The sequence below is a fragment of the Rhinolophus hipposideros genome (assembly GCF_964194185.1).
Source record: "Rhinolophus hipposideros genome assembly, chromosome: 4".
Taxonomy (NCBI): Eukaryota; Metazoa; Chordata; class Mammalia; order Chiroptera; family Rhinolophidae; genus Rhinolophus; species Rhinolophus hipposideros.
Genome location: NC_138050.1, coordinates 29,151,130 through 29,295,308, shown reverse-complemented (window position 1 = coordinate 29,295,308; position 144,179 = coordinate 29,151,130). Strand labels below are relative to the sequence as shown.

The 144,179-nt window shown below is 38.3% G+C and overlaps 3 protein-coding genes and 1 pseudogene across 11 annotated transcripts; 2 read left to right on the top strand and 2 right to left on the bottom strand.

Annotated features, from left to right (window-relative positions):
- Positions 1–4,729: 4,729 nt before the first annotated feature.
- Positions 4,730–5,212, top strand: LOC308496618 (large ribosomal subunit protein eL21-like; annotated as a pseudogene). Its single transcript has one exon. The product of its transcript is annotated as a large ribosomal subunit protein eL21-like (transcript).
- A 17,697-nt stretch (positions 5,213–22,909) lies between these two features.
- LOC308496866 (uncharacterized protein) lies at positions 22,910–24,071 on the bottom strand (the record flags this gene model as incomplete). Its single annotated transcript, XM_081046659.1, has 3 exons — positions 22,910–23,380; positions 23,572–23,832; positions 24,048–24,071. The coding sequence occupies 3 exons, from the start codon at positions 24,069–24,071 to the stop codon at positions 22,910–22,912; spliced, it is 756 nt and encodes a 251-aa protein (XP_080902785.1).
- A 47,438-nt stretch (positions 24,072–71,509) lies between these two features.
- Positions 71,510–114,647, bottom strand: TRAPPC11 (trafficking protein particle complex subunit 11). 2 transcript variants are annotated; one of them, XM_081046775.1, is made up of 30 exons: positions 114,470–114,647; positions 112,479–112,703; positions 110,277–110,446; positions 109,591–109,661; positions 108,263–108,377; positions 104,093–104,192; positions 103,663–103,736; positions 102,035–102,131; positions 100,301–100,434; positions 99,512–99,659; positions 97,274–97,367; positions 96,466–96,545; positions 96,291–96,369; positions 96,154–96,208; positions 95,674–95,819; positions 95,189–95,250; positions 94,952–95,084; positions 94,249–94,379; positions 91,457–91,612; positions 89,830–90,017; positions 89,568–89,716; positions 89,263–89,384; positions 88,456–88,575; positions 85,540–85,605; positions 85,275–85,431; positions 82,615–82,726; positions 79,319–79,410; positions 78,202–78,335; positions 76,291–76,458; positions 71,510–72,493 (listed from the first exon to the last, which is right to left on the bottom strand). In XM_081046775.1, the coding sequence occupies exons 2-30, from the start codon at positions 112,680–112,682 to the stop codon at positions 72,449–72,451; spliced, it is 3,402 nt and encodes a 1,133-aa protein (XP_080902901.1). In that variant the 5' UTR covers positions 112,683–112,703; positions 114,470–114,647; the 3' UTR covers positions 71,510–72,448. The 2 variants fall into 2 exon arrangements, with proteins under 2 accessions (XP_080902901.1, XP_080902900.1); XM_081046774.1 differs by having other exon boundaries at positions 114,502–114,639.
- A 169-nt stretch (positions 114,648–114,816) lies between these two features.
- RWDD4 (RWD domain containing 4) lies at positions 114,817–130,776 on the top strand. 7 transcript variants are annotated; one of them, XM_081046772.1, is made up of 7 exons: positions 114,817–115,114; positions 117,615–117,695; positions 121,710–121,819; positions 121,917–122,064; positions 124,237–124,354; positions 126,520–126,569; positions 128,940–130,776. In XM_081046772.1, the coding sequence occupies exons 1-7, from the start codon at positions 115,091–115,093 to the stop codon at positions 128,970–128,972; spliced, it is 564 nt and encodes a 187-aa protein (XP_080902898.1). In that variant the 5' UTR covers positions 114,817–115,090; the 3' UTR covers positions 128,973–130,776. The 7 variants fall into 7 exon arrangements, 5 of the variants coding, with proteins under 5 accessions (XP_080902898.1, XP_080902896.1, XP_080902899.1 ...); XR_013993233.1 differs by having other exon boundaries at positions 114,879–115,114; positions 126,520–126,709; positions 128,940–129,035; XM_081046770.1 differs by lacking the exon at positions 128,940–130,776 and adding an exon at positions 126,707–126,910 and having other exon boundaries at positions 114,879–115,114.
- The last annotated feature ends 13,403 nt before the right edge of the window (positions 130,777–144,179 follow it).

Genomic DNA, 144,179 nt, shown 5'->3' with positions numbered 1-144,179 from the left:
AGAGCCCTTGAGACGGGCCCAGGAATCTACGTTCCTACTATCTTCCCTGAGTGAGTCTGCTGTTCACTGAGACTGAGACTTTCTAATTAGATAAACAAGGAACAGCAGAGGAGAAATCAAAGATCACCAGTATACCAGTATCACCCAAGTGGTACAGCACTTCTCCTGACCTCCCCCCACCATTTGTCACCCTGTTGCCCGACTAATCTCCCGCGAACGCCACGTTTCTCATTCCCCACCTCAGCTTAGGTGCTCATTGCAGCTTTCTGCTGCTCAGCACATCAAATCTGAACTCCTCTGCCTGCTTTCAGGACTTTAAAGGGAGCCCTGGGGTGAAAGGGGGACAAGGAGGAAGGGGGTGACATTCTCCAACCCATGATAGCAGGCAGAAGCATTCAAATACGAACACTTGCAAAAAGAAGGTAGATGCCTGGCACCAGCTCCCCCCGAAGGTGGAGCCTCCTCTCCACTCTTCCTCAGGTGGCCTGGATGCCCAGGGCAAGCACATTTCCCTGAGACAGGGATGCTAGCAGATGCCGAGAGCTGAACTCTGCCACGCGCACCCAATATGAGCGTAACACAGGCCGAGTATGTGACTGCCGCCTAGTCCCACCTTGCTTCTATTGCTTTGGAGGCGGCTGCAAGCTGCCGCTCCCTCCTTAGAATGCCCCTCTTACTCCCCCACAACCTCTCCACTAGGGTTTCCAGGCGGGAGGGAATTCCCGCCCATTCTCAGGAATTTTTTTCGCTTTCCCGTTACCGAATCCCAAGAAAAATTGGTCGGGAAACCAGGAAAATCGGCTCATTGAACCCAGTAATATCCACAACGGGAAACAAACGTACTACTCACAATGTATCTCTCAGACATTTTTCCTATTTATCGCTATCTAAAGTTACATTGCGTTACAATGTTACACGCCACCAGACATGCATGCTGCCACACCAGAATCAGATATCACATGACCAGCTAATTTTAGCTCTTGTAAATCAAGCACATTTGATAATGGAGAACAGAAAAGAGTTTGTATTTACACAGAGAAATATTTATTTCCAAAACCCAGGATTTGACTACAAAGTTATCTTCAGGTGAATTAACTAAGGAAATCTAAGGTAGTTTACCTTAATATGACATTGTCGTCAAATCCTGGGCTGTGAAAATAAATATTTCTCTGTGTAATACAAACTGTTTTCTGTTCTCCACGATGAATCATTTCCACAAAGTAATGGCTGATACTACCAACCACATTCAATCAGCTGACGATTGTGATGTATGTGAGTGTTCTTGGCTCTCTCGGCTGCTGTGGGTAAGTCAGTCTATTTAAAAACAACTTGCACTGCTAATATTGTATTCCAATATCACAATAATTTCCAATCTCGTATCATAATGTTTTGTGGCACTTTTCAACTATAACTATTCCCTGCACAATATAGGTCTTTCTTAATTTTATCAATTATTATTTTTAATAAATACATAATTTAATATATTTTATAGTTTGCCATCACAACGAGTAAAGAGTATAAAGAATGTTGGGAATATTTTAGAAAAAGATAAAGATAACGAATCAGCTCGTTGCCAGATATGCTCGAAAACTTTGCAATGCAAAGCATCATCAACCAGCAGTCTACATGGGCACCTAGAATACATCCATGGAATGAAAAGGAAGAAAAAGTCTGAAATGAATAATGATGAGCCAATGTCTTCATCTTCTAAGAGACAAACGACAATTTTACATTATGTCAGGGGACTGGATTTAGAAGAAACCATAAGCAAATTAGCAGCCTGGGATGGGAGATCAGTCAACACCATCACCAAAAATGAGTTTATTAGGGAAAGTTTCACAAGCAAAGGAATGCAGTTGCCAAGAAGTCCGTCTTCAGTTATGACACTAATGAACACAGTAATCCAGAAATTGGATGTATTCAAATGTGATAATAAATAACTGAGTATTTCAATAGACGAGTGGATCAGTTGCAAGAATCGCAGGAATGTGAATGTCCACGTATACTGCGATGAGACCTCTATGAACCTTGGTTTAATAATAATACATGGGAACTGTCCTGTGAAAAAAGTGTTATCCTTGCTTCGGGAAAGATTAGAAAACTTTCAGTTAAAACTTGAAAGTGATGCAGTTGTAATTACAAGTGACGGTGCAGCTGTTATGGAAAAATTCAGAAAATTATCACGGACTATTCAACAGTTCTGCTACAGCCATGCGCTACCTCTAGCTGTGACAAAAGTATTTTAAGCTAGAAAGTTGAAAGGTGAAGCATCAGTGACTTGTAGCAGTGATAGTGAATTCAATGCAGATTCTGAATACGAGCAAGATGGTAACAGTGATTCTGAGTTAGTTGGTGTAGCCCGAGCTGATCAGTAGGATTTGCAAAATGATCTATCTTCGGCAATTAGCAGCATACGAAGAATTGCGAAAATATTTAAATATTCTCCAGTAAAAAGTTCTCTTTTGCAGCAAGAAATAACCAGGAGTGAAAAGAGGGAACTAGAAGTCGTTTTGGACTGTAAGACATGCTGGAACACACTGGAGAGAATGATAGATTTTTAAAGATCGTAAATCCGATTAAGACTGTTTTACAAGACTTGAAATTCGATCACTCATGGGAAGAAAAGTATTATGAAATATTGAGAGGTATGTTGAATTGCTTACAACCTGTAAGATTAGCAGTTGAAGACTTAAGCAATAGAGAAGCTAATATTCTCACAAGTAAAGGAATTTTTAAGCTCCTGTTCAGTAATTTAGAAAAACAGAATTCTTCAATGATCCAAATGCTTTTAAAGGAAATAAAATTAGAGTTGGTTAAACGTAGAAATAGAAATCTTATGTCTCTCACAAAGTACTTGAGCAACATTAGTTGTCTGTGAGATGAAAGAGGATGAATTTTTTGCCTTGTCAAGTAAGAATGAAATTACATGATTGGCAAAGTCATTAATAGAAAGACTTTTTAAAGGAACATTTACAACAGAAGAAGTTACAAGAGAATAAAGGACGTCCTGACAAAGAGTTCTGACATTAAATCAGAATCTGATATGAAGTGTGAATTGACTAAAGCAATATCAATTTCGACATCAATGCCTAGCCCTATGCATGCAGACAAAATATTTGCTTCTTTAAGGAAGGAAATGAGCTTATATGAAGCAATGCATTCTCTCACTCCCAACTTGAAGATGTTTTTAGACGCACTCATAACAATTCGACCAACGTCTACAGAAAATGAAAGAAATTTTTCCACATCAAGTATATTTGTTACAAAGCGAAGATCACGATTGTCTGATCGGGCAATTAATGGTCTATGTTTCTTAAAGTTCATTTTAAAAATGACAAATAAAAACTATTTGAAGTATTTTTTAAAATTTCAAACGAATAATATTTGCATTTGTTTTCTATTAATGTTTAATTTAATAAATAACATATTTAAATGAGATTGGGAATGTTAACTACATTGTGTGACATATGTAAAGACTCACTGTATACTATAAAGTTTGGTTAAATAAAGTTTGTATTAATTACATTGTTTACATTTTGAGAAAACCTGAAATATAACAGAAACCGAGCCAAAATGATACCGTAGTGACCCCTGTTTAGCTCCCAGGGCAAGAGATGCACTAATCATGAAATTCCGGTCGACCACCATTTAGGAAATTTTATTTACTCAAGTTTTGCGTCAACCTTTTACATATAAGAGTGTCTCAAACCTCTGAAAGACTGCGCCGGGGCCGAACCCCGTTGCCCGACCTTCTCTACGGTTTTTCTGTTTATTACCATTTACTGTTAAAGCCATTATTACAGATGATCAACGAAAATTAAATAAAAAAAGATTATTTCGGGAATTCTCAAGAATTCTCAGGAAATACGATTCCCTGTTCTCAATTCCCGAAGGTTCCAAAATGTCGGGAATTTGGAAACCCTACTCTCCACCTCCTACATGAATAATTAACTCAAGATCTTCAAAGCACAATAAGGTGGTAAAGAATGTCCCAGCTATGTCGGATTATCCACCCTTGACCTCCTGACACGGTGGAGTGATCCTGGACCCTCAGTTCAACCCCTGCCTCTCTAGCAAGCGCCCATGTGGTGCGGCCTCCTTGGTCTCTAAGAGCCATGGCTTATCCACCACGTTTCTCCCCTGTCCCAAAGCTCTCAGCCATGTGAGGAGAGAGGGGACCTGGAGGGCATTCTGGATGTGCAGGCCAGGGAGAAAGCCAGTTTGGGATCATCCCATACTTAGTAGTCAGGGTTCAGAACCCTGGCTGGGCTGTACTGACCTACCTGTATCCCCTTCTGTGAACCCATGGGGCTTGTCCAGCAACACGATTTGGATCTTCCACCACCAGCCAGCCAGTCCATGGTTCCACATGCTCCCAGTGAAGCCGGGAGCCCCCAGGACCGGGGACCAAACGCGTGACGTCTCTGTTTCTCCTATGGCACCTACGTAGTACCTGTGCATTGCATACTACATACGGAATAAATGCTCAGTTGGCTAACATACTGTTATTTTCATAAAATGTACATTTTTCTCTCTTTGCTTCCCTCTGAAGTTTATCTCACAAGTCAAATAAAGGGAGTGTTTGTTAACCGATTTTTTCAAGAAGAATTTTTTTTTTTTTACAATCACAATATTTTTGTGGTTGTTAGTGTGAGAAGCTGTTGAAGTTCGTCAAGATGGCTGTCCTTCCTTTTCGGCCGGGGCCGCCATCTTCCAGTAACTCGTCAAAATGACCAACACAAAGGGAAAGAGGAGAGGCACCCGCTATATGTTCTCTAGGCCTTTTAGAAAACATGGAGTTGTTCCTTTGGCCACATACATGCGAATCTACCAGAAAGGTGATATTGTAGACATCAAGGGAATGGGCATTGTTCAAAAAGGAATGCCCCACAAATGTCACCATGGCAAAACGGGAAGGGTCTACAGTGTTACTCAGCATGCGGTTGGCATTGTTGTAAACAAACAAGTCACGGGCAAGATTCTTGCCAAGAGAATTAATGTTCGTATTGAGCATATTAAGCACTCTAAGAGCTGAGACAGCTTCCTGAAACAGGTAAAGAAAAATGATCAGAAAAAGAAGGAAGCCAAAGAGAAAGGTACCTGGGTTCAACTGAAACGCCAGCCTGCCCCACCCAGAGAAGCACACTTTGTGAGAACCAATGGAAAGGAGCCTGAGCTGCTGGAACCCATTCCCTATGAATTCATGGCGTAAGTGTAAAAAAATAAAAGACCTCTGTAAAAATAAAAAAATAAAAAATAATAAAAAGATGATTGTCTTGTTTGGTTGACTCTCTCTAGTATGCATTTTCATATCAGATACAACTGAAACTTATCTAAGGAAATTACTCAAGACCCATGGCCAAGGAAAATAAAATAAGCGTAAGTGAAAGTATGATGTAGGTGAGAAATAATTTATATTAAAATAGAGGGAACAGTCAAAGGTAAGATTATTTTATTAGCTTTATGACCCAGAAAAAAAAAAAGTTTAATATGAGAGCATCCCTGCTTAAATTCTCCCATTCAGGCCAGTCTGAATTTATTACATGATTATTTTAATCCAAAATAATTTTCAAGTAGGTGTCAGTTTATGGGATGAGGCTCAACAAAACAGTAACATAAAACTGTTAAATTACTGCTTTAATACTTAACACCTTCTCACACAACAAAATGTATCTTGTTAAAACCCACTTCTCTTGGAAAGCACGGTAGTGGATTTTACAAGATACAAGGCTCTACATGTCTCCATATCTAGGAAAAAGATCAAGACCCAAGGCTGCATTTAAAGGACAAGGTTGTATTGTTGTTGCACCTTTTTTAATGTACAGTGTACACCACCCTTTACAATAGTTAAAATGTACCAAAGAACAAAAGCTTTGCCCTAGAGCATTTACAGTCTAGAGGCCAGATGGAATGAGCCACGGAAAACCCCAGGAACATTGTAGAAGCCACTGGAATTGAAAGGCTTACTCATCAGGCAAGTTTTCATGCTTGCTGAAGCTATACACCAGACAGACGTGGGGACATTAAATTCCTTTAGACACTGCTGTCTCTTTGGTTTGAGAACTATGAGTACATGCTTTGTTTTAACCTCTTGTTACACCAAATCTCTGGCAACAAGATTAGGGAAGCAAAGGCCAGAGCAACATAATTCCACATTTGCTCATTTTCCAGGTCTGGGAGATTAAGGACTATTACATAGGCTGGTGGGAAGAGAAAACCATTTATTGTACGATTTGCCTTTGACAGTCTACATCTAGACAGCCATGGCCTCCAGATAATAGAGTTTTAAAAGGAAAGGAGTATTTTTATTAGAACATTGCAGTTAAATTAATATTGAAGGGGGAAAAATTGATTGAATAAGCTTTCAAGAGCTCTTGAAGGTTCCAGGAGACTCAGAGTGAACTGGTCAGAAGCAGGTAAGTGTGTGAGAAGAAATGGGCCCCTGTCGGAGGCGGTGTAGGGGAAGGTCCATGCTGGAGACAAGCGGATCTGGGTTGAAATCTCAGCACTGTCACTCTTTACCTGTCTGACGTGGGAAAAGACACTTAACCTCTCTGAATTTCAGCGTCTTGTAAAATGGAGTTAAGAACCTCACTGGGTTTCTATGAAGATTAAATACAGTCATGTATATAAATGGGCTGCTTCAGCATTGAACATATAGCAAGTATTCCATTAATAATAGCTTTTCCCAAGCTCATTCTTAAGCAACAAGGAGGCCTGTCATCTCTGGAAGACACAGGGGTCCCTTCCAGGCGCACAGTGTATGGGGTGACCCACCCAGGCCAGTCTTGGAAAAGCATTTCACGGCCAGCACGTGGGTGACAAAGACACCCCCGGCCAGAGCCTGAAAGGCCCACTGGGCCAGGGAGGGAAGGGAGTGGAGGAACATCCCACCCGCTTCGGGCAAAGCCCAGATTCCTGGGCCTTAGCCTTGGTTCTGAGTCACCCTGGCTGGAGACCCTACACCAATCTACACTTCAGTGTCCTGTGGGTGAAAGGCAGGGGTCGGTGGCGGGGTGAGACACTGTCCTGAGGTCCTGTCTGGATCTAAAATCCTAAGCTCCTACTCTGTAATCTAGAACCCCCACCTGCTCACTAATAGACCCTGCGGCAAGAGTGGAGTCAAGCCTGATGGGGACAGGGATGGGTGCTCTGCCAGCTATAGAGGCGGAGGCAGAGGCTGCTTGAGAGAGCAGAGGGCCTCCCCCTTCCCTTTAATCAGGACCTGAAGGGGGGATGGGAGCTGAGAAGGCCCAGGGGATGGGGAGTGGGGGGTTGGGCTGGAGGCTGCTGCCTTGCAACTGCAAGGAGGAGGCACTGCCAAGCCTCACCATGGAGACCTAACTGCCCGCCAGCCTCTGTAAGAGGCCCCAGGCCCAATAATTGTGAAATCAAAGGACACAGAAATGCGTGAAGCTGTGACATCTAACCTTTAACATTAGGGTCCAGATCACCCCCAATTCTCTTCAGAGTCAGGGGTGAAAACATCCAGAAAGTTGTAGGAAGAGAATTCCAATTTTCTGAACACATTAACAGTCTGCTTTGCTCTAGCATGAATAATACCAGTATAATGCTTTCATTTGTACTTTATAAAAAAGCTCTTCTACCTGCTAGCACAGGTTTCCTCCTAGTAAAACAGAGAGGGAAATGAAGCCATTATCTGCATTCCGTGAAGTACCATATGGTTACACATGGGCATCCAGCCAGGGGAGGTCTCTCACCAAGCCTCTGTGCACAACTCAAAAGCTAACTAAAGTCGTTACACTATATTGGATTCACATCAGAAAAGGAGGACCAGAGTGCCGACAGGACGGCAAGCAGAAAACGCTTTGGCTTAACTTTTCTTACCTTCCAGTTTCAGGGTTACCTGGAGCATCTCAAAAACCACAATTGGAATTAGCCAAATTTTACTCTACCAACAGCTTGTTACTTAGTCAGCATACTTTGAAAGCAAGCATGAAAAATTCAGTCCTTTGCAAGACACATCATAACGTAATAATACTGTACGTATAAGTAGTCAGACCAAAAACAAACCAACCAAGAAGGATAAAGAATAAATGGACATATTTGTATTTTTCACGTCATTTAATCCCCCGATGGGACAGGGACTCGTCTGATACCCCACAGCAGTCAAATTCAAAGCGCAGATGAGAAAGAAATCCGCCCAGAGGTCTTGACAGGGCACTCAGGTTTATCATTTGATGGGGGCTCATCACCACCCAGCGCAGTGAGCTCAGTGACCTTGAGATGCACCTCCTTCCCAGATAAGACCCTAATAGTAGGAACACGTGGTAAAACAAACAAACAAACAAACAAAAAACAGAAAATGAGAGACATAAGCATAAGCCTCATGGACATAAGTTATTAGCCACATGGACAGAGAATATTTTAGTAATGAAATTTAAAAAAAAAAACAAAACCTGGGGTTTTCAGATTTTATTGACTGGGCAACTAGAACACACCTCAAAAACAGAATGAGGGAACTGTGCAAAATAATTTTTTAACCACTAATATCGATTGGAGTTTTACTTTAATTCTGATACTTATCATGCCGTAATTCACATTCTCTAAGCACTCCAAATGTCAACTATGCTGCAAAACTATTTTCCAGAACACTTACGAGCATAACGCTATTTAGGAGTAACCCTGCCACCTTCTCTTCTAGGGGCAATTTGAATGAGAATGAAAACACAGTCTTAAAGTTAGCAAGTCAAATGGAGGAAGAACTTTATTTTCCTACTTGTGATTTACTCTGGCAGTATTTTTCAAGCTTTTTCAACTCCTGCTTCCTTCTGGTAAATAAACATAAAAGTCTCATGCTCTCCTTTAATTTTACTTGAAGTTACAAAATTAAATATATTAATGAAAAATAACAGTATGACATTTTAAAAATATATAATTATAGTAACCTTGAAATACACATATTTTTCCTTCACATGGTATTTTTAAAGAATGCTGAGGATGCTTGTTCACCAAAAGTGCAGTGATAGCCACTTCAAAATCGAATGTTCTGCCACTTATTTTCATAGTCAGAAGGGAAGGGAAAAAAACAGACCAGCTAATGTACGTAAATGACAGAAATAGGTTAATACCTGGAAAAGTATGTTGGCTGTTGCAGTGCAAATAAGGAGATCGCCAGTGATCTATAAAGCATGTCTGACATCTGAATCAAACCCCTTTTCCAAACTCCTCTCCCGAGTTCTCTTTTCAAGAACACTGGTGAGAAAGGTTTCTCCTCACAAGCTCACAAATGCACCTTAACACCAGTGTCGAGAGTAGATTGCCTAATTCATCCAGCAGATTGGATGTGATGTAACTTCTTAAAAATAACCTACAGGAAGCCTGGAGAGAGCCATTCAATCAAAAGTAATTAATTAATTAATTAAAAGGTGGTTTTAATTTTTTAAATTAGCTATAAATGTATAGACGGTAATGTTGGTCTTTATCCCTTAGAGCAGGGCTGTCCAAACTGTGGCCAACTTTGGCCCGCAATCCATTGTTAATTGGCCCACAGCAAATTCCAAAGATATAGTTAGTTTACTTAAATAAACCAGGTGAGGCAATACGTACTTCACCTCGAGTGAGTGGCCCGGCTGTTGGTGTATTTTACTGCATATGGCCCTTGGTGAAAAACGTTGAAAAAAGTTTGGACACCCCCGCCTTGAAGTATCAATTTTGGTGTATTCAGAGTTTTAATTTTTTTAAATATGCAATGCTCCAACTGAAAACAGTTGATAAATGCAAAGAAGTTGGTCTTTTCCCTGGGGTTCCCCAAATAGGGCTATTGTGTCTTTCTCCTCACCAATACGGCAAGTATATTTCCCACTGATGACCCATCAAAGGATGGGCCCTGTAATCAGCGTTCAGAGTTTGACAAAGGACCATCCTCTGGTGGTGAGCACACCCTTTTGGATGCAATGAACCCCCTACTTAGTAAGGATTGAGGTCTCCCAGATTACTGAGTAGTTTTGGAAATCAATGTTTTCTAATTCAGCCCCAAAATAGTTTGATGTTTTTTTCCTTTGATTCAGTTCACGAGCTTCCAAGAATGTTGACACCATTTCAGAGCTTTAGCAGTGGTCTCCTACCTTAAGAAAACAGTACAGTCTGTTTTTCTTCTATCATGACTTCAGGTATGGATTGCACCCAGACTAAGTGAATACGCTTCAATTATCACAGCAGACAGCACAAGTGATGTTTGAGCTAGCTTCACTGGAAATTCAATAGCTTTAACTGAGTCATCAATTCAGACAATTCAGCACCTGCCTTAGAGTTGGACAAAGATATCATCTGGAATTTCTCCTCTGCTTACTCTCTAAGCAGTTTTGACAAATGTAAAAATGCTGGTTTTTCATGAGAATGTCATTAATAAGGACGCTTTTCTTTTCAATTAAGAGACTATTTAATACAAAACTTTCACAGCTTCTGTGGATTTCTGGTAATACGTTTCAGTTCCATCTGATCTCGTGTAGAAGAATTTTTTTTTCTCTGAATTTTTCAGAGAAAAAAAAATGCCTCCACCATTTTTAAAATAAGATTTTCTTGAGTAAGGCCAAATGACATCAATACGCAGCTTTTGAAAGGATTTACAACATGCACCTTATTCTTCACAATAGACATTCATGAATCCATGCGTGACACACACCTCATGAAATTATTTATCTTCTGAATTGAGCCAGGAATTCTAAAGACTGTTGGCCAGGCCTGCAAAGTGAAGATCTTGAAGTTGGGCATTGGCGGTTAAGGCTGCTCCAGGCATCCAATCCTGGAAGCAAACTTTTTGATCATTTCATATAACTGAATAGATACAAAAACATAAGCTTTTGTACATTTCCTTTTTAGGCAATGCACACACAGCTTGTCTAATTTTGACACCTTCCTCTTCCCTTCTAAAAAGCAGAAACTTTTTAGCAGTGCTTTTACTTTAAGGTACCATATTATTATTCCTGCCTCAGGGGTGACCCAACATGGCAACCTGCAGTGTTATAGAGACCTGATTAAAAGGTCCTGTGTTTACCTCCCCACATTAGCGTCATGTGGCTGAACACTAACAATAAAGCCCATTATTTCCTGTAATTATGATCTCATTTCACACCCTTTCCTCTCAACTATGAGAAAAAAGAACTCTTTTCCCCTTCCTTGGCCATGGAAATATGCTGTGATCATAGTTTTCTCTCTTGCTTGTCAAAGACCTAAACAGACCAGTTTCTCCAGGGCTTTTCTTAATTATCCAATGTACTTATTTTATTTTCAATTGAAATATAATTAACATACCATCTAACTTATTTTTTTTAATTTAGTTCAAGTCTTATTTTCTAAGGTTGAGCTGTAACTCAAATAAACTTAATATATTACTAACAACTGTAATCATCATTAGACTGGTATATTCTGGAATATGTTGCCAAGATTATGCTTCTTTTGGATATAATTCCATTTTCCCCATTTAGTTCCCTCAGAACGAACTTTTTAAAAGAAGCAGCATATAACATCTCCCCGCCAAAATAAATGGTAATCATTTCAACTTTTGTGACTTGAGAAGGAAGTAGCTTAATTGAAATGCCAGAACAATCTTATTGGCACAAGGACCAAGTCAGCACAATGACCTACCTACCTGGAAAATGAACTATATTAACAATATTACAAAAACTACATTTACTCATTCGAGTCCACATGCTTAAGTCATCGGAACTTTTGAGTACATAGGGTCAGGGCTTAGAGAAAATTACTCAAATCCTCTCTCTTTGCACAAATGTACAAACTCTAATTCCCTCTCCATGAAAGTAAAAGCATTTTTTGAATAGATCAGCCTCCCGACCCTCAGGATGGCAGGCACAGATTTACATTCTAAAGAGGAGACAGTCTTACAAAGAGTCATAGAAATTTATGTGGACTCACCAAGTCACATCAAACACCTCTTTAGAAATAGCTTCAATTTATATTTTGTTTGCATGTGACTGATCCCTCCCTCTTCCACTAATACATTGCCAGAAATTTTAATGGGAGAGGAGGGTTTCGAGTTCAGTGTGGGAAAAGAGCTGTCCAGTTTGGACAACTGACTTTGTCTTTTTTAGCTCTGCTTTTTGGGCAACAAACCAGACACTTCTGGACTTCTCCCAAGGAAGTGAAAAGATGATACAGCTCAATGAATCTGCCATCCTTCTGGAAAGCAATTCCAATTCTTATTTCATTGATTACTGTCACACTGATGTCAAACTCAACATCTGCAAAGTGCAATAAAGTGAAGTGCAATAAAACAAAGTGCGCCTGTACAATCCTTCAGTCTCTGTGAGGGGATTGGTCGTAGGACCTCCATGCAGACCAAACTCTATATAAAATGGTATAGAAAAATGCATAGTCAGGCCATCAAAAAAACACTGTTTCAATCGAGGTTGGTTGAATTTATGAATGCAAAATCCATGTATATGGAGGGCCAACTGTACCTGCACAGTATAAACTGGCAGACAAAAAAAAATGCAAATTCTCATGACGTTGATGTAACCTCCTTAGACTATATGGGTGCCACTGCTGTGTGCCCTCTGTCACCTCTCCCTGTGCTGAGGCCTGGTAAAGCAGGAGCGTCCTCAACAGCCTCTAGTCCAAACCAACACTGTCCATAGGGGGATTCTAGGCATGGAAGTAGTTTGACCCACTCATGTCTACACAGCAAGGGAGCAGCTGTGGTTCTTTCTCCACTTCATGTCCGTAAGTTTGATGGTGGAAAATGCAGGGTTTACTAAGCTATAGAATAATCAGGTTTGCAAAACCAATGGTCTACATACAAGGTCAAAAGGAAAGCACTAAAGAAAGTACTTCATTCTTCATTTGTAAAAATGGCAGAGGCCACTTGAAAATGGCATTGTGCTAGTTCAGTTCAATGTAAATGATTTATAAAAAGCTGATATGCACCTCCTGCATCAGAAGCTCCTGGCTTGGTTGATAAAAACCCAGATACCTGAATTAAAATCTCCAGGGCTGGTGCTGGGGAACCTGTGCTTTTAATAAGCCCCCCAGCTGATTTCTAGGCCTACCAACATCTAAGACCCTCCAGGGGGTAAGGAGAGAGGCTGAAAGGAAACTGATTCGTATCTCAACTGGCAAGAAGCACTGTAACACCTGTGCATGTCTCTCAGGCTCAAAAAAATAGGAGAAAACAAGGGAAGTGCTGAGCATGGGGAAGGGCTTATGTGTCTATTCCTCCTGAGCACAGCTATGGTGAGTGTAAGTGGTATTCTCATCCCGTAGGGTAGTCTAGCATTCTTGTGCGTGCAAGGTTACACAGCCCTCCAATTTCATAGCTTTAAAACTTTATATATTAACAATCACACTTGTACTGTATAAATCATAAACTACCCAATGTATTCACTCACAGAATCTACATCTTATATTGCTGATTTTTTTAAAAAGAAAAACTTCTCTGGCATCATAACCAAAAGTAATTGAAATACACTTTCACACCAAATTAAGTTTTAAGTAAGGAAAATTCAAAAGGAGTAATTCTTTCAGACCTAAGACTCTTAGTGTAACTTTTTATGCAGAAAACAAAAATACCTGGCTGTAAAAACAATGACTTTAAATTAGATTAAGTAAAATAGAATTGATAATGCCCTTACTTGTAGAATCTGAAAACACAAAGGTTAACAGCTCAGGCTCTGGAGTCAGATTGCTGGATTGAAATTTGAGATCTCTTATTCAGACAAGGCTCCACCCTGAACCTCAGCTTACTCTTCTGTAAAATGAAAATACAGTAGATTCTCACTTAATGCCGTCAATAGGTTCTCTGACTTTAAACGAAAGAGCATATAATGAAATCCATTTTACCACAGACTAATTGATATGGAAATATGGCAAATTCTCAACGTTCTCCGTGACTTAAAACAAAACTAATTTTACCATAGGCTAACTGATACAAACACGAGTTTCCTACGTATAATTCCTACGGTATATATACATCAGATGACTGATGATCTGCTGTAATGTTAGCGCTACCTCTGTAAGAATTAAATGAGACAATAAATTAAAATGCTTAGAAAATTCCCGACCCACAGCAAGCATTAATAAAAGTTCATTCTTCTTCCTCCTTTCCCTTCCCCACCCACCCCCTCCCCAAAGCTGAAGTAGAGCCAGTAAACATTTAATAAAATGAAGGAGCACATGGCATAAAAACTGTCTTCTAGAAAGCTCCTTCTTCAATATAAAAGAAAATGTTAAAGATACGGGAAAGAGTAAAAGAAACTAGAATAACCCCCATTATCTGGGAGCAGTCAGAGACATGGTTTATAAAGTACTGCTTTCATTTTTCTACATCAGTGCTTCACAGTCTACTAACTTAAAGCCTTTTTAAAAAAAAACAAATTAATAACCAGACTCTGATGAAAGAAAAGTCATCAACCTAGACAAATCATGCAGCTCACAAAGTCCCCCATAAGAAAAAAAGAATCATTTATGTCTCCTGCGATTCTATATTAACTCCAAAGTCGGCAAGCTTTCCAAGTCTTCCCAACCTTATCAAGACCCAAACATAACAGACCAAGGGGGAAAGAAAGGCTCCGCCACTAGAACCTAGTGGGCAAGAGGATACTTTAGAAGAAGAAGGGTTGAGGATCTAGATGAATACTGGTAATATTTATTTGGTGAGATACAGTTGTATGGTTGTGATAATGAGATCATGGCATCAATGTGACAATAATCAATGAAATAAAGAATTGGAATGTCTTTCCAGAAGGATGGCAGATTCATTGAGCTGTATCATCCTTTCACTTCCTCAGGAAGAGCGCAGAAGTGTTTGGTTTGTTGGCCAAAAGCAGAAATAAAAAAGACAAGGTCAATTGTCCAGACTGGACAGCTCTTCTCCCACATGGGGGTGGGGGGGTGGGAACCCTCTATTTCAGCACCACATATTACAGCCCACAGCCCTCCTCCTAATCTTGGTGAGATTGGCAGAGAGAATGCAGAGAGCTCAGACCCAAACCCCAACCCTGTCAGACAGATAGACAAAATTTCCAAGAGGAGCGTCCAATTCACAGAAAGACGTTTTCCAACCTGCAATCACCCTGCACCTCACATAACTCAGTTTCCAATGCTTCCATGGAATCACTGTGCCCCTTATTTCCCTTCTTCTTCTGTCTTCCCCCTTTGCCACTTTTCAGTCATGTCCTGTCTCACCTCCCGCCTCCTCCCTTCACTCATGGTTTCACACATGGTCCATCCCACTTGGCCCAGGATCAGCCTCTCCCAGCTCAATTTACCCACCAAGGGCTTCGGAACAGGCAGGAAGTATTAAGATATTGAGCTGGAAGGTTGCTGGATCTAGGACTGTGTAGACAAAGCACAGCTGCCACCTTGAGAGGTGTCACTTAAAGTGGAATTCAGAGGGCAGGAAAGGAGCACTGGTGCCGGAGAGGCTGCAAACACTGACCTCACTCTGGGACAAGCATGCCACCAGCTTTGGCGGACAGGTGACTTCCAACTTCAGGACTGACCCAAGAGTAGAATGCAGCCTAAAGGGGCAACAACCAAAGATGAAGGATCTCTGTAAATAAAGTCTTGTTTTGAAAGTCCCCTCTAAAGAATTAAACATGTAGAAAGTTCTCCTCTCTTTTTTATAATGAAGATGTTAGAAAACTATCTTGAATTTGTGAATGTCACTTTCAAGGGTGGTGGGGGTGATGACTGGGGGGAGGTGGCGTGGAATCTCTGAGGACAAGTTTCCCTAGAAGAGAAGGTGCTGAGCTCTACTGTCCTGGAAAATGGACACATAAGACTTTTGGTTTCCAGAAAATTCTGGAGGGGAGGGGGGATGACTTTACTTAGAAGTAGAAAGGCAGAGACCTACGAGTAATCAAAATCTTTTGTTGCAAAGGTTTGAAAGGAAAAATTGCCCAAACCCTGGGGGGCGGGGGGAAGGTGGGGAGGAAGGGGTCTGATACGATACTGGAGGAAGGGTGGCAGCGACAGAAGGAAAATGCGCAGTTCCTCAGTAAGTAACCCCACAGAGGACCACTGCACGCATAGCATCCTCGGAGCCAGCCTCCTCTCGGCTCCCTGTGTTCACTGTGAAGACAGAGGCTGCAGCAATCGGAGCGGTAGGAAGATAGAGCCCATCAGACTGGATCCCACCCCTTACAAGACACCGGCCAGCCTTTAGGGACCTGCAGAGACCCCTAGATTCATGAGAATGCGGCTCTTTTAGACGTACTACAACTCAGCGAGCATCCACACAGACTGAGGGACTTTATACGCTCCCCACATGTTTAACATTTGGGAGGGTAGAGGGGACATCCTGGTTTCAGAGACAAGTCATTTTACACGAAGCGATGAACTCTTGTGGACTCTCATTTTAGAAAATCATAAGGCCTTCATAAGAAATTGAGAAAAAAGAGGAATTTCATTGTGTTTGTTTGAGCAGAGGTATGCTTTCCTATTGTGAACATCACAAGGACATCTTAAGACCTTGCGTCTGTTCTACGTGGGGTCCACACTATCCTGTGGACTTCTCATTTGCTGGATCTGCCCTCCTAGGAGGGTTTACTCTCACCTGCATCCCCAAAGACTCTGATGAATCCCTTTACCTCTTATCTCAGTCATTCATCAAATTCTTCAAAGAGATACTGGCTCTTGGGGCCGGCCAGGTGCCTCAGGCAGTTAGAGCTCCGTGCTCCTAACTCCGAAGGCTGCCGGTTCCATTCCCACATGGGCCAGTGGGCTCTCAACCACAAGGTTGCCAGTTGGATTCCTCCACTCCCGCAAGGGATGGTGGGCTGCAGCCCCTGCAACTAGCAACGGCAACTGGACCTGGAGCTGAGCTGCGCCCTCCACAACTAAGACTGAAAGGACAACGACTTGACTTGGAAAAAAAAAAAAAAGTCCTGGAAGTACACACTGTTCCCCAATAAAGTCCTATTCTCCTTCCCCAATAAAATCTTAAAAAAAAAAAAAAAGAGAGATACTGGCTCTTGACAGTGCCCAAATTCACTGTTTTCTATCAAAAGAGACTGATTTGAGACTGATAGCAAAATATCAACCTTCTTAAAGATATATACATGCGTATTATAAATGTTATACGTATTCACAGCTTGTACCTTATCAGTACATCTATTTAACCTCCTCATTGAGATAAACTATAAACTAGATAATTGGTGCATCCAAATTAAGAAGTGTCTGAAATGATATTATGTCTACAGCTATTTACAGAATGGAAGGGTTCAAAACCTGTTTTACAAATGTAAAACTGAGTAGAATAATGATACAAGCACAATCTCTAAACTTCAAGTGACTATGGTAAAGCCCACCCCACATACAGCACTAAGTGAGATATTTTAAGTGGAATGAAATGTTTTAAATTATTTGTAGCAAGTAGTTTGTTCATAACAAACCTCCGTCAGTTTTTTTACCCCAAAATGCGTGATCGACCTCAGGACTGAAAGCACCCAAGTGCTGTCACTCCAGCACAAGAGACACAGACAGAGATCCTTTAGTTTTACGCCCCTTTGAAAAGAATTTAGTGATAACCAGTAGATTTACTTCTTAATGCGAGAGGGAAACGAACATGTGCTCAAGATCAGAATTAAACAAAGAGGTGAAACTGAAAAATCTTTGCAAAGCCTCTCAGCGTTCACAGCAAGGCCTTGAGTCTCCGAAGTTCATTCTAAATGCTTTACTACAATGAAACTGACACACCTTTACTGGAAATATCTTTGCGCCAGAGTGAGGTAATTCACAAAAATATTTTTATGACTAGCTAGAAATGAATAAAACTTGAAGCGCATCATTGTGTGCTGTTTAGACTTACACTCTGAGATTTTAATATGAGAAGTAAGTTTCCCTAAGAGTGAGGCCCACGTCTGAAACTTTTCTGGATATTGTAAAGACTCCAACCCAGTGCTCTACATTTATTAGATGCTCGATGCCATGTTACTACAGAATAAAATCCCACGAGACCCCACATGACCTGGAGTCGGCCTCAGTTCCTGTCACACCTTCCGTTCTTTTGCTGACTCAACAAGCCCAAGGCACCCTGGCTTTCTTTTCTCTTTCTGCAAGGAGTCAAGCTGATTTCCATCTGCTTCTTGTTCATTGCTGGCCAACTGGCCATCGGTCAAATGCTACATGAAATGAAGTATTGTTGAGCTGTCACTCAAGGCACCGGCTCTACCATCTTGCCCCCTGGGTCCAAATCCTAGCTCTATCATTTACTAACTAGGTGTCCTTGGAGAGGAATGTGTCCTTCTGTTCCTCAATTTCTTCAATTGTAAGATGGGTAAACTAAAGATACCTACATAGTATAGATGTCTTAAAGATGAGTTAATAAAGTACTTAGAACACAGTTATCAATAAATGTTACCTATGATCTCATTTCTTCCCACCACTCCCTATTCTATTACCGGCTTAATTTTTACAGCACTTAAAACTATCTGAAATTCTTATTTCTTTGTTTGATTATTGAAATGTCTGTTGCCCCACTAGAATGGAGCCTCCAAAAGCACAAGGACCATCTGACTTGTTCTCCACTTCAGTTCCCAGAACAAATCCCAGAAACTGGTAGATGTCCCAGTTGTTGAATGAATCAGTAATTCAAAAAGCTTTATAACACTCATGAAGCAATCCCAGACATTAGTCGAGGAAGATCATTTATTTTTAAGTTGACTTAACTAAATCAACTTTTGGGGAATGCATACAAAATATTTTAGAGTATACATTTTTTAATAAACAACTTGGTCTTAAAATTTTACTACTTGGAGAAATTACTTTTAAGAGAACAACTCTTTTTGAGAAAAACCAATAAAGATATTGGAATAGAATAAAATCTTGATGCCCATACGTTCTAAACAATTTCATAATGTAAAATATGTCCGATTTAAAGCCTAAAAAGCATATTTGGTCCTATTTAAATATCAAAGGATAAACTGGGAAAGTATAAAGAGCAACTGGAGGGGACAGAGACGCTAACCCATTCATTCTCCCTGAGATCTGAAATTAGGGGAACCTATGGAGATTGACCCCGGGATTTGTATACAGCTGAAGGTCATAAAGCCCCATGAGCCCAGGAGGGAGGAGCACCCATACTCACACAAAGGCCTTTGGGTTCAACCAAGTTACAACGGTACCTTTGTTAGGATAATAACCCTTGACGATGGGAATATACCCACGGTCATAAGAGAGCAGATGCTCTGATATAGCACTTATGATCTTTCCCCACAATTGTTTCAATAGACTTTCAGCTGGTACCTGTGTCTAATCCCCTCCCCATCCCTTCCATTACCTTCACTGGCCCCAGAAGACTCATGCCAAAGATCAAACCATGTCACCTCTCTCCCTGATTAAAAGCCACCAGTGGCTTCTAAACCTTCATATCTGGCGCTCGCTTCCCTTTCCATTGTCTTATCATATCACTCTCCCACACACACCCAAACCAGCCAGTTTCCAAACATGTCATGAAATCCCAACCCCGTGACTTTGCTCATGCTCTCCAGGGTAGGACAGCTCTCCCATTCTGAATGATCCACTCGCGCCGCACATCTACGCAAGGCTGACGCCTCATCTCTGGGAACCTGGTTACCAGCTCACAAGGCAGAAGGAACTATTTCATGCTCACTGCCCTCAAAGCACACAGCACACTCACAGTTCCGCTGTACATATCCCAAAAAAGACTGCATGCCTCATCAGTCTTTATAATCTCAGGAGTGACACAGGCACCAGTAGCACGCAATGAATATGTATGGGATTTAACTTCATATGATTTACTCAACATACACAGCACAACTTTAAAACATTACTAGTTTCCTGCACACACGTATCCCCTTTGAGGGTCCTGGAAATTAAAAGCCTGAACTTTTCTACATGCCCAGAGAAGGTTATTTCTAAAGTAGTAGATTTGAATATTCCGAACCAAAACTACGTTTCCTTTTTGAGTTGCTTAATTCCCTGCTTCTTGTTGAAACCGATAATCATCTCCTCAATGTCCAACCCCTACCTGAAATTTTATAGTTGGTTAGAACCATATAGGAGTACTTTTGGAGTTACAGGCACCAAAACGCTTGCAACTTCAAAACAAATGTCTCAAACTGTTACCAAACAAAATGTTCTTATCTTAGTCCAGCTGTAGCAGTGTACATAGACTTGCCTCCACTGTTCTGTAGCATGGCCAGAAAAGGGCACCTGCGCAGACCTCTTCTCCACTCCGGGTTGTGCTGGAGCACACATCCAGGAGAATGGAACTTCAAAGCTATTACTCTCCTTCCCTCACTGCCAGGATCTAACGGAGCAATTTTATTACCACTCCCTAAGATGGGCTCTAAGAGAACACTTAGAAAAGAACCAAATTTTGTGAATAATTATTTACCATAATAATAATAACTTAAACTGGCATTTGCCTACCAGTTATTTAAAAGAACATCTGGTGACCGATTAATTTCATCAAAGTTCAACAAATGGGAATCCAATGCCTTCTGTAATGTTTATCTATGTGTCTCGTTTTCTGGCTGTTTCATACTCATAAAGGAATTAGCCCAAATCACAAAATAACATAGAAGTACCTGATGGTAGCATAGGTAGTATTGAGAGATCGGTTGAAAGGGATAATGCAAGAAATGTACGACTAATAACAAACTATCAAGGGATAATAAAGATAGTGATTCCTGCTTTTGAATATAAATTAGACAGATTCAAGGGTATTCCTGATAATATCACTCACTCTTTACCGAGTAGAGTTACAGCGAGGCTCCCTCTTAGTATACCATTGTATGTTTTTTGTTTGTTTATTTGTTTGTTTTGTTTCTTCAACATATGAACTTGACGAGATGCATCGACTATGACTCAGAATAAAAGGTTGTGAGCCAGTCATCAGTGGCTCCCCGACTTTGGAATTCCAAAGCTCAATAAAAGAGCTTGCAACAAAAAAATCAGGAAGCTTTGCAGCAGACAGAAAGGTTCCCTTAGAGAATTTTTATAGTAGATGAACTTTTTCAAACAATTCAGCCTTTTACCATCATTACTGAAGCAAAACTGGAATTCTACATAGTGGAGACTGTGAACCCCCAAGGCAGTTCAAAAGAAAGTCACCTCTTGGATCCCAGCAGGTATCATCCCTGCTTCTTTATCTGATGCCTTCACTTTAGGAGGTAGTCCTTTGCTTCCTATCATGGTACTGAGTTAAGGGCTGAGCTGGGCAAAGCAGCTGCCACACCAACCAACCACCTGCTGGTCACCTTGAGACGCTAAGGCTATCTAATCAGATGAGGGCAATAGTCAGTAACTACAGCAATCTGGAACTTCAAGATTGCCAAATAATTGCCAAAATAATTGCCAAATAATTGCCAAATAATAATTGCCAAATAATTGCCAAAGTAATTCTCTTGGTCAATATGACAGCTCACCAGAGTTTACTAATTCTGCTAAAATGAAAAATATATACTATATATGAACAATAAAAATAGTTACAAATCAAATGATACTGATATCATATCTGGAATTTCAAAATGGTGGAGGCGGATGGGCAATGGGGATATACATTACTTTTGAATATGTTTGAAATTTGCCAAAATAAAAAGTAAAAAATAAGCATGAAGCCAAGTTTAAAAGAAAATCATTAAAATGCAATCTATTCAGTGCATACCAATGACTACCTGTATTCTTCGTGTGTTGCAGTCCTACAGTACAAGAGCAGATTAAGTCTCAGAGGCATTAATCTTAGCCCCTTTGCTAAGGCAGCTTAATTACACGGACGCTATTGAGGTTTTTGCTAAAGTCAAAAGAGAGAGAGAGAGAGAGAGAGAGAGAGAGAGAAAATTAAGACGCCTTTTGAAATTCAGCATAGATTACAAAACACACAAGCTGCAAGCCTTAGTAGTTCTTTTCTCTACTCAACTGTAAAGATTTGTTATGTAAAAACAGACAAAACACAACAAAATAAAAAAATGCTATACATGGGTCACATGCATTGAGAAAGACACATTAGCAGGTAAAAGCCAATCCTTCAGAGGAAGGCAGCAAAGCAACAGCGGGTAACGAAAAAGGCGGCTTTACAGTCTTTTAGCTTCTGAACTTTCGACCTCCTCCCAAAATGTCACGAAAGAATTTCTACACCTCGAGACTAGAAAGAATGCTTTCTTTCTTGCAATCGTTTCATCAAACACTATTTTACTGTACACGCGTTCAGCCACTGGCCCCAAGGTACAAAACTGAAAAGTATGTTCTAGAAGAGACGCACACTGGATTAAGAGATACACTCATAACGTGGTGCAATAACAAACAGCTAGTCGAGCACCGCGGGAAGTGGGCGGCGAGTATCACCTGTCGGGCTCTCTCCCCCGGTGCAGTTCTCTCTTTTGTTGAGGATCAGACTGTCCCCTGTGCTCCCCGTGTCCTTCCCTTCCTCAACACACAACGTGCCCTGAAGAAAGCTGTACCGGAGGAGGCAGCCTATCTAAAACGAACTCTACAGCTCTGCCTTGCACAGAAATGCCGACGCTGACCAGTGAGGCAGCCAGCACACGCGGCGGGACGCGTCCTCCGGAAAGGGCGCCGTCCGGGGAGGGCGGGTGCAGCGCGCACCTGAGCCGCCCGCGGGGGAGCCGGCCCCCACCTGAGGCTACCTGAGTCCTCCCTCTCGACTTCTCTTCGGCTCACACGCACTTCGCAGCCCGAGCAGCGCGGAAAAGGTGAGACTCGCAGATCCGGAGCCGCGCGTCCCACCTGCCCAGCCCCCACCTGGGGCCGCGGGCGCCCCCAGGAATGCACGGCGGGCCGGCCGGGGGCGCGAGGGGAAGGTACAAACGCCCGTTTCAGGTGCCAGGAAGCTCCCCAATCCCGGCTCTCTGAGGACGGCCGGCCCCTCCCCCGGCCCGGGCGCGTGGGTGGAGGGAGGCGCGCGGCGCTGGGAGCCGCCGTCCCCCGCGCGGAGCCCGCCGCGGGCTCAGGGCGGGGCGGGGGCCCCACGGGGCCGGGACTCACCGAGGCAGCGGATGTGGAAGCCCGAGGGCGGCCGCAGAGCCCGGCGCGTCCAGCCCTCGCGCAGGGCCTCCAGGTGCTCCTCTTTGCCCTGGATCAGCAGAACCTGCTCGTCGATCCAGCCCAGGAAGAAGGTCTCGGCCACGGCGGCCGTGACCCGCTTGTTCCAGAAGTGCTGCATGTTCTCGGCTTTGAAGTCGGCGAAGATCTCGTAGCCGATGTGGTGCCGGGCGAGCTGCCGGGGCTTGGCCGGGGGCGCGGCCTGGGCGGCGCGGGACCTCTCCCCCGCGGGACCCTCGGCGGGGCCCAGGACGATGGCCAGAGAGTGAGGCGCGATCTGCAGAAACTTCTCCATCTTCAGAGGCACCGCCGCCCGCCGCGGGACCCCGTTCACCGCCGCCTCCTGCCGCTCCAAGGGACAGCCGCGGGAATGCCGCTGCGCGACAGGCGAGGAGCGTTAGTGACCCCCAAGGCCCGGGCGGACATCGCCCCCCCACGCTGCTCGCCAACCGCCCAGGACGCCCCGCGCAGCCCCTGGGCCAAGCCCACGGACCCGCGCGGGGCTCGCGGCGCCACCAAGCTGAGGGTGTGCGCAGCCTTCTTGGACCAAGGTCGCGCGCGCATTACCTGCGGCTCGGGGCCACCCTGCGGGCACCGCTCATTTTCCTGCGGCGGCACCCTCGCCTCCCTCGGCGCCCGGCGGCCCTGGCAGGGGGCGGAGACGCGGGAGGGGGCGGGCAGTTCGCGCCGAGTCCCGGGAACCCTCTCGGCCAGAATCGGCCGAGTGATCCCCCGCAGTCCGCTGTGGGAGGTGGCCGAGGTGGCGCGGACGGCCGGCATGGGGGGTGGGAGGCGGTGGGCGCTGAGTTGGCGGGGCTCGGGGGAGACCTGGAGGCCCGAGGGCACGCACAGCGACCCTTGAAAGGCACCGATTCCCCAACTGTGAATGTCGCTCCTCCCCACGCTCCATCTCCGCCCCCACCTCCCATCTCCTGCTGGAACAAGTGGATTCGCTGACTGGTTGATGTGCCCTTGGAAGTGGCTGTTTAAAAAACTTAACTAAATCACGAAAAGTTGTCATCAGTTCCTCCTTCCAAACTCACGGAATTCTGCTCTCGCATCTCCATCGCTTGCTGTGCTCCTACTATAGAAGAAACCCAATAATGCCCAGTGTTATTATCTACACAACCCCCAGTTTACTCAAAGGATGCAGAAACTTACCAGGAAAGGTAATGATTATGCTAAAAAAATAAATTAAAAAAGAAAACTTAAAAAAAAACCTCTTCTTATGATTGTTTCTCCACAAGGCTCTGTTTTGGTTATGTTTCATTGAGAAGGACTATACAGGCATACTTTGGAGACATGGTGGGATTCTGTTCCAGAGCACCACAAGAAAGCCAGTATTGCAACAAAGGGAATCACATAAATTGTTTGCTTTCCCCATGCATGTAAGTGTTATTTACATTATAATGTAGTCTGTTAAGTATGCAATAGCATTATGTCTAAAAAAAACAAGGTACATACCTTAATTTAAAAACACTGTCTTGCTAAAAAATACTAACCATCAAGTCGTACTCGTTTTGCTGATGAAAGGGCTTTCATCAGTGATGGCTGCTCACTGATCAGGGCTGTGGTTGCTGAAGGTTGGGGGTGGCTGTAGCAATTTCATAAGACAACAAAAAGTTTGTCACATCCATTGATTCTTCCTTTCATGAATGAGTTCTCTGTAGCATGTGATGCTGTTTGACAGCATTTTACCCAGGTAATACTTTCAAAATTGAAGTCTCAAACCCTGCTGCACCTTTATCAACTAAGTTTATGTAATATTCTTAATCTTTCGTTGTCATCTCATCAGTCTTCACAAGATCTTCACCAGGAGTAGTAGTTTCCACCTCAAGAAACCGTTTTATTTGCTCATCCATAAGAAGCAATTCCTCATGGTTAAAGTTTTATTATGAGATTGCAACCATTTACTCACAACTTGAGGCTCCAGTTCTAATTCTCTTGCTATTTCTACCACATCTGCAATTACTTCCTCCACTGAAGTCTGAACGCTTGAAAATCATAAGGGCTGGAATCACTTCCTTCAAACTCCTGTGTTGAATGTTGAGGTTAATGCTGACATTTTGACCTCTGCTCATGAATCACGAATGTTCTTAATGCCATCTTCAATGATGAGTCCTTTCTAGAAGGTTTTCGATTTACTTTGCCCAGATCCATCAGAAGTAGCACTATCTATGGAAGCGATAGCCTTACAAAATGTATTTCTTAAATAATAAAACTCGAAAGTCAAAATTCCTTTTTGATCATGGGCTACAGAATGGATGCTGTGTTAGCAGGCAAGAAAACAACATTAACATCACAGTACATCTCTTATCAGAGCTCTTTTTGGCCTGTGTTGGCTTTTGACATGCCTTCCGCACTAAACTTAATCATTCCTAGCTTTTGATTTAAAGTGAGAGACGTGACTCTTCCTTTCACTTAAACACTTAGAGGCCATTGCAGGGTTATTAATTGGCCTAATTGCATATTGTGTGTCAGAGAATAGGGAAGTCAAGGGAGAAGGAGAAAGATGGGGGAATGGCAGGTCGGAGCAGTCAGAAAACACAACATTTATCCATTAAGTTCACTGTCTTACATGGGTCAGGAATCTAAGTACAGTCCAACTGGGTGCCTCCGGCTCACGGTCTCTCATGAAGTTGCAGTCGGTCCAGGGCTACAGTCTCATTTGAAGGTCCACCTGGGTGTGGATTTACTGCCAAGCTCATTCATGTGGTTGTTGGCAGGACTCAGTTTCTTGAGGGTTCTTGGACTGAGGACCTTAGTTCCTCACTCTCTGTTCCTAGCAATATGAACCTCTTTATAGGGTGGTTCACAACCTGCCCGATGGCTTTCCCTAGATCACCCGAGTCCGAAATCACTATGCAATCTTGGAAGCGACATCCCAACACCTCTGCTGCATTCTATTTGCTAGAAGTGAGTCACTAAAGCCAAACCCCTCCTCAAAGGGAGAAGAGTATACAAAGTTATGAAAACAAGGAGTTAGGGATCATTTGAGGTCATCTTTGAGGCTATCTACCACAACATTTATAACCAACCATGAAAATGTTCCATTATTAAGCTGTTCGCAATAAAGTATAAAATTCAGAGAACAACTTCTAATAAAAACGTTCCCTCTCACATACAGATAGCAATAATATTTCGATGACATCATGAGTGTGGCATCTATGGAAAGTCAACTTTTATAAACAAAAAAGGAAGTCCTGTTGTTATTTTCACATCACAAGACTTGGTAGTGGATTTAGACACGTAAGTCTGTAATTCAGGGCACCCATCGATTAATGTGTCAGAAAGAGTGGCATCTGAACAAACCACTCAATAAAACCTTACTACAGTGGGAGACCACAATTTCCACAGAGCTTCTAGAACCATGGGGTTACCACTTGTCCCAACTGAAGGCCTCATGATGGATCCTTTCCAGAGTGACCCACCTCCACCCTTAATTGTGTCACACCACTTATACGGTATAGTGATTCTATTTGATGCTTATGACTACATGCTTACCTACTAGCTGAGAAAAATAGCATCGATCATTGATGCCCTGAATTACATGTCTGTTATTGCTTATCCCATATTAATAATAAAAATGGCTAACATTTACATGGTGCTTCTTAGGTGTCACGTAGCATGCAACTACTTTGTGTACATTCATTCATTTAATCCACACGACAACCATATGGGGTAGATACTGTTGTTATCCTGACTTTAAAAATGAGAAATTGATTCCCAGGGAAGTTCAGCAACATGCTCAGGGTTACAGCTGGAAGTCACTAAGCCAGGCTTCAAATCCAGGCAGTCTAGTTCCAGAGTCTGAGCTTTTATCAACTACACTGCCAGACCCCTTCACTCCTCTTCAAAGTGTTTGTGAGCCTCTTGTTATCATAGCCACACATGTGTGAATCACTTACTAAAGACTATTGGCTATGTCTTGTGGTTGAGAATTAATCTGATATTGAAAAGAAAAAGTATATCACATACTGAAAAAGATACACCACATATTTGACTTCTCCCGACAACCTACCAGAGAGAGACATTTACCTTAGTCAAGACCTATATTGATCTTCCTTACAAGGAAGACTTTTTGACTGCCTGAGACACTTCCTCAGGAAGACTCAAAGTGCTCCTAGATGCTACTCTGATTCAGTTGTCCCCGAAGAAGTAATCTTTTCTAGGGCAAAGTTTAATATTGCCACCATATCTGATAGCCTCATATAGCCTTAAAATGAACTCTAAATAGTTCTTGAGATGCTTCTGAATAATGCCTCTGTTGACAATCACCCAGCCATGACCCTTTGTACTCTGGCCTTCATATGGTACAAGCCCTGGCATTTCAATTACAATGGCAGCCCATCCCAGTCCAAAACCAATTTTCAAAGAGCAGTATGCAAATATATATTAATATTTATAGTTATATACAGAGGGTGCCAAAAAATGTATGTACATTTTGAGAAAGGAAAACTGTATTAAAATTGTAATACTCAATATATAACAACAAAAGATGAATACAAGTCACGTTTGACTCCTGCGATTACAAGAGGTGCTCAAAGTGGTTACCATCAGCGTCCAGACACTTCTGATAATGGAGAACTACTGCTTGAGCAACATTGACCAAAGTGTCCACTTGTATATATTTCTTGGCACCCCCGGTATATATGCACACACATATATATACATACATATTTATTGTACATTTTTGTCTTACGCTTCTGTTAGTGGTTCATTTATGTTTAATTCCTGTAGTTATGAATGGAACCAATTAAGAATAGAAACCAGTCTAAAATAATACTTTTCCCCATTAAAGATTTTACTCTTTTCCTGCCTGTTATTGTAAACCTAACTCATCAACACACCACAAATTTCATGCTAAATCTCATTTTTATTGGAACAAAAATTCCATCAGCCCCACCAAATTATTGTCTTTTTCCTGGATGTTTACATCCTTAGCATGCAGACCTCAGGCTTTAACTCTGAGTGATTGAAAGTTAATAAATATTGCTTCCATTCATTAACAGTCATTTATCAAACAACTATTCTATACTAGGCAATGGGGGGTATTAGAAAGAAAGAAATATGACATAGTCCTTACTTAGAGGGAGTTTACAACTTGTAAGAGAAGACAGACAAATAATCCTTCCCAAAATGAAATCATACAATGGTAGAAGCTTGTGCATACATACCACACAGAAGCACAAAAGAGGAAGGGGGATAAAAGGAAGGAGTGGCTCATTACCTGGGTGACATCAAAAATGAGGTAAGATTTCAGAGTGGGGAATACTGAGCCAACAAGGGAAAGATGAGTACTGATTATATGATCTTGTTGTATGAGATACAGCATTTTCTAACCTAAGAGGTATGATCCATTGGTGAGTATCCATCATTGGGAAGGGTGTAGAAGAAAATGGTTATTAACAATAGAGTATCAATTTGGGATTGAGTCCTTTTATTTATTTTTAAACTAAGGTAGATTCAAAATTCCTCCAATAGTTTGTTCTCATTCCTTCGCGTACTGCTAGGCTTTGTTTGATAGGAAAGAAAAGGGGTGGAGTCATAACTACCTGCCAGGATTTGTACCCTCGGGTAAATGGCATCTCCCCATAAGGGCTATGAGGGATAGGGGCTGGGAACATGGCAAACTGCTGCTATAGTACATACTATACTGTCTTTAATTCCATCAGTACATAGATGAATATATGTAACACTTTGTTGGTATTTTCTGAGAGATAATAATAGGCAATATTAATAACAAAGCAACATGATAAAACAGACACAATTTATATCTATTTTCTCCTACTCACTAGAATCAGTTTGTCATCTGTTGATTTTTTTTTAAAGATCTAATTGCCAAGTTCAACCCTTGATTATGTCTCCTCCAAAATAAGGAAGTGGATGCTGAATTTCTAAGATTCCCAGTAGTGGAAATTATAACCTGCCAGGATCCTGACTTCTTGCCCAAAGTATAAATTCTCCAGTAAACAGGCTCTCCCTCCTCTGAGATCACTGCAGATGGCAGATCTCCAAAGGCGAGGGAAAGGCTAGCTAAAAATAACAGTTTTAGGAAAATGCTCTGGTTAATCAGATAACTGCTATCTGAAATATGCAGTTATCAAAACATTCTTAAAGGCAGAAACAATCATTCACAAGAGAAAGCTTAGTGATCTAATTCATGTTGTGTTTATTAAAAGGTAGAACTTCAAAATCATCTACATTGGACACTCAATTATACATGGAATTAAATTATTATGCTGTTTTACACTTAATTGCTTTACAAATGTGACTAACCAAAGAATTTAGAAAAATGTTATACATGCTCTGATAATTAAGTTCGCGAACTTGTTGCAATGATGTTGCTAACATTTTTTGATATCAGAGGGATTATTCATTATGAATTTGTACCAACTGAATAGTTAACCAAGTTTACTATTGGAAATGCTGAAAAGGCTGCATGAAAAAGTTAGACGACCTAAACTTTTCACCAACAATTAATGGCTCTTGCATCACAACAATGCACCAGCTCACACGGCACTGTCTGTGAGGGAGTTTTTAGCCAGTAAACAAATAACTGTATTGGAACACCCTCCCTACTCACCTGATCTGGCCCCCAATGACTTCTTTCTTTACCCGAAGATAAAAGAAATATTTAAAGAAAGACATTTTGATGCTATTCAGGACATCAAGGGTAACACAATAACAGCTTTGATGGCCATTCCAGAAAGAGTTCCGAAATTGCTTTAAAGGGTGGAGTAGGTGCTGGGATTCGTGCATAGCTTCCCAAGGGGAGTACTTCGAAGTTCACAATAGTGATATTCAGCAATGAGGTATGTAGCACTTTTTCTAGGATAAGTTCACGGACTTAACTGTCCTACCTCATATGTAGTTGGTTACTCTTGATACTTCAAGATAAAGTCATTAACTTCTAAACATTTATTCTGTTTGTTTTACATGAAAAATATAGATGTCCTCTTTTTCAAAAAAGAAATTGTGGTAGTTTCATTTCTAATTTGCTAACATTTCCCTTATACTATCAATGAGGAATGTCCTGGTAATTTAGAAGTGGAAAATTAATGGCACATCAACAAGACTTCTCTGCCATCTGTGATAGTTGCTGCAAACTTGGTATCTTTTCAGCTCACCACTTTTAATTTGTCCTATTTGTACTGCTTAAATATTTTAAAAGGTTTAAATATAATTTGAAAAAGTAATTAGATAAGCACCCATGTCTAAATATTGTATTTCATATCATAATTAAATATACACAACAGTAAAGATAACATGTTTTAATAGAAAACATAATATCAAGAAAAAAGTACATTTTGGCCTTCTATTTCTAGCAACAAAGCACACTAGATCTCCTAAAAATTTCTCAGTACAAGCACTTAAAAAAGATGTAAATGAAAAACAACCACTTCTTTAGAGTAATGTAAATTAAAACCACAATGAGATATCACCTGACACCTGTCAGAATGGCTATCATCAATAAATAAAAAAACAACAAATGTTGGCAAGAATGTGGAGAAAAGGGAACCTTTGTACACTGTTGGTGGGATTGCAAATTGGTGTAACCACTATGGAGAACAGTTTAGAGTTTCCTCAAAAAATTAATGTAACAACCTTTTGACCTAACAATTCCACTTCTGGGTATTTTTCTGCAGAAATCCAAAACACTAATTTGAAAAAATACATGCACCCCCATGTTCACTGCAGTGCTATTTACAATAGCCAAGAGGTGGAAGCAACCTAAGTGCCCATCAATAGACGAGTGGATAAAGAAATTTTGGCACATATATACAATGGAATATTACTCAGCCATTAAAAAGAATGAAATCTTACTATTTGCAACAACATGAATGAACCTGGAAGGTATTATGCTAAGTGAAATAAATCAGACAGAAAGACAAATACCATATGATCTCACTTATATGTGGAATCTAAAGAACAAAATACATGAACAAAACAGAAACAGACTCATAGATGCAGGGAACAAGCTGAAGGATGTCAGATGGGAGGGGGATTGGAGGACAGGGTGAAAAAGATGAACGGATTAAGAAGTACAAATTGGTAGTTATGAAATAGTCACGGGGATATAAAGCACAGGGAATATAGTCAATAATATGGTAATAATTATACATGTATAGTGCCAGATACATACAAGACTACTCAGGGATCACTTCTTAAATTCTATAAATGTCTAACCACTCTGCTGTACACCTGAAACTAATATAAAATAATATTGAATGTCAACTGTAATTGTAAATTTTTAAAAAGGGGAAAAAGGTGAAGGGGAATAAGAGGTCTAAATTTCAAGGTATAAAACAAATAATTCATGGGGATGTGATGTACAGGATAGGGAATATAGTCAATAATACTGTGATAACGTGGTACGGGGTCAGACAGTTGCTGCACTTACCATGGTGATCACTTCGTTAGGTCTATAAATGTTGAATAACTGTGGTGTACCCCTGAAACTAACATAATATTGTGTGTGTTAGCTATATTTTGAAAATCTTTTAAGACAAGGTTAATTTAAAAATACCACCTCTAGTACTGACCTTATGCTTCTAGGTAGGATGTAACAGCTTGTATCAGATCAATGATCCTGTCGGAAAATCTACCGTGTTTCCCCGAAAATAAGACCGGGTCTTATATTAATTTTTGCTCCAAAAGACACATTAGGGCTTGTGTTCAGGGGATGTCATCCTGCAAAATCATGCTAGGGCTTCTTTTCTGGTTAGGTCTTATTTTCGGGGAAACACGGTAGATAAAATATAAACATCGTTTGCCTAAAGGCATCACGTAGTTGCTGAGACAACAAGGACAAAGAATAGTAAAATTTCAGAGGGGAGACCCATGAATCAGTGATCTGACTTTCTGCAGCCACCTTTCCCTAAGGAAACTGGGTTAAACCCACTTCCTGGGTATGAACAAGAAGCCAAAACTCTAGGCTTTACCTGAGTGGAGAGCTGCTTCTGGTTGACAGAGAAAGCAGCAGACTTTTTTGCAATTTTGTGCAGCTGGAGTGACATAATTGAAAGGCCTCAAATAAGGACAGTTTTCCCATGGAGACAGCTGCAAAGGATGAGAGGATAAAAAGCTAAACGAGAACAAAGCTTTGGTAGCCTTGCAGTAATGATGAGACAACAGTTGGAGTTCATGGTCAGCCAGGGAGAGGAGCTCGAGTACACACATCAGGTTCCCAGTTGAACTATAATTTGATCAAGGAAATAGAAGAAAAGATGAGGGGAGGGAAACAAAACAATGGAGAATTCTAGTAGCGAATGGAATTGTTTTTTCAAAATTAAATGAAACTCTAAAATGGAAAGTAAAGTCTGAAATTAGAACTTAATACATTTAAGACTAGACATAGCGTTTCTTACCTATGGGGGTGGGTATAATAAAAAAGGCAAACAATAACAAGTGTTGTCAAGGAGGTAGAAAAATTGGAGCCCTCACACAGTGCTGGTGAGAATGCGAAATGGTGTAGCCACTTTGGAAAACAGTTTAGCAGTTTCTCAAAAAATGAAACACAGACTTACATAGGACCCAGCGATTCCACTTTTAGTTATCTACCCGAGAGAAATGAAATGAAAACATATGCCCACACAAAGACCTGTACACAAAGGTTATAGCAGCATTAATCCTCTAAACAGCCAGAAAGTCAAACAACTAAAGTGTCCATGAACTAGTGAATGGAAAACAAAATATTGTATATCCATGCAATGGAATACTATTTGGCAATGAAAAGAAACGAAGTCCTAATACATGCTAAACAATAAAAGAACCTCCAAAACATGATTCTCAAAACCATGAAGCAAGCCAGACACAAAATGTCAGATATTATATTTTTTTTATTTATATGAAATACCCAGAAGAGACAAATCTGTAGAGATAAAAAATAGATTAGTGGTTGCCTAGGGCTGGAGTGAAATTGGGAGTTGACTGCTCATAGGCAAAATGTTCCTTTTTAGGGTACTGAAAATGTTTTATAATTAGTTTGTGAAAATGATTTACAACTCTCTAAATACACTAAAATTCTTTGAATTGTAGACTTAAAAGGTGACTATTACAGTATGTAAACTGTATCTCAAGGATGCAGTTAAAAAGAAAGATTAAAAAAATAAATCGAATTAAACAGTTTGTTAGCTTGGTTTAAAACTGTGGAGTATCTAAACATGTGTGGTGTGTGGGTGTCCTTTGTGTAAGGGACAGGCTGTCTGTCATTGTCACCAGTGAGGCCACACACAGAGTGCTGTGTTCACACTAGGAACCAAGCACTGACTGGCCCCCACTTGACAACACAAGTGGGGGGCACGCGCCAGGTTTAGAGAAGTTCTAGTCACGCTGGTGGTGCCTTGCACCACACAGGACTTGGGGATGTCTTTACTCGAGGGTTCCGGGGGTTGCTGCACAGCTGAGCGTATAGATTCCCAGCTGAGAACATATTGCAATTCATTTACTTCCATGCTTCTCCGAGATGCTCTGGCTACTGTCTCAATTCCTATCCTAACCCTAAGGAACTGTTCTTCTAGCCACAGCTGGAATTAACGCTTTCTATGAAAATGTGATCCGTCTGTAGGTGCACTGCTGTCCTCCTAACTCCTAGAACTCGACCATGGAGATTTGTGGTCCATTTCATAAATTACTAACCCCTTTAAGTCTATTGTCATCAATTCCATGGGTAAAATTAAAGAATAATATATTGAAAAGTAAACTTACTTGGGCATAATTGGGGTATAATTCAGCATCGATACAGAATTGCCTGATATCTAGTTATCACAATAAGGTGAAGCTGGGGGAAGTATCACAGCTAAACAAAAGCAGTGCTGTCGTTCTGAGTATGGTCAGACCAGTTCAAGTATTGCATTCCCAGAAAGGTAAAATGCTTTTCTTTTTTATCATGCATTAATGAAGAGCCAAGTGCTCTTTCATAAATCGTTGTTTGGTGGCCCAAGGATCTAAGTGATTACCACCTGGATTTGATGAGTCAGACTTTAAATATTAAAACATCGCCGCAGGCAAAATCTGTTGCTCAGATCTGCCCTTTTGTGGCTAGAGCCCCTAACTGTTTGGGAGGCTCAGATCCTCAGGCACTTATCCACCCTGCCAGCTCTGCTCTTTAAGGGATCATCCTCCATAGAGCTTGCTTCTGCCCTAAGAGGAAACCCAGGGAATCTGCAAAGGCACAGACTGTGGACTGGGAGTCATGAGGCTGTGGGGAAACTACCTGATGGATTTTCTCCATTTCCCCTTCAGACTCCTTCTCCATTCTCCTCCATCCTGCTGTCCACCCAGGAGCCCAGCTGCACCAAAGTACTCTCTTGCCCTCTTATTTCCAGTTAGATCGGGCCAATGGCAGAAATTGGCAAGACATGGAGGCCACAAGGAAAGAGACAATGGGGTCCTTATTCCCCCAACTCGTCTTGCTCGGGCCCCAGGATGGACAGTAGTATAATCCTCTACCTAAGGCCATGGTTCCTCTCCAGGCCCCTTTTCCACAATGGCCGGTCTTGCTGGGTGGCAACAACTCCCTTACCTGCTCCTGGAGGCCTCGGAGAGTAGTACAGAGTCCCTGCTGCTACAAGACCTAGGAAGCTTCACTCTCCTTTGTGAGTCTCTGAACCCTGCCCACAACCTTGTAAACAGTCCCTTCATAAAACGTAACTCTATCACCATTTTGAGAGTACATCTGTATTCTGCCAAGATCCAAGCAATTAATAGGAGTTACCATTGGTGAGTGGAATTGGGAAGAATTAATAAAGGGTTTAACATTTGATTTTATCCTGCTGTGTATTTTTTTATAGTTAACAATGAGTATGTTTTACTTTGCTAATTAAACACACACATGCTCAAAAAAAACTAAACTAAGCTAAAAGTATGTAAATAATATTACTCATAATCGAACACATGTACAATAAGTACCTATTTCTTGTCACTACGGAAGAAATTCAAAGATGTAGTAGATTTGTTCTATATGATAAAAGATTTGCCTATACGTGTGCGCTTGTGTTAGGTTGATAAAAATCTGTTTTAAGTCCCTAAAAATGGAAATCATCACCAAGTATGGACTCATGAGCAAAAAGGAAACTTTAAAAATAGTTGGTAAGAGCAACAAATTAAGTGATATATTATACTATTTACCCTGAATAGAGTATTCCCAAAAGATGTATTTGCTAGGGGTTTAGTGAAGCACCAACATTCAGGTGCAGCTAAATGAGATATTGTCACAAAAACTATTTCTGTTTAAAATATATGCTGGTTTTGATTCAGTTGCATTTGTACATACCAACAACAAACTATCAGAAGGAGAAATTAAGAAAACAATCCCACCCACAATTGTGCCATAATAAAAAGAACTGGTTCTGGGACAACCTCCTGTGGATTATGTACACATGGAAAGGGACCAGAAGTCCACTCTAGACAGTGGTCACAACAATCAAAACAAAAATTGTCACACACTTTCACATCAGTGTGGTAAAACCCCTGAGCCAATATTTCTCCTACTGGAATGAGCAGAAACAAGTTGCTGCCTGTGTTCAGAGAGTGACCAACACATTCGCCTAATATTAATCTTCCCTGAGAAGGAAAAACTGATTACTTCGACTTTAAAAAATCCTCATTTATTAGACACACTACATTTTTCTGATCACTTTGGTGCTGATATTCCTGACTACAACACAAATGTATATCAACTCACCTTCCCTTAATGTGATCATTATAATGACAAATGACAAAGAGCTTCTATCAATTCATTATGTTTTCTCACCTTGCCATCCAATTATATCATTTATAATACAGAGAAAAACTCTTTGTAACATGCTTTCCATTCGATACATTTGCAGAACTACATTTATCTCTTTTGAGTTAGTCTAAGGAAGCACAAGATTTCCATGATTGAGGTACTTGGTGGCGCGTCACCTCTCCTGGTGGAGGAAACCCTTACCATCGTCTCTTCCCCCGTGAGAGTTTAACAAGCCTGTGAGTGTGCATTCTCCTTACGTTTACATTGCTCAGGCATTTTTTTCTAACACAAGGAAGCTTGTGGTCCAAGAATTTATTTCAAGTCCATGACATGGCAATTTTGCACAGTGCTCTTTCGAAACTCAAAACTCGAGAGAACAAATGGTAATGGTTGGTGTATTGTAAACAGTTTCACCTCAGGTAGACCAAGTTCACCTGCTCAAGGATTCTAAAGACATAAAATTGCTTTATTGTTACTTTTTCTTTGTCTGATGCTTTAATCAAAAACACACAACTAAGTCAACGTTCAGGCCTCAGATTTCAGCTAAAAGCTTAACTTGACGCTATTGTAATTCTGGCCCCACTTACTTGGATTTGAAGGCCCACTTATGAAACTCACTTCAGTCTGAGAACCTTAGACTCCTGTCCTGTTCTTGCTTTGAAGCCCATCTGGCTGTTCTCTGAGCAGCTATCTGATTGCCCCATGAACTTGAGCTGACCTGTTACTTCTCTCTGGCTCCCCAAATGATAGAAATTCTCCTCATGAATTCCTTCATTCTCATTAGTATTTTTCTATCTTCTCCAATTTCTGTTTTTGCCTTCTATTTTCCTTTCTAAGTTCAATTTTTTCTCAGTGAAAGTACTTTCTTCCAAACACTCATAAGGGAGTTTTAAGTGTAACTCCAAAATAAAACCAAAAAAGGCATAAATTGATCAAATCGAATAGTAGAAATATTGGTTGAGTTGTCCAGAATCAAGATGGTTCCTTTTCGTATAACTCAGCCACAGGAACCACACCCCCGACACACACACACTTATTCCACAAACACTAGTGTGGAAAGCACTTAATTTTACATTTAATACATATGCAATCCTCATTCTCGGAGCAAGAATTAGGTCTGAAATGTTATATATATTAGTAGCTCGTCCATATCTCAGTTTAGTTTTTCTTGCACATTCAGATGTAGAAGAAAAGTAGCTTTATTTTTCTGTAACCCATAGTATTTCATCTTTCAAGCCAGCATTGCACCATTATACCAATACTATTACATCAGTGTGGTAGAAACTAAATTTCATTCATCCCTTTGCCCGAAGCTGTATCTAGGTTTTGGTAGGCAGGTAGCAGGGGTCACATGTGATACCAAGGCTTCCAGAAGAGGAGAGTCAAACAGACCCTCACTGTCACACGTCCACAGGCTTCTGCTCAGGCACACGTTGCCTGCCTGGCCCTTGGTCTTTGGTCTACACAGGTCATCACAGAGAAAGTTTCCTTTCAATCCATTTGTTCCTTTCAGTATACGGGTTCTCTCCCTGAATTCTGGGCTCCCTGTGAGTGCTTAAGAATTATTTTGCTGTGTCTGTGACATGCTGAGGTATAGAAACTCTTTGTCACTCTCTAACCCATCCCCTAGACATCTCTTCTCCAGGATCTAGTGACTTCCCTGGGTGGGAGGAGAACAGGAAATACATTCTCACTGTGCTTTGACACTCAAATTTGTCTGTGGTTTTGCTGCTGCCCCAAATCTTAATCAGAGAAACAGATGCAGGGCTCTTCTTTCTGGAACCCACCAACATCTACACTCACTGCTTTCTCTCACTTTCATTCTACTCTCATTAAAGAATAATGTGTTCTTGCATTTTTTTCCTTTTTAATGGCTAAACGTGGAGGTCAAATTGCAGTGCGATTTAGATTCCATTGGACACATTTAAAAGAGAAATACAATCGCTGTAATTTAAACTATCAGTTTTATAATAGTCTAGAAATTAAATCTTATGCAACTATTTAAACTTAGTATTTAAAAAATTGAGAGTATCAACTTGACCATCTGCAAGGGCCTACACAGTTTTCCGAAATCTTTTTAGGAGTTGTTCTATCAAAAAGGTTGAAGAGCAACTACTCTGGAAAATAAAGGAAATGATTAATTTTGAATGGAAGTTAGGAAGACTTACATTTGAGATGGATTTTGAAAAGTGAGTCAAACATCGCAGGGTGGACATGGCTGGGGAAAGGAGGTCAGGTTGAAGGATGCCTTCAGAGCCTTCGAGAAATGAAAATGCAAGATTTAGGAATCTAAGCTGGTGTAACTGGAGTCTGTGAGGAGGGCTTCACTTTGTCCCACTGATGAGCCTAGACTTGTTCTTGGGCAAAAAGGAGAAATGAGTATGTCAGGTCAAGATCAACCCTTGGCCAATACTCGTTAAAACTTCTGGAAATTTAATGTCTATGAAAACTCACACAATTAAACAACAACAACAACAACAAAAAACCAATTAAAAAATGGGTAGACCTGAATAAACATTTCTCCAAAGAAGACATACAAATGGCCAATAAACCCATGAAAAGATGCTCAACATCCTTAATCACTAGGGAAATGCAGATCAAAACCACCATAAGCTACCACTTCACACCCATTGGGATGGCTATTGAAAACAAAAGAGGGGTGGCCAGTTAGCTCAGTTAGTTAGAGAGTGGTGCTCATAACACCAGGGTGGCAGGTTCGATCCCCACCTGGGCCACTGTGAGCTGCGCCCTCCACTACTACCTTGAAACAACTACTTGAGTTGGAGCTGATGGGTGCTGGAAACACACATGTAAAATAAGTAAAAGTTAAAAAACAAACAAATAAACAAACAAAACAGAAAATAGCAAGGATTGGTGAGAATGTGAAAAAATTGGAACACCTGTGCATGGCTAGTAGGAATTTGCAGTCACTATAAAAAACAGCATACTGTAATTCCTCAAAAAATTAAAAATAGAATTACCATCTAATCCAGTAATTTCCCCTCTGTGTATATCCAAAATAACTGAAAGCAGGTTCTCAAAGAGATAGGTGTACACCCATGCTCAGAGAAATATTGTCCATAATAGCCAAAAAGCAACCCAAATATCCATCCCAAATATCCATCAACAGATGAATGAGTAAACAAAATGTCATATATACATACAATAGAGTGTTTTTCAGCCTTAAATAGGAAGGAAATTCTGATACATGCTACAACATAGATGAACCTTGATTAAGAAGACATTATTGGTTAAGTGAAATAAGGCAATCACAAAAAGACAAATACTGCATGGTTCAACTTATATGAGCCACCCAGGGTAGTCAAATTCATAGAGACAGGAAGTGGAGTGGTGGTGGCCAGTGGCTGGGGTGACGTGTGAATGGGGACTTAGTGTTCAACAGGTATGGAGTTTGGGAAGATGAAGAAAGTTCTGGAGATGAAAGGCGATGATGGTTGCACAACAATGTGAATGTACCTGAACTGTGTACTTATAAGATGCTTAAAACAGTAAGTTTTATGTTATGCGTATATTACTACAATTTTTAAAACATTCTAAAAATGGGTAAAGTGATAAGTTGTATGTAATGTATACAGAGGGTGCCAAAAAATGTATACACATTTTAAGATAGAAAAAAAACTGTATTAAAATTGTAATACTCGATATATACCAATAACAAAAGATTAATACAAGTCATGTGTATACATTTTTTTGGCACCGTTGGTATATATTTAATTAATTAAAACATACATTTAAAACATTTCTAGAAACCTCTTCCTTTGGAGACTAGAAAAGACCTGTTCAGGCTCCACGTGGAGTTTTAGCTTATTTTGAACTAATCACCTTTGCCCTTTGTTAAAACCCAGCAATGCAGTGGCTGCCAGTATTCCTCTCTTGCCAGTGTTTTCCTTCCTGCTTTCCTGTGTCCTCCATCCCTGCTGACTACAGAACAGAGTTCAATAAACTCTTTGTTTGAAAATAAAAAATCCTGATTTTTTTGTCTCCAAGACTGGGTCATTAGCGCCACACATACTCCCTCGGGCTACCTTCCAACCTGCTTCAGCCTCTGCCTTAACAACATTGAAATCTGTTTCCTCTCTTCCCCTGATACTTGCCAAACTCTCTCACTTGCCTCTCACTCTTGAAAAATAAAACACAAAATAAAATAAAAACAAATCCCACTACATTTTGTTCCACGTGCATTTAAACCTTACTACACCAAATCTTTGGAAGTTTATGGTTTCTGGGGTTTCATTTAACAAATACGATTGTATGCCCACTAGTGGCAGGGATGGAGCTTAGTAGTATTAAGACTCTGAAGGCAAACAAGACACAATTTCAGCCACTGCAAAGAACATGGTTCAGTGGGGGAAATAAACAGGATATTACAACCCAGTGTGAAAATGCAACCGCAGCAGTAAGCCCTGGTGGGTGGGGGCGCAGAGGCTGGGGGTGAGAGGCATGCCCAGTTGAAAAGATGGGGAAAAGGGTATTCTGGAAAGGGGAAAGTGAGTGCAGAAGCCTAGAGCAGAGAGAAGAGGCTGAAACACAGAGTGTAAGCAGGTAAGCCTCCCTCAAGTTTCTAGCACCAGCGTGGGTGCTGGATAGCACTGCCTCATTTCTTCCCCTGTGAAGTGTGCTGTGGTTCTTTCGTATGAGTGGACAGCGCCAAATTAATTTTTCCAGATTTTCCTGTTCAAAACTTCAAAAGAGCCTTAAAGTTCAGCATGAGCAAAACAAGGCCTCAATCTTTTGAGCTTGGAAATACTCTGCTTTCAGGACATTCCATACCCTTTGTCATCTTCCTTTCCCTGTTATTTTCCTCTTTCCCTAACGCTAGGGTAGAATGACGCTGAAAATAATATGCATTAGGTGAAAGCAACTTGAATGGCCAAAAGTGTGATCAAAGTGTCAGGTGTGAATCACTGTAGTTAATAACAGGATATGTTGTACAGTGGAAAGAGCAGAGCCTGAGATCCCAGAGATCTGGGGTCTTGTCCTGCTTCTCTGACTCTGTGTCCTGGAGTCAATCCTAATCCTCTCCGCAATGCATCTTGTCATTTCCCCTGTCTGGCACTCTATTTTCTTAGAGAAACCTCTTTCCTGACCCCCCCCACCCCCCCCCCCCCCCCCGCACACACACAAAACACAGAGATAGATAATGCAAATGTGGGGATATGTTAAAATTTTTAAAATATAAATAGTAGGTATCTGGGTGACTGACACAGTATTCTTTTAATTTTTCTGAATGTTTGAAAACGTTTATAATAAAAAATTTGAAAACAAAATTCCTATCCTCCAGTTAGTCTCCAGTGTGTGATCTGTGATTTTCTCTCCATCCGGGGCCCCCTTTCAGGTCCTGTGCAATTTCCCACCACCTCTCCCTCTAATATCAAAATTTGCTCAGGAATTATTACATCTCCTTAGCTTGTGGTATATTTATGCTAACTTCTTGTCTCCAACAGCTACACAAAGGCTTGGTGCCGTCTTTCATGGATTTGAGGATTAAATCCTGAAGTAAGAGAGGGATGGCGAGATAAGGGGGATGTCTTCCCAGAGCCCCATACAGCATGTCACAGAGGCTACGTGTACCTGTCTACACCCACGTTTGCACAACAGTGTCACTCTATAAGCGCATGTCTCCGATGGGTTCTGCTTTACACTGGCTGCTGGTCTGGGTCCATTACCTCTTAGACCACCAATGGCTCGTTTGTGAAATAGGACTTTGTACCAGCTGGGCATTGGCCTAACTCAGCTGGGCTGCACATTAAGCATGTGAATTCCTGGGCCCCATGTCCTGGCACGGGTGGTCAACAAAACAAGCAACACAGGGCTGGATGAACTCTAGGGCTCCCTGGAACTGTCATGCACCATAAGTTTATGACAGAATAGGGTGGGTTGTGTCCTCAAAGGAGAGCGTCTCTCCCATGCCTTCTCTGCCTTCTTCCCCACTCATCCTCTCTGCTCCCTAGTCCGTTATTCAGTGTGAACTGGATCCTGTCATTCCAAAGGGAATGGTTCTCCTGAACTCTGCTGGCATGTGAGCCTCAAGCAAGAGAGTTCAGAAGAAAGTGGAGTCAAGGCAGATATTCTAAAATCCAGAAAGATTTTTTCTGGTCATCCTTTAAAACAAAATTGCTTGTCTCTTTCTCATTACATTAAAATATGTTTTATAAGCTAAGCTGACTTAACTATGATTTAAGAAGTATTTTCTGTTGTTTAAAACTCTCTTTTTTATGTATTTTTTTAAGGAAAGCTTTGTAAAAGCAGAGTTCAGTCTAAAAATATAAATACTTTCCTTTAGGAAGTCACCGCTCCCTTCCCCTCACATATTTGAGGAAATACTGCAGACCTAAATGTAATGATGGTTTTGTGGGTTGTTGTTTTTTTTTTAATAAAAAGGAAATCCAACCACAAAACAAATTCCCTTCCAATGCTTTCATGGAAGCCAATAACAGCTAATGCCAAAATGATGGGTGGTGGGTGGGGGCCTCTTTCCCCTCAATGTCATACACTGCCTTCCGTTTTCTGTGGGCTGAATGTTAAATAAATCTAAACGAAAGTCAACAAAGGTCCTTTTCATTCTGGGGGCATACAAAAACGCAGGATCTAGGGCTGATGTTTCAAGTCTCTTAGACCTTCCATCGGCTGAATGAACTACAGGAACTCATTTACTAATCCTCTGGAAAGGTCTTTCTTCATAGTAGACCTAAGCACCACCTGACCAGCTTCAATCTGACCCCTCTTTCTTCCTGACTGTTTTCTTGCCCTGACTCCTCTGGATTCTGGGGTTATCACCAGACCAGCACACAGGGAACACACTTTCTCTTTTCTTCAGCACATTTTTAAAAAATGACAAAAGCCATTTAGAAAAGATGTCTTTCAGATTTCATGGGGCTCAATCCACAGGTACATACTCTTGCTCTGCCTGACCAAGGTACGAAGTGCACAAAACAAGAAGTCACAAGGTGTCAGCTGAATGTACACCATTAGCAGCTGAAACGAGTATGCAAAACACTTTCACGTTATCTATCAGAGTTTTATATCCAACTGAGGAGATAACTATCAATAAACACAACATGGTTCAAGGACAAAACAATGTGAATGCGATAAATCACTTTAATGATTTTAACTAGCACGCCTGGAACCGGAAACAAAAGACCACATGAGCCAACGTTCGACAAGCGGGAGGACGGAGGGTACCTGAATTCAGTGCCAGTTCGGGGAGTCTCAGCACCTCCTGCCCCAGAAACACTCGTCCTCGAAAATTGCAGCAGAAAAAGAAGCCCTCATGAATCTAAGGAATAAAGTGAGCTGCCTGAATCGTTCTTTTTTTAAGCAGATTCAGTCCCCAACTGCTCTTTGTACTCTTAAATTCTGCTTCTTATTTTGAAAAAAAAAAACAAAACAAAACAAAACATACTTTATCTTTTTTGACAACTATTATGTAAAAATCTTGGTCCTTAAAAGGAAATTTTCAAAAGATCAATTATGCAATGGCCTCTTAAGAATCTAAGTCTCATTGTGAGACCTAAATGAATAATTCTTTTTGTAAGTCTAGATATAACTAGGAAGAGGAAAGTGTTCTGAAAAATCATTGCCTAATGGTTACACCATGTATAACATCCACCACTTCCTTGACATCACTTGCCAATTTAATTTTAATTTCTTTTAATTTATAATTTTTATTTATAAAAACTTATCCTTTATCACACCAATATCATAGTAGGAAAGTTGGGCTATCATACTGAGGGTGAGGGTGTTAATTCAACAACTAGTATTTATTTGAATATATATAATTTAAAAATCTAAGTTTTGTTAAATGCTACACCATGTCACCCCAACATGTTCTAATCCCAATTTATCAAATTATGAAATTCAGAACAAATTCGTGCAGTTTTATATTTTCCCAATTGTAAAATTAAAAAAATATATATTGACTGCTGTCACCACTGTACTAAGAGCATGAACAGAGTTTTGCAAGCACAACCTGCTAGTTAATTGCTTAATAATCCTGCCCTGATTTATGCTACTGTAGCAATTTTATGCTGGATTTTCCAGTATCTAAGCAGGGATATGGTCATTCTGTAAAGATAACAATTATGCAAGTGCAAATTTAAAGAATTCTGCTTACCAGAATTGGCAAACTGAGACGTCCCTTTAAAACAAACACAGAATATTCAGATAAATGTGTATATACACACACACAAACACACACATACGTGCATGTGTAAGTGCGTGCATGTTGTGCATATATATATATATATATATCATATTATATATTATATATACCACCTTTACTCAAAGGTGCCTTCATTTTCTTTTATAAAGTATTGATAATCTTACTTTACGGTAAATCTCATTGTGTAACAATCATTATGTAGTAAATATTTTATAATAATTTCTCATATACTTGAACAAGTCAAAAATGTTTAAGATTCACACTTGTGAACTTCCCTCAAAATGTTTCTAATTCAATGGTAAGATTCGTGAAATGTAAAGATTAGAAGGTTCTCATAAAATATCCAGTTCTTCTCACATTTGTTCTTCTCTAAACATTTTCTACAATTTTGGAAATTTTTAATAATAGAATTTAAACATTATTTCTTTTCTTCCTGAATCTCTCTGCCTTGGCAGCTATAATTAGATTTTTAAAAATTGATTATCATTACATCAAGAAGTTCTTTGTCTTGGTTAATTTTTAAGCATTTGGATGCCCAAATTATGTAAAAGTCCCCTTAAATCTCATTTAAATGACAACTCATGGACTGTGTCTTACTTTTGGCTGTGGATTAGTGCTTTCTGAGACTTTTAGTTGAATTATATAAGTAGAGTTGCCATATAAAATATAGACATCCAGTGAAATTGGAATTTACTTTCTGTCTTTATAGACTATTTTATTTTCTGTCTTTATAGATTTGCCTATTCTGGACATTTCACATACATGGACTCATACAATATATGGTGTTTTGTGACTGGCGTCTTTTGCTTACGATGATATCAAGGTTCATCCATTTTGTAGCATGTATCAGTACATCCTGTATCTTTATTTGCTAAATCTGGCAACCCGAATCATAAGGCAATAGAGAGCAGAATCATTCTGCCTAGTACAAGGCCAAGAACTGTTCTTTATTCCCAGACTCAGATCCAAACCGATCCCTGAAGCCACTCTTTCAAATTCTTACATCTCCTTTGTACTCTCAGCACTTGCCATTCTGGATCTGGAAACCTGGGGTCAGAACCATCCTCGAGGTAATAAGACTGGGACAAGTAGAGGAGAAGCTGACAAATGTCAGAGGTAAAGAAAGGGTGAATAAAGAGCTAGAGGCCTAGTTGGTGGGAAAACAAAAAAATAACAAAAACAAAAGAAACCCCTGAAATAGCCAAATACACAGTTACCAGGGGAATCGGAGCTGGATATCTGCCTTCAACACCTCCGGGACTTTCAGGATGTCTTCTGCCCTTCTCTTTCCTTTTAGATCTCCTCTTGATGTTGGTTGTCACCATCTTTTCCCTCTATGAAGAGTTAGGGAGAAAGGATAAGTAACACAGTGGGATTAACCCACAACCTGAAGTTCAGGTCACGCTGGCCTTGGTAGTGATAGTGGTCTCGGGGTAGGAGGATGTGATTTGAGGAAACAAAACAGTTTCAATGTACAAGTCCAAAGAGCTTGAATTCACATCTGCCAACATTGCCCTTCCCCCACCTGGGACCCCAGTCCCAAGCTTCCCCACACCCCAGCTCTGACTCCCACCACTGCTCCTTCCCTACGCATGTTAGCTATTTTCGAGGACATGGAGAATTAAGACCCAAGGCTCTGCCTGTGCCCTGATAGTCCATTCTGCTCATGGCCTCAAAAAAACATTGGTCTATGCACGATAAACTGCTGCTGTAACTCCTCTAAGATTTTCCTATTAGAGTACAAAGGAGAAAGCTTTAAAACCTCAGCAAACAATTTAGCCAAATGATTTCTTTCCTTTGTTCTTTCTTTCTTTGTGTAACTTTACTCTTTGCCTTCCTGGATCTGTTTTAGGAGAAGTTATGTGAGGGTGAGTGAGAGAGGATTTTTGTCTCTCAAAGGATTTGAGCAATGAGTTCAACCCCCTGTCTACCTTGAGTGACAGGAGGCTCTGGGCATGCCTGACGGAATTCAGGACACCATCTCACGCCCTCCACTTGTAAAATACGTATTTCAAACTTGATGTATCTTTCAGCTTAAGCCTTTGTCAAAGCTGTAGCCGTCACCAAGAGCTCCCCCTGAGGGCCTCACTCTAACTTTTCCACAAAGAAAATAACCTGCCCTCACCCCACATGCTCAACTGGCAGAGTGAATTTTTAACACATTAAAAGAAAGAAAAAGAAAACACTAACCATCATGGTCTCCAGAAATTCTTGCAAAGAGGTCGACTTTAATGCAATGCCTATTAAATGCATTGCAAGGAATTCAGGGCCTGGTCAGCTTATTCCCAAACTTCAGTTCCTTAAGGTGTTTTGTGTTGTTTAATTCCCAATCCACTTCAAATTTCAAATATTTATGGTTCCCAGAAAGCGGGCTGTCATCCTTTGTAGCATGGGAGCCCTGAGGCAGCATTCTTGCCTATCAGGATTCTAGAAGGAGATGAAAGAGTGATAAATAGAATTCATCATGTGTAGGTTTGGTCTAAAGAAGTGTTATTCCTTTTGTGCTGTGGGAACAATATCCGTGATCCAGGCTGCCCCTCTGACATGCACAGGACCAGACAAGCCTTGTAGCCTTCAGGAAGGTGCTGCTATCCAGGTCTCATCTCTACCTGGCCACTGCACTTCTCCACTGACTCCTCATTCCTGACCAACACAACCAAGAAAATACTAGCATTTTTCATATTAGATTTAATCACATCCACAAACAACAGTAAAATATAATGAGACTAAGTGTACGTGTAAAACTAAACAATACCTTAAAAATGAGAAATGCATAAGAACAAAACCCAAAGCCACTGAATGATCCAGGAGATTTCCTTTCTATCCTTGGGCCCGATAATTTCTGAACATATTTTCCTCAAGAGATCTCTTATAAGACATCAATTATAGTTATTTAATCAATCTATCCATCAATCATTATATATTGAACATACCTATATAATACGTACAGTGCGGGGGCTGAAATGGATGAAGGGGATTAAAAGGTACAAATTTCCAGTTATAAATACAAAAGTCCTAGGGATGTAATGTAAAGTACAGTGACTATAGTTATTAGGCTGGTGCAAAAGTAATAGCGGTTTAAAAGGTAAAAAATAATTGCAAAAACCGCAATTACTTTTGCACCAGCCTAATAATAATACTGTATTGTATATTTGAAAGCTGCTGAGATCTTAAAAGTTCTCATTATAAGAAAAAAAAAATTTGTAACTATGTATGATGACACATGGTAACTAGACTTATTGTGGTCATCATTTCACAATATATGCAAATATCAAATTATTGTGCTGTATACCTGAAACTAGTATAATGTAATATGTCAATAATACCTCTGTTAAAAAAAAAGTACTGACAGCATTTCTTGCAACTATTTGTAATTGTCTTATTACCTCAAAACAAAATTCCTAATTTGAAAAATTCTAATTTAAAAATATTACTGAATTCCAAGATTTTACAGAGATGTGTTACCTCATAAATAAAGAATGAATTTCCACAGCAAAAATTCCTGAGGAAGATAATAGCTCACTAATTCTCCTTATTTGGTATACTGCTACCAGTATGTCTTGGGTTTGGCTCATTGAGCCAAAGAGATAATTTCAGCTGTGTATCATTTTCCAGGCAGGTTTTTTGAAGCAGTAAACCTTTGATATGGAGTGATTGGGGGGACTCCCCAAAAAGCACCCTGTTCTATGTTATACCCATATTGTATCTGTGGGTGTATGTATGTGTGTACATATGTGCATGTGTATACACATATATATACACATACACATGTATGAGTATACATACATCACTTATCCTGCTCTTAACTAAAATTAATCCATCTAAAATTAATTTATCTCCAGCATTCTTTTGGCTTGAAAAATTCCAGGATTCTGTGTTGTGTTAGTCAGTGTATAGCTCAGCCGTGAAGAAACAGAACATAGGACAGGACTGTGCTTTTAAAAATGGGAAGTTCTGCAGCCTGAGGTGCTGCCTAAGGGAGCGAGCTTCAGCGGGGGCCTGGGGCAGAGAAGGGCCTGTCCAAAAGGAGGAGAAACAAAATGGGAGCTGTGAAGGCAGCAAAGTCAAACTTGGCCATGACTACAGATTTACCTGGAGCTAGGCTTAGACCTGCAAAACTGGGTGTAGTGGCAAAGTATGTAAACATGTGTTCAATGAAAATAGTCTAGGGAAGGATCTAAGACGGCGGAGTAGATAAATACTGTGTGTGCGTCCTTCCAGGAACACATTAAAATTTCAACTAAATTATAGAACAACCAACCTGGAGAATCATTTAAAGTCTCCCTTAACAAGAGATTTTTAACTAAGAATACAAACAAGAAGTCATGTCAAGATTGGTAGGAGGGACAGAAAAGCAAAATGGGCTGGCCCCAAACCTCCACGTGACAGTTGAGATCAAAAGGGATATCTTGACGGTGGAGGTTCCCCCCAGAGGAGAGAGGGACCCCAGCCTCACACCATGCTCCCCAGCCCAAAGTACTGGTGCTGGGAAGAGGAGCCCACACAACATCTGGCTGTGAAAAACAGTAGGGATTCCTACCATCTGGGTGGGACACAAGCCTGCAGGAAACCCAGACATCCTCTTAAATGGCCCTCACACAGACCTCTCACTCCCAGGCACTCACTGTGGTCTCCGGCAGAGGGACAGTGACTCAGGGAGCATCAGAGACATACAGGGGCAGACTGAGTTGTGAGGCTTCCCAATGAGGATTAGAGAAGAGTCACCACATTTTCTGCATGGGGTCCTTCTCCTGTGCAGCTGGCAGGCAAGGGTCATCTTTCCTGTGTTGAGCCTTCCCCCACCATTGCCTAATCTGAAACTGATTGGCCTGATGAGCTCCGATGAAACCCACCCAACCCGACGCCCCCAACGCTGGAGGCACTTTCTCCCGAGCAGCTAGCCCCACCCACATTGCACTCTTTGAAAACTACTGGCATCCGCGTGCTCCAGATGGGTGGCGACAGGCCTTGGTGTGCTCTGAGACTTTTGCTGAGTGCTCCAGGCTGAGTACTGGCAACAAGCCAGAGTCTACTTTAACCTGGTGACCACAACTCTTCCCACTTTAGTGACTCCCTGAGACTCTTCCTCACCCAACTCACATACCACATGAGGCTTTATTGGTGGTTGAACCTTACGGGAGTTGGCAAGTGGCACTAGGCCTGAAGGTGTCCTACCTTTTTGCAGAGACACCCCAGCCCTAGTTTGGTGTCAGCTGCTCTCAGTTTGTAGCATGGCCTCTCCTACGTACCTCCAACTTTAGCACAACTGCAGTTGCTTTGTAGTTCCTACTAGGTAGTCCCTGACCAGTCACAGGCAGTGGGTGACCTGGTCCTGCACTGGAGCCCCAAAAGGCCCCAAAACAAACATACTTAGAGGTTGGCTTCATACACAATGGAATACTATTCGGTGGTAAGAAAAGATGAAAATAAGTTGGCTTCAGACCACACCAGAGCACGAACCTAATTAGCCCCACAAGTGGCACACACAAAGGGTGGTCTCAACAGGCACTCAACAGAATTCAGCCTGCTGGGGTGAATCCCACTCCATGGGGTAAGCCCCCTGCACAGCAGCCCATAAGCGATGGGTGTGGCCAAACTTCACAGTCAATCAGCCTGAGGGCCAGTGCCACCCATTGGCATGCCAATAGGAGAGCACACACACCCACATAAGAGCAACTCCTGGAGCACTTGGAGCAGGTGACCAGGGAGACTGTGCCAGGGTCCCACAGGGCTCCTACTACATAAGGCCACCCAGCCAAGACTGAGAGACACAGCAGATCTATCTAATACACAGAAACAAACACAGAGAGGCAACCAAAGTGAGGAAACAAAGAAATACATCCCAAATGAAAGAACAGGAGAAAACTCCAGAAAAAGAACTAAACAAAATGGAGGCAAGCAACCTACCAGAGACAGAGTTGAAAACAATGGTTATAAGGATGCTCAAGAAACTTAGTGAGAACTTCAAAAGAGAGATAGCAAACATAAAAAAAGACATTGAGACCATAAAAAAGAACCAGTCAGAAATGAAGAATACAATAAATGAAATGAAGAATGCACTAGAAGGAATTATCAGCAGGCTAGATGAAGCAGAGGATCAAATCAATTTGGAAGACAAGGTAGCAGAAAACACCCACTTGGAACAGCAAAAAGAAAAAAGAATCAAAAAATTAAAAATGAGGATAGTTTAAAAAAATGAAAAAATGATAGTTTAAAAAAAAAATGAGGATGTTGTCCTCTGGGACAACATCAAGGGTAATAACATCCACATCATAGGGGTACAAGAAGTAGAAGAGAGAAAGCAAGAGACTGAGAACTGATTTGAAGAAAATGACTGAAAACTTTCCTAACCTGGAGAAGAAAATAGACATATACTTGTCCGGGAAGTGCAGAGTCCCAGACAAGATGAATCAGGCCCACACCAAGATACTTTATAATTAAAATGGCAAAGGTTAAAGACAAAGAGAGAATTCTAAAATCAGCAACAGAAAGACAGCTAGTAACTTATAAAGGAGCCCCCATAAAATTGTCAGTTGATTTCTCAACAGAAACTTTATAGGCCAGAAGGGATTGGCACAAAATATTCAATGTGAAGGAAAGCAAGGACCTACAACCAAGGGTACTCTATTCAGCAAGGCTATTATTTAAAATCAAAAGACAGATAAAGAGCTTCCCAGAAAAGAAAAAGCTGAAGGAGTTCATCACCACAAAACCAGAATTACAAAGAACAAAAAAAACTTAGAGGGACTTCATTAAGATGAAAAAGAATCAAAATTATTAATAATAAAATAGCAAACTACTTATCAACAATTACTTTCAATGTAAATGGATTAAATGCTCTAATCAAAAGACAAAGGAGGACTGGATAGATAAGAAAATAAAACCCTTACATCTGCTGCCTACAGGAGACTCACTTCAGATTGAGACAAACAAATGAAAAGTAAAGGGAAATGAAAAGAAAAGGTTATTTCATGAAAATGGAAACAAAAAAAAGCTGGGGTAACAATACTTATACCAGAAAAAATAGACTTTAAAACAAAGGCTACAATAAGAGACAAAGAAGAATCCAGCAATCCCACTTCTGGGTGTTTATTCAAAGAAACTCAAAACACTTTGAGGGGACCTGTGTATCCATCTGTCAATGGAAGAATGGATAAAGAAGAGGTGGTACATATACACAATAATATACACAATATATACAATAATGGAATGTTGCTCGGCCAGGGAAGGGAATGGGTTCTTGCCATCTGCAGCGGCATGGATGGACCTGGGGGGTACTGTGCTCGGTGCAGTATGTCAGACAGAAAAAGACAGATGAAATGTGATTCACTTATATATGGAATCTAAAAAAACAAAATAAAAATAAACAAAACAGAAACAAATTCATAGATATAGAAAACATTTTGTTGGTTGCCAGATAAGAGGGAGGTTAGGAATGTGAGTGAAAAATAGGGAAAGGATTAAGAAGTATAAATTGGTTTTTAAAAAATTATGGGGGGCTGGCCCAGTGGCTCAGGCGGTTAGAGCTCCATGCTCCTAACTCCGAAGGCTGCCGGTTCGATTCCTACGTGGGCCAGTGGGCTCTCAACCACAAGGTTGCCAGTTCAATTCCTCGAGTCCCGCAAGGGATGGTGGGCTCTGCCCTCTGCGACTAAGATTGAACACGGCACCTTGAGATGAGCTGCCTCCTGGATGGCTCAGTTGGTTGGAGCGCGTCCTCTCAACCACAAGGTTGCTGGTTCGACTCCCGCAAGGGATGATGGGCTGCGCCCTCTGCAACTAGCAACGACAACGGGACCTGGAGCTGAGCTGCACCCTCCACAACTAAGACTGAAAAGACAACAACTTGAAGCTGAATGGCACCCCCCACAACTAAGATTGAAAGGACAACAACTTGACTTGGAAAAAAATTACACACTGTTCCTCAATAAAGTCCTGTTCCCCTTCCCCAATAAAAAAAGAAAAAAAATTATGGGGATGTAGGGTATAACATAAGGAATACAGCCAATAATATTGTAATAACTATGTATGATGTCAGATGGGTACTAGATTGGTTGGGGTGATAGATAGGAAGGGGTTAAAGGGAGGGTGAAAAGGGTGAAGGAATTAAGAAGTATAAATTGATTGTTACAATTTATTGGTGGTTACAATTGGTAGTCATGAGGATGTAAAGTAAAGCACAGATAATATAGTCAATAATATGGTGATAACTATGTATAGTGCTAGGTGGTACTAGACTAGTCAGGGGGATCACTTCTTAAATTATGTAAATGTCCAACCACTATGCTGTACACCTGACAATAATTTCAACTGTAATTGAAAAATTTTAAAAGGTGGAGGGAATGTGAACGGGGAATAAGAGGCCCAAATTTCCAGGTATAAAACAAATAAATTATGGGGATGTAATGTACAGCATGGGGAATGTAGTCAATAATATTGTGATAGCATGGTACAGTGTAAGATGGTTGCTGGACTTATCATGGTGATCACTTCTTTAGGTATATAAATGTTCAATAACTATGGTGTACCCCTGACACTAACATAATACTGTATGTTAGCTATCTTTTTAATAAAAATCTTTTTAAAAAAATGTCTCCTGACCTTATTCTCAGAAGAAATTATTGCAGGACACGATGGGTTCAGTATTGGGACCTTCATTTTAATACCTAAAAGAATCTGCATTTACACAGTCGATTTCCTCGTACTCCAGAGTTCAACTTTTGACTTTTTCATTGAATCCTGGCAGAAAACGGATCAGGGTTTAATGGACTTGTGAATCCAAGGCTCAGGAACAGCAGAAGTGCACATTCCATTCTCACTTGAGCATCTACACATTATCAGACTAAGTAAATACCGTGACACCTCACTCATCTATGACCCAACAAGATAGCAAATGCATCAGTGGGAATCAGGAAAGTAGAAAAGGGCCTTACAATAGGGTGGAGATGGCAGGCATTGGAAAAAACAGTGCTTGGGGGCGGGGGGCGGGGACTGAAAAACAGACAGACAGACAGAGCATTGAGTAGCCATTCCTGTAACCCAAAGCAGGCAGCCCACCTTTCTTAAAGTATATTGGAGGGAAGAAGTCTTCTAAAGAAATCATTTACTCAAGCTTCTGTCCTCCAGGATTTTGCTTTGAAGAAATGCACAGAGCTGTGATTAGTGATATGAGCCTTAAAGGAAAAGGAAGGATTCGATGCAGAAAATGAGAGCCAGCAGCCTGAGGACAGTGGAAAGACGAGAGGTACTGCAGATGTCTGGGACCGCGTCTGTGCCCTTCGCTGCAAGGCTGACATGTGATCAGCTGATCCCGAATCACAAGGCATAGGAAATCAATAACAATACCTAGAATGGTTTATATCCCTGTCTAAATTAGCTATAATATTGTCTCAATGAGTTCTAGCTTTCTCAACAAGTTCCTTTAGCATTCTGGCTTATTTCTGTGTGTCCTACAGGCCACATTTGCATTAAATATAATTTACCCTATTCAAGGGAAGATGCTTGGTCTGTTAAGATTGTTTAAGGCTAAATTTTGCAGTTATAACAAACTTGGAGCCTGGCTTTCTAACTCACAGACATTAGAAGTGAAGGAGAGTCTGTACAACCACAAAAACTAACATCAGCAAGAAGTGACAGATAATAAAAATACAGGGAAAGAAAACACATAAACTCTAACGTGCCAACCCAAGAATCAAAGAGCCAGCCGACTTCAAACATCACAGACTTCTGTGACAGATAAGTGATAGCCTAAGTCTACCAAAAAGAAAGTACAATTGGAGTCAATAGATTTGATTTTTAAAGGTTGAAAAGCAAGCAAGGAAATTTGGCAATATTTTGTTCAAGTGGGGCTAAAGAAAAACAGAAACTTGGCTATCTACAGCAAGTCGTCAAGAGATGTAGACCATTGAGGTCTATACTGGGTTGAATAGTGTCTCCCCAAAATTCATGTCCACCCAGAAGCTATAAATATGCCATTATTTTGGAATAGAGTATTTGCAGATGTAACCAAGTTCAGATGAGGTCATTCTGGAAAAGGGTGGGCCCCACTACAGTGACTACTACCTTTATAAGAAGGACATTTGGTTATGTGAAGAGAGGGGAGATGGTTATATGAAGACAAAGGCTGAGATTAGACTTATGCTGCCACAGCGAAGGGGTGCCAAGAATTTCAGAAAACACCAGAAACTAGGAAGAGGCAAGGAAGACTCCTCTAGAGTCTTCAGAGGGAGCATGGCTCTGCCAACATCTTGATTTCAGACTTTCTAGCCTCCAGAACGCTGAGACGGTGTAATTTTGTTGCGTAAAGCCACCCAGTTTGTGGCACTTAGTTTGGCAGCCCCCTCCCCAAAATAATACAAGGTTGTGTTCTTCCTGGTTCATTCAATTAGACAGTTGCTTTTGAAATAAATAGATGTTGCCTGTTGAGTGATTACCGTTTTCCAGACACCATTTTAAGCATTTTGTATGAGTCAACTCAATCTTTATAATAACCTTCTGAGATGGATATAATTGTTATGAGAAAATTTTGAAGCTCTGTTGTTACAGATGAGATTATGAGGCAGAAAGAAATTCAGAAACTTGCTCAGGTTCCCTTGGCTAGTGAATGTTGGAATCAGAAATTGGACTCAGGCAGATTAGTTTCAGAATCATGCTCTACTGCCCATATCACACACTTTGGACACTAAACCATCCAAATCAGTTGTTTTCATAGAGTAAATGATCCAAATAATTCACTTACCTTCATTGTGGATAATTCAGATCAAAAGTTGGCAAAATAAAATGTAGTGAACTTTATGGTTCACTGGTGATTCTCTGCCACTTAACCATCTACTCTAGCAATGTGGTGCTTGTCATTCATTCACTGACCATATCATGCCATTCATTGGTGCCTTTGCAACAGTTATTCCTATTTTCTGGAATGTTCTTCCTGGCTTTGGCATATTTTAAATTGCATCTTATCTTTCAAATCACAGCTCACATGCGATGGTTCAGTTAGGTGAATATGCTCCTAACTATAGAGCTTCAAAATACACGAAGCAAAAACAGATAGAACTTAAAAGAGACTTGAACAAATGCATAATTTTAGTTGGAGATTTTAACATTCCTCTCTCAATAATGGAGAGACCTAGTAGTCATAAAATCAGCACGGATTTAGAAGAATTGAACACCACCGTTAATCAGTTGGACCCAATCTGACACTTATAGAACACTCTACCCAACAACAAATGACACATTCTTTTCAACTACACATGAAACATTCACCAAGATAGACTATATCCTGGGTCACTGAACAAACTTTTATAATTTAAAAAATTGAAGTCGCAGAGAATATGTTCTTGGACCATAATGGAATTAAACTAGAAATCAATAATAGGAGGAAATATACCTTAAAAAATCCCCAGAAACTTGGAAATTACACAATTCACATAATTTCTACAATACCCGTGTGAGATGGATACCATTTTTATTCTCATTTACGAATGATAAAATGAGGCAGAGAGAAATTAAGAAGCTTGCCTTCACTCAGCTAGTATTAGAGACAGGAATTGGACTCAGGCAGGCTGGCTTCAGCGTCATTCACTACTGTCTGTACGATACACTTTGGAGCAGCCTAAATCATCCAACCAACATTTATATACATCACGTGATCCAGATCATTCACTTGGCTCCATTTTAAATAATTCAGGATACGTTTAATGGATATGAAATACGAAGTTGACAGGTCCCTCCTCCCCCATAAGCATTTTAAAGATGTTTTTCCATTGTCTTCTGCTTCCACTGTTTCTGATTATTGTTTTTCCATATGTAATGTGCCTTTTTTCTTTGGCTATTTATCTCTGGTTGTAGGCAGTTTGCCGATGATTGGCCTGCTTGGGATTTGCTGAGCTTCTTGGGTCTGTAGATTAAAATACTTTTTATCAAACTTGGAAATTTGGAGACCATTATTTTCTTAAAATAACTATTCTGCCACATACTCTCTCTCTCCCTCCTCTTCTTCTAGAACTCCATGTTAGATATTGTCCCACAATCACTGAGGCTCTGTTCATTTTTTTAAAACAGTCTTTTTATTCAATTTGCTTCAGCTTGAATGATTTCCATCTATCTGTCTTCAAATTCACTTATCCTTCTGCAGTTAAGTGTATCCAATAAATGTTTTATTTCAGATATGTATTATTTAATTCAAGGAGATATATTTAGTTCTTTTTAAAAATCTCTTGGCAGCCACTAGGATATAACCTCATATGGTTACAAAGGCAGGGCATTTTATCCATTTATTCACTGCTTTATCCCTATGCCCTAGAATTGGCATAAAATTTGTTCATGAACAAAAATGTGACTTCATTTCCCTGGCTGTAGCTAATGAGATAAGGAAAAAACAGCTGACCTAGTAAACAATATTTGGGAACAAATGAGAGCTGCCATGGTTCTTCTTCTGTTCCCTCCAATGTGTGATGATCGCAAGTTCTGCTGACTCTTCTCCTTATAAAAATCTGTATTTGGGACAGTTGCTGACTGCATTAGTTTGTGTTCCAAAGAAGCAGACCCTGGGAGCCCTGAGACAAGTATTCAAGTGCAAATAGTTTATTTTGGAAAGGATTCCAGGAAACAGATATAGGTAAGTTTGGAAGTGAGACAGGAATAGATGGCAGACAAAAAAGATGTGTTATTAAGCATATCACTTTCTGGACAACTGGACCTTAACTCCAGTGGAGAATTATGAGTCAGTGTAGGGTTATCCCACCCAAGGGGCAAGGGAGCTTTGGCTTTTGTACACTATTCCTATCAGTCATTGGTTGAGTGTTGCTGGTGTTGGGGTGAGGGAGTTAATTCTCCTGTACTTCTAGTCTGCCATATTAACATCCTTGGGCAGACGGGCTCTGGAGCCAAAGAAAGACCTCAGGTATCAGAAAGCCTGCAGAGTGTGCTACAATGGTAAGGCATAAAGAGATATGGGTGGGGTACCTTTATCAGGTGTTACATGGATAAACTTACTCTAAGAATATATATCTAATAAGACAAATTTTAATACGAGGGATGATTCAAAAATATGGTGAATGTTTACATTTTAAGAAATTTATTACGATAAAAGACACATTGCCATTAATCCCCCTCAGATGACCCCCCTTCACTTCAAACACACTTATTCCATAGTTCTTGCCACTTTCTGAAGCAGTCTGGAAGCCCTCTTTCATGAGTGTCCTCCATAATGACAATGCTCCATAATGACAATGCTCCGTGTCACACATCACTTCTGGTACAGCAATTTTTGTCAAATAAAAACATTACAGTGTCCTCATCCATTTTATTCACCGGATCTGGCACCATGCAACTTCTGGCTCTACCCCAAAGTCAAAATGGCCATGGAAGGAAAACATTTTGAATAGATTCAGGACATCGAGGCAGCCACGATAGTGCAACTAAAGACACTCATGAAAGAGGACTTCCAGAAGTGCTTCAGAAAGTGGCAAGAATGATGGGATAAGAGTGTTTGACTAGAGGGGAAGTATTTTGAGGGGGATTAACAGCAATGCGTCTTTTACTATAATGCGTTTTTTTTATTTATTTAAACATTCACCGTAGTTTTTTTTTATCACACCTCATACAGTGCTAGACCCATATAAATATTAGTCTAGAGTAGTAGATAAATCACAGATTTGGAGTCAACACAACCTGCGTTATAATCTCTTCTATATACCTGTTTTGTGACCCTGAAAAAAATTTTCTTAAGTTCTTTGATTTTCAGTTCTTTCATTCATAAAAGGGTGTAATGCAAAAGACTGATGAGAAGAGTAAATAAGATTATACCTGGCACATAGTCAGCACTAGAAAAGAGATTTACACCCTTTTCCTTCTCCTAGCTTTAAGCCAAAACAATAAATTATGGAATTTCAGGCATCAGTAAACCAGAAGGAATTTGTATTGAGGGCACAAGGAAAAGGGAAGAGAACTTTCTGGCATTCTTGAATTACAGATGGCGGGAACACCTCTTTGCCTTACTTCCTAGTTTTAAGTTTGAGTGCCCAGGAGAGTGCAGCATAATTTACAGAAATGGAGAAACTAGAGAGAGCTGTTTTGGTGCAAGGATGATTAATGAAGCAATTCAGTCAAATATTTGGATATTTAATCCATGAGAGGTCAATGATTTGAATATTGCCCTAGATTTTAACAACATATTAGCTCACCTTAAGTATTTTTAGCAAATGTATTTACTTGAATAGAGATCACTAGATTAGAGTTGGAAAACCCAAGTTCAAGCTCCAACTCTGCCACTTTTTAACTGTAAATAAACAAATACTTTGACTTGCATAAGCTTCAGTTTCCTTACCCACAAAATAAAATTATGCATGCTCTCTCTAGATCATAAGGGGATAACATGAAAAGTCTATGTGAACGATAAAGTGCTACTAAAAGACATGAATGTTGTTGGGACTGCAATTGGTAGAGCCACTATGGAAAACAGTATGGAGGCTCCTCAAAAAATTAAAAATAGAACTACATTATGACCCAGTAATTCTACTCCTGGGTATTTATCCAAAGAAATCCAAAACACTAATTCGAAAACATATATGCACCTCTATGTTTACTGCAGTGCTATTCACAGTAGCCAAGACATGGAAACAATCTAAATGCCCATCAATAGATGGTTGGATAAAGAAATTGTGGTACATTTATACGATGGAGTGTTACTCTGCCAGAAAATAGAATGAAATCTTACTATTTGCAATAATACGGATAGACCTAGAGAACATTATGCTAAGTGAAATAAGTCAGACTGAGAAAGACAAATACCATATGATCTCTCTTATGTGTGGAATCTAAAGAACAAAATAAATAAACAAACAAAACAGAAATAGACTCATAGATACAGAGAACAAACTGATGGTTGCTAGATGGGAGGGGTGTTGGGGGATAGGTAAGAAAGGTAAGATTAAGAAGTACGAATTGGTAGTCACAAAATAGTCACGGGGCTTTGAAATACAGTATGAAAAATACAGTCAATAATGTTGCAAAACTATGCATGGTATCAAATGGCTACTAGGCTTATTGGGGGATCATTTCATAAATTACATAAATGCCTAACAACTGCACCGTACACCTAAAACTAATATAAAAGAATATTGAATGTCAAATATAATTTTAAAATATATGTGTAAATATATGTTTATATATAGTCTATATATGTATATATAGTCATGGGATGTAAAGCACAGCATAGGGAATAGTCAATGGTATTGTAATACTATGTACAGTATCAGATGGGTAGTAGACTTGTTGGGGTTATCACATTGTGAGGTGTGTAAATGTCTAATCATTGTGTTGTTTTGACATACCTGAAACTAATAAATAAATAAATAAAGACATGAACATTGTTACCATTAACATTAAAAGATATTTCTGGGAGATTTCAGTCAGGGCAAGATCATTATAAATACAGAGAGTGCTGAAAAATGCATGCACAATTTAAGAAAGGAAAAAGCTATTAAAATTGTAATACTCAATATATACCAATAGCAAAAGATAAACACAAGTCACGTTTGACTTCTGCAATCACAAGAGGTGCTCAAAGTGGTTACCATCAGCATCCAGATCCTTCTGATTACGGCGAACTACTGCTTGGGCAACGTTGACCAAAGTGTCCATTTGTAAACATTTTTGGGGGGCTCCCCTGGTATTTCCAAATCCCCACAGCAATAGGATGATAACATTTTTAAAAACCTCAGACAACATTTTCAATAAAATTTGGTGACAAGTTTTACTTAGGCACCACAGCATAGCTGTAGATAGGACCAAACCACCACTGCCAACAAAACCTGCTCACAACACTTAGAGGGTTAGCAACTGTGTGAGGAATGGAAGGGAAGAGGAAGGAGCAAGCTGATGGTGCCGGAGCCAGTGCCGTGCTGCTAAATTAGCTCTTCAAACACACCCAAAACAAAAGCAAATAAACACAAAACTCAGAAACCAACTTGACTCAAATGTTTGCTGATTTTCAGGGTTTAAATACTCCACCATAGTTAATGTCACTGATGGCAGACTTGGGAAGGGCTACCACAATCTAGTCCTGCCAATCAGTGTAACCTGAGAGCTTTAGAATCCGAGCCTTAGAATCCCTGCTGAGAGCCTTAGAACACAGGCTCTCACAGACTCTGCACTCTGAAAGGAAACTGGAGTGACCTAGGTCCTCAAGGAGCTCATAAATACTCCACAGAAATCCTATTCTAGGAGGAAAAACACCTACCCTGAGTAAAAGCTTCTGGCAGTAGAATCTAAATTGATCAGAACAGGGCACTGGGTGTAACCAGAGAGAAGGTGCAAAGAAAGAAGATCTTATGACTGGGGGTGAAATACATGGAATGGAATACTTTGACAACAGAGACACCTGCGAACCAAAAACCTACCTTGGTCTATCCCCTATTCCCTACTTGACAATATTGTTTTTAAATTACAAAGAAACCCATCTTACATACATACAAACACTAGAAAAGAAATGTAATCAAACTCCCACATGAAGATATTTTAAGGAAAAAAAGAAAAATGAACTGTATACTGTATCAACAGATAAGAAGGCACACCAAAAAAAAAATGGCCACAAAACAGATGACAATTGTTTCCTAATATAAAATGAACCCAAATAATTTTTTAAACTGAAAGAAGTTACAGAAACATGGCATAAATATGATATATAAAGTTCAGAAATGAGGCAGCAGCTAAACAACAGGGATGTGTTAAATAAGAGCTGAGAGAGAGAGAGCTCAGACAAAATTTTAGAAAATATTATTTTATGAATTGAGACTAAGCTAGAAGTTACACAGGAGCAAACAGAGATCACAGAAAGCATAGCAAGGGAAATTGAGATTAGGAAGGAGAAAATTAAGAAATCAAACAGAAATAAAAAACAAAAAGGACTTCTAAAAAGATAGCTGTAGAAAATAGGCAAAGAAAATGCAACAGTGTACAACTGGAGCTCCTGAAGCAGTAAACCACATCAATATGTCAGAACAATGCTAACTGAAGAAATCTTTTATGAAATAAAGACTTTGGAGCATAAATATTGAAAGGTCACACTATGTACCTGAGAAACTCAGCCAGAATGGTCCATACTGAGACACATTCAAATTAAACTACTGGAATTGAAGGATAAAGAAAAAGTCATTTGGGTATCCGGACCAAAAAAAAATCAATTATAATGGAGAAAAGATCAGATTTGTGTCAGACTTGCTAACAAAAACACTTCATAACAGATGGCAGCGTAACTATATATTTATAAGACTCAAGGAAAGAAATGTGAGCCAAAGATGATATACCCAGGCAAATTTTATATTCTTCAAGAATAAAGGTCACAAACAGTTATAAACATGCAAGACCTCAGATAGTATAGTTCCCACATGCCCTTCCAAGGAATCTATAAAAGTGAGCTCCAGACAACCCTTCAAAAAAATCACATGAAGCTTCAGTACAAAGTCTTTGATGAGTCTTAAATATATTTGTCCATAGAACTAAGACTAAGAACTAATGGGAATAAAAATGGAAGAAAGTATTTCAATACTCTGTGATCTGACAGTGTAAATATAATACTAATAATAACAATGGAGAATGAACAAAGTACGTGGAAAGTAGAACAAACTCAGCAAGTAAGTCATAGATATTAACTGTGAGTAACAGACTATCACTTTAATTTTGATGCTGGATGAAAGGGAGAGAGAAAAAATTATATTTGTTAATTTCATTATTACCTATAGTTGTGGACAAATAGACTATATATATAAAAAGAGGGGCTTAATGGTGTTATACAAAGATACTATTACAAAGATAAAGATTAGAACAAAAACACAAACTTTCCTAAATATTAAAAGCAGTATAGATACCAAAAGCAAAGTAAAACACATTGTGAAAGCATATACAAAATTTTTGTTATGTATTATAAGGTAATATGATAGACTTGTACGAAATGGAGGATAAATATAGACATTTGATTAAATTTGCAAAAACAAAACCAAGGAAAAAAAAACCCAAAACTAATAAAAAATGGTTACCCGTTGGGTTGGAACGCAGGAGATAATTGGGATGGAAGCAAGACTTAAGTGAAATGTACCATGTTGTATTAACTTTAGAAACATCAAATTGTTTACATAATTAAAAATAAATTAAATAAAAAACAAACAAACCAAAAAATAGAAAGAAAACCTGAAACTATGAACGTAACTACATTTAAAGCAGGTGGCATCTCCATATAGAGAAAGCAATTATTTAAGTGAAACTTTAAAACAGAATTTTACTGCATATTGTTGGAGTAATGTAACCTAAGGACACAAAGAACACCAAAGAAATTTTAAAAATACAGTTAGTGTTTTAGTAATATTGGTATTCTTATCTTTAGACTCTTATAGGTTTAATGTAGGATAAAGTAAAGAAGTAATTGTGTTAATGTTGTTAGGACCTAAGATTTTCAGCATAAAAGAAAAGCAAAATAAGCTAAAAGAATTTTTTAAGTAAAAACCATGTAATCTTAAGTCTGAATTGGAAATATCAGTATGAACTCATATTTTTTTTGAAAATGTAAAAAGTATTCCTGCAAATTATTTTGGGATGCCACCTCAAAATGGATCATAGACTTAAAAGTAAAAAAATAAAATAAAATAAAATAAAATCTACAGTAGTCCCCCCCTTATCTGCAGGGAATATGTTCCAATACCCCCAGTGGATGGTTGAAACAAAGGATAGTACCGAAACCTATGTATACTATATTTTTTCTATACATACCGTACACATTTACTATAAAGTTTAATTTATAAATTAGGCACAGTAAGAGATTAACATCAACTAGTAATAAAATAAAGCAATTATAACAATATACTGTCATAAAATTACGTGACTGTGGTCTCTCTCAAAATATCTTATTGTACTGTACTCACCCTTCTTCCTGTGATGATGTGAGATGATAACAGGCCTATGTGATGAAATGAAGGTGAATGGCACAGCCTCGTGACCTAGGATTAGGCCACTATGACTTTCTGATATCTCAGAAGGAGAATCATTGAATCATGACAATGTGTGTCTTCCACCCACAAACGGAATGCCTTTTCCATCTTAACTAAGCACTTATCACTCACTGTGGCCATACCTTTGGCAGGTTGAGGTGTAACAGCAAAACTAGCATGCATTTCATTTTTCTTCTTCACAATTTCACTAATAGAAGACTTATTCTTACTATGGATCTTATTAACCTCAGTATCTGATTGCTTTCTTATTACGTCAAGAACTTTCTTTTACCTTTTCACTTAAAGGAAGTACTTCACAGCTTCTCTTTGGCACATCTGAATGGTCAGCATCACTACTCTTGTGCTTTGGAGCCACTACTAAATAAAGTAACAAATGAACAAGTGACTTGAACACAAGCACTGTGATACCTTGACAGTCAAGCTGGTTACCGAGATGGCTAATCAGTGAGTAATGGGCAGGGAGCATCTACAGTGTGGAGACGCTGGGCAAAGGGATGATCATTACGTCCTAGGTGGGACGGAGCTGGACCCATGAGATTTCAGAACAGTATGCAATTTAAAACTTATGAATTGTTTACTTCTGGAATTTTCCATTTAATATTTTTGGACCACAATCGAAGGATCATTTGTGCCCTAAAGTAAACTACAATCTGTATTTTGCTGATAACATTCTTATAGTGTCACTAGATATTTCCCTGTATTTCCTGTAAATTGGTAGTTAGATATAAAAGCATGATCAAGAATTATGTTCAGGTTTTTGGCAAAATTACTTCATACAATTGTGTGTTTCCATCAGGAAGCATAGAGTGTCAGGCTGTCTCTCTTTTTGTGATGTCACAAGCTACTGATGTTCATTGCCAAGGTTCATTATTAGTTGGAATGCTCCTATAAAGAAAAAAATTATTCTATCAACTATTTAGTTACCCTCAAGTACAATTCATTTAGGAATGGCACGAAAAAATGCTTCATTTCCCCCTTGTTTATCAGTTTTCAATATAATAAGATGGCTCTTTAACATCTTCCAACATGGCCAATGAAATTTGTTTGTGTGTTTCTTTTATTGGAGTGCCATTATGAACTGAGGGATCCATTGGGAGCCTCTTCAACCTGGCTCCTAGGTCACTTTGGCATGACTCCAGCAATATTTGATAACTTCCCTGGTTTCTGGTATGAAAAAATGTGCCAAGCTCATCTTTACATTTCTTATCTTCAGACGTGAAATCAGCAATTTCTACAAGGATTAGCTGCCTTTTAATTCCATTCTTGGCAGGAAGTACACATTTTTAAAAATTTTTTCTGCTTGAGCAGTAAATAAATCCTCATTCAACTCTAACAAGTACTAATGTCATTGACAGAACACCTACATCCATGAGCCATCAATTTCCAGCACAAAAGTTCCTGAAGGCATCCAGCTGGATTTCTGCGTTGTCTGGTTGGAGAGTTTCCTCCCTACTCAATCAATCACTAAGGCAGCGGTTTGGGGATTCTCTCTCTTCTCTATCTCCAGTTCAATCACTGAGTTTGTATTTCACCCATATAACTGTTCTTAGTAATGTGCAAGGACAGCACTGGCCTCACACGTCTGAGCATCTAAGTCACCTCCCGGCCATTTACAGCTGTGTACCTCTGAGCCCTGAGCCAGGCACTGGAGAGGAAAGAAGTGAACAAAGAGCTTCTGTCTGGTTGGGAGACAAGAATGAATCTTTCAAAAAGTCACAAGATGGACAGTCTGGAGGACCACAAAAGGACCCTTAAAGGGTGTGGGGGAAGGTGGAGATGCAACTGAGCCTTGAAGGGACCCTATAGCAGAGACGATGCTCTGTGTCTCTCACAGCTTTTCCCCATCCTGGGCCCTCAGGAAGCTGGCGGAAGCTGGCATTTCCCTCCTCTGGCCACTGGAATGTGGCTGGACATTCTAAGTTTGGCCTTTAGCAAGGGAAAATAATGAGCCCTCAAAAATTTCCTTTGTCTCCTTCCCTCCACGCTCTGCCCCCAGCATCGCCTCACAAGGCCTGTGCCTCTGGGGGGATGCTACTCACGCAGGCCTCTGTAATCACAGCTCATAAGCAGCCATCTGTGCCGCAGAGTTGAGTAGAATGTTCCTTGTCTCACTTAACAATGCTTTTGTCCAAAGGGAGTTTTCAGGGTTACATTTTCAGACATGTTGGGTCTTTTCAAATCATACAGAGGATGCCAAAAAAATGTATATGCATTTTAAGAAAGGAAAAAAGCTATTAAAATTGTAACAATATATACCGATAACAAAAGAGGAATACAAGTCACGTTTTACTTCTGCAAGTACAAGAGGTGCTCAAATTGGTTACCATCAGCGTCCAGACACTTCTGATTACAGCGAACTACTGTTTGAGCAAGGTTGACTAAGGTGTCCACTTGCACACATTTTCTTAGCACCCCCAGTATTGCTAGTGTGACTCCTCTGAGAACTTCCCAAATAGGAAGACAGAATTCAGTGTGGGGATATAAATTGGATAATCACTTCCTCATCCTAGAACATTACACAGCCGTCACACCTGACCTCCTCCTGGGTGACTGTCACAGGTCACTAAGGAACAAGATAATGCACAGGACCCATTCACTGACTCTTCCCACTGGTGCTGTGATACATTCCTTTAAAAAATAGCATGTATCATTTTTTTGTTGTTAGAAAAAAATACATTCGCTATAGAAAACAGTTTACAGCAGGCAATACGAAGAAAATTAAAATCACCTATAATCCAATAATCCAAAAAAATTGAGCTTGTATACATCTGGTCTTTTTCCTTTGGGTATGTGTCTGTGTAGTGTTTTGTTTTGTCTAACAGAACAAAATCATATCACACATACTGTCTTGTAACTTGCTTTTTTACTCAACAATATATAGCGACCATTTTCCCATGTTATTAAATATTTTTCTATATATTTCTATATATATATGTATATCTATAGGCCAGAACTATATATCCAGAATAAAGGTGATTTCACCAAGGAGGAGGGCCCTTCCTACAAAAGCAAGATTTGTCTGTCAAGGCTCAGCCCCGCTGAGCTCTGTAGATTTGCCAAACCAAACAAAAAGAAGAATGAAAGAGGAACTTGGGTCGGGCGGTGCTGGCATCAGCCAGGCAGGCGACTCTCCCTTCTGGGAGCGGAAATGCCAGAGGCTCCGAGTTTGCCACGAGGCCTTGCTTGCCACCCACTTGCTGTTCTTATTCTCTTGCCTGCTTTTCAGATGCCCTGGTCGCTGTCATCTGGAACTCAGCGTTTCTCACTTGTCTCCAATATGCATGGGAGGTGGATGGTGGTGAGGGGAGCTTGCAAGGGGAGAGCGTTAGGACACCTTCAGAAGGTGGGAGACTCCAAGCTATCCATACGCACCCTTTCCCTTTCTGGACCATGTTTTCTCTGGAAAGAGACGGTAAATTTAATGCTGCTTCACCTCCTCGGTGGGCTTTGCCAAATCCTTAGAAGGCGTTTTGCATTATGCCTCGGAAACGCCACGAGGAGGCGCTTGTCTGAGAACTGCAGCTGTGCCAGCTTTCTCGAAGGTGCTGCACCATATATAAGACAGAGGCCGACACCAGCGGCGCAAACGTGCGCCTCAGAGGCGCTTGGGGGATTGTGATCTCGCCACCGCCACCGCCGGCAGGTGACCGGGTCACCGCACCCCCGCGGCTCAGGCGCGAGCGGAGCGGGCAGGGCCCTGCCTGGGACCCGTGGCTAGAGAGCTGCACGGCGGGGCGGGAATGGGACGCACTCAACCAGCACGGGCTTCTAGAGGGTTTTCCAGCTAAGCACATGAAAGCCTGTTCCTTCACAGCTGGGTTCCTATTTTAAAACATAAAGGTGTATTGTCCTGAAGTCACCCAGCCTGTCGGACCACTTTAGAAATTTCTTTCTGCTCCGCAGAACTTGGAGTCCATCAGTCATCCCACCTCGTCCTGGGTGGTGAGACCGTGCTTTTCATGCAGGGGAGCCTCCCCCAGCCAGCCTCGCTAACGGGCGGCCTGGTTTCGTTGTCTGTGAGGGACAGGGAAGCAGTACTGGAAAAGAAGGGTTCTGCTTACCAGCGCGCTCAGACTTGGCTTTCAGAACAGTCAACACCTCCAGTACTTGACACTCACTTGTATACAGGAGGAGGTATTATTAACCTGAAAAATAAAACGTTGTGGTGAATAGTTCTGTATATTGACCAAGACTCTCTCCTTGGACCAAACTGGCATCAGGCTCCTCGGACCCTCCTGCTCCAAGAGGACCCACCTTGAGCTTCCCTCTCTCCGTGGGGAATCCCATTGGAACAAGAATCCTGCTAAATCAGCAGAAAACCCTACCCTTGGTCTCTGATCACCCTGGCCTGCCTTCAGCAAGAATCCCCGTCTCTGATGTTTCCTCTTGACAATTTTCTGTCCACTGACCCCTTCCCTACTCCTTGGCTATAAACTCCCACTTGTGCTCGTTGCAGAGCTGAGTCCCATCCCTCTCCCCTACAAAACCCCACTGCAGTAGCCCCCCTTGAATAGAATCTGCCTAACCCTCCTGAGTAAGTGTCCTGAATAATTTTTAATGTGTGTGTGTGTTGAAAAACCTATCATTGAATGATTATCTGTTTCCAAAGAATTAATAAAAAATACATTTGTTAAAAATAACTTAATCTTTCCCTCATGTCAGGCTCTTCCACCATGTTCCTAAGGTAATCATTCAGAACATCTATAATACAGATTTTTAAATGTGCATGGTTGATAAAGGTTTGTTTGCAAGAGTGAATTTCTGTTTGTAGAAACTGTCTTGTTGACTTTATCTTTACAGCTGTAGATTCCGTGTAAACTTTTTTTCAAACCAGATACTTTCAATAGGTGGGCACTGGCACATGTATCCCTCCGTTCATATGAAGCCAGATGGAGGGCGCCGGTCTCCTTTAAAGAAGTGGGCAGCTGCTACCACAATTGTCGGAAAGCCATCATACCAACCTGACATTCCTGTCCTCCAGCCTTTTGTTTATATGATTATTTCCTAAGAATAGGGAGAAAAGGGTGAAGACAAACAAAACCAAAACTCTCGAATAACATTAGAGATAGCTGAAGGCACCAACTCATTGCTCTGAAACTTACAAAGAGGGAGCATTGTTATTAAAAATTCTCTTTCCTATAGTAACTGTATTTTAGGGTAATTAAATAAACCTTATGGATGAGGGCAAAAAGTTTCTATACGAAATAATTCTAGCCAATATATGCAGAATAGCATTTTTTAAAATTATATTCTGCAACTTCTAATTAGTAACTGACCCAGACAATTACCAGATGGAAGTTTAGCTGAACTTATAATGAAGGGATTAGGCTGTCATCCTTTAAGCCCATTGAGGAAACTTAGCATCACTACAGGTGAGACAACCAGACACTGTGTGCAGCAATAGGATGTGTAGCATGTCATCTATGAAGTGTAGCTACAAAACAAACAAACAAAAATGCAGGAAGACAGGCAGTAACTCAGGGACTCAGGCAAGCTTTTAACTCTAATTCCCCATTTACTGGAAATACAGGGGATGAAGAAACAAGTTCAATGACACCCTGGGAAGCAATCAGCCAACACCAGAATGTGGAACATTTTATAAAACTGACTCCCATATCTTCAACAATTCAATGATAAAGGAGAAAAAGGGGGAAGAGACTGTTCTACATTAAATGAAACTTTAAAAAGACTTAAGAGGCATAAATATAACGATGGACTTGTTTGGATGCTGATTCAAACCAACCAACTATAAAGACTGCTTAGTCAGTCAGGAAAATTGAATATACATTGTGCATTAGAAAATCTTAAGGAAATATTGGTAATTTATTAATAATGCACTGTGGATATATTTTAAACAGTCCTTTTATTAATGGGTGAAATTATATGAGGGGAATTGATGTGGTTATAAGACGACATAGATGGCAAAATAGTAATTGCTACTGAAGCTGAGTACAAGCATAGAAGTATGTTCTAGTCTCTACCTTTGTGTATGTTTGGAAATTTTCACAATAAAAAATAAAATGCAATAAAGGATGGCAATCAGAAGTGGAGAAAACATTGTAGTAAAAACTAGTCTGAGCAACTAACACCTCTGATAAAAATCATGAGCTCCTCCTGTCCTGTGTTTAAATAGTCAAACATTTCATCTTGAATGCAGGACTTATTTTTTCCTGTTACATTTGGCTTTTGGGATTCAGCCTTTTGTTGACAGTGGTTGCTGATTATCACCCAACCTCCAACATTTTTCTAACTAAAGTTCTCCAATCTGATGAGCATTACAAAGCTAAAAAGACAAGCTTCATCCCAAACTCCTCAAATTCCAACAGAAAAAGCCCCACTGTCCAGAAAGTGGTGACAGCTGCAATCTTTCAGTTTTAAGTGAGTTTCACTCCCCCTTAATTCTCTTATCACTGAATACGAATCTCTTGGGTAGGGAAAACAATGCCAACTTTATCAACAATGGACAAGTCTATTCTAAAAGTACTTGGCATGTGACAGCGCTGGCAGGAATGGATGCCAGCCAGCACAGCCTTCATCACCTGGGATGCTCTTCCTTGACTTTTTTACAAACATTTCTATGTCCTCCAAAACTCAGCTCACATAACATTATCTGTTCAAGGATGATGGAAATGCATTCCCATACAACACAAAACACAGAATCATTCTATCATGACTGAAAACAGCTCCAGCGTCACTCCTGCACAAAGCCCTACCTCACTACTGCTTCCTCACACCCTATAATCACCTCCATGGTGGCTCCTTTTTACCGTGTGTCTTTTTTCATTATGAAAATATTCAGACATATCCAAAAGTAGAGTGAAATAAGCCCCCCCCCAGGCACCCTTTAGGCACCCTTAACAGGTATCAACATTTTTCAGATCTTGTTTTACCTTTTCTCCCTAACCTGCTTTGCTGTTTCGTTGTGTGTGTTTCCTGGAGTATTTGAAAGCAAATCCCAGACATCCTAACAGTCCAGCAGTCTCGTACCCGTTTCTATTGCATTTCTCACACTGTAGTGGCTCGTTGACATGGTAGTGTCTCCTACCGACCCCTGGTCTTCAGGAATATGGTTCCTTCACGGCTGTAGAAATCAGTGCTGAAATGGCCCATGGTAGGTGCTCGAGAAACTCCAGCTACTGTTGGAATATCTGAGTGAACCCCAAGCCAGAAGTGTCCAGCTAAGCCCTTGCTGGATTCCTGACCTACTGAAACCATAAAAGAATGATTGTTGTCTTAGGCGGTTAAGTATTGGAATGATTTGCCTTTTAGCTAAATAACCAGAGCATCGGGCAAGTCACTTAACCTCTCAGTACCTCAGTTTCCACATCTTTAAAATGGGGATAGTAACAGTATCTACACTGCACTGGGCTTTTACTAGTATCAAATGAGGTAAGAATATAACCAGCTGGCACACTGTAGCACTCAATAAATGTTGGCAATTATATGGGAAACACACATACCTTAGAAATCCTGGATAACCTAATAACGATAATATTTACAGGTTCTCATTTGCCAGGCATGCTGATACATTTCAGAGAAGGGTGCATTCCATAAATGAAAAATGAACTTCAAGGCTGCTATGAGTTTTGCACTCTTTCAATGACTGGGGAGAAAATAGAATTTAAATAATCTCTCAGCCTATAATTTGCATGGTAGATACACCCTAAAATGCAGAAGTGCTTCCCCCTCTGGTAAAACATGCTTCAGAAAGCAGAAACAGTAAGGCCTTGTAATCACTTTCTTTTGTTCTCAGACATAAGTAAATTTGATCTTTGAAGAAAACCTGAATATAATTAAACTATGAACTTATTTTCTCTTTCATACATACATGAGATTTTATACTCATTTCGTGAATTTTATGCAGTGCTTTAGTAGTGTGTGTATCTGAGAAAGACACTGTTTGCTAAAATAAAAAGGAAGATTGTTACGGAGTTCACACCAAGTGATGGCATGAGTATCACTAGTTAGATACATTTCAAAACAAACCCATAAGCAAGATGAAGAGCACATTTGTATCTGGGGTCCTGCATTTGTCCAACAATCTCTAATCACTCATGTCGCACCTAACTGCTTCTTGAAAATTAGTCATTACTATCAATTCACTTCACCATTAAATAACACAACCCATCTCTAAGTATTGTTTACACTAGGAGCCGGGACGCTTTAGGTGCCTTTTCTGGGATTTTAGGTCAAGAAGCGAAGCTTTAGAAAGGTATTTGCTGGGATCTCATGGACTCTCCCCATTAAAAGGGTGAGCTTAACTTTTTCCATTTGCTGTGTTTTTTCCTTAAAAGTACTCTCTCTCTCCCATTGCAATGCCAATGTGGAAATTATAACTCAGAATTCCTAACAACTATTATTATGGAGAGTATCAACTGGAAGACTTTTAATATTGTGGGTGGAGACATACCATGGGCCGTGAAAGAAACGACTGAATTAAAGCAAAAATAAAAAAAATCTTTCCTTCAAGTAATGTGAAAGACATTTTAAAAAAATTGAATCCTCTGTTCTCCCGTATACCTTTTTCTTAGTAAAAGCTGTTTCATGAAACTGAAATCAAAGTCAAAATAAATAAAAGATATATACAAGCATGTTTGAAAGAGAACGTATTTATTTACCTCACTATTTCCTTTTTTACAACTCCTACACTTTTAAATAAAAATTTTCCAGGAAATCGGGTAATTTTAAATTATTTTAACAAAGAAAACTGTCACAATGTGATTTTTATTTACATGACTTTTCAAGAGTTTTAAATAGTTCTTTACAAACTGCACAACAGAATGAAAAGCTCTTATTTCAATCTTGCATCTTTTTCAAAAACTTTTAGTTTAGGAAATAATGACCGTAACCAGATCCTTGCAGTTTGGACGCTTACAGATAAAGATCTTATTAACACTTACAAATACAAACCTGCCCCACAAATGATCCTCATTTTGGCTGCGAGCTGAACCTATCTGACACGTTTTGATGGTAAGAAAGACATGTTTGAGACAACTTAGATTGCTTTGATGAAAACTCTCTGCAAGTTTTCTGTATCAGTCATGCAACTGCTTGTAAGCCCCTGTGTACGTGTCGTGAGCACACACTGAATTTCTGAGGAAGGATTACCTCCAGCTTAGCCAACCGAACAGGACTCTGGGGAGTCAGAACTTTGTGGGGCAGATAGCAGTGCATTCTCTTCTCCTTGTCGAGTCATACTGGGACGCTTCCTTCTCTTCAGATAGTGCACGTGCAAATCACTTACTTTTACAAGAATTTACTATTCATAAAATGACTTTCAACAGTAGCAATGGTCAGACACCCTTTCGTGTCACACTGACAGATTTCAAATATTTATTTAGTGAAAGTATAAGACAGGATAGATTCTCCTAATATTTTAAGCATGAGTTCCTCTGACTAGTTGGTATAACATCCATTAAAAAATAGAAAAGATTAACTTTTGCCACGACCAAAGTCACCGTTCACAATGAAAAGCATATAGTTCAGTCCAGCTTATCTGTAAGAACAGCCAGGGGCCAGACTTGAACATCACGCAGCTGCAATAGACGTATCATCCATGAGGCGACCCTGTGGCTTTAAAATGGGAAAACAAAAGAGGTTTACAAAATAATAGTGACAACACAAACTCTACTGCTTGAAAAAATTTTGCAATTCTTAGAAGTGTTTCACAAAAATCAACACATGCAAGTTATCAAAATAAAACGTTATTCTCCTTTCACCTCATCCTCTTTCTTCACTGGAACGTGGGGACGGCAGCTGTGTGCGTAGGTGCTGCCTGTTCCCTCTGACCCCGCGCAGACATCAGTCACTACCTCTCTCATAACCCGGTGTTCTAGCAGCTGGGGCCAGCCTATCACCGTCGCTGCTTAAGTGATAGTTGTATTCTCTCCTTCTCTTGCTCAGGGCACTCGTGTCTCAAGCTCTGACAGATAAGTTCCTTGGGGATTCAAGAAGGTCTCTCAATCTTCTGTTTGAGAAAAACTGATTCACAATGAACTGTGGGCTATCTAACAATGAATATTGCAAGGACAGAAGCAGCAGATAAAAACAAAAATTTCCCTTTCTCTGAGGTCACTGACTAAAAAAATTTAAAACATCGTATCAGAAAGTAAAGACTAAGAATAAATAAAAGGCACTATAACTGCTTTTAGGTGTAAAAATTCTGACAGGTTAGCAACACCCGAGAGTAGAGTAGCTAAAAAAATGAAATTCTCGCAAATAATTTTGTTTTATTACACAGATGTACAATAGCAGATCTTTGTGGGGGGAAACGTGAAAGAGGTGGTATTCAGGACTTGAAAAAGAACAGTGTTACAACATCACCACCATTAGCCATTTGCTATGCTTTAACCAGAACGATTCCTGCGGGATTCTCTGAGGCAGTGAAGAGGGCTCCCCTGCTTTCAGTTTGGTTGCTGTGTGGTTGTGTGCAGGTACACATGCATGCATGTATGTATGCGTGCATGCCGATATGCATACACGCATGTGTAAGTTAGCTCTCCACCATTCAAGGCAGGAACGGAATGAAAGAATAGGGGCCTGGTCTTTTATTACTTCATGTAATTTTTTAGTACTGATGGAAGATTTTCAGTTTTAGAAGCAGAATAATGGCTCAACCTTGTTAAATCCTTATCTAGCGCAGCTGTACAAACAGAGGCAGCAGACAAGTACATCACGCAATCAGAAAACTGAAATCTATTTTTCAAAAGCAGAAAAACATTGATCCAACCTTGCTCTAGGGCAGCTCTGTCCAAAACCACCTTTCTGTGATGATGGAAATGCTCTGTATCAGTGCTGTCCATTATATATGGTAGCCACTAGTCACACTAACCTCCTAAGGATCTAAAGTGTGGCTAGAGCCACTGAGTAACTAATTTTTAATTAAATTAAGTTCTGACTAACTTTGATTCAAATCTCAGTAAGTATGTGTGATTAGTGGCTGCCATACTGCAACAGCACATCCCTGAAGTTGAATAAAGGTGTGATGGGATATAACATTTTAGTCAATGATTATTCAGTAAGTGGGAAAAAGGTAATCTTCATGCACCGTCCCTAGTGTGACAGATAAAACAATTTTAATTATAAATCTCCCCAATGGATAAAGGAGCTGGCTCTGAGAAATCCAGCCAACTTCTCTGACAGAAGTCAAGTTACTAGAAGGTGGTACTTGTATTTTGAGAAAAGATCATGGCAATTAGAAAAGGGCATTTTAATTATATTAAAACTTATGAGTGTTTATTTTTCTGAAACCTTTCCTTAGGGGTTTAAACACTACCCAAAGGAGGTTTACTGTGAAAGAAAATCTGAAGACAGAACTAGCATTAGCCGGGACTAAGTTTGGGTGTACTGAGTGCTATGGGGAAATGAATGAAAGAGATTAACTGATAGAACTGAAATCCTGATTTCTCAGTACGATCAACTCTTTCACATCTCAAACAAGCTGTTTGTACAGCTAAAATATGACCACGTCTGTACACTGATACATACTTTCACACTGTGTAAGGCCGTACTTCTGAATTTAGAAATAGCAAGCTTTAGAAGGTCAAATAGCTAAAAAGACTTTAGAGACCAACCATCCGCCCAGTGCTCCCCAACCAACATGAGACTTCCCCTGCCGGTGGTCTCAGATACAACAGTGAGGAACAGCGACAGAAAATGTTTTTAGAATCTGATCAGGTGGAAATGTTTAAAAAGCTACTGTTGCGTGAGGGCAGAGGGTATATGGGAAATCTCTGTACCTTCCTCTCAATTTTTCTGTGAATCGAAAACTGTTAAAAAAAAAAAGAAACGGTCTTAAAAAAAAGTCACTGTTTAAACACTAGAAATCTAAAGTTAAAAGTTTGGGAATTTTTTTTTTTTTTACAATTTAAAAGCATGGCATAGCATAGGAGCTTGGAGGGGTTAATAAAATAATTTTTCTGCATATGCAAAAAAAAAGTTTGTAAATCTGGAAAGATAAAGTCTAGGAAGATTATGAGGGATAGGGTAACACAAACTAATTTATAATTTACCAAATTCCAGATTATATAAACAAGGGACAGTAACTCCAAAACTTGACAGAGACAAAAAAGGAAATAGTAAGCAATATAATTTGTCATTCTAAAACGGGGTATTAACTGAAAATAAAAAGAGGGCACACAGGATTCACATATATTCATGAATATCTACCTGAGTTACTGAGGGAAACTGAAACTAGCTGGAAGAACAGCCTTAATTCAGGCACCAAGAGTGGCTTCATCAGACGCGAGGCACTGAGCTATATGAACCACTTAGGTAGCTCAATTCACACTCTCACACACTATGACCATTTACATATTCTTTTACTGCAGGAACCTGGAAACTGTATCATTGTAAAAAATCAAAACATTAAACCAGAGTATAATTTCCGGTAGATGATTGTTTTCAGAAAAGACCCAAATCCAGGATTATTCAGTTAAACTGAGAGAATTAGTAAAGGCCAGGAATCATACTTAGAAAGTTAGTACATTTTGTTTAAAAATTAATTAAAAACTAACTACAATTTAAAAACATGCTTTAAAAAGAATAAATGAATGAACTAATCAGAAACAGGCTCAGAGACATAGAGGAAAAACTGAGGTTGCTAGAGCAGGGGTGGCGGTGAGGGGGAAGGTGAGGGGATTAGAAAGCACAGTTGGTAACCATAAGATTGCCACGGGGATACGAAAGTCAATTTGGGGAACGTAATCAATAATGTTGTAAAGATTTTGTAGGGTATCTGCTGGACACTTGTCTCATTAGGGAGACCACCTCAGGGATGATGTAGATGCCTGATCACTGCGCTGTACACCTGAAGCTGTAGCTGAACAATAATGAATGTCAACTATAATTTTATATCTATATATAACTATATGTGTGTGTGTGTGTGTATATATACACACACATGCACACACGCACACACACACACATATATATATAGTTACAAGAAGTGGAGTACAGTATTAGGAATAGAGACAATGAAAATGTAATGGCTGTGTGCGATGTCAGAGGCGTAGTAGATGGGGGAGGGGTGTTATCACTGTGTGAGGGATATAAATGATAAATGTCTAACTAAAACAAACAAAAAAACAAAAACAAAAAACATGCTTTAGTAAAACCAAAGAAAAAAAAGTTTAAGGATACTATAATGATAAATCATTATTTGCCCAAGGGAATAAAAATCTTCGTAATTAGATTCTATAAAATAATAGTAACTTTATAGAAATGATATCAATATTGCCAAATTCATATAATAAAAGCCAAAACTATCAATAGTTTCAAAATATTGTTTAGTGAAGGTTACATGAAAAAACATCTTTTTTTGTTTGTTTTCAAGACAGTATATTTAAACGTAGAACATTTCTAAGCCTTACCTTTACAAAAATAGTGGTAGGTATAAAACGCCTGAGCAGTTGATTTGTGAAGTTAGGAAATCTAAGCAAGTTGATGTTGAGAGACGGCAGTTGCTGGTATCCAGCCATCAGGGGATAGAAATTGTATAACATTTCCTGTTCAGTGCCAGGTAGGATACGCAATCGAATCTAAATCATAAACATTTATGAAGAAAGATAATTATACATACTTGCAATACCTCTATGTTGTCACCACCAGATTATCTACAAATGATTGGACACCCAAGTCCATGTTTCCCCGAAAATAAGACCTAGCCATACAATCGGCTCTAATGCGTCTTTTGGAGCAAAAATTATAGTAAAATAAGACCGGGTCTTATATAATATAAAATATAATAAATTATAATAAAATATAATAAAATACATTAATATTTGCTCCAAAAGATGCATTGAAGTTTACTGTCCAGTTGGGTCTTATTTCCAGGGAAACACAGTATTTCTGGTGAAATATTCTCTTTCTTCTATTCCATCTACCAGACAGAATTTACAAATGTAGGGCTGAATTAGTATGAGGCTAGAACCACGCAGATAATACATGTATAAAAAATATGAGCACAATTTCTCAGTTTCTATCAAGATCTAAAAGGAAACGTACCAGCTTAAAAATGAGAACACTAGATGGATCAATATTTTCTGCGTCTCAGACCAGGTAGATGTTACAGTGACAATATGCTACGAGATAATTTGTAGAAAAGTATCTTTGTAAACATTATATCAACATAAGACAAACTAGTTGTTTATTGCGTTTTTTTGTGGGGGGATTTTACCTTTGTGTAAGTAACTTCAGGGGAGAAAAAAATGTTTGGAAATTTTTAATAATACTTTAGAAAAGAACACAAACTGGTAAGATTTTGGCATCTATAGTATCTAATTATAGTATCTAATTATCTTAGATACTATATAGTATCTAAGCATGTGAAACAGATCAGGACAGTCAAGAAAAGCTCACTCATTTGCAAATGAGTACATTATAGGTATATAACGTTCCAAAGATATGCACGTGTGAACCAACAGATTATAGCTAATATTACACATAATATGTAAGTTTAAATTAGTGCATGAACTTACAGTATACTTCATATATAATTCTACTTTGTATTTAAAAACAAACAGCACTCAGAATATGCATAGCACAGATGATTAGTCAGAGTAGGTACTTCTAGTTATCCCTCTAATTCCTCTAATTATGCCCTCATTAATAAAAAGTATCTACTGACTATTGAGGGGTGTCTCTGTTGTCACTTTTCAACAGTGGAGGACAGTATTCTCACTGAAACATGATTTTGCCTGATAGCGTATGTTCCACTCAAAAATCTGATGAACTTTTCCATCTCCTATTTGAATGGATGAAATCAAAATGCCTGAATAATTTATTTTTGTGTGCAGACACGAATGTATCTAAATGTATCAAAGACAAATAAATCTATACAAGATCAAAATCTCTGAAAAATTTTACTGATAGTTCAGAGGAGAATTAGACTTTTAAATAGGTAGTCATGCCTTCAGGCCTCAAAATGAACAAAGTCAGTCTCTCTCCCTCTCTCTCTCTTTAGTAATAAAAGGGAAATCTAAAACTTTCAGGAATTCTCTTATACTCCAAGGATTTGTGAACTCTTGTTTCATAAGGAGTCAGAACCTAGATGTGTGTGCTCGATATGAAAAATGGTTCACATCCATTTTATGAATGCCCATTTAATCCACCTCTATAGCAAGTTGTACTTAATCTTTAAAAGTGACTAAAATCCACTATCAAAATAGTAGGGACCATAGTCAGCCTTATTAGCACATTTGTAAAAACTAAATGTACAGCTCTCCATGTCCTGGCCACACTTTTGTGTCTATATAAGCAACCCAATAAGATAGGAACTGTACCTGTTTAAGACCTGAGAACATGAAGGCATCACTGGGCTCCACGGAAATCTCCACATCTTGAACTAAATTAGTCTTATTCTGTAGGTGATACTTGACAGGTAACGATTCTCTAACACGTCCAAAAGATGGCAGATCTGCAGAGAAAGATGATACAATTCTTTTGGTTAAAAAAATTTATGGGTTCTTTTTGTAAATAAATCTCAATCTATAGACATGGGATTATTTTACACTAATAATATTACTGCACTCTTGCTAAATAAGGAAATTCTTTGACTGAACAATAGCCATGGAACTATTATAAAAACAGGCTAATAAGAACGAGTCTCCTTCTAAAACTGATTAAGTTATAGAAAGGGTCTTGGGTATCAGGAGCTGAATTATATGTTAGGAATAATTTTTAAAATCTATAAAAGATTTCGTTAAGTATTAGCCATGGCTCAAAAGGGAATGATAGGAGCACATACCATTAACTATGAAGTATTCCTGCCAAAAACTTGAACCTGAATCTGATCAAGTTTATAGATCTACCAATTTATAGGGACTAAGAAAACACTTAAAATGATACAATGCAATCAGCAAACTCCAGGCTGTAAGAAGCTCTATAGGACACATGACTCAGCTTCTTCAATAAATCAGCAGCAAGGAAGTAAGCAGGGGGAAGGAGGTGTTGGAAGAGATGGCAGTGGAGAAGAGGGACTCTGCCTACCTATAGATTTCAAACATAAGAGACATCCATCATCTGCAATGTAGAGACAGCCCTTAGGACAAACTAAAGAACATTCAGAGTCAACTAGGGAACTTCCAACACTGGAATTTGACAATATTAAGAAATTATTGCCAATTTTTAAAGTCATAATAATGGCATTTTGATTATATTTAGAAAAATAATCACTAATATTAAAGATGCACACTGAAATATTTACAGATGAAATTATATCTGAGATTTGCTTCAAAATAATGGGGGTAGGAGTGTTAGTGGTACAGATGAAACGAGACTGGTCATAATCTACTTTGGTAAATATTGGGCATTTTTCATAATAAAAAGCTTTTAAAAATCTTAGTAGCCAAAATAAATATTCTTACTGGATTCTTTTTATTATGTAAAATTTGAAAGTACCTGCATTCACATGGAGAGGGATATTTTCTACAATCACATGTGGCAGAGTAATGACAGTGCTGATGACAGGGACGTTCTCCATAGCTGAGGTCCTATGGCAGAAAAGGGCATCGTTTAAATTCACAATTTATGTAAGAAGTTAATAAATCAAAAACAGGGAACACAGATGTTAACCAACTAGTTTTAAAGGAAATATATATTATTTACCTGTTTTCTAAAACTTTATTAACAGAAGTGGTTTCGTGAAGTAAGAACTTTTAGAATCCCATTTTCCTTTTGAGTATTTCCAATTAACAATGTCATAGCCCAAGGCTGATGTGTTGTCCCAGTGGCTGATGAAGCAAGGACTGCGCCAGAATGTCAATCAGCTCCACCCAAGCACACCATGTAGTAGTGTTTGTGGTAAAGCATTCTCAGTGCAGTGATTTACATTATGACATAAACACCTACCATCTGAGGATAGTTCACGGATGAGCATCAGACTATTTCGAGGTGTACCATGAGGTGTAACTACACTACAAGCACACAGCAGGAACCGAAGAACCAAAAATATTTTACTAAAAATAAACATAGTGCCATTCCAACATTACTGAGATAAAGTGAGTAACAATATGAAACTGTCAAGTAGACTCAGAGTGGGAACCAGGGGGCAGCCGGCAGCTATCTGACTGCCAAGTAAAGCCCTTAGGAAGAGTCTGTATCTAGAGGTGGAACAGCCAACAATGTGCAAACTATTACAGAGCAAAAGCAACAGGCAAGAAGATCTCATCCTTCATCATTAAGAAATATGTCTTTATACCATTACAGTAACATGATGGAATAATTAAGCAGTGCCTTCAAAATGCTGATTTAATTCCTATAAAGATATTAAGTTAAACATCAATATGGTAAATTCAGAAGTAGGGAAAAGAAAACAAAGTTAAGTTTTTAAAATAAAATTATACATTTTCATATTTATAATAAACCTTACTGTTTTAAAATTTATGAAATAATTGAGTTACACCGTGAAAATAAAACACGAAATATTACATATGTACCGCCCAGCCTAAGAAAACATAACAATATAGTTGAGCTTTCCCATGTACCCCTTCCGTCTGGCATCTCCCCACCCTCCCGTCCAGAAGTAACTACTATCTAGAATTTGGTATGTATCACTCCTATGTATTTTACACTCTTCCAAATTATATTACGTAGCCCTAAGAAACGTAGCCTGTTTTCCAATGTTATATATGAAAGTTGTTCATATCCTGAACTTCTGCAGTTGCTCTGTTCACTTAGTATCAATAGGATGATAGGTGTAGGTTCAGGCATTTCCAGTGATATGTAGTGTTTCATTGCATGATTGCCACATTTTATCCATATTCCTGTTGACGGACATTTAACTCACTTCTAACTTTTTACAATCAGTGCTGCTATGAACATTCTTATACATATAACTTATATGCATGTTTGAGACCTTTCCTAGGACAGACATCTTCAATTTTACCTGGAATTGCTGAGTAGATTTCCAAAACAATTGTTCTAATTTATACTCCACATCTTTGACAAACTTTGCATCAGTAAACCTTTTTATTTTTCCAAACTAGTGGGAATACGTTTGAATCTCAGATTACTAGTTAAGACTGACTTTCTCTACCTATGTTTACTGGCCATCTGGCTTCTTCGATTTCACTTCTACTGTCTCAAGTATTCTGCTCTCCTTTCAGTTCGGAGACTTGTGTTTTTCTCATGATTTGTAGAAGTTCTTGAAATGAATTTTAAAACTTTGTCAGTTTTGCATGTTGCAAATAACTTTTCCCAGTTTGTATTTTGTCTTTTCAGCTTTCTTTATGTAATTTTTAATGAACTGATAAAGTTAATTTTAAGAAATCAAATTCATCAATTTTATTGGCTTGTACTTTTTCGAGGTGTACCACGAGGTGTAACTACACTACAAGCACACAGCAGGAACCGAAGAACCAAAAATACTTTACTAAAAATAACCATAGTGCCATTCCAACGTTACTGAGATAAAATGATAATCTACTCAGCAATTCCAGGTAAGATTGAAGATGTCTATACTCTGTAGTCCTACGAAAGGTCCCGAACATGCATATAAAAGTTATATGTATAAGAATGTTCATAGCAGCACTGATTGTACTTTTTGTGGCTTAAAGAAATTCTTCCCTACTCCAAAATCATAAAGTAATTCTCTTATTTTTCTACTAAAAGTAATGTTTTGCTTTTTATAATTAGAACTTTAACATACCTAGAATTAATTTTTATACACAGTATATATCAGAGATCCAATGTTTTCCCAAATGGATACCGAACTGTTCATTGCCAATTATAAGAGTTCATCCTTTCCCCATTGATCTACAATGTTACCTCTGTAAAATTTAATTTCCATATGTGTGGATCTATGAATCTATTTCTAGACTCTCTTTTGTTCCACTTGTTTATTTACATATCCCTGAGCCAATACCATAGTGATACCTACTGTAGCTTTACAAGAAGTATTGGAATTTACAAGGGCAAGTACCCTTGCCTAGTTCTGGAATATCTTGACTAATTTTGACTTTTTGCTTTTCCATACAAATTTTGGAATCAAGAGTCTCAAGTTCCATAAAAATATAGAACAAAATAAGCTGTTGAGATTTTTGGAAAAAAAACTGACTCTACAGGACAATTTATAATATTAAATCTTAGCCAAATCCTACCCAAGACCATTCTGTATGTTTCCCATTTATTTAGGTCTTCCTTTCATGTCTTAAAGTTTTACAATCTTCTCCATAAAGGTAACATACACCTTCTGTCATACAAGTATATATTTCTACGTATCTTATAATTTTTGTTATGTAAATGATACCTATTTCATAAGTACACTGCCTAGTTTTATTACTGATATACAGAAATCCAACTGATCTTGTATATTGATGTTATACCCAGCAACCTTACTGAAACCCTTACAGTTCTAATAATTTGTGGATTCCCATGGGTTTTCTATGTAGACAATCCTACTAACTGCAAATAAGGGCAGTTTCTCTTAATGTTTTTAATGATCCTATCATCAGAATAACTTTTGCTAAAATTTCATCAGTACCTGCATATTGGTCACAAATTATGACAAATACAAATGAAAGTTTAATTTTCTTTTTTAATCTTTGTGATTTTGACAAATGGTCCGTGACAACATGAGACTTCTAGTCTGCTCTTGATGACTGACAGAAGCTCCCAACTATTAAATGACAATGACAAATAATAAAGGCATCAGAATAGCATCAATAATGAAGAAAAGAGGGCTAATAACATTTTACCTCTTCCAGGAGATAATATAATGCCCAGTTGCTACTCCACCTTCAACATTTCCAACAGATGGGCACCGAAGACAAAAGCATTCACTAGCACTCTCTCCAGTCTGTAAGACAACTACAAGAAAGAATCTTTATAAACCTTATGCAATGATTTCATCTATGAAAGCAGAGTTTTACATTCAAGTAACACAACAAAAAAGGAATACATTATTATAAATTATTTAGACTTAGAAACTAAGGTTCAGAGATGTTAAATGACTTTTTCAAGGTCACAAAGTCCCTATCCAGTGTTTTTTTCCTAATCTAGCAATATTCCATTATAATAAAAATAATAGGTGAGGCATCTGTATGTCTGTGACACATTCCTATGGGAACTAACGAAAAGGAGAAGTCTGGAGTCAGAATAATACCCTTTGATGATTATTTTTATTTCTCCAAATTATTTCACATCTCCAAAGTGAACATTTCACGATCCAGAAAACACTAGCTTTCTCTGAATAAACACATACTATCGATACCACTCAAATGGAAGTACATCACATATTGCCTTATCATTGCCTAACGTGGCTACCTACCTCTCATGCAAGGATACTTTCCTCTTGCCAATTTTATAATCCCCCAACAAATGCTCGTTTAAGCCAAGTCTTCGCTGCCCTTCAGCACGTCACCGCCTGCAATGTCACTCCTTTAAATGCAAGCTGGCAACGATGCCAATCTAATGCCAACTCCATGAGTGAAACCTTGTAATAACATCAAAGTCCCTAAATATTAAGTAATATTTTTTGGTTTTCCAGTGAAAAAGATTTTGATAAATTAATAGTTACGATTCTGGGTAGATACCAGAAGTGAAAGGAGAAAAAGCTGAGTCAATCTTTAACTCACTACGTTTAAGTAATTTTTAAAGACTAAGAAATAATACTGTAGCCCAGTAAATAAAAAACACATCAATTCAGACCTCTTAAGATACTGTTTTAAAAACCTGGACATTCATATGAAATTCTTCCAAAGTCCTCTCTAATTCTAGGAAGTTAACAAAATGATCACAAACATTTTTAAACAATTAACAAACTGGGTCAAATGTATGACCTAGGAAAGCTGTGGTGTTTAATGTGTCATACGCAAATTGTATAGCGCATCAGTGCTGACGTTCCGCAGGTGGCACAGAATAATGCCACCCCTGCCCCAAAACATCCACATTCTAATTCGCAGAACCTGTGACTGTTGCCTTACATGGCAAAAAGGACTTTACAGATGGGATTAAGATAAGGATTTTAACACAGGGAGGTTATACTGGATTATGCTTTTGGGCCCAATGTAATCACAAGAGTTATACGGGAAAGAGAGAGGCAAAAGGAAGTCTGAGGAAATGTGACAATGGAAGCAGAGGAATCTGAAGATGCGCCACAGCTGGTTTTGAGGATGGAGGAAGGAGCCACAAGCCAAGGAATCCAAGTGACCCCTAAAACCACTAACTGGGGTAATTTGTTATAGCAGCAATAGGAAACTAGTAACGGGAGGCTGAGAGTAGACGTTATCATTAATTTAATAAACATATACTAAACCAACTACTGTGAGGCCAGCACTACAAAGAGGAGGCTCTAAAGGAACAGTGTAGCAGTGTGTTTGCCTACAACAATGTTTGCCTACAACAAACGACGACAACATAATGGGGGAAGTGTTGTACCAGTGGTGTGTACAAAACACTCTGGAGTAAACAGGGACGAGAGCTTAGCCCCGCCTGCTTGGGAGGAACAGAACCTCCAAGCTTCCATGAGCCCTCAAGAGCCAACAAGACAGGTTGCAAAAGAAGAGGGAGGGAGTTTTGGATAAAAGTACTATGTTCAAAAACAGATGGGAGCAATGTTTGCTGACTGTAAAATGTCTGGCTTGGTTGCAGTCTGGGAAATAGCAAAAGGAAGTAGAGGGACCAGTGCAGAAGAAGCAGGAAAGGTAAGCGGCCCCTCACTGGGGAGGGGCTGGTATGTCATGGAAATTTTCAAAGTAGGAACAACAAGTTCAGAACAGTCTTGTGAGGAATCAAACTGGCAGCAATATGAAAGGTAGACTAAAGGAGAGAAAGGCAAGGAGGCAACCAATTTAGAAGCTATTTCTAAGGCAGATACAAAATGAGGATGGCAGTGAGAATGGAGAAGAGAAGCTGGATTGTGTAAAGAGAGAACTGCCACTTTAAGCGAAACGACGTTGATGAAACCAATTTTACCAGAGACTAAATACTATATAAGTAAGAGTTAAGTTCCCACAGCATCTCATCGATGCTGTAACGAAACAACATTGAATGAAACGATATTATACGAGGACCTGCTGTTATTATTTTATTTTCAAGTACATCTGTCGAAAAGTAACTAACTTCCTTACAGTAGCAAAAACCTGATTTTTAGACGAGATCGGGCGCGTTCAGGGTGGTATGGCCATAGACGCTAAAAAACCTGATTTTTAAAAATAAGGTACACAAACAAATTGTAAATTATGCTAATTCTACCTTAATTCTAAACGCTTTTGCTTTTGTGAGCATAAGTCTCAAGATCCCTCCCTTACCAAAAAGCTAACTCTTACACTGCTAACCTACACACACACACACACACACACACACACACACACACACACATCTTCTGCTAATTAAGTGGGATGAGCCACATTCTCACCTTGGTCCACCTGGGACTCTAGCTGATCCACTGGACTCATAGAAGGAGCGAGCTGGAGCTCACTGGACACAATGGTGAGGGCCCAAGGTGAGGCACTTAAGAGGTCTGTCATCAACAGAAAGGGGATGTCGGCATAGACCCTTTCCAGGTGCTCAAACTGTCACAAAGGAAGACAAAAGGTCCATTAGGAACTACATTAATCCATTTTATTTTCTGTTCATTGCTGTAACTTAACTGATTTCCAATATACTTCACAGTGACATACCTTTGTAGAAACAAATTTAACTGCAACATCAAATGGAAAGACGGTTTCTATTGTTACAGTTTCATCCTGCAAAAGTGTAAAAGGCACATTCAATGGCTTTTCTAAATCTTAACAATAAAGTTTAAAAAATAGAAGGCATACAAAACACAGTCTATTATTAACCAATAAATAATCCCAATTTATATATTAAGAAGCTAGGACCTTTGGATAATATTTATAAAAATCTATGCAGAGAAACTAAACTACTTTTTCTAATAATTTATCTTATGGTATTACAACAGCTCACACTACAAAGTGCTTTTTTACACATTATTTTTCTCAGGATCTAATGCAAGTGGGCAGGGCAGGCACTGTCACCACTTTACAGTACAGGAGTCAAAGCTTAAGGAAGATTTTAAGTGTGTGGCTTTAAGCCACAAAGCTCATAATGCCAAGTAGGGAATCTGGGTCTTCTTCTTCCAAAGTTCTTTACCTCACCTCAACTCAAGATGACTAAAATAATAGTAATAGTAATGATAACAATGGATTCTAACACAGTGTTATAATCATTATGCACGTATTTTTGTAATGCTCATAACTTAAGGAAACAGGTGCCATTATTACCACCATTTGAAGATAAAGTTGTCACATAGCTAGTAAGTGACAAAGGCAAAACTAAACCAAATCTGACCCTGGAGCCTGTACTTTTAACCAACATGCTACACCTCCTCTCTACAAGAGTCTTTTCAAAAAACAATGGGGTTATTATAACTCTGGAAACAAACAACACACTTGTTGGTTGAGAAACCTTTAAAAAAGGTTGCGCTGATTAAAAACTCAGGCTGTAATGCCAGATAGATCTGGATTCTAATCCTGGCCGGATACACAACTAGCTGTGTAGATCTTGGACATAGTGATGTGACCTTGGGAAAGTTATATGGCCTCTTTAAGTTTCTCACCAATCCTCATAAAAATGTTATGATAATGCACACAGAACACTTAGTGAAATGCTTAAATCATGTTTATTACCGTGTTTCCCCGAAAATAAGACCTAGCCGGACCATCAGCACTAATGTGCTCCAAAAGATACATTAGAGCTGATGGTCCAATTAGGTCTTATTTTCGGCGAAACATGGTATTATGTGCTTCAAATTATTTCCTCTTTTAATATCATCAAGCTAACTTTTTAAAAAGTACAATAGGTAGGATATATGACATTTTTATTAATGGTGAAAAAAAGTGTGCAATGATTCCATGCGTTTAACGCCTAGGGCCTCAATATTTCCCCCAAAGAAAAGATCTACGGAAATGAAGAAGCAACTCAACGATTAGCTCAAACTTGGCCAACTTTTTAATTTCCAAATGGCCTGCAAAGCAGACTTACTATAAGTAAAAATGAGATTTAATCCAGTGAAGGGAAAGAATTTACATGTAAATTTCCAGCAATGTCTTCCAAATAACACTAGGACCTGTAAGACATTCCATGAGAACAGAGTTCCTTGGTGAAATGATTTTTAAAGATAATCACTATAACCTTTTGAGAAAATTCTCAACACAAATTAGCAAATTAAATGCTGTGCTAAGTCCTGAAGTAAAAATGCCTGTTTAACACCTTTTAAACCAGTATTTTCCAAACATATTTGACCAATTAATTCTTTCTTGTGTAACATCTATTTATATCCCTCAGAATTTAAAAAAAGCCCATCTTGAGAATGGACTGGCTGAATAGAGCAAACAAACATATTCTTCTCTAAAAAAAGTGGCATGTACCTCAATAACATCATGTCTTGAGGAGGGGAAAACATTGTTAAAGATACAGCGGCACACTGTTTTAGCTTGATTCCAGGATAGCTATTCGGTAACAAACAATTATGTTAAAAAGGTACATTCGAGTCTACCATAAGCTTCATTATCAGAAGCAGAAATGATATCCAAGGTTTAGGACTCTAAAGCTGCACAGAACTGTAACATTCTTACTTTACCGATGAGGAAATTGAACCCAAAGTTACATGGCTGAGTTCCCAAGTTAGGAGGCATTGCTCAGATTAGCACCCTTCTTTTCTAATTCCCCATCCAGGGTTCTTTTTATTACCCCAGGCTAGGTGAAGTTTTTGACAGTATATCCCATGTCTTCCTCCCTCCCACTTGGGAAATACTCCTACTTCTTGGAGGATGGTTTTGCCTGCCAGTCACTAACAGAACAGGCCATGGCACAGACTGTGCAGTAACAAAACCATAAATCCCCGAATTGCTAGGCCTTCTCCTTTGTTGGGCTGAAGACTCAAGTCCTAAGAAAAGGCTGAGAGAACAGGGCTGACAGGACTAAGATACTAAATATTATAATTTCCTATTAATAAAAGAGGATACAGGCATTATATACAATATAGTTAAATCTATACAAAAATATGCTCCCTTCCAGAATCTCTATAAATAGAAAAGAGACCAATAAAAAATACACCAGAATTAACAAGCAGCTGCCTCTGAGTTGTTGGACTATGAGTGTGGCAGCTTTCCTATTTTCACTCTCTTCTATGTACACTTACCAAAAACAATTTTTATAAGAATCTATTTAAAGAGAAAAAATATTTCATAAAGGGATACCTCCCTTCCTCCAAAACCTTCATCATAAGGCAATTTACAGATTTTATCTAATGTGTACTTATAAACAAGCAGTTTAGAGTCTCAAGACTTTTTTATTGGATCTCAAACCTGTTGATTCTCTACACAAAAAACCATGTAGGGCAATTTTCTAATGTCTGAGCAATGAATATCCTATATTGTTCAGAAAAAATAAAAATGATTTTTAACAATATATGTTAAATTAAAATTTATAATAGACTATAAGCACCTAACTGCTTATTTTACAGGTAAACTAAAATATACAATAAGGAATACACCACAAATGATGCTTTCTGAAGTACCTATGGAAAACAATACCTTATGACACTTGCAAACAATTTCTTTTTCTTCAGTAGTTGTATTTATCAGGTAAGAAACATATACGAGAAACATTCTTGAACCCACTGTTCCACAGCGAATATATAACATTTTCTCCAGCTGTAACAAAATAAAAGTACTTAAATATAAATACTTTTAACTTACTTTACAGAGATTTCCTCCTGATATGTATTCTAGGATAAGGTCCCTACCTTTTAGAGCAGGGGTGTCCAAACTTTGGCCCGCAATCCATTTTTAATTGGCCAGCAGCAAATTCCAAAAATATATTTAGTTTACTTAAATAAACCAGGTGAGGCAATACGTACTTCACCTCGAGTGAGTGGCCCGACTGTGTATTTTACTGCATATGGCCCTTGGTAAAAAACGTTGAAAAAATTTTGGATACCCGTTTTAGAGTTTACTGTACCAACTGGCTAAAATATTGAACACTTTTTGTAGGCTATTCCTGCCATAGCACAAGAGTGGGACCATTACCCTTCCATCTTTTCTTACTATCATTTTCAACTTCCCAAGAATTCTATGTGTTTGGTTTGAAAATAGAAGTTGACTGAAAAGTTATTTCACTAAGTTATTTTACAAGCAACTAACTCCCCATAGGGTCATTTGTTTTAAAATCCCTTGTATAAAAACTGCTTAAAATATCTTACACATTTAAATATGTAAAATGTGTATCAAATGTGCATTAGTTAAATTACTTTTTTAGTCTCAGGAAATGCTGTTAAAATCCTCTAGAACTCACTACGTATTTAAAATTACAAGCTAACAATCATTTCTGACTAAGTTTACCTGTTCCCCTGGATGTAAGTCTCCAACAGGAATGTCAGTGAGTAAAGCCGGGCAGGACTCATCGCACAGTTCTGTTCCATGAAGTGTCACCTGAGTTTTCTGAGTTAAATTGGCATCCTGTCCTAAAGTGTTAATATTAATGTTTTAAAATACAGAGACTTCAAATGTTATCCTAACAATCAATACTGTACAAAGAGCACTATATCATAGCTATATTTTAAACAAACTTCATAGAGTTGACACCACTTGTGTTTTTTATGTTGGATTATTAATAATACAGATCAAATTTTAAAAGAAATGTTTACCTGGTTTTAAACCAGCAGTGAGCTTCACATCTCTGATTTGGGTCTTTTCATGAGACTGAATAGTCACAAGCAAACAATACATTTCATTAGTCAAGGCAGGAGGGTCATGTCGCAGATGTACAGAAATGTTTGGAACTCTGGAAATAATCCTTTGGGGGAAAAAACGTAGCTAAGTAACTGTTTTAAAAAACAAATTATTCAAACAAAGTATTTCAAAGACATAAGATGACCTTTCACAATCTGCCTAGCAAGGGCGACTTACATTGTGTTTGCCTGAATGAGGACGCTGTCCCAGTGAACCTCATTGTCGGGGAGCTTGGGTCGTCTTTTAAAAGAACGCGAAGCCTGTAAGGCTTCTTGGGATGAAGCAGCATCTCCTCCTCCTCCCTGCCAATTTAAAACCACACATCTTCCCGTCTCATGGCCAAGGACCAGGTCCACAGAGGTGATCTAAGAAAAAGGTCTGTCAGAAATGCCAGCTCATTCTTGTTTGTCGCCATCCCCTCTCAACAAACCACATCATAGAGTGCTGGTCTACTGAGCTCATCTAGGAACCCAGAAGCCAGAACACCTGCTGTTGGAGTCTTATGCTGGCCATCTATCATCTGGGACACTGGCTAATAGAGCATGTTAGGTTTCCACTTCTTCACCTTCAGAGATAATCTGACTTTCTAGCTAAGACACTGACGATATAATACTGTTTTATTAGCACCTGGCATAGCCCTGATGTAACAGACGCTCAATTAGTGGCTGCTGAGTGAAATAAATGAATGTATTGATAACCATTAACATACTCATAACCTAATTCCTAACTCCACACACTTCTCCTAAAGACATCTATAATATTAGCAACGGAATTCTTTACTACTCAGTGTCCTTTTCAACTAAATTCCTTAACAAATGTACTCAAAATAGTATTATTAGTTATGATTTATTATCTTCTAGGCTTCCTTAGGTACCTTGCAAAAAATAAAACATGTAATTAGGGATTTAGTCAAAATCATGAAGAACTGCTTTTTAACGAATAACCAAAAAACTCTGGATACTGGTTAATAATAGAATCAGCAGAGTCACAGAAATTGTTATGGGAATATTAGCAGTACAATGTTATGTTTCTATCTTAGAAATGGTCCCAAGTTTACATTAGCCAACCGTTCACATTCAAGCCATGGAAAACATGCACTTAATGAGTGCTTACTACATACTAATCACTTAATCACCACTCCAAGCAATTTACATTAACTGATTTAATCCTCATGAAACACTAAGAGGTAGATACTATTATTATCCCCACTTTATAGGTGAATAAACTGAGACAAACAGAGGTCAAGGAACTGCCCAGGGCCAGAGAGCTGGTCAGCTGGAGAGTTGGAATTTAAACCCACGTAGATTGGCTCCAGAGTTTATTACGCTCAATAAAAAAATTATTCTCATTATATATTTCCGAAAGGCATTTTAATTATCTACATTAAATAAATCCTTTAAAATATATATATCCATTTTTCTTTAAGAAAAGGTAAAGATGTTGCAATCAGCAACATCAAAACATCAAAATGATATAGATCTTTAGACTGAATTATGTCATATTATATAAAATATAATTGCTACATTACAGAACATACTTTGTTTAAAATTCCTTAAGTGATTATGTTTGTCTTATGTGCTAACAGAAAATGATGCCTAATATACACTATTAAGTGAAAAAGGCCAACTACTGAATATATTCTCAAGAAAATACTAAACCACTATGAATGGTTTCCCGTGGAAAGTCCAACTGGAAGATTTTCATTTTTCACTTAAATAAATTTCTGTATTGTTCGAAATTCTTCCTGACATACACACATACTTTTATCCTTTAAAATATCTTTTAAACAAATTTCATGACTAACCTCAATTTTCTTTCCCACATCTTCAGTTTTTGCAATAAATTTAAATAAAAACTTCCTTGTTTTACCAGGAACTAAGCACATCTTTCCCTGAGTCAAATTTTCCAATACTTCACTTGCTTTGGATGCTTCTTGGATTACACAGAACTGGTTGTATTCCTGAAAAAGAGGTTAGCAAGGGTCAGTTTATAAACATCAAAGGCCAAATGATTTGGAGCTTGCTAACTTTAACTCTACTGAAACTGCAGCACTATGAAGGGTTATTAGTAAAAAGAAGTATTTATTTATGCCAAATGCAGGCACTTATCCACTCACTGCTGCCACAAAAGAGAGACAACTCACTACACACACGCTGATTTCTGAAAACATTTAGACATCCCTTTCCTGGAGAGAGAAACAAAGATTTAGTCTTTGTTGTATTGGACACTGTCATTTCCTTTCTTTAAAGAACTTTCTTTTTACTTGGCTTCTGTGACACTAGAGTATCTCCTGTTTCTCATCCTCCTTGACTACCTCCTGCTCTTCCTTCAAAGGTCTTTTTCCTTCTTCTTGTCCCCTGATCAGAGATTCCACAGTTTCTGTCCTTTGCCTTCAGTTCTTTTCTCCTTACCATGTTCTCCCGAAAATATGACCTAGCCGGACAATCAGCTCTAATGCCTCTTTTGGAACAAAAATTAATATAAGACCCAGTATGTTATGTTGTGATGTGATGTGATGTGCGTGAGACCTGGTCTTATATTACAGTAAAATAAGGCCAGGTCTTATATTAATTTTTGCTCCAAAAGATGCATTAGAGCTGATTGTCTGACTAGGACATATTTTCGGGGGAACACGGTATGTTCACTTCACTGTCAAGTTTATCCATGTCTACCTATTCTGTACCTCCTTGCTAATATTTCCCACGTGAAAAACTTTAATTCTGTTCTATTTCCTTAACTAAAAAAGCTCATATCCACAACTGTCTAGAGGATAATTCCACTACCACTTCAAATTCAGCAAGTCCCAAATTGAATGTTTATCTACCTTCCCAGATGAGCATATTTCTTCCAGATGAATAAACGAAGACATCTTTCATGAATGTATCTATGGATTCACCCAACCAGTCAACAAATATCAAGAATTTTCCAAGATGCATCTTCTATCCCAACAGATGAATTATCCTCACAGAAAATTCTTATGTAATTAAGTGTTACACATTCCCTCTAATTTTCATTTCTATTCCATGCTTATGAAACCTAAGAACTCACTACTTTTTTCTTGTGATTTGTATCTTGAATTTCAAATAACACATAGCCAGAATATAATCTAACTTTAAAAACGAACTGCTTTTATTTTAATATCTTTATTAGTTTTTAATTATAGAAGTAGTTGATGGTTGTTGTTTTTAAAGAAGGGGGGGGGAAATGGAATAGCAGGATATGAGAAAAGTAGGAGTCTCTATACTCCTCTAATTCCAGTTTTAAAATATTTCATAGTGATCGAAAATATTATCTGTCCTTGGAGATTACATTCTAATTTGGAAAACAAGTAATTTATCAAATAATTACATAGACAAAAGTGACAAGTACTATTAAAGGTTGTGCAACCTGGCCAGGTTCAATCAAAGAGAGGAGGGAAGGCAATCAACGCAGAAAAAAACAAACTGTTGTTTTTTTTTAATAGTAAAAAAAAAACCCAACTATTAAAACACTTTCTTTACCCTTCTTCAACCACCACCCAATAAATAACCAGATAGATAGGACACCAATAAATGAATAAATCAACCTTGAAAGACTTCTATTTACTAGTCTGTCTCTGCTTAACTCAAGTTCCTATAAGCCACCCAGTCTAACTTCCCACTAATCCCCCCGCTGATCCTTCACCTGTCATGAGGCTGTTGTCTTCACCTGCTCACAAACATAGAATGTGTAATCCTGCTTCCATTCAGCGTTTTCTCATTGCCAAACATGTCCTCCACCTCTCATCTTTTTATATCTATCTTAATCTACTTTAACTGGATTTCTAGTCTGTACCACATAATTTGGTCCTCATCACTCACGAGGCAATCTGTGAGTCAGTCCTGGCCCTTGCCCCCAGAACGCTTATATTTAATGGGGCTGACATATGCTCAACTTTTCCAGGTTCATCATGATGCTAAGAACACTGTAATGCTCAATAAGTGACTGATGGTTAAAAAGGCTCAATATACTTTCTGGGTGACCAGAAGGTAATTACCTGTTAAGTGAGCTTCAATGAAACAGAATGTAACTACAAAACTGCTCAAATGTAGGAAATATAATATGATCTCAATTCTGCAGGAAAAATAAAGTTACTTATATATGGGTGCCCAGAATAAGTCTAGACTATTCAAGAAGTTAATAGTGATGAGCTCTGGGGAATGGGAATGGAAGAGTACATAATTACACATTTACTTTTCACTTTATATCTTCAATTTCTTTAACATCAAACACGTAATAGTTTTATAATAAAAAAAACTAGTATCAATGCTAGATTGTAAAACAAATAATTTGAAAATTATGTTTATTCTGAATATATCTTATTTAAAATTCAAGTTATATATTATAAAAAATATATAAACAAACTTCTTAGAATTTCATAAGCACGGAGTGAAAAAAATTAGAGAAGTATAAAATTTGAATTGCTGATACAGAAGTTGAGAACTATAAATACATTAATTTTTAATTTGTTACTACAAAATCATTAAGATCCGAAATTCACTAAGCTCATTTTATCTAATTTAACATAAGCTACAGTAAGATACACATGTGGTAAAGACACATTAAAGCCACCATTACCTGATTATTAAAGTTGACACACAGCTTAGAAAACCTAATGGGATGTGGACAATCAGCCTTCAGATAAATATCGAACTGCACAGGAACATCAACATGAAAACTCGGGGCGTGAAACTTGGCTTTGCATTGCACTAGAAATAAACAAAAATGGCTGAGTCACACACTAGCATGCACTCTAGACCTACGCACATTCTTCTCTGATTTTCACTTACTCTTCAGAAAGGACACATCTTCCCCAGTCTTCCTGACTTCTACACTTGAACAGACATAAATGTAGCTCACTTTTTAAAAACAAAACAAACTTAAATTACAGCTCCAAAATCATCTTTAATTTTAAGAACATAGTTGTTCCTAAAATGTAACATAGAATTTTATAGGAAAAAGAACTGTTTTGTTATTTTTAACTTATTTCAAAATACCTGCCTAGACATTAAAGCATTTATAAACCTTCTGAATAACTATCTTTTCAAGTGCGTTTCAAATAACATCTGAACCACAAATGAATACAGTAAATCTTAAGACATAAACTAAATATTTAAAATTCTGATTGTTAGAAATCAAGGGGAGAAAGAAAAAGAAATCAGTTTATAAATGATGTACTTTGAAAATTTTTTGACTTTTGGAGTAATTATTCTGCATCTGTTCATTTTGTAGAAATGAGGATGATTTCCCTGAAATAACACTGTAGATGCTGGCTACCCACCAAATGGCACAAAGTCCTGTACTCCTATTGTGAAAACATTGCTGCCGGCCAGAGAAATCCGGTCTGCCCACAGCTTCTGAGCAGTTTTCACAGCTAAGGGATCACAGTCCGGTTCAGGATCAGGACTTTCATTCTGCACCAACACAGAGGTAAACATTCTTTCAGCTAGTTATAAAAAATACACACACAGAGACACATATCCCTAGAACATATTTTATATAAAGAATTCCAACCTACCATTAAAACATTTATGAGGTTCTTTTCTATCCGAGATTTCTGGTCATCTTTCAGAGTTGAAGCTAATATGAATGAAAAAAATTAAAAATGTAAGTAAGACAAGCAGCCCCTCTTAAAGTATTAAAATATTGTAGAATAAATCTCTCTTCTAAGATGGCTAAGTACAATTCCAGAATATTTACAGGTAGCACAGCTTTCTAAAAGTTAGCCCAAACATTTGATATACTTGTATTTGAATTCTATGTAAAAAATTATTTTATGCCATATTTTAAAAAGGCAGAAGAATTTTGTTCTTCTCAACTACTAGACCCTCAAGTATTACAAGTTCCATGAAAGTACAAATCTTCTCACTCAGCAAAGTGCCTTGCACATAGCAAAAGTACTATCAAATATTTGAGACACAATTATTCTTCCAATTTTAAGAAGCTTAAAAATGCTGAATAGCTTTAAAGACTCATAGTTTTACTCAAAGAATATCAAGTTACCTCTTCCAAGGAGTTCTAGGGAATAAGTAATGTAGTCTTTTAACTGGGCCATGAGGTAGGAACACTTTAGAGCTGTAGTCAATACAGATGTGAGGAGAGTCCACCATCCTTCACTCCGATAATCACACATCACATAATCCAGCAACCTAGAAGACAAGAGTATAAGACAGACTGAAACAGCTTCACAAGCAAGGGTTTGAAGAGTTCTGACAGAAAATAAAGTGCTTTCTCATTTCTATATAAACTTCCGACAATCTTATTAAAATAGTTTAACAGGTATTTTCACATTTAGCTAATGTGAAATTAGCTTGCAAATGATTGTACCAATAGGTAGTATTTGAAAAAATATCACAGAAATGCAGTTTAATAGAAGTAAAAATAATTATGAAAATAGTAAATACAACACAAATTTCTTACACAAATTTCTACTCCATAAGATAATCAGAACACTTGTAAAAATAAACAGTGAACAAGACTCACTTCAAAGCTTTGGTATAATCCTTTGCATAGTAATATTCCTCTCCCATCTGAACCACTACAAAGGAAAAAATATTTTATGTCCATAATTTAAAATTAGTCAAAGTTGGATGAAATTGTGGCATGTTATGGATACATACTTAGATGACTTTTCATTCTTGGACACTTATACTTCTTAAATTGTGCAACAGCATTGCTCAGAAGAGTTATTATTATTTCCTGTTAGAAAACATAAAATGTGAAACATTCCTATAAAAATAATCTCATGTTTTCTGTGAATATTGTAAAAATGGTTTATATTAAAAAAAAACTTACAGAGTGAACAACATTTCTCTCCTTCAGCTGAATGGCAAGAATTCCTACCTTCTCTTTTTCAGGATCAGAAAGATCAAAACCTGTGTAAGATAAGACACTACCCATTTTAGACAGATCATTTAACATAAATCCACATGGACACTGGGTGTGTATACTCCTTGAATCCTTTAATATAACGTATTTAAAATTCTTTAGCATTCTAGAATTTTAAAGATTCTAAGAGCCGCCTTCCTTAGTATGGAAACTTCTCTGTGATCTCTATTCTGAAGAGAACATCACTGAGCTCAATATTCTTTAGCCAGAGGGACTCAACCACCTGAAGAATAATACCAACGTCATCTCTACACAGAATATACTTCCTGGAGATTAAAGTAAATAACTTCTTAACACTTACGGTTCAATTGCCACAGAAATTGCTCAAATTAAATTATGTATAAAAAACAAAAAAGACGCAGGGAAATTATTTTTCAGGTGATATAAGTTAATGCTGTTTTCAAATGTCAAATAAATCATTAAAGTTAACTGGAATTAAAAAATTTAAATAGACCAGAGTGGCTTATTAATTTTGTTGTTTTAAGACAACAGCTGCCCTAAATGTTTTAATCAGATCCACATCTTTAAGTACTAGTTATTCTGAGATGTAATTCAAACAAAGCATCCTAGAAAGAACTGAAAATCTTTTAAAAAATGTTTTAAAAGCACCCATTTCTACCTCAACATAATTTGTTATGCTGAATGTAGCCAACAGAAAAATGATATCTTTGCCTTTTGAGGCTGAGAAAAAAGAGAAGAGGGAAAAATTATTTACTTAGTATTCCTTGTCGCCATGGTCTTTGTCCATAAAAGTCAAGAACGCCTGTTTGTGTTTCTAAGGGATCAGGATTGGGATACGTTACAGAAGCCTGTAAATTAAAACACAACCCTAAATAAGAGTTCATGTAACCCATCACAAACCAATTCTCCCTAAGTCTTTGATAGAATAAAAAAGTTTTCATAAATACAAATACCAAACACATTCAAATATCAAAATTGTGACTATTTTAACAAATGTTTACAAAAATTAAAGATGTTTCATTTAATATTTTGGTGGTCTTATGAAAATTAAATTGAATATATCAACCTGATTCTGACAAATGATTTCATAGTACAGCAAGTCCTCAAATAACGTCATTTCATTCAACATCATTTCATTATAACATGAGTTAACCCTTAAGAACTTAACTCTTGTTTATATCAATTAGCCTCCAAAACTGGTTTCATTATACATCGTTTAGCTTAAATGTTAAGTGTGAACTTACTGTAACTAACTTTACATTTTCTTACCTTTGTTACAATAAACCAGTACAAATATATTAAAAGTTATGCTTGATGTTTTTTCCATGTGTGTAAGTACGTTTTGTGCAAATAAAAATAATGTTATAAGAAATTTTAAAAAGAAAAGACTATTTTCTTTCTTTATCACTAGTGTTTAAGTCCTGGCATTGGTAGGGGAGGCACACTTTTGGCACAATAATTTACATATTTACATTGCTTTATATTTTTTAATCTTTTTTATAACTTCCCCCCTCTGAAATCAAAATGTAATACAAGTAGACTATTGAAAACTGCAGAAAACATCCAAAATTGAAAGGATAGAAATTTAAATTACCTATAAACCTACTACCCACTGTTAATAATGTATATATTATTCTTCCACACTTTGTATGCAAACATTTATTCATTATCAATTGGAATAATTTTTCACGCTGCTTTTTTGATTTATGTATATTCTGGTACCTTTCACCAAATCCTTAATATTCTTCTAAAACATTATTTTTTATGGCTGCCTGCTTGTCCACATTTTAACAAACTCCTTATAGTTTTATTTCTATTTTACATTACGATTAATAAATCTGTCAGAACTTTGTAAATAAATCTTAGTACTTATCTCCTAGGATTGCTTATCTGCTTTAGCCTTCCTGAAAATGCAATTCTGGGTCAAAAGATATACACGATTTGGAGGCTTCTCAAATAATTATACTTGATCTTAGCCAAAAGGCCAAGAAGCGATTCTCTCAAATAATTATTTGACAGAAATACTATTTTACATTCCAGCCAATGATATTCAGTAATGACCATTTCCTCACACCTTTATAAAACCTAGTTTTAACCACCTTTTAAAGTATTGTGTTCAAATTACAATATACCAAACTTTTTAAATATATATATATATATATATATATATATATATATATATATCAAGCAATGAAGTTATAAATCATATACAAACAATATGGCAGAATATAGTCGAGTTAGATCATGATTTAAGGAAAAAAACTCATACATTTAAAGTACTAATAATCAAACTGCTTTTGGAAGAGTTTTTTAAGTAGTAGTATTGATAATATTCACCTATCTTCAGAGAAGTAAACTGCAGATTTTAAGTGAAAATAAACTGATATTAACTATATGAATGTAAATGTATTTACATGTATACAGAACTTGTTCTGATTTGAAAGGTGCTTATGGGGGAAACTGGTATCTAAATATAATCATTCAAGAGAAAGGCAAAATACAAGTTTAAGAAACTCTGCAATTAACATTATGCCTCAAATAGATTCCCAGGAGTTTTCCACACAGAAAAAAACCCCAGGAAGAGAAATAAGTCCAAAGTTATCCTCTCTGGTGGGTAAAAATAAAGCATGTGCCTTCAGTGTCCTTCAAACTCCTACAGACATGGTCACAGAAACAAAACATTGCATTTACAGTGTGACACAGACTAAAGTGTGGCTTTTATTTTAAAGTAAGTTTCTCTTCTCTAAATCACTAACTTAGTGACAATCATAAATCAGTTCTTCAAAGAAAAACTTCTGCTTAATTCACAGGTAAACATGGAGTATTCAGGCTAAAACTGAAAATAATCACAATTCCTGAAAACATGAAAGATAAAAACTGATTATATTCAAAGGCTTAGAAACAATTACGAACATCAATCACTCTTGTCTTCTTTCAAGAGAAGATGAATCAATTTCTTAAATGCCAAATAACCTGGGAGTCGGTAACTTACTTCATGGTTACAGAGGGCTTTTGCAAGCTGTTTCCGCTCCTGCGCATAGTACGCTGCCTGCTGGTAATAGAAACCAGGATTCTGTGTCTGAATAGCTGTCAACCCTAATTTAATAGCTTCATCAAATAAATCTCCAAAGGCCTGGAATCTTAAAGAAAAAAAATCAAGAAATAAAAAAAAGAATGAAAAACAAAAAATAAAGAAAAGGCTTACTTCTGTAATTATTCATCCTAGAACCATACCCGAGCAGACTGTATTAAAATAATGCTAGTGATGAACTATAAATTGGTGGGATTCTTTGTGCAAACACTAATATACACTAATTGTAGGTTACAGATAAATTCTGTATTTAAGTCAACTCTTCTGTGCTAGCAAGTCTTTATAAATATACCACCAAAACTGTTGTGAATATAGTTCCCACCACTCAAATACATTCATGTTTCTGGGAATAATTTCATTTTAGCAATTTTTAAAAGCCAGTCCCAAACAGCAAGTTCTATGTCAGCAGAGATTTTCTTTTTGTTCACTGCTACATTCTCAGTATCTAGACACATGGCAGAAGCTCAATAAATGCATGAAAGAGATGGTACCATGAATTAACCTATTTCCATTAGGGAACTGTATGAATCAATTTCTACTATTACTGGAAACATACACTAGATCATTAAAAACCCACTTACTGACAAATGTCTTAGTTCAATTTTGAACCAAAGTCCATGCTAGTTCCATCCCTCCAAATCCCAATACTTAGAAAAAAAAAAATTTCTAAAAGTACGATGTAAAACATACTGTTTAGACATCCATGCAGCATGCTCAAACGACAACTCTGCACTTCCGATTTTTTTCTTACACAAGTCGATGTGTTTTCGGAACTGAGCAATTGCATCCAATGGGGTGTTGTGCTGAAAACACAGCCTACAGATCTGCAAAACGTAAATTCAATCCCAAAGTTAAAAAGAAAATCAAAGTCAAAAGGCACAGTCATTTAAAAACGTATAAAATCGGAGACTAACTTTAAAGATTATCAGGTTTCCTTCTCTGAAGTTCTTTGGGATAGAATTGATTTTCTCTATCAGAATGTTTATGCTAAAACCAGAGGTTATGTCCCTTTGATAAATAAAATCAATTATTTAATATTTGTACTGAACTTATTCTACACTTTAGAAGAGCCTTTTAAAAGTACAGAATAGAATATAAAAACGTATACTCAATAAAGAACATAACGGTGGACAAACATAAAATATCTCCAAAAGGTAACTGAGAAAGGACAGATTAACTTTCAGTTGTAGAACAGTCAGAAAGCTAAAGACTTTCTGTAGCACAATTAGAACACAGCAGCTTCCATATCAAATAAGGACTACAAAAATTCCTGAAAACTTTTGGTCAAGGATGCTATTTCAAAACAGTAATAATCTATGTGTATGTAGGGTTAAAGGAAAAACAGAAGAAATAAAGCCTAAATTTATTTCTATATGCTCATACACGTTTTAATTTTATGTTGTTGGTACAAAGGAATATATGAAAAGCCTCTCATCTAGCTCTGTTCCTCAGCCACCCAACTTCCCTTTCCAGAGGCAACCAACACGTTTATATATAAACTATTATTTTTATACAAATAGCAACTTACTAAATACGCTGCTTTGTGCCTTACTTTTTTCATCTAACAATGTATCTTGGATCTCATTCCATATCAATATATGGAATTGCCTCATTCTTACTAGTTGTATATTATTCCATTATTTGGAGTTATAATTGATATTAACCAGTCACTTATTGCTGGGTTATTTCCAATCTCTTCCTATTACAAGATGCAATAAATATTCTCATATATGTGATTTGCAAGTCTTAGCACATGTGTCAGATAAATTTCTTGAAATGGAATTGCTAGTTCGAAGGGAACATCCGTTTATATTTGTAGTCATTGCAAAAGGATTCTCTATAGAAGCTGGACCAATTTACACTTACAGAAACAATGAATTAAAGTGTCCACCTGCCCGCACATCACCAACCCAGTGAGTGTGGTAAGATTACAAGCAAAACAAACACACCTCACTTGCCTCTGGGAGCATCCATTTCTACCATATACAATCTTAAAATGTGTAAATAACAAGTATAAAAGTGTCCTCGAAGGTGAATAGAGACACCTTTCTTATGGCTGTGCTATTAAACCAAGGAAATCTTACAGAATTCTAATATGTTGCACCTTTCAATATTCACTAATATAAGCAGCTTTCTTCTCACTTCTTCCTGCTCCCACTTAAAAACAAAGAAAAGAACTTCCCAAAGGAGTTTTACAAAAGTGAAACTGCTCTAAATGAAAACTCTAACACCTATAAACTCAAAACCAAGCATTACAATTAAGCTGCTAAGAACCAGGTATCCTTGCGATAAAGGACATAAAGGAAGAGAGCACAATTAATCAAATACTTTTCAGAGCAAGTAACTAATTTTGATTTTCAAATTTTAAAACAATAATTTTATATTTAAAAACAAATTTTCTTTATTTGGAAGTAGAACTATTACCTTGTAGTTTATAAATCCTGCCATTGTCTTAATTTCCAGAATATTAGTTTCATGGGCTCTCAATTCATGTACAAGATTATAGGCGGTCCTATAATTCCTAATATAAACATGAGGAAGGTGGTTAATTATGATATAAATTTATTTTAAGAAAAGATTCTTAAGAACAAAATTATTAGAAACAGATGATACTGACTCAACATTTCTTAGCACTCAACAGCTCAATAACATATATGTATTAATCTCTGATTTCCTGAAAAATGATATATTAATAACGTGTGACAAGATTCACTGATTTTTCACTAAGAACAATACCATCATGTGCATTGTTCTGTCATTAACATTTGTCAATAACTAATAGAAAATAAGTTGAAAAGCCAAAATAAAGTGAACAATTGTCCAGAATTACATTTTAAAATTAGCATTCTGTTAAAAAAATAAGTATTTCTTAAAAGCATCATAATGAGCTTCTCAAACAAATAGAAACTGTATTAGCCAAGAAGGTGCTATCAAGACAGCACAGGTCAACAGTTTTTAAACGCAAGTATCTCTGTAGGTTAAGTGAATACCCAGCCTGGGTACAGGCCAGAGGGAGGGAAATGTCCTTAGGGCAGCTGGTGCTACAGTAGAGAATGTGTGAGAAAAGAGAGCCTGGTAGAGCCTGGCCTGAACATGGAAGGTAATGAGGAAATCGTAAGTCTTTGCCAAAGAAAACTGTTTGCTGCTAACTTCTACAGATAAAATTTTTCTTTCCAGAAATATTTTTTAACAGAATTGGAAGTAAAGGTTTTTAATTAATACCATGGATTTAAAAAAAAAGAGAAGAACTACATTAATTACATGTTGTTGGGATTTAGAGAACACTATTTGGTGCTTTGCACCTCAGTGACAAAAAGAGGTTTCTGCAATATTCCTTTGAATAGACATATTTAATTATTTCTCTAGTTTTCTCCCCTGTACACTTAGCCTCTCCTCTATTTTAGGATACGTCGCTGTTTTTTCATCCTTTTGTTATACTGCCACAATCTTCAAAAATTGAGACAAAGCTACAAAGAGATCATGTTTTATTAACTTGTGCTTAGTTAAAAGCAAAGGAATAAAATGCTTAACCACTGCCAATACATCTGCAACTACTCATCAAAGCTCTAAACAGAACCTTTGAATGAAAAATGATGCTACTGATAGAGATTATAAACTAAAAAATAAATTTAATTTAAAAAATCATAGTTGAATAAAATAAATGCACTATAAACCTTAAGAAATTCATAGTCTGATAATGTGTAATGTATATTTAACTTTGGAAATCAGTCTTAACATGAGGATCTATTAAATATACAAATAAGAAGTAATCTATGGGAAAATTTTAATATTATGTGTCTTTATATCATAAAAATTCATTAAAGTAGACCACCAAGCCTTATAACACTATGAAATGTAGTTCCGATAATGGAATTTTTTTTAAATCCCAAAATATTATAGTCCATTCATCTCTAGACAAACTAAATACTACATACCTGAATCTAAGCCAACATACACATTTTAAAGTTTGGTTGTGATTCAGAAATTACCATTAACATGTTATTGTTACCATAAATAAGAAAAATTTAGTTTAACAACTGTTAGAAACTTACTTCAGAGCATTTTGTGTATCTTGTTTCAATTCACTAAAGAAAGCTATTTTGAACTGATGTCTAACAAATAAAAGCTGAAAAACAGAATAGAAAAAAAAAATCATTATTACACATTCTCTTTAAAGTGTAAAAACTGTAATAATGTTTATTAAGAGGAGACATAAAAGTATGAAGGAAAATGTTCAAAATAAAAGTCCAAGAATTATTCCAATAAATAAGCATCGTTAAGAAGACCATGAAAACCTATATTTAAGAACTTTAAGGGCAAAGGGTACAATAACTAATTAGGTTTTAAATGCTTTAAAACTACGGAAGCCATTTAAAAACGTCAAAGTATTAAAGATACTTAATATTCCCCCCAAATTAACCAGTGATGAATAATCTGCTCTAGAATGCCCCTATAATTCGTTCTTTAGGAAAAAACACATACCTGGTGTGTTGTTTTATTCAAAAATTCTTTATGAGATTTCACTCTTCTAATCTCAGTGTAGTAATAAGTCTGTGCGTGTTCATAAAAGGCATTTTCTAATCTGTTTAAAAACAACAACATTCAAATACTAGTTATTTTAAACCAAAATGTTTTCAAGAATCATACTTGTAAGAAATAAAAGTAAAATTCTGATCATGTCTGGTTTATCTTGTGATGAAGATTAAAAGTAAAGCAAAATATAACCTACATTTCTAAATTTCAAAAATCTAAAAATAAGACTTCCCGCTTAGTGATTTAAACTCACTGAATTTTAAATATCCATGCTTTTTCATGATGTTCCTGTCCCCAAATAACCACTACTTCCTTCCCCCTCATCTAAGCCTTCACGGCACAGCGGCAGTCCTTCCTCTTCTTTAAAGCTTAAAGCCTTCCCAGGCCACACTACCCATTTGTTCTCTGAGATCCTATGGGCCTAACAACCCGTATTCGCGGTCTGCACGCTTGGCAGTGCTCTGGTATTCGACATGGATGATTTCAGTCTCGTCAACTAGATCAGCTCCTCCATGAAGGCAGGAACCTAACTGACTTGTTTTGAACCAGACAAGACATACACAGACACATGGATATATACTTATATACACACATATAAAACTACAGACATCTACCCTTTAAATTTATTATTTGACTTGTCTCAAAATGGAATTTATCCTACCAGGTAATTCAGATTAAAATTCTGATAATATTTATTTTTGTGAACAGCCTGATGTTTGGGACCTTTTGTCTCAAAATAAACATGTCTTTATTAAACCAGGAATTTGAAGAAAAAAAAAATTCTGATCACAAGCATCTCCCACTGTGTGACTTATCCTGCAGATCTATGGTATTCACTCTAGCAAAATTCAGGCAAAGATAGTATGGGATCCATTTTCTGCTACGACTACACTAGCACATGAATTAGGCACTCTTTTTATTTAGAGTATGCAAACATATAAGTCACTACAGCTGAACTTTGAAAAGCTATCACTAACACTAGGAAACAGAGCTATCGGTTCTCAGGTGAAGAACACTCAAGCTGCCATGCTATAGATTCTGACTTAAGTCTAAAAGAAAAGGAGCTTTCCTGAATTTCGGCAAGGATGTAATAGGGAAAAATAGTCATATAGCTCTAGGGGCCACAGCAAAGAGCTACCATATACTTAAAAGGAAGTTACTATTAAAGGTAGATCCTGGGCTAAAGGCTGAAAGTAAAGGCAGTAAGAAAAGCAGAAGCAATAGCAGCAGGAGTGTCGGACTACTTACATCCTTTCCTCTTTTCCCTACAGCCTTTTCACTAAGCATGACAGGGGGTTAGAGTCCCACCCATCAAAATGCTCATGGCATTTTGTAAGTCCCAAGTCTTACTTTAAGGAAAGGCATATAGATCAGAGATCCAAAATCTAACTACATGAATCTGTGTACGTGTATATGGTGTTTTATATTTTTAACAAGTGAGTTTGGACCTATTTGAACTTTTTTTGAAATAGTTTTAAACTAGTCAGAAGATTGTTTCCAATATTTTCAAGAGTACAGTTGATGATGACAGCAAATAATTATATAGACCACACATTTAAATTGGTCTCAGAAAAAAAATCAAAATGCTGAGACACTTCATTTTCAGCACATTCTCTCTATAGCACAACTTTCCTCTGAAAAGCATTTGCTTCCTTACGTGTTATTAAAATGTCACCTTTGTTTGGAAAGGCAAAGTTCAATTTTTTTAAATCTGCTGGTTAGCCTGACAGTGACAGCCAGCCTGTTGCTAAGAGGAAAGGTCTGAGAATTCAAAACACTTTTTTTTAAATAAAGCAAAATGCTTAACTCATCATAAGTTTGACAATTCTCAAGTATTTTGCACTCAAATGATCACTGAACCTCTCAGGTAGAAAAGATTCTCACTCAACACATTAAGGCAAGTTTTATAAACATTCTACCACTTTGACACTTAAACAAAATTAACCAAATCACTGACAGCTTGTAGCATGTATACTTAATACATCACAATGTCCTGAAAGCACACAAATGAGTAAGGGTGCCACCAGTAACTCTGCTAATTCCTCCCAGATCAGACACTGAGTATGAAGATTTACTGATATTCAGGTTTATGCTCTCTCTTAAGAAAAAATACAAAGATGAGGAAAGGGACTGCCTTATGCACCCCGGTGCTCACATCCGTATTTTGGATGTCTTGCTTTTTACATCAGTCATTTTGACACTGTAGTCCTTATTGAGGTGTTTCATTATCCCCAATAGAACCACAGGGGTTCAGCGCAGAAGCCGCATCTTGTTTCTCTTGTATCCATGATAGTACTAAATTTGAAAGCTGAGGAAGGGTCAGGCATTAAGGCAGGTTCTCAATCTCAACACTCTCCATGTTTGGACCAGGTGACTCTGTTGTGTGGCTTCTCCGCGCACAGCAGCATGCACAGCAGCCTCCCTGGCCTCCACCTGAGCGATGTCAGTTAGGAGACCCTCTGTTGTGCAATCCTAAGTGTTTCCAGGCATTCCCAAATGTGCCCTGGAGGGCAAAATCACCCCAGTTAAGAATCACTGAGTTGAGGTATAGGACAGAGGATAATGACTTTCTAAAGAAGGCTGCATGACAGCTGAGCCTTAACAGCTGAGTAAGAGAGCGCCTAGAAAAGAGGGCTAATGTGAAAGCACAGACAAGAAACAGCACTGTGAACAGGGAACTACTGAAGCACAAAGGACAGAGAAGAACTGTACAGGCCTGGAGAGGCAGCCAGAGGCCGGCTGGTAGGCTGGGATGAGCACAGTGCCCGGGGCAAGCACAGGTGGGTGTGTCCACCAGCTACCTAGGTACTGCGCCTCTCCTCTCTGTGCTCCCGGTGAGTCCTACGCTGAAAAACAAACTCGTTATCCTTTTCCTCTGCACTCTGGGTAGTCATCTGAATTTTATCCTTAGCACTACTGATCTGACTTGCTATAGTATCAATTCGACTAGTGCTTCCAGTGTGGAGATTTATTTTGCTAATTGCATTTAAGTTTTCAGTTCATCTTTTTTTTGTTGCCTTCTCATGCTTTCTTTCTGGATTTATGCTTCTCTGTCTTAGAAGTCATTTCATTTATATACCAATGAGAATGGCATATAACTCCCCTGTAGATGAAATTTAGAAGTTTACTTCTGAGAGACAGGAACAAACATGAGAGAAGCAATAATCAAAGATAAACTAAACTGTTCTTTATTTTAAGGACACTTATACAGAATGAAAGGGAAACACTTATACAGTTAAAAATCAATGAAAATACTCATATCTAAATACATCATGTCCAGAAACTTAATACTATAAAATGTCTCCTCTGCAACACTAAGTGCATGGAAAAAAAGTGGAGCGTGGTCACATAATTTGTGAGATAATGTTGTACCCTAGGGTAATACGCCCATTATACATACATGCTTTATAAAGACATTTAAGATATGATGGGGCTCAGACTCTTAAAAATTATTTAAACATACACATCAACACATTGAAAATGAAGTAAAACAAGAGGCCAGAAATGGAGACGCTCATATGAAAGGACAAACAAGGTATGTCATAAAAGGACATATACAGTTAAAGAGAAGTACAATAAAAAAAACATGCAAATTTTTTTTTTTAAATGAAGTTGGCCTACATGGATACATATGGTGTCAATGAGGTAATGTTATGTGGCAGTTCCGTATGTGTGATGTGATTACATTTATTTTTATATAAAAACAGGTTTTTTTAGAAAGGAAACTGATCAAATATATGGTGATGGAAGGAGAACTGACTCTGGGTGGTGAACACACAATGGGATTTATAGATGATATAATACAGAATTTATAGATGATATAATACAGAATTGTACACCTGAAATTATGTAATTTCATTAACAATTGTCACCCCAATAAATTAAAAAAAAAAAAAAAAAAGAAAGGAAACTTAAGTTGTTCATAATGGTTACCTCAAGGAATTGGAGAAGGTTAAGGAGTTGACAAAGGGGACTTTCACTTTTGTCTTATATCCTCTGTAAATTCCATTTGAATTTTTTCCCATGAACATTTTATTTTTTAATAAATGGGTCTAAATATCAATTTCTCAATGCCTAAAGAACAATATAAAGAAAAAAAATCCAAAGACCTTTATTTACCTTATAATATAACCCACAAGGTGGTCGGTGTGGGGCAGTACAAACAAAGACTTTCCTGAGAGTTCACATGCATTACATAAAGCTGCAGCCCTTTCTGAAGCAATGACATCTTCTCCTGTTAAAAAGTCACATAAAGATAAAGAGAGAAAATAATTAATGTCATTTTTCTAAATGAACATTTTCCCAAATCTGAACAATATCATTAAGAATAAAACCCTAAACCACTGTCACCCAGCCAGTAGGGCTCCTGGGGTTCTTGAGAACTCTGTGGGGTTGTTAGAAGTTAAGCCAAGATACACTGAGCCAAGACAGGGCATGTAATGCCAACAGATACACTACGTAACTATTTCAAAAAACCAAAACTAAAAATGAAAGCGGTAACTCATGAAAATGATTTCCAAAACTATTCAGGATGCTGTAGGTTTCAACATAGAAAGAAAAAAAAATATTTTGGCCTCTCAATATATGACAAGGTAGAAGAAACAAGCATTTGAAACCAAGACATTTTCTTACAGGAAATTAGAAATCTGGTATCATTTTTCTTAGCCCCATTGCAAATTAAGAAAAAAATATTACAGAAGATACATAATTTCAAATGCATCACAGATAAGTAAACCTTTTTAAAAAATCAAGTGAATAACTGCTTTGTCAATTGATACATGCCTTCATGGGAAGATAAGTAGAACTCAGGGAGTACGACTTAGAAAGATTTGCACTCTTTAATATTTTTAGTTGTTTAACATATATTCATGCATTATAAGTACTTTCTAAAGTTAACACACCATCTTTCACACATTCATGCATAACTGAATGCATGAAAGATTTTTTTTAAATTAATGTTTATTGGGGTGACAATGGTTAGTAATGCTTCAAGTGTACAATTCTGTAATACATCATCTATATATCACATTGCGTGTTCACCACCCAGAGTCAGTTCTCCTTTCATCACCATATGTTTGATCCTGTTTACCCTCATCTACTACCACACCCCCTCTTTTATCCTCTGGTAACCACTAAACTATTGTCTATGTCTATCAGTTTTTGTTTGTTTGTTTGTTCCTTTGTTTCTTTCAGTTTTATATCCCACGTTATCAGTGAAATCATACGGTTCTCGACCTTTTTTGTCTGACTTATTTCACTTAGTATAATAATCTCAAGATCCACCCATGTTGCCAGAAATGGCTCTCCTGGGTATCCACCCAATAAATCTGAAAACATTTATCCGTAAAAATATATGTGCATAAAAGATTGTAACATTAAAAATTATGCCTCCTGGCAATAAGAATTGGAGGTACAAGGCAATTAGTTATTAATTAACTTTTTGATACCTGGGGGTAAAGGGGTTTTCTTCTGAATTAGAACCACTGCAACTTTTGTGTTTCTCCCTTGTAAACTTTGCCTGCAGTGGAAAATAATAAAATTAATTAAATAATAAAAAAAAATTTTTAATGTGTTCAAGACTTTACATAAAATATGTTTGATAATTCAAATATAAATTACAAATTAAAAAAACACTGCATAAGAAACATATATGCCACAATCATTTAAATTCTAAAAGTATCTCATATCAAGCTTCTCCTCCTTACAAAAATACGTTTTAAAAGCAAAAGCTTAATACATACTTTTATGTAAAAGTTATAATACAACTTATTTCTTTATAGTGATACATGACAGAGTAGTCATTCAAAAGAATTATTTTGCAACTGAAATGGTGATTAGGCAAAAGTATATGTGGAACTAAAGGGCAGTTTGCTGTATCTTCAAAAATGTAAGTGCAAGAAAAAGCATCTGGAAATTCGGATCAATGTGTCTTCTAATTTCTTCTCATTGCTTAGCATTGCAGAAGTTCATACTAATGCTTCCTGTAAGGAACTAAACTAGTTTCACTAGAGGTCAGCGATCCCCAAAGTGACCACTGCAATCTAAACAGCATTCAGTTGCCTTCAATAAATGTTAGTAAACAAAAGACAGGTACAGCCTAACCAGTCAACCTGACAAACGGAGAAGACCAGACCTGACTATTTCCACTCTGGTAGCGCACTCTGACTGCTTTTCCTTCCACTGAGGCTCATCCCAGTCCAGTTCATAGAACACAACCACCAGCGCTGGCACCAGATTCAGATGTTTATTCATCCAGCCAGTCTTTAAGATCCCTTTCGGAATGTACCATTCATATGAAGTTCTCTGCAAATATTGGCAAAAGTTGGAAAGAGTTACTTGATAATAACAGCAGCAGAAACCACCTATCCTTGAGCGCCAAGTACTTTATGTGCCTTTATCTCATTCGTTACATACACGAGCCATTTTTAAGATGAAGGAAATTCTGGCTAACAGATCAAATAAGAGCTAGCAAGTACTACCGGTAGAATCTCAACCCAAGAGCTGCGACAATTTCCATTTAAAGAATGACCAAAGCCAAGAGTTTCTAATGATGTCAAGGCTCTCAAATGCCCTAGACACAAAGAGCCCCTTTCCAGGTCAATTCTACTTATATTCCTCACCCCAATTTCTGTTCCTGTAAAAGCTGCTCAAATAAACTATTATCTAAAACCCAACATGGCTTCATTTGTTCCAAGACATATTAACAGGATGATACTTCCCCTTACTTGTGGCTAAAGGGAAAAATGAAGAACAATTTGTAAATAGAGAAGCATTAAGAACAGTCACTTAGGGGTCGGCGCTGAGTGCCAGGTCGTGGGGAGGTGACACAGTAGGTGGATTAGCCTTGGAGAACGCAGCTGAAATTTCTAATTATTTCTAAAGCACCTGCACTGACTCAGACTATTCCAGCTCATGCTGGTGTAATGCCTACTTCAAGTGAGGAGTAACAAGAACAGTAAGGAAAGAACTGGGAAGATGAAAACAAAAAGCTCCTAAACTGGAGAATTGAGGAGAAGAGGGGATGAGTTGTACTGGGCAACTGGCCTTCGTTGACACAAATACCACATTAAAAAAAAAAGATGTGTAAGAGACAGGGGTGCTATTATTTGCAGTTTCAGAGAGAGCTCTCCATTTCTATGGCTGGGCATATCAAACTGTGTCTCCAGTGTGTGTTTCTCAAACACATGAAAAGAATCAGCAGGTAACAAAGTCCTACCCTTACAGAGTTTAACTGAGGAGACCTGGCATTTACATTTTTAATAAACACTCCAGATGATGAGGACATACTTGGTCTAGAGGCCAATCTGTCAGAAACTCTATTCTAGGGGGAAAAAAGAAAAAAGGTGGGGCGGTAAGGGCACAGTTATTTTGATTAATGTGCTTTGTTAGTTGATTGTCATATCAAACTCATACAATTATGATAAATAAAAAAATCAATTAAGTGTACATAACTTTCTTTAAAAAGTAAATTGACATAAGTGCTATATATGTATTAGCTATTAATACTATCATTATAAATATTATTTTTCTAGGTAAATTAGTCTCTATTATGATGCTCACCCTAAATGACAGTTTTGAACCTAACACCTTTCCTCATTCCACATTGAATAAACTGTTTTAGTTTATGTAGAACTCCCTAAGGACAGAGAACATGTGTTATTTAATTTCTATCACCAGCCTATTGCATACTTCCAGGTATCTAACACAAAACAAATGCTCAAAACAATGTGTGTGAAATTGAACCAAACTGTAAAGTCCATGGATTCTGTAATGATACTGGCAATGATAAAAGGAGAATGTGAGACCATCCTTTTAAGAGGCATTCATGGAGACATTGGGTTTTTTTTAAACAAATGAAAAAAGGAAAACCTAGGCTCATAGCATAAAAGGTTTAATGATTATAAAGTAATTATTCCTCTGGAGTTGAAAAAAATAACTATCTTTAACACACACCTATAGTATATTACATACATGAAAAAGCCCTGGGTTTTCTTTATGCATTACTGTAACCATTCCTTAATAAACTCGGGGGTTTTCCAGCATAAGCAATAGGAACAAAAAAGATACCAAGTTTCCCCAAAAACAAGACCTCGCTGAACAATCAGCTCTAATGCGTCTTTTGGAGCAAAAATTAAGACCCAGTCCTATATTATATTATATCATATCATATCATGTCATATTACATAAGACATGTCTTATTTTACTATAAGACCGGGTCTTACATTAATTTTTGCTCCAAAAGACGCATTAGGTCTTATTTTCAGGGAAACATGCTATACGCACGGATAGAGGGAGAGAAGGAGAGCATCCACGCAATCAGAATGCCATTCATTACCTTGGGTCTACATTTGGGGTACTCGTGGTCACCTGGGAGCACCTTGAAAGAAATTGGTACCCGATCAGCCCTCCGATTGGCACAGAAAGCATCCCAGACAGCTCGATGGACAGCATTATAAACCACATCCAGGCCAGTAAGAGTAACAAAAGCCATAGGCCGACAACATAATTCCACAGGGAAGTCCCACTGTGTTGGGCTCATGTTCAAGGCGTTAAGAAAAACCTGAAATACAAAGGTTAATACATTCATAACTAAATTCTTTAAAGTCCATATCCATAGTTAATATATGAAACTCCACCATTTAGAAAAATTACAAAATGGTAAAAAGACTTTGAAGTGTCTGCAAACTATCAAGCTAATACAAAAGATGAAAAAGGAAAACTTTAATTTCTAATTTGACCTACTATTGCTTCTCGGCCTTTAGGCTAAGATCAAGTCTAATTTGACCTACTGAAATTTATTATTGTTATTGCATTTATAAAAGAAGTCTTTCACATTACAAAGGTTGTAGTCAACTTTAAGACAAATCAGTACTTTCATTAACATCTCAAAATGCGCACAGAAATTTGGGATGAGCAGACCAAGAAAGCATGATCAAATTAAAATAGGTCTCATGACCTACTTCAGCTATAAAGAAAAATAATTACTGACTTAGATATACAATAAAGTAAAAAGTCTCTAATTTCTCTGTAATTGCTAACATCTAATTTCTGAATTCCTGGGATATTTTTTTAAATACTATGCTAATTATCTAAATAGAATCGGCCCTCCGTATCTGAGGGCTTCATATCTGCAGAGTCAACCAACTGCAGATTGAAAATACTATTGGGGAAAAAAGAAAAAATTCCAGAAAATTCCAAAAAAGTAAAACTTGAATTTGCCAGGCACCAGGTACTACGTTGAATCCACGTGAATGAGGTGATATGTATGCACCCCCTGCTGTATCCTATGTGCATTCTCTAGCAGTCACACTAAAAACATAGAAACAGGTGGAATTAGTTTTAATAATATTCTATTTAACCAATATATCCAAAATATTATCATGTCAACATTAATATAAAAGCTATTAAACAGATATTTTACTTTTTTTGGTACTAAGTTTTCAAAATCCGGTGTGTATTGGACACTCCCAGCACATTTCAGTTCAGGTTACCCTATTTCAAAGGCTCAACAGCCACATATGGTTACTGGCCACCGTATAGGACAGCACCGCTCTAAAGTATCATAATTCTGTTCCAAAACAATGACCTTATGAAACTGAATCAGAAATTCTTCCCGCCATCTACCGTAAAAGCTTTGGCACTTGGAATGTTGGTGCTCATTCTGCAGCAAAGGGATGGGAATGGCAAGGGACAGGTACAGAGACTGCATGGATCCCCACTGGCAGCCTGGAAGAACTGTCTTCTGGAAGAAGCCAATGAACCAACTAACCCAATGACGACATGGAAGGAGGTGGAGTGCAAGGGAAGTAATCTGGAAGCTGGCATGCAAGATAATAAACGTCTTGGAAAGGATGACATACAGCAAAGAAAGCTGACCTAATCAAAGGGGGACATAAAAAATTACGTGGTCACTGTTTTTTAATGAACGGAAGTTCGGTGTAGAGAGGATCTAAGGCTAGTTAGGAGAAGATTCAAGTAAGTTCCACTACAAAACGGTCCAAATAGGAACGACAGTTTGGGGCCTGGATGATGGGAAAAAAAAAAAAAAAAAAAAAAAGCTGATGTTGATGTGAAGCAACAACCGACTTAAAAAAGGCCACCGTCCCGGGGTCGCAGAATTCTGTCCTAGTAGCTACCATGAAAGGCAGAGAAAACAACGCCGTAACCCTATGTTCCTCCTCTCCTCCCCTTTCCCCCTTAAACCTGGAGTCCCTAGAAATAGGTACGTTTTTTTCTTTAGGAGCTAAAAAGGAAATGCCAAAATTGCACCCGCAGACGCCTCAGGAAACGCAGGCCCCCCAAATCAGCATTGTTAAGAGCTCTTGCCTGGTCCTGCAGGTCTCCCGACCCAGACTCACCCAGGCCGCACGCCCTGGGCCCGCTGCAGTTGTGGCCGGTCGCCCTCAGCCACCGGAGGCAGAGGGGATGCAGTCCTATCCGGTCCCTACCGACACAGCCTCAAAGCCCGTTCCAGCAAGCCAGACTTCCCAGTATCCACCGGCGTAGGCACAGGAAGTAATTTCTAGGCTTGAGTGACAGCGCTCTACACCAATCGCTCTCCCGGAACTTTACGCTACTCCACAAAACGTGAGGAAGACGCTCCGTTTCCTAGAGGAGCAAGAGTTGGGGGCGGAGAGACAAGGAGCCAATAGAAGAAGCGAGACGGATGAGGAGGCGGAGCCTTTCTCGTTACCGCCCCGTTTTCTCGTCCCAGACGCTTACGCGCCCCACCTGCGGCGACCCCCGGCTCCGAGCTCTTACCGCCGGATCCGCAGCTTTGCGCTGCGGGAGGGTAGGGAGTACGCGTGACTCTCGTCTGCGGTGCAAAGGGTGAGCCTCCAGCCGCTGAGAGTGCGGGACGAGGACGCCCCGGCCTCGGGGTCACTGCTCGCGCTTTCTCTCAGTCGCGGACGCAGATCGTGCAGGAGGCGCCCTGCGACCGGCTCGATGAGTGCCAACGAGGACCAGGAGGTGGGTCCCCGGCACTGGACGCCCCTTCCCCCGCCCAGGCGCGGTGCTCCACGCCGAGGGAGGGCGACTGACGGGCAGCCGCGCACGTGCCCTTGTCCCCACCCCTACAGCACACAGCCCGCTGGGCTGCCCCACGTCGCCCGGGGCGTTCGCCCGCCGCTGCCCCCCGCGCCGCGCGGGCTTAGATGTTGTAGACTCCGAGGTCTGCCCAGGTCTCCTTCATAACAAGAATGAGTGTCCCTGGTCCGCATCCCGGGGCACTTGGCTCGCCTCAAATCCCGTGCGTTCGTGTAGCACTTGTGAACCGAGTTGTGCTGGTTGGAAGGTGATCGCCTTTACATTTCAAACCTCCTTGGCTTGTAGGGAGAAAGTTAACTGAATTTCTGATGGAGGAGAGTGATGACACGCGTGGCTCGGATGCGTGGCCGTGTTGTTTGGTGGAATCATTTATCCATCTGATAGTTGTCCGGTGGATACGAAATCTGTTTTGGGGGGGCAGGCAGGTACCCAAGTTGGAGGGGCTGCTACCGTGTCGCCTCTGGGTGAGCGTCCTGATTTTGTCGTGTGTGCCGATGACGGGAAGAGCACGAAGGTGACGCAGTGTTCCTCGGGGCTGCGCGGCGGGAGGTTCGGGGCGAGAACCCGAGTCTCCACGAGGAGTCGTAGTTGAGAATACATTGCTTGAAACATTGTACGTGATCGATGTAATAGAATCTCTGGACTGGAAGTTCCCTTTAAAGGGCCCAAAGCCAACAAGGGAGTTATCTGTATCCCTTCTCAAATATTCTTGCCAGGTGAGTGTCTCAGCCGAGACCTGAACAGTTCTTACTGAGCATCGTGGAGCACGTGAGTGTAATGTTTCTCAAAGTTTGGCCCACGGACCATTGGCCATTAGATCATTTGGGTGGTTAGAGAAACAGATGCTTGCCCTCTACCGCACGTCTACCGTACGCAACGCAAACTCCTGTGGTCGGGCCCAGGGGTCTGTCTCCATGTTAACAAGAAAATTCCATTGTCACACATGACTGACTGTCAGGTCTTTGTACACGGGTTTTCTGCCCAATTGTTCAAACTACTTTTATACTAAGTGGTGCCTTTCAGCTTTTCTCCATGTCCATTCTTTTTAATTCTTCTGCAATCATGTGTCTCTGGACGAATTATAAGTTTACTTACGTCCTGTTTTTAAAATTGGGGCATTACAGTTCTCTGCAGTTAGGTTAACGTGCTTTATGCAAAGCAGTGTCTTTCACCCTCTGCTTGTGTGTTTAGGTATCTAAGGACAAGTTCTCCTCCTGACACTATAAAGTTTCATCTTGTTAGATTGTTTCCCAAGGACCTTTTGGGTTCTTGTTGTGCCACCCGCAGGATTCACTGTCCTGTCAAATTGTCCTCTACAAACTTAGCAAGTCTGCCTGCAACTTTTGTTCCTGTCCAGGTCATTAATTAAAATATGGGAAAGGAGTAAGGACAGAAGGAGTAGCACGATATTTTGAGTAAATCTGTTCCGATCTAATTTTCTCAGTTATTCTTAAATCCAGTTTGAATTCCTGTTTTTGTTTTTCTCTAAAAGTAGCAACAGAAACCTGTAAAGTCTTGCTGGAGTCCAGGTAGACTGTTTCGTACCTTTCCCTAATGTACCGATCAAGTTACTGCCTCTCAAGATCAGTTGTTTACATTACATATATCTTGTTTTTCATATACTTACTAGGTCTTAGGAACTACTTTCTCTCCCAGGTCCTCACAAACTATTTCTTTAATAATCTATTCAAAAATTTTGTCCACATAGATCAAATCCACTTCTCTTTAGTTCGTAGAATTCATTACATGCATTTTTTTGGATACTAAAATATGTACCCACATGTAGTCTTTCTTTGCTTCTCTTCTCAAGTATTCATCAGTAATCACACTGATTGAGTCTTCTCATTCTCATAAGCCCACAATGTTCTAAATAATATTTCCAGATAAGCATTATTACTTACATTTTCTCTTGCAGGCGTTTTTCCCATCCTGGGTAGATCTTTGTCAACTATTTTCTATCATTGTTTCAAAGTTCTTTTTATTGCCCTTAAGTGTTTTTTCAAGTTTTATATCATTCTATGGGAAGAATTACAAATGTAAATCATATATATAAGTGATAGTCTTTCATGTTCTTTTTGTACGCAGGCTACTTTTTAACAGAATGATAAAGGGCATATGCTCTAGAGTTGCTTTAAACCTAATCTTATTTTACCCTGGTAAGAAGGAGAAAATTATAAGATCTTCACAGGATTGATGTGAGAATTAAGTGAGATAATAACTGTAAAATGCTAAGCAGTGCCTGGCACAGTTTTGAAGTAGGTATTAGTATTATTGTGATTTTTGGTATATCCACGTATATTATAAATATCTAAAGCCATATAAGCTAATAAAGTTTTAACTAGTTGAGTGGGCCTGAATCAAAAACTAAAGACTGTTGATAATCCATTTATACCACTAAACAAAACTTATTTATTTCTTTCAGATGGAACTGGAAGCATTACGTTCCATATATGAAGGAGATGAAAGTTTCCGGGAATTAAGTCCAGTTTCATTTCAATATAGGGTAAGACATGGTATGAGTGGGAGCACTTACTACTTTGCTAGAAAAGATTCAAGGTTGCTAAAAATGCTGATTTTCTTTTTTAAATCTAGTGGTTTGACTTTATTATGTCTTTGGATTTTCTGAAGCATTTAAATGAAATACATCACCATGACATCAACTATTTTTAAATTTTGAAAATATAATTTAGAAACTTTTAAAAACTATGATAAAATTGTTTTATCGTACCAGAATTATAAAATGTCAGAAATGAAAAAAGCTTATGAATTATTTTTACCTTCTATTCTTAAACATAAACTCTCAGTCATAACTGCCCAAGCTCCTACAGCTGATATTGATAAATATTATGATGAAAATCCAGATCTCTATTCCAAGTCTAGTATTATTTTTACTACCCTATGATATAGTCAAGGAAAGTTGATTTTTCTTAATTCTGTATTATTAATATATGTTCATATTTTTACATATATGAACTGTCAGTTTGACAGTTCATTTACATAAATGAACTTTCATTTTAGAGAAAAACTGACAGTTTTTCTGATGATAGTCAGAAAAACTGTCAGTTTTTCTCTAAAATGAAAGTTGCTTATAACTGTTTTCATCATGAAACAGTACCAGTATTTTATTTCGTAAATACATAATATAAACCAGTATTTTATTTCGTAAATACATAATATAAACCATTTATCCAAATGATTACAAGTAATAGTGGCATAGGAAAGTTTTTTTAAAAAGATTTATGGTTATTAACATCACCGTTTCAAATAAATGCTCTTCTCAATTCCCTTTTAAGCTCAACCATCCTCACACCATCTCCATGTATGTAACGACAAAGAAACTTAGTGGCCAAAGTTAAGAATGGAGTTAAGTCCTGGGCCTTTCCTTCTATTTGAGTCTCTCTGCCTCCCCAGACTTCCCCAACCACTGTCCCCTCCCCCTAGCAAATGGGAGATTGAGCTTCCCCTATACTTTCCTAAATGTCTGGTTAACAACAGCAGTTATTTACTGAGCACAGTATGCAGGCTGCTGTAGGACATGTGTGTGTCTTACAGGATGGACACTGATGTGACTCATGGATTTTGGGGGAATGAAAACATGAGATTCAGAGATGGTGTGTTGAGAGAGGACCTGGGCCACAGTGTGGCTGTGTCCTAGTCACACCCCACAGACTAGTTTAGTCCTAAATGATTCTCCCCTTTCAGTTCGTTCTTCAGCTTCCCACTTACACTTAGGTCCTCCCACAGACTACCAGTTAGCTGTCTGAAACACATAATTTGCAATCCCACTCCTTTATCAAGGTTTCTCCACGTTTCTCTTGTCTGCAGAATGAGGATTAAATTCCTTAGCTTAACATTCAAGGCCCTTTTGTTTGGTTCAAACTGCCTCCAAACTTTCCCAGCCACTGCCCTCCATCAGACATAATGGCTTGTTAAGTATTTCCTTGCATGTTTTCTAATACTCTGCCTTGGGACCCATCATTTCCTCTTCCCCTTACCTCTCATCCATCATCCATCCTCCTTCTCCTTAAATACCTATCTCAAGCCTCCTGTGTGACATATTTGGGTCATGTCTCCTATCTCTCCCCTAACTTCAAAGCAGAATTGACCATGCCCCATTTCTTCATACTTTGTTCTGTCACAGTTGAACTTTTAGTCATCCTACAGTTTAGCGATTTATGTGAATGTTTGTCTTCCTAGGAGACAGGGATGGTCCTGTCTCTGTCCCTTTGGTACCTAGCACAATGTGAGGATTGTGGCAGTTGTTTCTACATGCACATTGAGGAAGGACAGCGATTCCATAAAGCCAGTAACTTCTATTACTTTTCAGTTATCTTTCTATTTAAAGTATGAGCATAAATCGATGACAACCATTATGCAGCTGATCAAATTACATAGGTTTAGCAACAGATCCCTAAGTTTATTTGATATGATTTCTAAGCTTTCCCTTATGTTGGTAGTTGGGTAAGATTGAGGGTGAGGGGATGGAAATAAAAAATGAGTCCTCAGGAAATAAAGGTGGATCAAGTAACAATTTGGGGTAAAAAAAATGTTTAAATCATATTGCTCTTGTTTTAAAATAAATATTTTTTAAAAGAAGCACACGTACTAAAAATATTATAGCATAGCCCTATTCAAGTATCAGATGCTGATTCATGAGTCATTCCATAGTTTTATCACAAAAATCGTCATTTTGCGACCACCAATGTAATGATTGTTTCAGACTAGGGTCGTTAATAGATGCTAGAGCCTTTGGGTGAAAAGTTACTGAGAAACAAGATACACACAGGTTTGTACTATCACCCCACAGATTACCTCTTAATTACAAAATGAAAAAGATACCTTTACATTGAAGAAATCTGGAGAATATTACCTTTACCAAGTAATCAAACAAGGTGTCAATTCCAGAATATCACACATGCCACCTTATACGTTGCTCTGAGAATATGCCACATCCCCTATGTAGTATCTTCACCGAAATCATTTAATCTGAATCCAAACAGAGGAAACAAGCAGTCCTGATCTGGGGACATGATAAAAGAAAACTGGCCTAAAGGTTTTTGGTCATAAAGGACATTTAAAAGGCACAGCGAGGACTGAAGACTGTTCTAAATTAAAGCAGAATAAAGAGATTTGACAACAACATAGAATCCATGATCCTTGGTGATTATGGATTTGTGGTTTGAGGAGATGGTTTATTAAAGGACACTTCAGAGATGCTTGGGGAACTTTTAATATGGATTGTGAATTAGATCATACTTTTGTATCAGTGTTAAATTTCTTTGGTATGATAATGGCATTGTGGTTATTTTATTGTTAGGATATTTTACTCGTAAATATTTAAGGAAATTTTATGATGTCTGCAATTTACGTTCAAATGGTTCAAAAAAACCAAGGAGTCACACACATTGTGGGAGGGGGGTTGGTTCCAGAGTGGAGAGAAAGATAGAGAAAGTAGATGGAGTGAAAGGTATTTAGTAGGTAAGATACATGTCCATGAGTGTTCATTGTTCTACTTCAGTTTCTGTGTAAGATTAAAGTTTTTCAAAACAAAAAGTTGGGCAGAGCAAAAGAAACAAAAAAGACATTTCTAAATTATTTAGGTAAAGAGGGTCCAAAGGCACAAACTTCCAATTAGAAATAGATCCTGGGGATGTAAGGTATAGCCTGGTGACTATAGTTAGTTAATATACTGTAGTAGTAGTTAATGATACTGTAGTTATATAGTAGTATAAATACTGTATTGCGTATTTGAAAGTTGCTAAGAGAGTAGATCTTAATAGTCCTCATAACAGGAAAAAACGTTGTAACTGAACCAAATATTTTTCAGATTTATTTGATCTCATCAGAAAGCTATTAACTAGACTTTCTGTGTCGGTCATTTCACAGTATATACAAATATAGAATCACTATGTTGTACATAGGAAACTAATGTTATGTGTCAATTATACCTTAATTAAAAAAAATAAATATAAAAAATTATTCAGGAATTTCTGTCCTGCCTGTGGTGTTACTTTTCCTTATCTGCTTGCCTTTGCATTTTTTTCTCTAAATTTTTTATTTCATTCTTTTAGTCTCTTGGAATTGTGCTAACGCATATCAGTTTACTTATACTTAATGCCTCTTATGATTTGGCAATTGGAGAACTTAAGACAAAGATGAGATGTTTCAAGTTTGTGGATTATTATTTTTGTCCATCCTCTTCTTGTTCCACACAGTTGATGTTTTATCTTTATCTTCAGAAAACTTTGATGAAAGAACTGTCTATAAGACAGTCTTGGTACTGGAAAAAGCTGGAGGGCTGGTCAGAGAGAAGGGCCATGGACGTCAGCAAAAGCTGTTAGACCAGGAATGAGTCAGACTATATTGTGCCCACCCCCTGCTCAGTCTTAGCCTGTACCCGAGCTTTTCAAATGATGGTATTTCTGACATTGGAAAGAATTCATCGTCTTAAAGCTCATAATTTACTATTCTGTCTTTACATCACTTTTTACAAGCCTAAGATTTCCCTTTTCTTCAGATAGGTGAAAATGGTGATCCCAAAGCCTTCTTAATAGAGATTTCCTGGACAGAAACATATCCCCAGACACCTCCAATTATATCTATGAACGCTTTTTTTAACAACACCATGTGAGTAGTGTTTCGTTTTCTTTCTTTTTCTTCTTCTTTTTTTTTTTTTTGACACTCTCTTACTTGGTCTTAGCAATGTGTTTCTTGTGCGTTGTAGCTCCTCGGCTGTAAAGCAGAGCATATTAGCCAAGCTACAGGAAGCAGTGGAAGTGAATCTCGGCACTGCTATGACCTACACGTTATTTGAATATGCCAAGGACAACAAAGAGCAGTTCATGGAGAATCACCACCCCGTTAATTCTACGGTGAGTGTGCTGCTTGTTTTTGCCAGATTTCTTTGATGTTTTGATTTTACTGTTACTAATTAATTTTTGCTAGTTATTATTTTTTTAAAATTGGAAGGAGACTTTGTGTTACAAAGTAAGTTACATCTGAGTATGAACAGTCAATTCTAGATTTCTTAGTTTCTATGTAACTTTAAAAATTAAAGTATACTCTTTAGATTTTATCCTTCCTATAAGACTAAAATACTTCATGTGCCCACCAGAACTGAGATATCGTAGAACCAAATATTTTTCAGATTTATTTGATCTCATCAGAAAGCTCAGATAGAGGACTTCTTATTGAGAGCTAAAATACATCGGAAATGATTTTCTTTATGAGGATTGTTTAACTGTAAATAATCTTGCCACAGTTCAGTTTGAAGGTGTTGCGGTTTAAGGAGACTTTATTAAATAGGAAAAATACATTACTTTTTTCTAGAATTATTTAAGGAAATAATCATCCTTTATGACCATAAGCATCTATGTATTAGACCCCTTTGCACCAAGTCCTGCACTGAAAGACTTTCAGTGATCAGTATTGAGTTTTGTCTTATGAACCAAGCTGTAAGCTTTTTTTTACCCTTTATTTATTCATTCGTTGTGTTTTCCCCACTAGAAAGTAAGCTCAGTGAAGGTGGGACCTTACCTGTCTTACTGACTATACCCCCAGAGTCTATGTCAGTGCCTGTAGTAGGGATGGATAGATATTTAATGAGTGAGGAATGACAGGTGACGTCTCTCCATCAGTCTGAGTAACATGGAGATGATTCTGTTGTTATCATTAGTCATGATTATATGTACACTCAAGATGCATTTTTACTATTTACCGTAAATACTGGTAACTGCTTTCATCAATCCAATTTACATTCTTCCCACTCTTCTCCCTCCCTTGCACAAATTTAGTTATTCTCCAGTGTGCGTTTTAAAAAACGATAGTGTTTTTCTTCTGCCAGCAGGAGTGGCTGCATGGGGTGATGGGTGCGCTGCGCTCGGGGTATTTGTGGTCTGTGAGGAGATGATCAGAAGGAAAGGGGTGGTCTGGAGGCCAGCTGCAAGGGCTCCTCAGATCCACTTTTGGGAACGGGTAAAAGAGTCATGGAAACTCCCACCAAGCCACCAGTGAGATTAAGAAATTCTTGGAAATCCAGCTGCCCATCACAGTTGATGTCCAAAGCAGCCAGTTCTGTATTCATGAAGGTTAGGAACTCAGTCTGGGAGAGACTGCATTTGTTCCCGTCCTTTCCAGCGTCTTCTGGAAAACAGCAGAGACTCGATGCACCGCTGGGTCTCTGTAGGGTCGGGCATTTTTGCCGTGGTGTAATGGAGCGAGGCTGAAAGGCTGGAAGCAGGAGTGGTGCAGGGAGCCGCAAGCTGTACGCCTTTGACAGCAAAGGTCGTGTCTTCTACTTGAGCGGTTCTGACTTCCCCATCCGCAGGGAGCCCAGAAGAACACTGAGAGGCAGCTGGAGACGCAGTGAGGGTGGGAGCTAAGCTCATGGACTGTGGGCCACATACCACATGGGTTCAGATTGTCACTGCACCACTTACTGGGTGACTGGCAAGTTTCTAACCTTACTATGCTAGTGTCTTCATGTGTAAAATGGCAGTTAGAAGAGTGTTTACCTTATAAGATTACAGTAAGGACCAAATAAGTGATGCATGTACAACATTCATAGCAATGCTTGTATCGAGTAAGCATTTTAAATTTTGTCTATTATAAACTGTGCCTACATGGACCCAAATATTTTAAAGTTTGTTGTTGTTGTTGTTTTCATCAGGGAACCAGGGTAATCTAGGTAGGCACATGAGATTTTTCTAAAGACATATTTAAATTTCCAAATAATAGCAAATAAACTAAATTGTAAAATTACCTTGGAACTTCAGAGCTTCAGTGTAATACTGGTGTCAGATGTTCTTTCTCAGGGACCTGGTTATAACAATTGCACTAGTGTTATGTTGTTCAGTGCAAACTTCTAGAAGAGTGAAACCAGTAATGTGCTAAGGTCCCATGAACCTGTAAATGGATATAACAGTATGGGATTCGTTTACTTTACAAATATAAAAATGATTAACACATTTTAGGATGTAGCCATATTTAGTGTAATTCCGTAAGTTTTAAGTCATGAGTCTAAGAATTTTTTTCCTTTTTTCTAGACATCCATAAGCAATATAATCTCAGTTGAAACTCCCAATTTAGCCCCATCAAGTAAGAAAAAAGACAAAAAAGAACAACTTTCAAAAGCCCAGAAGCGTAAGCTGGCAGATAAAACAGGTTTGTGCTAGTTTTTTTCCTTTTATAACAAATAAATGTGCTTTTTATTGCAATATGGGTGCTTAACAAGCATGTTTACATTTAGAAGATTGGTCTGTACTCTTTATTCTTGGGACATTTGGATCAGAGACTGTCTTATCACAGATGTGTATGAAAATATTTCCTACTATTTTACCACAAGAGAGAACCATTTGCGAAGAAGATAGATGAGTGGCAAATAACCATAAATGAGTCTTGAATCTGTGGAACATTAGATAGCATACAAATGTGTGTCCTACTTGTACCCTGTCTGATATGTTGAGAATTTTCCTATTTGTTTACTTCTATGGCAGATATATGTATTATTAAAGTATTTTTGAAATATAGCTTTCATATTAAATGAAGTCCGGTATGCCATTAAATCTTAGCACAATAAATAATGTTTTTGTCTGTAGTTGACCTATTTATACAACAACAATAAAATTTAAGAATAAAATTCCTGTGTATCCTAAACCAGTCATTTGGTATAGACCTTTAGAAGAGTATTATAAACTCTAGCTCATATCAACAATAATATTTTATCCCTTTATTTAACCTGAAAATTTGCAAATCAATATCAATCTGTAAACGCCTTTTTCCCTGTTGATGAGAACATTACCATGTATGCATATATACATTTATATACATATACACAGTGTGTATGTATATACTTAGGACTACATGTGTGTGTTATTGATGTGAGGTTACAAGCTCCCCTTTATTGAGAAGAACTGACCCTTTTTCTTTGATGAGGAGGCTTAAAATAATGCCCTTTCTTTTATAAATGTTGGTAGTTTTTGGTTGTCTATGTTTTGTTTAATATCTGTGGCAGAATAAAAAGATAGCAACCTTGTGTTGGCCTTCAAAGTACATTTTTGCAAATGAAATGATTTGTGAAATAAAAAATCTGGGAATCCATTATACCTAATGTCAAAGCAGCATTAAAGTACAGTATAAACAACTGAAGCAGTAAATTGTTAGCCATTACAGTCTGTTTTCTAGAGTTTTGTTTCATCTCTTTTTGGACTGTTTAGCATCTATGTCAGTTCATTATCTGTTGTTTTCATACATAACAGCCTGTGATCATTCCCTTTTATTAATATCTCCCTACCTCTGTCTCCTAGACGATGCCCACCTAAAAGTCATTATCTTCCTATAATTGTGGTATAGGAGTTTGTGACGTGGAGCTTGCATTCTAAATAGAACTTAAATGGGACAGTCATGGATGGCGCTGTGGATAAGTTTTAGTTACCAAAATTGGAGATCCACCTCCATGCCCCTGTAATCAGTAATTAGTGGGATAAGATACTTATTCTCATAAGAAGAAAAAAACCATTAGCACGTAAAATTGAGCTCCAGTAAAATTGCTTCTCTTCTATAATAATCACGGGTTAGTTTCTGTTTCCCTTGCTGTAAAATTAATGTACTTGTTTTCAGTACAGATTTTCAAAGTATAAAGGAAATCAAGCCATATTAAATTGAAAAAATTTTAGATTGTATTTATTAAACTACTCTAAATTGGAATCGATTAAAAGAATGAAATCACTTTGTAAACTATAAATTCTTATATAAGAGTTGAACTTGTTTTCAAGCACTCCCAACAGATTAAAGCCCTGTTTAAAATACATTGGATTAAATAATGAATATTTTATTTCAGAGTACAGCAGTTAATAAATGAGTTGACCAGGCTTCCTCTTAGTCTTGAAGCCAAACATTTGTTTATAAGGCCTTGCTTCTAGTGTGAAACACTAACTCATGAAACAGTAAACTAACACAGCTTCTTACTTAAGCAGTGAGCTTTTATAAAGTAGTAAAATCTTTCATGCAAGTGCATGAAACTAGTAAGTTGATCAGTTTGCCTGTCATTACCAACTCACCTCCATATGTTTTCCTTGATGTCAGGTTTTGTCTTGAATGGAAATAGGGGAATGTCAAATGGGTAGACCTGAAATACTCGGCAAGTATCCCCAGGGGAACAGTGCTTTCAATTCATAATCATGATAGACTATTTTTTTCAACTCAGTCATATGTAATCTAAATTTTTATAGATTTGTTGTGCATAATAGTATGTAAATCTTATTTATTAGTACATTAATTAAATTACTGCTTGGTCTTAAAAATAAAGTTACCATTATTTTATCCCTTAGACCACAAAGGAGAACTTCCTCGAGGATGGAACTGGGTTGATGTGGTGAAGGTATATCATATTTATATTCTAGTCTTCAAAAAATTGTTATAATTATTGCCATCAAATAATGAAATTTATATCTTCCATTTTCTCCCCCCTCAACCTTTGGATTTCATGGGAATGTCTGTTTACTTTTTTACATTCAGCATGTAAGTATTTTTGAAATATCTTTCACATTCTTCTCTTCCCTATACCCTCAGTTTTAGATTTTCTTTCTTTTTTTGATAATGGAAAATCTGTGACTAAGTTATAACTACAATAAAATATGACTGCTTATGTAAGTACATCTTAAGAATGGACATGTTTAAATATGACTCTTAGTGATAATATGGAAATTGAAGAAATCACAGAAAGAAATGCTTTGATTTCTTAGTAGAAATTAACACAATTAATTCTCTTTGTAGAACTTAATGAATAAGTTTTGCATACCAATTAGTGCCACTACTGCTTTGAGAAGTAATTAATATGATCCCAGAATAGTTCAAGATTAGGATTTTAGTGAAGACCTACAAATATGGGTAATTTAAATTCATCTGTTTGGGCCATGGGCTGCCTTTTCTATAGGAACTATTTAAAATAATCTTTGTGCTTCTAGACTCTAGTACAAAAGTAATTACTTGGGAGTGGGGAGCAATGAGCTACAATTGGAATAAAGAAACAGTACTTCTCTCCTTGTGCAAGATGTATGTCTGTGTGGGTGAAGGTTCTCTAGTATTCTTTTACTCGGGACCCCTCCACTGATGCTTGATTGATAGTTCATGTTGTACTAGGTGTCCCCATGGGTATCTCACCAGCTAAGTCTGTTCTCACCTTAAAATGCTCCATGCTCCAGAGTGAGCTGGTTCCTAAATCAGAAGGAGAATCATCTTTTCAGAGCAGCAGGTCCCAGCTGTTAGTGAGAAGAAAAAGAATCTGATTAAACTAAAGGTGATAGTGCTTCTCCTTCCCTGGCTCCAGAAGTTTTCTGTTTATTTTTAAGGCGTCCTTGTTAATATAAATTAGAATTTTCAAGCTGTAAAAGAATGTAAAATTTAAATAATCCCGTACTCTTGGGAGATGGGAGAAGATGTTTTGAAGAGGGAGGTTACCACCTAGACACGGTTTGGACTCAGAATTCCATTACTCTAAGCTAGTGGTTTCCACTTGGGAGGTCATGGAGACCCGCTCAGAGGGTCTGCAAGGTCAAAACCACCTGCATCATAATAGTAAGGTGCTGTTTGCCTTTTTTACTCGTTCTCTCACAAGTGTCCAGAGACATTTATAGAGGCTGCATAACACGAGATGACACCATCACTAACATTCTTCTATCAGAACGCTAATAGAATGTGTGCTTTTATGTTCTTGCATTTTCCAGAATTTTCTAAGGTAGTATGTAGGTTTAGGATCTAAGTATGTGCATTTTCTATTAACTCCGTTTGTTCTTAGGGCTTGTGCTGTGTTCTTGTAGCTGTCTTCCATTATACCTGCCTTACTATAGAAACAGATTAGTGAGAACCTAGCTGTCTTCTATTGAGCAAAATAATACAGAGATTTGCAAAAATGTAAATTCACATTAGGTTTTGTTTGTTTTAGAAAATGTGTGTTTTATTTTAAAAATGTTATTAAGTTGACATGAGTTTATTGTTATTTTTACATGAATTAAATTTCTGTTTTAATGTCAAAGGTAGTAGACATATAACCTACATTTAAAAAAAAAAATTCTTTAGTATCCTCAATATTTAAGTGTGAAAAGAGATCCTGGGGCCAAAATATTTGAGAAGCACTACGCTCAGCAGTTTTTACTCTTCACAGTTTCCCACATTTTCTGGGGTTCTTAGGGTTTGGGTTCTACAGGGATTTCTTAGTGGCCGGGTCTTTATTCCAGTCAGAGTTGCCTTTGTATTCTTTGGTAATTTTATCTAACCCCCCTACCACCCAATTTGCCAACTCCTGCTATAGATTTTTATCAAAACAATTGCAGTTTAAGATTTTTATCACATTTTCAAAGCTGTACTTTAAGAATTGTCGACTAAGATAATAAATCTTAACTTTTTTTACAGGAAAATTTTTAGAAATTAAAATATTTCATTGTTTGTAATAAAAGACAAAAATAGAAGCTATCATTCATTTTACAAATGGTGCCTTTTGTATCTTCTTGCTTCCAGTTTATTTTTTGGAAAGCTTCAAGGGATTTTTTCCCCCCTTTGTTTTGTTGGGGTTATACTTGTAAAGAATCGTTTTTGAAGTATAGTTACATATGGTGAAAGCTGGAGGTGGTTGAAGTTACTGGAACCTTGTTGTCTGCTCTAGTAATGTTTACTTTTGATACTAAGTGAAATAAATGAACACATAATATGAGAGCTTAAACTTGTTGAATATTTCTTTTATGTTTTTTTATAGTTAAGCAAAACTGGCTCTAAAGATGATGAATAGTACTTGGAATTTGAGACAAGGAAAGAACATCCTTTAAAAAGTAAACTGGGTTCAAAATTTTTCACTACTCTTTTATGGCATTGAGGTGGCTTTTTATAAAACAATTTTTGTATGTTTCTTATGTAAAAAATGTTTTAAGCTGAAAGTTCATGAAGAGATTTGGTTGTATTATTTTCACAAACTTGCCTTAATAAAAGGTGAAAATGTTACTGTTTGGTATACTTTCTGAAACCTGGTGAGCTTTGTCAATGGACGAATAAGGAGAATAATAAATAATCAGTGTTAATTTATATATCTCATTCTAGTGGATGTGATTTTTCTTTTTTAAGAAGTATGAAGCCCTTTTCAAATTCTCGTCCCAATGGAGCAGAATACCGAGTGAACAATTATTCTGCAGCATGACCCATATTAATAGGCTTTTTGTCTTAATAAAGTCATCTCTTCTTTCTCTTAATTACTGAAGTATAAATTGCTTCAGAGAAATTTAAATACTAGTATTTGAACTTTACACATAATAGTCTTTGTTCCTTTTTATTGTTCAAGGTGAACTGTTGAATAAATGAGTATCTGTTTATACTTTTTTCTTGGTTTGGGTCACCATGTTTGATGATGAAAGCTTTCAGTGGTATGTGGAATAGGAGAATATAAAAACAAATCTGCCAAATACATTAGAAAGCATCTGAATAGAAGTGCTGGTTCCTATTTGAAACATTTCTCTTTGCTGCATATACCAAGATAAAAGTAAAAGATGCCTTAATATTTAATTTTTGTATTGTTGGAGACAATGATTTTTAATAAATTTCTATTTATCTGCTTTTGTGTATCTTTAGTTGTTTGGTAACTGAGGTCTTCTAAATGATTTAACATAAAACCACATTTCAAGTTTTGTTTCTTTTCAAGTATTCAGTTGTATTTCTCAACCCGAGCAACTTTGCAATAGTGGACATAGAAGTATTTCAAATGCTGAAATGTAGCACATGCTTGATTTATTTTTTTAATCATTAATAGAGGAAACTATTAGTGCATTTTTACCAGGGAGTTATTGATGTTTATGTGCGATTTACAGTGATTCTGTATATCCTCTCCAGCTTTAAGAACACTTAGAAGTACTACTGTGGTGTCTGGAAAGATAGATCACTGATTGGTTCCTCAGTTATACCTGTGCAGCTTGGGTCTGAGTTTTTAGAGAACAATTAACTTTTAAAGAAGTTTCCGTAGCATAAGAGCAATTTGAGTTGTATCCAGGGTTTCTACTGGGTTAACATTGGCTTCAGTTAAATTGTTTGAATTATAAAGTAAGTATAATTATGGTGAAGAAATATAATCTCACTTTTAAAAGTTGAATCGCATTTTATTTCTTGAATTAATGTGATACAGAAACATTAAAATTCAGGGCCACTGATATATGCTGACTTTTTTTGGGGGGTTGTGTGTGTAGGTTTTGTTGTGTTAATTTGCTTGTTTTTTTAAAGAAAAAGACTGCTACGTCTGCTAGTGGAAGAAAATACTTTGTTTTGCTCTGAATATTCTGAAATTGTTCAGGCTTGTCATGGTTTATACATTACAAAGAATGATGCTAATAAAATGCCAATGAACTATTTTTAATCTTTATATAAAATGTACAAACTTCGGGAGGTGATGGTGGCAATGGTGCCTCTTACTGCCTTATGTAAAACACTTGAACATTCTCTCATCAATATTACCATCACCTTTGTAACACTCCCAAGTATATTTTCTCAGTCTGTTTACTTAAAATTGTACGGAATGACATAATCAATAAGCAATAAAATCTGAGTTACACACAGCGATTTTTCTACATGTTTTATTTCAAATGACCTGAAAGCATTGTTGATTTATAAATCTGTATAGTATTATGGTGTAAGATGTACCCTCCTACCAGAAACTGTTCAGAATGCGGGATTAAAAAATATTTTTTAAATGAGCTGACAAGAAGGTAAGGGATACCAGAGTCTACAAGATTAAATGAAAGTTGGAACCTAGAAATTAAGGACAGCTTTAGTTTTCAAGCTTCAGGAGGCCCAGAAAACAGTAGATGAAGTCCAGGATTAGCCCAGAGTAAGGAGTCATACACACCTGCGCAGGCACACACACATACACACACAACATGTGAGGCTAAGACCTGTCCCCCAATGAGGGCCCTGAGGAAAAGTTCTGTCTTGAATTTTTGTTGTTGATGGAAGGGAAAAATGTAAATATACACACACATACTCTCCTGACAACTTATAACATATTAACCTCTCACTTGGATTTCAGCCCAAATTCCTCCCCATGTGGGTCATCTTGAAAAAAAAAACAACACTAAAAAAACCTCAAGCCAGGATTTTAGTTTAAAGTGGTGCCAAGTGGGTAGAGCCTCTGGGCAACGTAGAAATGACCACCAATCTCTGGAAGAACCCACCCCCAAAGAAGCCCCTTATATAGCGTGCGTAGAACGTATACTCACAGTGAAAAACCACAGTACACAGAAGCAAGGCACTGAGAGAGCCTGTTGAAAAGAAATGTAGGGGAATAAGAGCCTCAAGGATATATTGGTATTACACAGACTCTTAAGTATTCTGAAGAAATTGAGTAAGGAACAAGAAACAAAATTATCAAGCAGATTTGGAAAAGAACCAAATAGAACTTCTCAAAAAAGTAATTGAAATTAAAGTCATAGCTGAAGATAGTATTGCTTGCAAAGTGTATAAATATTCTGTGGAATGAAATCGCTACTAAACTTTGGATTTTGGATTTTCTCTTTTTGATTGTAACATTAGCATCTCAGTCCTTCCATGTCATTTCTTCATAGGCCCCAACATTTTAGACTAGTTGGGTGATTCAAGCCTTCACAAAGCTATGCTTGATACTATAGATGTACCCACCCTGGACCTTATTTCAAAAGAGAACAATTAGCACAGAATTGGTCAGTGTATCCACAGGGCAGTCTAGGGTAGCTTTAAAAAAATCATGCTATGTAATAAGATTTTTTTTTGCCATTGGATATTTCACAAAGTATTTGTGAACAGAACAAGAGGCATCATCTGGTAGGGATTATCTGGTAATCTATGATTCTGAATTTCAGTGTTTTCAATTATGTGACAGAATAATAAGGAAATGATGTATGTATGATCTAAAGTATTTTTCAAACTGCAGTTCATGATCCATTAGTGAAGGAATTATTGGAGGGACTTTACCAACAATTATCTTAGTGGAATGGAAGAGAAGAGAAATGAACAGAAAATACTGGTGTATCCTACATGTTGTAAGGGTATTTATGTGTGTATATGTGTGGGTACTATGTAAAATTGATTTCTTAAAGTGAGTAATGGCGAAAGAGTTTGAAAGCCATTGATGAGAGTATACAAAAGATGGAACAAATTTTATAGGAAGACTTAATTTTTAAAAAGACTACGTGCTGTTCAAAGTGCTAAGAACATTAACTTGGTTGTAGCATTATTCCTAAAGACCAATTAAGTAAAGCAAACACTGTGTAGTATAATGGGAGAGGAGCAAAACGTTTGATTTAGAGTAGGATCTTTCAGTAACTACATTTGTAATAATGAAAATTCTTGGATGACAATTTTGGCTTATATAATGGCTGAAGAGAACATATAAGAGCTGATGCCTGAATAAATAAATAATTTTAATAACTTTAATTTCTGTGTCCTTTTCTGTGGCTTCTACAAAGATTTGGCCTGTTGGGATACTATTCCTGATATTTTAAGCAACTATGCCCACTTCAAAAGAGAATACAATTTAGAAAAGGAGGAAACTTCACAGGAGAGAAAAATGCAGAGGAAAACATTTTGCTTCATAATTAAGTGGTTAGAAGTTAATCTTGAAAGTTTTAATATTAGGACAATTTTTAGGCTACAGAAAGAGATAAGGAGAAAGGTTTTCATTTAATATGTAGAATTACAGAAGACAAGCCTTACTATGTGTGGACTGAAGACTTTTATCTGCTCCATCACCTCATTCTGCTGCTCCTGCTGCAGGGTGAAACTGCATCCTTGTTTTTACAAAGAACAGTAGGTATTCTGAATCACTATCACCTCATCGGTGAAGGAACATACTAGGGTTTGGATCCTTGTATCCTAGACAGTGTTAATCCCTCTGAGGTTTCAGTGCAAGCAAACACTATTAATTTCTACATTCTCTTCACTGTGTATTCTGTATTCTTAAAATCACTTGTTTTCTAATTCTATCCAATGTGATTTTTTTTAAACACAAAAGTGAAAGAAATTAATGTCTGTTGAAACCTATTCCACCTTGGTTCTATTTCTCTAAAGATCACTGAATCTAGAATTGATCAGTTTGCCATTTCACTTGATAAATGCTGAATACACTAAATATTTCTTACATTCCAGGGGCTGCTCCAAGATAGTTTTAAATTGATGGATGTTAGTTATTTAAAATCTTCATGACAGAAATCATGGAGTTGGGTTATAAGAATGTCTATCCATCTTCTAAAAGAAAAGCTTAGCTCCCATTACACGCTGACAAACGCCCGTCTGTTAAATTTTTCCTTTCGTTTCCAAATTTTTCTTTTGTATATCAATGTTTTTAAATTCCTTCTTCATTTTTTATTTTTATCAAAGTCATACGTATGTGTAGTTTTAGAAGTCAAATATTTATACATGGCTTTTAATGTAAAAAGATCATTTTCTCTGCCACACACCTACCAATTCCCACCCCACATAGGTAACTGCTTTCAACAATTTTTAGCTTAAACTGGCCCACAAAACCCTGGTCTGTGGTCTGCTGCCGTGTGTGGCCTCAGCTGCTGACTCTCCAGCATGTTCCTGCCTTACAGCCTTAGCTCTGGGTCTTACCTCCGCCTGGGACTCTCCCTCAGATGGTTAACTCACTCGCCTTCAGATCTTTGCTCCAAGTCTGTTTTTCACTCTGAAAGGGAAAGCCTCTAGAGAGAGTATTTTTGCCCCAGCCTTATTGATATATAATTGACATATAACACTGTGTACGTTTAATGTGATGATTTAATACACTTATTGTGAAATGATTATCTCAATATGATTAGTTAACATCTCCATCACCTCACATAATTACTTTGTGGTGAGGACATTTGGGATCTACTCTCTTAGCGACTTTCAAGTATATAATATAGTGTTGTTCATTGTAGTTACTATGTTGTACATTAAATCCCCAGAACTTATAGCTGGAAGTTTGCACCCTTTGACCAACATCTATCTCTCCATTTCCCCCACCAGTTGGGAACCCCTGGCAGCCACCAATCTGTTTTTTTGTGTCTATGAGTTCGGCTTTCTTAGATTCCACATACAAACAAGTGAGCTCATCTAATAGCTACCTTTCTCTGTCTGACATTTCACTTAGCATAAAACCCATCCATGCTGTAAATGGCAGGACCTCCTTCTTTGTTATGGATGAATAATATTTGTACAAAGGGTTTTGAGCAGAGGAGTGAGGCAATCTGACTTATGTTTGAACGGTTTATTCTGGTTTCAGTGTTGAGAGTGGGATTAAGCAAGAGGAAAGGCAGGCAGACGAGTAATGGTAGCAAGCTATCGCAGAAATATGAATGAAAAAAATGATGTCTTGAACTAGGGTGGGAAGTGGAAATGAGTGAGAAACAATCAATTTCTGGACATATATTCCAAGAACTCCTGACAGGACTTCCTAATAGATCAGATGAAGGGTGTGGGAGAAATAGACATGCATCAAAAATGACTTAAATTTTTGACCTAAGCAATTGCAAAAATAAATCAGTTGATAGAGATATTAACTCTCCCTAAATTATTCTATAAATTTAAGCTAATCCCAGTGAAATTGCGACTGGATTTTTAAAAGAAAGAAACAAGCTTATTCTAAAGTTCTTAAGGAAAACTAAGCACGCTAGAATTGACAGAAAAAATGAAAAAGAAGGATAATGAAACAAGGTTAGTTGTACCGCTCAGTAAAACATTTCAAGCAACAAGAATTAAAGTGAGAAGGTGCTGGCAACCGCTCCATCAATGACATAAAATAGAGTCCAGAAATAGACCTAAATATATATAGGAATTTAATACATATAGGAATTAATATAGGAATTTCTGTAGAAAATATTATGTCTTCAATAAATGGTGTTAGGACATCTGGATAGCCACCTGGGGGAAGAAAAGGCATTCCTATCTCACTTTACATCATAGTAACTTCCGGATAGATCAAGAAAAAAAATATTGGAAAATGATTAAATGTATAATTCCAAGGTGAGACAACCTTTCTTAAGTAGGACACAAAATTCTGAAGCCATAGCGAAAATGCTAAGTTTGATGATATAAAAGTGAAAAAAAAATCTGCATGGAAAAAATTTCCTTAAATAAGATAAATAAACATTTTTTCTTTTCGAAAGAAAAATTACTTTTAGTATTCATATATATCTGAAGCTCAGAAATTATCAAGAAAAAGAACAACGACATAATAGAAAAATGAGCAAAATATGTGACAGTTTCAGAAAAGGAAGTGTTAAGTCAAACAAAAAGATGTTCACTCTCATAAGAAATTAAAACTGTGATAAGATTCTATTTTTCTCCTATGAGACTGGCAAAGGCTGAAAATTTGGTAACACCATTTTTGAAGGTGTGAAGAAACAGGTTCTCTCTTACAAAGTTTTTGAGTGTAATCTGATAGTCTTTATGAAAGACGATTCAGCACTACCTATCAAAATTACAAAAGACTGGTCCAGAAATTCCACTTCGAGGAATTGTTCCCACTTCTATACTTGTCTGTATGAGAAATGTTTGTGTGCACAGATAATGTCTTGTATTATTACTTGGACATACTCAGTACCAATTAGAATCTTCAGGCATATCCTGAGGGAAAGGCACCAGATTGGATTGGGGACCAATCAGAGGCTGTGGTAGAGTGAAAAGAGCATTTACATCAGAGTCATGTGGTATGCCCTACCACATTATTTGTGTGAGTTTTAAGAAAATGATGTCTCTCAGCCTCGGGTATTTCAACAATAAAATGGGGATTTGTTGGGAATAGTAGTCACCATGGGGCCCGAGGACCCCGCATGTCCTTGCTTAGAATGCCAACCTGCAAGGCCTCGCCATCCTCCAGCCCTGAGCTGTCAGTGTAGCGAGTCATACAGGCCACCGCAGCACGATCGCTGGCACCCTGCTCGCCCCACAGGCAGGAGACTGGCTGCTTTACCTCTTGCTGTAATGGGTGCTGCGCCCTTGGCAGGGGTTTCTCAGCTACAACACAACCCACTAGATGGTACCTCTCCCGTGTCTGCAGTTTTACTTTCCATGGTTTCAGTTACTCACTGTCAACCGTGGTATGAAAATATTAAATGGAAAATTCCAGAAATAATCAGTTTTAAAGTGCGTGCTGTTCTGAAATCTCGTGCGTCCCGCTCTGTCCCACCCAGGACATGAGGCCTCCCTTTGCCCAGCGTCTCTACGCTGTACATGTTCCCTGCCCATTAGGCACTGACCGGCATCTTGGTGACCAGCTTGACTGTCCAGGTATCGAAGGGCTTGTGTTCAAGTCACCCTTACTTTACTCAGTAGTGGCCCCAAAGCACAAGAGTAGTGATGCTGGCAGTTTAATTGTGCCAAAGGGAAGCTGTAATGTGTTTCCTTTGAGGGAAAAGATGAAAGTTCTCAACCTAATAAGGAAAGAAAAAATTGTATGCTGAGGTTCCTAAGATCTCTGATCAGAATGAATCTTCTACCCATTAAATTGTGAAAAAGAAAAAAGAAATTTGTGCTAGTTTTGCTGTCATACTCAAACTGCCAAAATTATGGCCACAGTGCATGACATGTCCATCTCCACATGGTTGAAAACCATTATCATTTATTCCCATGTTACAGTGGATCCATTCAGTCTATTAATAGATTGCTTCTCACTTGCCCAGGCCAGTGTGTCTTTCCAGCATTACAAACTGATGACATTTGGGTACCTCTGAATCTCTGGCATTTCTCTTCACTGGGTGTTTACTGCATGATGCTGACAAACAAGCATCTTCCCTGAGTCAAAAGGGGCACGTTAGCATACACAGTAGGACTTATACCCACTAGAAGCGTTCTACTGGGAACACTGGAATCCTGTGGGGGAGCTCTGACACACACACACACACACACACACACACACACACACACACACACACCCCGCTTCTGGACTCCAGTGAAGGCAGGGGGTGTCAAAACCCCTAGGGATCAAAGTCAGATCTTCCTTCCTTGGAATAAGTTTGTTTTTTGTTTTGTATTCCTCGAGAGATCCCTTCAACTTGGCATTCAGCCATTAGGACAGATGGCCTTTATTTCAGCAAACGTTTCAGGCTGACAGCTTCCAGAAGCTATGTGTCACAATAGCATCAGCCTTTATGAAAAGGGGAGAAAGTCACGGCCAGGAAAGTCTGAGAGAGTGCAGGGCAGCTCGTTCTTCCTCATCCTGTGCGCTGTTTGTTCTTCCTTTACCATCCCCTCAATCTGAAATATGCATTCAGCATCACTAAATATGGCTCAAGAACAAGGCCCTCCTTGGAGCCTTGCTCCCCGAAATCTAAACACAGAGTAAATCCATTATCTTTCCTTCAAGCCACCATAATCCTAAAGACATGAAAAATGTGCGATTGCAAACAAATGGAAGCGCAGAGATGCAGCACTCACGTGTTGTTGTAAGGTTTGGTCTGGCCCCACTGAGAGCCAATAGTATGCACTGAGATGCGGTGGGATGTGGAAAGATGCTCTCGTTTTGTGGCTTCAAGCCAAGCGGCCGCAAGGTTCCAACTTGCTGCTGTGTTACCTTGTGATCAAAGGAGAGTTAGATTATAAGTGAATGCTTAAAAGTCTACAGCGGCCAGGCAGTCCCAGCAGTGAATAAAACAGGTTGGGTTTAGGAAACACAACGCAAAGCACTCAGGAAGGACTCTGAGTCCTTCCTGAGTCCTCACTATGAAAACCAAGGTGATGGGGAGCACGGAGATTGGCAGAGCACAAAGTCAGCATCCCTGCTTCACCACAACCTGTAGCTGCCATGAAAGAAGGTAGGTGGAAACCACAATGAGATATAACCTCACCCCAGTCAGAATGGCTTTCATCAACAAAACAAATAGTAACAAGTGTTGGAGAGGCTGTGGAGAAAAAGGAACTCTCATACACTGTTGGTGGGAATGCAGACTGGTGCAGCCGCTATGGAAGGCAGTGTGGAGGTTCCTCAAGAAATTACGAATAGAATTACCATATGACCCAGCAATCGCTCTCCTGGGTATCTACCCCAAAAATATAAAAGCATTTCTCTATAGAGACACGTGTACGCCAATGTTCATTGCAGCTTTGTTTACGGTGGCCAAGACATGGAAACAACCAAAATGTCCTTCGATAGATGAATGGATAAAGAAGTTGTGGTACATATACACAATGGAATACTATTCGGCGTTAAGGAAAGATGATATAGGAGCATTTGTGACGACATGGATGGATCTCGAGAGAATAATGCTAAGTGAAATAAGTCAGACAGAAAAAGCAGAGAACCCTATGATTTCACTGATATGTGGTATATAAACCAAAAAGAACAAGACAAACAAATGAGAAACAAAAACTCATAGACACAGACAATAATTTAGTGGTTACCAGAGGGTAAGGGGGTGGGGGGTGGGTGATGAGGGTAAAGGGGATCAAATATATGGTGATGGAAGGAGAACTGACTCTGGGTGGTGATCACACAATGGGATTTATAGACGATGTAATACAGAATTGTACACCTGAAATCTATGTAAATTTACTAACAATTGTCACCCCAATAAAATTAATTAAAAAAAAAAGAAGGTAGGTGGAATATTACCAGGTTTTTAAAGAAGAGCAAAAAATATGTATTTTTATGTAGACTCTCCTGAATTTTAAACATTGGTAATTAAAATATTTTTAAAACAGGCCAAATAATCCTAGCCATGTTTCGTTTAGGCCCCTGGGCCATGAGTTCGTGAGCCCAGCAAAACAGGCCGTCATGTATGTTCGTACCTTGCTCAAGGGCCTCAAGGGGGGTGGGGGGGGGCCTAAAATTCGTGTCACTCACTAATCACCAAGCTGTGTGGTCAGGCTTGAGCCTGCCTCCGCGAGGAAGAAGGAAAACCCTTTCCTGGTTTGTCTGCCAAAAGGAGGGGTCCCCTTTTCCTAATTTGCTTGCAGTGCCTGTATGTACCAGCCATCATCCTACAGCAAAGATAAATTGCATAATGCAAGATGATAAAGCTACTACAGGGTTTTTCTGGGACACAGGACTTTCAGAGACAAAACCAGCAAATTCACAAGTGGTCACCCGATGTGTGACTCTGCTCAGCCTCTGTTGATGTGTTAATTTCTTTGGTTCTGAGCATAACTTTTTTTATATCTGTGCAAGCTTTTATGTTGAAAGTTATATAGAAGTAATGGGTTTCATGAGATTACTTCTTATATTAATTTCCATTTTGAAGTAATTTTAGATCTACAGAAAAATGACAAAAAATCCTTAAAAAAAATTCCTTACACTGTTCACCCAGATTCTCCAAATGTTGCATTTATTTTATTTTACAATATTTTATTATTCTCTCTCTCTCTCTCTCTCTCTCTCTCTCTCTCTCTCACACACACACACACACACACGCACACACTATCTTTCCTCCTCAATGCCTCGATTTCTCTCTCCTTATAGATACATACATATATACATATTTCTGAACCATTTGAGACATTACACCCCTTTACTTCTAAATACTTCAGCATGTATTTTCAAGGGCAAGGATAGTCTTTTGTACAACAACAGTACAGTGATCAAAATTGGGAAATTGACCTTGATACAGTACTATTATCTAATATACAGACCCTTTCAGATTTTATCAGTTTTCTCAAATGCCCTTTATAGCAAAAGAAAAATAGTTTTTCCAGGATCCAGTCTAGGATCAGACTTGCATTTTGTTACCATGTCTCTTTGCTCTTTAGTCTGGAACACTTCCATAATCTTTCTTTGTCTTGCAAGACCTTGACATTTTTTTTTGACCTTAACATTTTTTAACAGTGTGCGCCAAGTATTTATAGAATGTCCTTCAATGTTTCCTCATGATTAGATTTGAGCCATGGATTTTTGGCAGGAATATCTCAGTAGTATTGTGTCCACAGTGAATCCTGTCAGAAGGCACATATCTATTCTTCCCCTTTTTGGTGGAGTCAGCTTTAAACACTTGGTTTAGGTAGTGTCTGCCAGGTTTCCCCACCATGAAGTTACTATTTTTTACTTTCATCATTAGTAACTATTTAGTAAGGAGATATTTTGATATTATGTAAATATTTTGTTCCATGTCCAACTTTCACCTATAATTTCTGTTGCTGAGTCTCCCTTGAAACAACTGTGGCTATGGAGACAGCCAAGAGGTGATGGTCTAACTCTGTCACTCCTTCTGCATTTATGCCTTGCCACTCTGTGGTATAGCATTCTCCTCCACATATTTACTTACATCGGCACGGACTCGCTTCCATGCTGGATTTATTCTATAATCCATTTTATCATTATTTATTTTGCTGTTCAATTTCTCCCATATTTGGCCAGTAAACAAATACCCCAGCAAACTGGCAACTACATCCTTTTGAAAGGTCCCCATTATACTTGAACAATTTTATTTTCAGGCATAGCAATATTCATCAGGTTATTTGTTAATGAGTTCTTGAACAAAATCCCAAAATGTGGTTTTAAGGAAGCATTTCTGTAGAGAGCCAAGATGCTGTGATCCAAAAATGCTCTTGATGGTCTTGCTTGATTCAAGGCTAAAACTCAAAGAAACCATAGAAATGGGTACTCTTCTAACAATCATTTGTAAATGTTGCTTGTTTTAAACAGGTTTTATATAAAATTTGGGCATCAAACAAGTCAAGATTTTATTCCTGGCACAGATCAACGGCACTGTTCAATATAACTCCTGCGATGATGGAAACGTTCTATATCCAATAAAGTAGCCAGTAGTCACATGTGGCTATTGAGCACTTGAAATTTGGCCAGTCTGACTGAGAAAGTAAATTCTTAATTTAAATTGGTTTATGGAAATTTTAATTTCTATAAACCACATTTGGCGAGTGGCTACCAAATTGGACACACAGGTGGAGGAGGAAGGTTTCCTATTATATCAACAGGGGATAGATTTAAATATATTAGAAGAGAAATGATGAAATGCAGCCCTAAATGATTAAACGATTAAAGAACGTTGTGGCGATACTGAACTTAGGCCACGTGAGTAGTTGTATTTGTGCATTACTTAAAGAGTAGATTGTAAAATCACTGTGCTCCCCTGAAGCTCCTCCTGATTTGTGCCCGTATCATCACAGCATCAGCTTCTGGGATATTTATCCCTGTGTTCTTCCTTGCAGGGACGGTGCATGCAGATCATCAAAGGTTGTGTCAAGTCGGTGACATCTGGGGGCACTAATGGAAAGGAGGAAGGCAAAAAAAATGTTCCTTCTACAATCTAAATTTTACCTACGTATGCCTTATTTATGAATTGTCTATATGCTTTGTGGAAAGACTAACAAGGTTGTCTGGCCTTGAAGACCTAGGTTGCCCAGCAACAATCTACTTGGGACCAGAGCTTCCCCTCCCCCAGCAAGAGGGGCTGTGCTCCGATGCAAGGTCAACAGGTGCTGGCAACAGTGCTCCAGACAGCTAACTGCTGAACAGCTGCCATCTAACCTCAGATGGCCTGATGCCCACGCAGACATTGTGTCCCAGTCAGCTAGGCCACTCTCATGGTTGTTCTATAAAAAAGGGAAAACAAGTGAGTGGGGGTGAGGGACTTGGGTCCTGCTCTTGGAGTGCAGATCCGTATGAGCATGACTTGCCCGACCCAAGTGTCCCTCCACGGATGCTGAGATCAGAGGCCAGGAGTCTGGTCCACCTGGGCTCACACGTTCCAGCCCATACCTGTACCCAAACAAAAACTGGCACCGTTGTTTGCTCAAGCCCTTAGGAAGACACATTTTTAATAGAAATCATCTATATTTTTCCCCAAAACAGCTGACATCAAGGAAAATCTTCCAGGAAAATTCAACATATGATCATAGAGAAAAGAAGGCACTTGAATAAAACCTGTGGATTAAATGGCAGGAAGATTTCATTGATAATTTCCTAATTTTAATGGTGCTGGTTTCACTTACGTAGGAGAAAGTCCTTTTTTGTAGGGATTACAGACTAAAGAATTCAGGGGTGCTGGGGCATTATATCAGCAACTTACTCTCAAGTGATTCAGGGAAGTTTCCTCTACTATTCTTGGAAATTTTCCTGCGTTTTAAAGTATTCTAAAATCAACAACAAAAGAAGTGTGTTAAATAAAAGGAAAATCTACTCCCCTCCCAGGTGATACCCTGGTCACACACTTCCACTTCCTTTCTGCACTAGAAATATTTGTTTGCTTCCATATTTGTTTCCCTTCCTTCCTCGCCAACAGAACCCTGCTTGTATGTAGAGTGGAGACCTGTGTGAAGCCCCGACTCCTTTGCAGCAGGAGTGGGCCTGGGACTCAGTTCTGGGCCAAGGATACGTGGGAAAGATTTTGCTTTCTTGATGCCTCTCTTCCTGACTGAAAGGTGGAAATGGCGTTGCAGAGGAGTCGTCATCTTGTGATGATGAGGCAACACGGGTGGGGATGAAAGCCACCCCCACTACTCAGCGTGGCAGAGCAGAGCTATGTATGGAAAAAGCCTGACTCCTCGATGGCCACACTGAGCTGCTGCACTGGCTCTGGGCTGCCCACCTTGATTCTCCTCGTCATGTGAGAAATAGAAGCTCCTTTCTGTTTCAGGCACTGTGGCCAAGTTTCCAGTTATTTGCGGCGGAAGCATTCCTAGCTAATGCACCTTCTCTATGCATTTACATATGTATGTCTGTATGTATGTATGAATGGCTAGTGGATTTAAAACATATAGATGGATCATACTATCCGTCTTCTGCATATTCCTTTTATACTTTACTATATCTGAAGGATCTTTCTATGACAGTTTTTTAACCACAGTATTTTATAGTATGAATAAGCCACCATTTATTAATCCATTTCCCTATTGATTGCTTCTAATTATTAGCTATTGCAAACAATGTTGCATGGTGTATTTTTACACATATACATCTTCCTGAGTGTGTCACTGTTTCTGTAGGAAAGTCCTAGGAGACGAATTGCTGTATCAGAGATTACATATGTGTGATATTTTGCTAGATGCTGGCAAATTGCTATCTCAAGACTGTACCTTTAGAGGATGCCATGGCAGCAAAGCTAACCCCCAAAGAAACAAATCAACGCGGAATCATAGGATGGAGCCCAGTGGTGAGAGGATTCATCTTAAATTAACAACAGCCCCAGGCAGGACGTAGGCTCAGAAATGGATCTGAAACTTAACTGCTGCTGATTTGAAAGTCCTTCCTGACACTGCATTCTCTGCCTGATTTACATGGAAATAACCCATCAGGTAGGAAAAGGGAAAAACCAAGACTGCGTATAATCCCACCACGCAGAGATAAACAGTAACACTGTGGTACACGCCCTCCCAGACTTTCTCTGAGTCTGTTTGTATGATTTTGTACATGCATAGTATTTTCAAAAAGCAAACAAGCCCACACAAAGAACGGTGTTCTATAGCCTTTTCAACCGTGTTAATGGACAATCGTCCATGCTAGTAGTTTACACCCATGGACTTCACCTCTTTAAGCAGTTGTGTAGCATGCCACAGGAATCTTCTCTGTTGGATATGTGTTTGCAATTTTAAATATTCCAACAAAACTTATTAAACATCCTGGAGGTGAAAAATGCAAAAAAAAAAACAAAAAAAAAACAAAAAAGAAAACTGTACCTTTAAACTTCTACCAACAGAGTTCAGAGGTTTCACCCAAATATTTACTTAAGCAGAATAGTGTCGGGTTTTAAATAAGTAAAATATGGTATTTTGTTGTCATTCTCATTTGCATTTATCGGATGCCCAGTGAATTTGAACATCTTTTCATGTCCTGACAGGGCATTTGTATTTCTTTTGATCATGAGTGTCTGTTACACATATTTCTACTTGACTGTTCATCCTTCTACTATTGATACACAGTAGGTGTTTCTACGCTAAGTAGCAGGACAATAGACAGTTTTTCTATCCTGCCAACAGTCTTTGAACTAATGTCTGTGTTTGCTACTGTAGAGCCTAAATTTGCAGATTCTCTGGGCTGCCTCTGGGAGAATGGCTTCTC

Bases quoted from the DNA above. Each gene is read 5' to 3' on its own strand.
- TRAPPC11 (XM_081046775.1), bottom strand. From the start codon at position 112,682: ATGAGCCCAACACAGTGGGACTTCCCTGTGGAATTATGTTGTCGGCCT. The intron at 104,193-108,262 runs GTAAATAAAGGT...GTTTTTAAACAG, and splicing joins CTTGTGGGTTATATTATAAG to ATTAGAAAATGCCTTTTATG. The intron at 72,494-76,290 runs GTAAGGCTTAGA...CCCATTTTAAAG, and splicing joins CTACCACTATTTTTGTAAAG to CCACAGGGTCGCCTCATGGA.
- RWDD4 (XM_081046769.1), top strand. From the start codon at position 115,091: ATGAGTGCCAACGAGGACCAGGAG. The intron at 117,696-121,709 runs GTAAGACATGGT...CCTTTTCTTCAG, and splicing joins CAGTTTCATTTCAATATAGG to ATAGGTGAAAATGGTGATCC. The intron at 124,355-126,519 runs GTTTGTGCTAGT...TTTATCCCTTAG, and splicing joins TAAGCTGGCAGATAAAACAG to ACCACAAAGGAGAACTTCCT.